The following is a 121896-nucleotide window of genomic DNA, read 5'->3' on the forward strand; positions in this document are numbered from 1 at the left end:
CTGGGGTATGGAGAGCTGAACGCTGGTGGATGCTGTGGAGGATCGTGGAGGCGACGATGGGGTTTTTGTGGCAGGGTCCTGGGCAGGGGGCTGACTATCAGCTGACACAGGGGAAGGAGCAGTGGTGTGCACGGCCGGAGGTGAACGGGCTTGTTGCCACTGAGTGGGGTGTTTAGCATTCATATGCCTGCGCATACTGGTGGTAGTTAAGCTAGTAGTGGTGGAACCCCTGCTGAGCCTGGTTTGGCAAATGTTGCACACCACAGTCCGTCGGTCATCCGGTGTTTCCTTAAAGAACCTCCAGACTTCTGAAGATCTAGCCCTCGCCGCAAGAGCCCTCGCCACGGGAGCTTCACTAGTTGACACATTTGGCGCTGATGCACCAGCTCTGGCCCTGCCTCTCCGTCTGGCCCCACCACTGCCTCTTCCAACCTGTTCTGGTCGAGGACTCTCCTCCGTCTCAGAAGCACTGTGTTCACCCGGCCTCTCAACCCAGCTTGGGTCTGTCACCTCATCATCCTCCGATCCCACAGTCTGCTCCCCCCTCGGACTTCCTGCCCTGACAACAACTTCCCCGCTGTCTGACAACCGTGTCTCCTCATCGTCGGACACCTCTTTACACACTTCCACTACGTCAAGAAGGTCATCATCACCCACAGACTGTGACTGGTGGAAAACCTGGGCATCGGAAAATTGCTCAGCAGCAACCGGACAAGTGGTTTGTGACTGTGGGAAGGGTCCAGAAAACAGTTCCTCAGAGTATGCCGGTTCAAATGCCAAATTTTCCTGGGAGGGGGCAGACTGGGGGGGAGGAGGCTGAGGTGCAGGAGCTGGAGGAGTGGCGATTTCGGTGACATGGGTGGACTGCGTGGAAGACTGACTGGTGGACAAATTGCTCGAAGCATTGTCAGCAATCCACGACATCACCTGTTCGCACTGTTCTGGCCTCAACAGTGCTCTACCACGAGTCCCAGTAACTTCAGACATGAACCTAGGGAGTGTAGCTCTGCGGCGTTCCCCTGCTCCCTCATAAGCAGGTGGTGTCTCACCCCGGCCAGGACCACGGCCTCTGACCCCTGCAGTAGTTGGACGCCCACGTCCCCGCCCTCGTCCTCTACCCCTAGCCCTCGGGTTAAACATTTTTAAAATGAGAGTTATAGCTTTAATTTTTTTTTAACTTTTTTTTGTGTTTTTTTTTTTTTTTTGAGTTTTTAAAACCAAACGATGCTATCCTATTGCTATGGCTATTTTCTAGCCAAGTATGAAAGCACACTACTATGCCAGATGAGATGACACTGAGTTATTAAACAAAATAAACGTAAAATAAAAAAGGACAAATGGCAGACTGTGCCTAATTGAAATCCAACCCCTACTAAATTTTCCCACTTCGGTCTTTGCGATGGATATGTGCGTCACTAAGCGCAGAACACAGCGGTCGCAAGTCTCACTACAAATTGCTCACAATTGGCTAGTAGATGCACTGCAGCAAGTACAGCCACCAGCAGATCAACCAGAAATCAAATATATAGAACGCTACTGTAGGCGTAAGTAAGCCGTTTGGATTCTCCTATGGCTATTTTCTAGCCAAGTATGAAAGCACACTACTATGCCAGATGAGATGACGCTGAGTTATTAAACAAAATAAACGTAAAATAAAAAAGGACAAATGGCAGACTGTGCCTAATTGAAATCCAACCCCTACTAAATTTTCCCACTTCGGTCTTTGCAATGGATATGTGCGTCACTAAGCGCAAAACACAGCGGTCGCAAGTCTCACTACAAATTGCTCACAATTGGCTAGTAGATGCACTGCAGCAAGTACAGCCACCAGCAGATCAACCAGAAATCAAATATATAACGCTACTGTAGGCGTAAGTAAGCCGTTTGGATTCTCCTATGGCTATTTTCTAGCCAATTATGAAAGCACACTACTATGCCAGATGAGATGACACTGAGTTATTAAACAAAATAAACGTAAAATAAAAAGGAAAAATGGCAGACTGTGCCTAATTGAAATCCAACCCCTACTAAATTTTCCCACTTTGGTGTTTGAGGTGGATATGTGTGTCACTAAGCGCAAAACACAGCGGTAGCAAGTCCCCCTGCTAATTCCTCACAAAATGGTACTAGATGCAAATAATAAAAAAAAAAAGTAGAACGTTATTGTAGCCCTAAGAAGGGCTGTTGGGTTCTTGGAGAATCACTCCTGCCTAACAGTAAGCTAATAGAACACCCTAACGCTTTCCCTGACCAGCAGCAGCTCTCTCCCTAGCGGCATCCAGACACAGAATGATCCGAGCAGCGCGGGCAGCGGCTAGTCTATCCCAGGGTCACCTGATCTGGACAGCCAACCACTGCTATCGACGTGTAAGGCTACCACGTCATGCTGGGTGGAGTGCAGAGTCTCCTGGCTTGTGATTGGCTCTGTTTCTGGCCGCCAAAAAGCAAAACGGCGGGAGCTGCCATTTTCTCTAGCGGGCGAAGTATTCGTCCGAGCAACGAGCAGTTTCGAGTACGCTAATGCTCGAACGAGCATCAAGCTCGGACGAGCATGTTCGCTCATCTCTAAAATCTACCATTTGATTTCATGCATTATGAACCAAACATACCTTGAGAATTCTGTTGCTACACTGATGCAGAAACATATCTTGTTTTATCCCTGAGCTGAGTGGTTTTGCTGAAAAACTATTATAAAATTATGATAGTGAAGCTCTGTTGCTTCTGTGCTGGGCTCCAGCTCTTCTCCTCTCACATTAAGCATTCACTGGTTCAGAGAGTGATGTAATCACTGTTGTGCCTGACAGGCAGAAGTAATCAATCGCTGCACCATCCCCAAGCTGCTGTATATGTATGATCCAGCTCAGGTTGATTAGTCCTGTCTGGACAGTGCAGACAGCTTTGTGTAATGCAATCCAGCTTTCCCAAGGTCCTGCAAAACCACTCAACATTAAACAAGTTATGTGCTTGCGTTGGTGTAGCTACAGCATTATCAAGGTATGTTTGGTCTTAAATGTAGAAAATCAAATGGTAGGTTTCCCTTGAAGAAAATCTACCAGCAGGATCAAGGATTGTAAACCAAGCATGGATGGATGTACTGTGGACATTCAGACCTCTTTAAGTTTTTCAATCTTTGTTTCATTGAAGCCAATTGGTAAGATCCAAAAAGTTCTTAATGTACACTCCATTTTGACAGGAAAAAAAAACATGTTAATATTTTTGCTAATGTATTAAACAAGAAAAACAAAGTATTCAGACCATTGCTATAACACTTGTATTTAACTTATGCTGTTAATTTCCTTCTGATCCTCATTAAGATGGTTCTACTCCTTCATTGGAGTTCAGCTGTGTTTAATTAAACTGATTTGACTCAATTAGGAAAGGCACACACCTGTCTAAATACCAGACCTCCACAATGCATGTCAGAGCACATGAGAATCATGAGGTCTTAGGAACTGCCCAAGGAGCTCACAGACAGAATTGTGGTAAGGCACAGATCTGGTCAAGGTTACAAAATAATTTCTGCAGCTCTCAAGGTTCCTAAGAGCACAGTGGTCTCTATAATCCTTAAATTAAAAAAAAGTTTGGGATGAAAACTATTCCTCAACCTGACCGTCCAGCCAAACTAAGCAATCATGGGAGAAGAGCTTTGTTGAGAGGTAAAGAAGAACCCCAAGATCCTGTGGCTTAGTTCCAGAGATGCGGTAGGGAAATTGGAGAAAGTTCTACAAAGTCACCGATCACTACTGCCTCCACCAGTTGGGGCATAATAGCAGATTCTGCTGACAGAAGCCTCTGCTCGGTTCAAAACACATGAACGACTCCCAGACTATTTCTCTGGTCTGATGAGACAAAGATTGAACTTTTTGGTGTTAATTCTAAGCGGTGGAGAAAACCACGTGCCGCTAATCACCTGCCAAAGACAATCCCCATAGTGACACATGGTGGTGGCAGCATCAGGCTAGGGGGGCAGGGAATGCGGCCAAGTACAGAGAGATCCTGGATGAGAACCTCTTCCAGAGTGCTCTGGACCTCAGACTGGGCTGAACCGTCCAACAAAACAATGACCCTAAGCCCACAGCTAAGATAACAAAGCAGAACATCTCTGTGACCATTCCTGACTGGCCCAACCAGAGCCCCGACCTAAACCCAATGGAGCATCTCTGGAGATACCTGAAAATGGCTTCCACCAATGTTCAGCATCCAACCTGAGGGAACTGGAGAGGATCTGTAAGGAGGAGGCGGAGGATCCCCAAATCCAGGGGTGAGAAACTTGTAGCATCTTCCCAAGAAGACTCCTGGCTGTACTAGCTCCAAAGCTTCTACTCAACACGGAGCAAAGGGGCCGAATATTTATGACCATGGGAGATTTCAGTTTTTCTTGTCTAATAAATTAGCAAAAATCTCTACATTTCTGTTTTTCTCTGTCAATATGGGGGCAGAGGGCACATCAATGAGCGAAAAATAACTTTTTTGATCTTACCAATTGGTTGCAATGAAACAAAGAGTGAAAATTTTAAAGGGGTCTGAATACTTTCCGTAGCCACTAACCATAAGGGTGTGCGCCCCCTCTGGCAGGACTCACTCTTCTTTAAGCTTCTTATGTCCTTGTTTTTTTTTTTTTTACAAGCAAAAGGCTTTAAAAATTAATTATGCAAATGAGCCTGAGGAACTCCAGACTCCGTTGTTGTTAACCTTACCATCTTTTGGAAGTTTTGCAGCCAACGTTGTATTGGATAAATCTGGAATACAACACAAGCTTAAAGGGGTTCACCCAAGTTTGATTGTTATCTCCTATCTGATTGGATGTGTTCTAGTTAGCTGATCCCAACCAACCTCAATAACCGAACCTAAGCTGAATATGAGTAGGAGTGTCCCGTTCTCACTCGTTAAATTAAGGGTGATGCCACACATGGCGTTTTTGGTCAGTTTTTAAACATCCGTTTTCAGTCCGTTTTTGGCCGTTTACCATGCGTTTGGCTGCTTACAACCTGTTTATCAATTAAAATAATTGGGAAAAACGGACCAAAAATGCCCTGTGTGGCATCACCCTAAGTCGTGCATGAGTTCTGCTGCTGCTTCCAATACTATTGGAGTATAGGAATCGCTTATATATGGTTGACATCACAATACATCGGTAGGTGACAACAGGGCTCCTGGTTTTGTGATGGTTAAGGGTCCCTATAGTCGGACCCACGCTGATCAGATTGTTATCCTCTATCCTATGGATTGGGGTGAACAATTGAACTTGGTACAACCCCTTTAAATATGTGCCAGTCCCACCAATTTCCTACACTCACCCCTTGTACGGGGCTAAGATGCCACTCGGGTTACCACAGACATGAGCAGATCTCTGATTTATGAGACAGACGCTTTCCTTCTAGTCACCATCTGCTTAGTACTGAGAGTAGGAGTGCTGTTCTATAAAGGGTGGCGATGCCTTGGTGCGCTGCCAACAGCATGGTGCTACCATGTGACGAGGATGGAGAAGACAAACACTAGAGCAGTCAGTGTTGACGTTCAGTACACACATATGTTACACCTAAAAAGAAAAATGGGTCAAACCCTCCACCGGGAACTGCTTATGTTTGTTTAGACTCCATTATCCTGAAAGATCATAATAGATCATTTCCTCAATCATCCTGTCTAATAAGAAGCCACAAGTGTCTGACCTCAATTATAGATCATTTTTAACCAAACCAAGTCTTTTGGCCACAATATTCACACAAGTGATGCTCAGATCCAACAAACAACTAAATTCACATATAGAAACAAAAGTGATTTCTAAAGCCTGGATTGTGCTGATTCTGCTAAAAGCCAATGAGTGTAATTACAATTACCGTAAGGACACACGTGGGTTCTGGTCTACAAACCAGTAGATACTGTCACTGTCGCTCCCTAATCTTGAATAAAGGAGGGTTTGATGGTTACACAAGTGAATCGCCAAATGGTGTAACTAGTCATGTGAGATGAATGTAACGCCCTGATGTGTTCACTGGCATAACAAGACCCCAGTACAAATGTTGCATCGGGGCCCCATATACCAAAACTCTCACTGACCCCCATCCCACACATTACAACTCGGATACACAAAGCACTATATATATATATATATATATATATATATATATATATATATATATATATACTGCCCAGCAGCCTCCTCTCATTAATAAAGTGTCTCTCAGCTTCCCTTCATTGATAAAGTGTCCAGCAGACTCCCCTCATCACTAATAAAGTAAATTAATTATCCAGCAGCCTCCCTTAATCCATAAAGTATCCAGCAGCCTGCCCTAATCACTAATAAAGTATCCAGCAGCCTCCCCTCATCACTAATAAAGTGAATTAAGTGTCCTGTAGCCTCCCCTCATCACTAATAAAGTGTCCAGCAGCCTCCCCTCATTACTAACAGCCCTTGTCATAGAAAAAAAAAATCAGTACTTACCCACCTACGCGCCGACAGTCTTCCTCTTCGCCCAGTGCAGCAGTGAAGCAGAGTTTTCTCTGCCTTTATGCACTGTAAGATGCGGCGAAGGCGGTGCCTTTTGACATCATACAATGTGTGCTGGCAGATCGCACGGATAACTCTCTGCCTGTACGCACTGTAAGATGTGGGAAAGTGGCACCTTTTGACATCATACAATGTGATTGCACAGATAACTCTCTGCCTGTACGCACTGTAAGATGTGGGAAAGTGGCACCTTTTGACATCATACAATGTGATTGCACAGATAACTCTCTGCCTGTACGCACTGTAAGATGTGGGAAAGTGGCACCTTTTGACATCATACAATGTGATTGCACAGATAACTCTCTGCCTGTACGCACTGTAAGATGTGGGAAAGTGGCACTTTTTGACATCATACAATGTGATTGCACAGATAACTCTCTGCCTGTACGCACTTGCAATCAATTGTATTGTGTTTTACACACATACAATTGATTGCCTTCTCTGCTTATGGACCTGGTAGATGGCACTGCATACCCCCTGCGGGGAAAGTCACGGTTACACCCCCTGCGACCACATTCATTACGCCCCTGTGTGTTGCTATCTATAGCCTCTAATGTCTTAGATTGGGGTTAAGGTCCTATGTCCAATCCGTATGTGATCAGGGGTGCGACACTAGTCTGGTGGTGCGCTGGTGCGTTGAGCAGTAATTGCTTGTGTTTTTTAGGTCTAAACGCATCTACAATCGGGAGAAGCTCCTCCCCTCTGCGCTTGAATTGTGCTTCTACTATAAACATATGAACACTCAACAAAATTCACTAACACAGATAAATATAATGTATATGTACATATAGTTATGGTATATATACTGGCTGTGTTATATATATAATGGTGGCCTTGTTGTGGGTACCCATCAGTCTGTGTAGATGAAAGCCGATTTCCATGCACGCAGCTCTGGGAGCGATTGCTATGGCCTGTTCTTACAATATCCCTGCTGGTTTCTAGGCAACAAGACTTGATGTTCAGGCTCCGCTTTTCTCGCTTTGCAGTTTTTCTATAAGACAATTGATGTAATAAAGATATTTTGGGGGATGATTAGATCATAGGGCAGAGATCCAGAAATTTGTACTGAAATCCACACGTTGGAAGTAGATATAGAGCAAAACACAGTCTGTCCAATACAAAACATTAAAACCATGATTTTGTTTTTTACTTTTTTTTATTTTTACTAAATGTTGGCGAGTATTTTACACTGATTTGTCCTGCGCTTATATATCCCCCGGCACATTAGTCACCGCACAGGATTTCAGAGCAATAAACATCTATAGCAGCAATCTGCCGCCTGATCCTTTAGGAAACTACAACTCCCAGCATTACATGGAACTCTAACATAAAAAATATAACTCCCAGCATGTCCTGCACCTCATAACTTAATCTGAAAAACTACAACTCCAAGCATGGTATGGAACTCTAATATAAAGACTACAACTCCCAGCAGCGTCTGGAACTCAAATATAAAAACTACAACTCCCAGCATGTGCTGGAACTCTAATATTAAAAATTAAAACTCCTAACATGTCCTGGAACTCTAACATAAAAACTACAACTCCTAGCATGGCCCCATTCTCTAATACAAAAACTACAACTCCAAGCATGTACTGGAACTCATAACTTACTCTGAAAAACTATAACTCCTAACATGTCTTGGGACTCTAATATGCAAACTACAACTCCAAGCATGTCCTGGAACTCTAATATAAAAACTATGACTCCCAGCACATCCGGGGATTCTAATTTAAAAACTACAACTCCCATCATGTCCTGGAACTCATAACTTAATCTGATACATAAAAAAACAACTACAGATCCCAGCATGTCCTGGTCACTTTAATAGCGTCACCCTGTGGCTCTACGGCTTCTTAAAACCCACCACTATATGCGGCACTAAGGCTTCATGAAAGTTGTTTTCCTCTGGGTCCTATCCATTATTTTTCACTGATGTCACACTGACACATTCATTTCAATGGACCCATGCACATGAACATGTTTTTCATGGATCAACTTCATGGCTATAGAAAACTCAGGGCAGGTCCTATTCCTGTTCTTGTCTGCGGCTCCTTCCTATGGGAATGTGAACAATATGTTCTTCGCACAGGGATGATACATGTGATGGGGTCTGAATTTGCTGATCCATTTATAGGTAATGAATTCGTGAGTTAAGAGGTTGGGACAAGTTAGTGACATCATCTGCCAGTCTTCCATTTTGTTTGTGAGCCTTAATGACTTTAGGGGGCGATACCAGAGCCCCTCCATGCTGTGACTTCACTTTCTCGCCATCTTCCCAGTACTTTCCCCTCCCTCATCCGGCTGTAATCTCACATAGTGGGGTGGGGAAGTTCTCCTGCACATTAGGGGATGATTTGGGCCACCATGGGCCCTGGGCTGTATGAATATTATAGCTCCTACAAGTCTGGAATCACTTCCTACATTTGCTCCTAGAATCAGCTTCTTGGGAATGGAGGATGTGTCCCTTCTGCTGCTTTCAATCTGCAGTTTCAGGACTGTTGGAGGACCTTTAAAGGTCCTGAAATGGCTCTTGTGTACATGTGTGTTGGGAGCAGGAACAAGTGTCCAGGGATATCATGGATGAAAGCCCTTCTTTGTATAAAATTTGTTGGATGGTTTGGGTGAATATGGGCCCCCTAGAAGGCTTGGGCTATGTTATAATCCACTACTGCTGCACAGTGTAACAGCCTGTGAGTCTGCAGCACTGAGGGTCTCAGGTAACGCCCACAGAGCTCTTTTGGCTCTAATGAAACTGAAGAGATCTGGAGGGCTTCACCGGAGCCCCCTCCATGCTGTAGTTTCACAGGCTATTACAATGAGCAGAACATGTCTCACTCAACCCCCTGCTCTCCCCTCCTCTCTCTGCATGTGTAATCTAGCAGCAGGAAGTGCAGGGGAGACCTGCTCTTCTCATTGTAACATTCTGTGAAGCGAAAGCACTGAGGGGCTCTTGTAAAGCAACCCAGAGGGGCTCATTAGCATAATTGTAATAGTTGATTTTAGAAGGAAGGAGGCCATGGATAACAAATATAAGAAGATTACCACAGTCCCGGTGCCTGGATCTATGAGTAATGTCCCTGGTTTATCATGATGGATTCTGATGGTAGATTTCCTTTTAGGCAGATGTGAAACTACAAGTCTCAGCATGTCCTGGCAGTCATGACCTGCAACCTGTGACAGCTATAAACTATAAGCTATACATCTCCCTTGGCTTATAGTGGTGACAGAACTGCTCCCAGCATGCAGCGGAGTCATGTAAAACCTTGGGTCTCTACAGCTGCTAGGGAACTACAATTCCCAGCATGCCCTGACATCCAGTCTGCCAGCTACAGCATGCTGGGAGTTGTAGTTTGCCATCTGCTGGATTTTGCAGTCTAGAGCTGTAGAAGCACAGGTTGCAGATGACGGAGCTCTGGCAGTGTATTATATAATTTGTATCATGTGACCAGAGTGTCGTTACAGTGTGTCAGCAGCTGCTGTGACACCCCGGGGCTGTAGCCTGCACCCTGCTGCAGCTGTGCTGTGTGTCACAGGTGAGGCTCTGAGCTGGCACTGCACACATTCCTGCAAATCCAACATCATTCCCCTGCATGGAAAAACTACAGCTCCCAGCATGCTCTCCGGCCGCAGGCGGCTTCTGATTGGCCGGATAGCAGCTTCTATTTGGAGTGTGCATGTAAGGGAGGAAGCCGAGGCTGACATGCAGCTATGAAGAGGGGTGAGTGCTGCCACAATGTACTGGACCGGGTCAGCACTGGCAGCAGGTTCTGCACAGTAACCCAGTGCCGGATCTTCATGTGCTGCCCTCTGCACCTAGTGCCCTCTGTACAGTCTCTATCTGTCTGTATAGCTCTCTATATGTTCTGTCTTAGGGTCATATTTGTAACTTTCTATCTATAGTCTTCTTTATTTGCATCTGTATCTATTCTATCCATCTAATATCTATCATATACTATGTATTTATCTTACTCTATATAATATGTATCTATATATATCTATCCCTTCTATCCATCTTCAGTATCTGTATATTTATCTAATATCTATCATATACTATGTACCTATATATCTTACTCTATATAATATCTATCATATACTATGTACCTATATATCTTACTCTATATAATATCTATCATCTACCTATTCTATCCATCTACAGTATCTGTGTATTTATCAGTCTCATATCTATCATATACTATGTATCTATCTATCTATCTATCTATCCATTCCCTCTATTCTATCCATCAGATACACAGTATCTGTGTACAGGCGGTCCCCTACTTAAGAACACCTGACTTACAGACGACCCCTAGTTATAAACGGACCTCTGGATGTTGGTAATTTACTGTACTTTAGCCTTAGGCTATAATAAACATCTATAACAGTTATCACAGACGTCTGTAATGAAGATTTATTGTTAATCCTTAGGACAACCCAACATTTTTTAAATCCAATTGTCACAGAGGCAATTCACTGGGGTTACAATAATAAAGTATACGGTTCCGACTTGCATACCAACTCATCTTAAGAACAATCCTTCATACCTATCTTGTATGTAACCCAGGAACTGCCTGTATTTATCTGTCTAATATTATGTATTTATATTCCTTATTACAGGCAGTCCCCGGGTTACGTACAAGTTAGGTTCTGTAGGTCTGTTCTTAAGTTGAATATGTATGTAAGTCAGAACTGTATATTTTATAATTGTAACCCCAGCTTAAATTTTTTTGGTCTCTGTGACAATTGGATTTTAAAAAAGTTGGGTCGTCATAAGAATCAGGATTAACACTAAAGCTTCATTACAGACGCCTGTGATAACTGTTATAGCTGATTATTGTAGCCTAAGGATAAAGTACAGTAATTACCAACATCCAGAGGTCCGTTTGTAACTAGGGGTCGTCTGTAAGTCGGGTGTTCTTAAGTCGGGGACCGCCTGTATTATTCATTTATCTATGTCATCTATCTTTTATCTATCTTCTATCTATCTATCTATCTATCTATCTATCTATCTATCTATTATATATCATCTATCTATCTATCTATCTATCTATCTATCTATCTATCTATTTATTATCTATCCATTCTATCCTTTCTTGCTCTATTATTTGGTACATACATGCTACCGATATCTACTTTCTATTTGTATCTGTGGCTTAAAGGAAATCTACCATCAGGAAAGTACTTTCTGAAGAAGTTACCCGATGTCTTGCAGCAGCAGCATCTTGTTTTTTTCCCTAATTCTGCGATGCAGCTGCTGCAGAAATACATTTCATTCGAAGAATATACTTATTAATTTCAGAGGCCACTAGGGGCATGTACAGTAGCCTCAGAGCGCTCTGGGGGTGAAGGCTATTTCACATCTCCAGTAGCGGTTTCAGACACGCCTTCCCCCTCGTTATTTAGTTATTTGTCGACATCTTCAGCATCAATTGAGCTCTGCACAAGCAAGCGTGAGCACTGCGCATGCGCAGCAGCTCATATGCGTTACAGGGAAGCTCTGCGCATGCGCAGTGCTCACAAGCAGCAGACGCATCTCTGCCAGTGGGACAGGAGCTACTGTGCTTGTGCAGAAGGATTCGACGGATTGATGTCAAACACGTGTGAAGTACCCTTCAGCCCCGGAGCACTCTTGAGGGTACTAAACACCCCCCAGTAGCCTCTGAAATTAATTCACATAATCTTCTATTAAAGGACATCTACCACCAGGATGAAGGATAGTAAATCAAGCACACTGACATACTGGTGTGTGCCCCCTGTGATAGGATCTGCACTTCTTTAAGCTTATTATGGCTTTGTCTTTAAGAAAAAAGGGGATTTAAAAATTATGCATATGAGCCAGAGGGGCTCCATTAATATCTATGGAGTCTGGAACCTCTTAGGCTCATTTGCATAATTTTAAAATCCTTTTTTTTTTTTAAACAAAGGCATTAGAAGCTAAAAGAAGAGTGGATCCTGCCAGAGGGGGCACACACCAGTATGTCTGTGTGCTTGGTTTACAGTCCTTCATCCTAGGGGTAGATGCCCTTTAATTTTTATGCAGCTGCATAAAAGTTTTTCTTTTGTTGCTTTCCATAATATATGTGTATCTTCTCTAAATATTATCTAGATCTGTCTGCTCTCTCTACATACTTTACTGTGATCTCACCTTCCTATGTTTCCTAATAATTATCAGTGAATCTATATTTTATCTATATCAGACGTAGCCAATCCCGCCATCTATTGTGTATATTGATCTTTCCATAAAATACTTCTCTATTAATGGATCTGTTTTACGTTTTATCTAAATATCTGATCTATCTAATTTTCTGTCATCTTTCCATCTATTTTATCCATCTACACAAAGGGAAATTTCAGAGCAGCATGAACCCGATTACAGGAGGATGCTAAGCCGTATGGTTCCTGGTCCAGTAGAGGATTATATATGGATATATTATATATGGATTATTCTTTCTTTCTAGCTACTCTAGTGTATGCATTTATTGGCCACAATGTAAATCGCTGGGTTCTCATTCACATGGCTGTGTGCTTGCCCGGTCCGGATCCTAGGCGAGCACGGGGCATGGAGAAGGAGGGGGGAGTACTCTTCAGTCACCCCTCCTCTCTCCATAGACAGATGAGTGGCTGACACAATCATGGTACGGTGATGTAGCGCGTGCTTACCGCACCGTGACCTGGAGTCATCGAAATCTATGGGGGCTGTGATCTGGTCGCAAATCATACGACCACACCACGCCCCCATTGCGGACGTGTGAATATAGCCTTAAAATTACTGGTAGTTTTCCACATAGATTCATTAGGAACGTCCACTGCATAATTAGTGAAATCTCATGATCACATTGTAGAATATATTTGCGCCAATATTGACATGGGGGGGCATTTATCGCAGCTTGAACACCTGTGATTTTTGCGACCTCTACTCCTGTACGCCAGGAACACACGTGGAAGGGGCGGTGCCACGTCATGCAGTGGGCTGGCACCAGGCTATGAACCTATTCTGCGCCAGGTCAGACCTGGCATAGGAGAGCTAAGTAATTAGCGGTTGTGTATGATAATTGTGCCCCGTGGTGTTGATTATACAATCTGCAGATGTCTACTTTCTGCTGCAGAGCTGCAGCAGATTTCTATTCTTTCAGTGAAAGGGGAGATATCCTCTGCTAAACCCTCAAATTAATCCACCTGAAAATTTTTCCCAGGTTCCCCAGGGATTGTGGCGTAGAGATGTCCATACCATGTGCAGTCAGCTTCAGACTGGCTTCTTAAAGGGGACCTGTCACCAAGTACAAACGGCTGAATGCCGCACCTCATGTGATTGGCGCTGTGCTCCTGATCAATTTTCGTGTTTGTTCTTTTTAAGTCCGTCCCCCTGTTCAGATGATATGACCCCTAAAAGTTTATATGTGAACGAGCTCCTACTTGTCAAGGGGGTGGTAACCTTTTGTTTCACCTGGGGGGGTTCTGTGCTGTATGCATGATAATACAGCCCCCTTGACTAGTACAAGATAATTCTGATATGAGCTTTCCAGGGGCTGGATCTTCTGGTGGGCGGATTTGAATAGAACAACAAATGACCTTTGGCTGTAAGATGTCCATCACCTGACGACCCCTAACCCTACCCCACCCAAGAGACGCAGGTGAATGAGGGATCATACATCCCAGTAATCTTGTCATCTATTGTCTTACACAGTAATAGAAACCAAAGAAAGTGCCAGCCTCTCCCAGGACACGGAGAGTATGGAGAGCAAAGAGAACGGATCCACCGACTCTAAAAGGTAAATCCTTCCAGGGCCAGGTCAGATTTATCTACATCAGGGGCCGAGATGTCTAAAAACTAACACAAACTAAACTCGAGGCATAGTGGCATCACCCCGTTTGTTAACCTATTAAGAATTTGTCTCTTAATGGGAACCTTTTAGTTAAACTAATCCACACTTAATAAACATATCTTGGAAAACAGCTATTACACATCAGTACAACTATCCCTATATTGTTCCTCCCCATGCCTGTAAAGTTCTATAGTCCATTTGTCAAGTTGACTCACCATCTAGTCACCATCATATAGTCATGTTTTTCCAGCTCAGCCACACCTCCAATTTCCTGATTGACAAGGGGGTTGCTTTCTCTTCAGCAGCTACTTCATCCCCCACTTCTTCCTCAGGAATTAGAGAAACATTGGCAGTGTGTGACTCGCTGAAAATAAATCATCTCCCTCAATGAGGGGGGAAAGATGTAGTGAAGTCCAGTCACTCGGCTGAAGAGAAAGCAGAACTCTTGTCAATCAGGAAGCTGGGGGAGCAGCAGTCCTGGAAGAACATGAATATGCTGGACTTCACAAGCATGGGGAGGAACAATATAGGGGTAGTTGTACAGCTGTATAGTAACAGTGTTGTTTAGTTAGTGTGGGCTAGTTTATATTAAGACATGTTCTGTTAGTGTGGGTTAGTTTTACTGACAGGTTCCCTTTCTCTGTGTTGCTGGGTATAGAGCTAGGGGGACAATAATCATAATGGGGGTCATTTACTAAGGGCCCGATTCGCGTTTTCCCGACGTGTTACCCGAATATTTCCGATTTGCGACGATTTTCCCTGTATTGCCCCGGGATTTTTGCGCACGCGATCGGTTTGTGGCGCATCGGCACTGACATGCACGCGCCGAAAATGGGGGGGGGCGTGGCCGAACGATAACCCGCCGGATTCGGAAAAACCGCCGCATTTAAAACAAAAAATTGGTCGCACGGGCCATACTCACATGCACCACGATGAAGACGATGAACTCCGGGGCACCTCGGCGGACTTCGGCGCAGCAGCGACACCTGGTGGACATCGGGCGCAGGACCTTCATGAATCGCCGGAAGACCCGAACGCTCGTCGGAGAAGCCGCCGCTGGAACGCGAATGTACCAGGTAAGTAAATGTGCCCCAATGAGTCTCAGGTTCGCATATTTTTGCGCCTGGTTTGTTCTTTTTTGTTCTCTTTGAGTTTTTGAATTATCGCATCTCCAATTCATTTGCGCCAAATTTGTCTCAGATTATTCCCCTATAAAAGTAGATCTCATTTGTGACCAATAATGTGACAGAATAAAGGTGACAGAACGTCATTTTTACACAAAAAAGTCTCAGCTTGTACAATGTCCGGACCACATTGTGATGTATGAGCAGAGACTAAAAGTTACAGATGTGTAATTAAAAAAAAAAAAATTCTTGCTCAAATGAGTCTTTGCCTTTTTTATTATATAATGTACAGGAAATGGAGACTGATAATATTCTCAGCTCTGTACAATAAGACAATAATCACTCCCAGAGATGATCCCATAGACAATGATGAAGTCGTTACTGGAGAAATTTTACATTATTTTACGGCTTTCACTGTGTGCCCCAAATGACATGTATCCTTCATTCTTTGGGTTGGTGCGATCACAGGGATGCCTAATCTATATAGGTTTTATAATGTTTTTATACATTTTAAAAAAATTCTTCATTTTGCTGTCTTCTGGCGCTAATAACTTTTTCATACTTTTGATTAAGTTTTCAATGTTATTATTTTAAGGACTGTTTTATTGACTTTTTAAAAAAAATAGTAAAATGGCAAAATAGTGTAATTTTTCGTTACGGGGTTAAATGTCAGGAAAACTATTTTTTCTGTTTATTTATATAAGTTTTAGGGAAAGTGGAGTGATTAGAATTTTTAGGTTTTTTTTAATTTCATTATTTTTTTTTAATTCATTAATTTCATTTTTTTACAATTTTTCAGACCCTCTAAGGTACTTTAACCCAAGGTTGTCTGATCCTACCATATACTGCCATACTAGAGTATGGCTGTATATGGGGGTTTTCCAGATCATCTATTACAATGTGCAAATCAGACATCGTAATACATTGCTAAAATCAGACAGACTGTGACCTGAGGCTGTCATAGTAACCTATCATCGCTGCCCAATAACTTCACAGGGGGGGGGGTGCGGCGATCCATTCCAATATGGCGCTGACAGGATTTAAATACCTTGCCAGCTTTGCTGGAGGCATTTACAGGGTTAACAACTGCGATCAGTGCCAGCACAGACCAGGGGCAATGTGCAACAGATGCCTACCTTGTATCGAGTGGGCTCAGCCCACGAGACCTCTCCATACAGCGGGAGCCGACGTGTGACGTACAGATACGGCACACGTTGGTAAGGGGTTAAAGGAAATCTACCATGATAAACCAGGGACATAACTCATAGATCCAGGCACCGTGACTGTGGTAATGGTCTTATACTTGTTATCCATGGCCTCCTTCCTTCTAAAATCGACTTTTATGCGAATGAAGGGCTATAGGAGGTGTTACCAGAGCCCCTCCATTCTGTAGCTTTACAAGATGTTACATTCTCACACAAAGTGGCCACGTCCTGAAGGGGTTAAAATCCCTTATAAGGAACCTTAATCATGGAACCGTGTTCTCATGTCTCCGCTCCATATTTTTCAGCTCCATAGAAAATGGGAGGCCGCCCGATCCTGCGCACTGGGCCATCGATGACGTCGTCAATTATTTTAAAGCTGCCGGATTTGAAGAACAAGCGACGGCGTTTAAAGATCAGGTAGAAAAACTTCAGATAAATTCTCCGCTGTTGCATTTATCTGCGTCCTCTGGAGACGCATCCATAAAAACGGAAGTGCAACTCAGAAGATTCTGTTTTGCTATAATATAATTTTGCCTGTAGATGGCGCTCTCATTCCACATCTACACACCGTGTCGGAAGCCGCGGCGAATGACCCCCAGTGAAGGTCATCATGAAATAAATTTTGCTCTCTTTCTCCTTTCATTCCAGGAAATCGATGGTAAATCTCTCCTGCTCATGACCAGAAACGACGTCTTAACTGGACTTTCGCTCAAACTGGGGCCGGCTCTGAAAATCTACGAATATCACGTGAAGGCGCTACAGACGCAGCACCTCAAGAGCAGCTCCCCATAAGACGTGGTCACGACGTGACGTCCTGCCTGCAGAACCGGGCCAAGTCCCCATCACCGAGGGATGGACACAGGGACCGGAGCCGCTTTCCTTGGGGAGGTTTATTGTGTTTTGTGTCATTTTCAGAACTTTACGAGAAGTTGGTTAGTGTGTGACCCTGCATGGAACTATCCAATCATTTGTACAGAACTTCCCCCGCCAGGTCACATGACGTCGTAGTAGGGTTTCTAGTTAGGAGATTAATATTTTATAATAATGACCCTGCTATATTCCTAATATAGGGTGAACCGAAGATGTAAATGGACTATATGTAGGTAAAGGAGTATCTGATATATACAGGGGCCACCTATACTTCTATACGGGGCCTATACAAGTGCCTATTGCTCTTGCTATCACCGGCCCCTTAATAATAATAATTCCTTTATTTATATAGCGCACACAGATTACACAGCGCTGCACAGAGTTTGCCAGATCAGTCCCTGTCCCCAATGGGGCTCACAATCTAATCAACCTACCAGGATGTTTTGGAGTGTGGGAGGAAACCTGAGGACCCGGAGGAAACCCACGCAAACACGGAGAGAACATACAAACTCTTTGCAGATGTTGACCTGGATGGGCCCCTTAGGAAATATTCACCTCCAGTGCATAAACCAAATATAGATTGCCCCATCATATACTAGCATCTGATAGTATAGTAGATGGGGGTAGATAGGTAGTTGACTTATCAGCCTGGGAGGTCTAAATTTCCAAATAAAAGTGTAATCCCAGTCGGATAGGAAGACTCTCCCACCATATATGATACTTATCACTAGGGGGCAGAATTATAACATTGCTGCTATAGATATTGGGGCAGATTTTCTGTATGAAAACGGTCAGTAAGATAAACGGCCAATGACAGCGCAGCTTTCATTTGACGAGAGCAGAATCTATGATGAAAGCTGTGCTGTGATTGGTCGCAGTGGTTTTCTTGTTTGCCATGGCAGTAGTAAAACGGGCATGACAATCACTTTTCAGACCCATTTTCACTAGCGATGGGAATTCCGGCTCTTCGTAGTGAGCTGGCTCATTAGGCTCAGATCACTAAGAAGAGCTGGCTCTTCTGGCTCCTGAACAGCTCCCTATTACGCCACGGACCAGTCAATCACCCCACACCACTTTGCTTTTAACCCGATTGTATGGGGTAAAGGGGGTGTGTGAGCTGGTTAGGCATGGGGTTAAGTGAGCCATCGCTCACGTCGTTCACGAACAAGAGACGGCTCTTAGAGCCGGCCCGTTTGCAAACGACACATCACTAATTTTCACTTCTCCATCCGTTGTTATTTTCCCAGGACTGCATTACTGAGCAGGGGAGGGTTTTAAAATTCTGTTAGCAATTTTAAAAGTTGATTACCTATCGTGCTGGAATTACTACTGTATATTGGTAATGGTGTTATACAGCCCTACACGCTACTACGTTTAGTTTATATACTAGTATGGAGGTGGTAGGCTCTCTTTAAAGGGGTTGTATCTGGTTCTATCCTGTGGATAGGTGATAAGTGTGTGATCGGTCAAGATCTGGATGCTGAGACCCCTAACGATTATGAGAACTGGGGTCCTATGTCAGGTATGGGGCTGCTTATGGTGTCGATGTAGCATAGCATCCACGCTCAATCAGCAACAATGCGACCCCAAATCTTATGTCCGGTCAAGATTCCAGCAGTGGGTCCCCGCAAATCGGAGCCTTTTCACTTATTGTGTAGGTTTATGACTAGGTCCTAGCAGATGAGTCCATCATACATCTGTGTATACAGTAGACCCTCCGGACCCCCCCCCCCCCCACCACCACCATTGTGGATGTAACCTGCAGATTTCAGACGCCAAACTGTACTTGAAGCTGTAGATACTTTTTATATCTAAGAACGTTTCATGACAATCGTGTGAACCATAAGAGACTTGTAGAGATCCCAGGAGACCCTTCATATCAGAATATATTAGGAAATTGCAAATTAGCGCCCCCTATTGTAATGTTCTATGCTCTACAGGATGAGTTACTAGGAATACTGACTGTAGCATCAAAACCATAGTGGAAAACTTGTCGACATGCCCTTAAAGGGGTTGTCCCAAGATTTAATATAGCCCCCTATCCATAAGATCTTGTGAAGGGTGAAGGTCCCAGCCGTCTGACCTCCCCCAACCATCATCTTATCACCTAGTTTTGGCCACAACGTTTAAAATGGCTCCATGGGGGAGTACTACTTTAAAGGGAACCTGTCATCAGGACACACATTTTCACCTAATGACAACTACCCATAGTCTTTTTAATATTAATTCCCAATCTGCTTTTATGATTAAGATTAATGGTTCCAATCACTTTTAAAAGTCGATAAAAGTCACAGGACATAGCAGAGCCCTCACTCCTAGTGTTTCATATGACTGTTACTACTCTGTAATGTCTTATTTTATTTGTATATATTCCCCAAAATCTGTAAAGTGCTACAGAATGTGATGGTGGAACATAAATAAAGATTATCATCATCATCATTATCTGCTCTCTGCTACCTCTTCCTCTTGTAGGAGGGGGAGGGAGGAAAGAGGAAAAACTAGCAGAGAGAAGATAATGATGGTGATTTTATGTTTGTTACAGATGCCCTGTGACTCGAAGCAGTTTGCTGGCAGGGAGCCAGGTATATATTTTTTTATCAAAGTGAGTGGAATCATTAATGTGAATTATAAAAGCAGATTGTTAAATAATATTAAGAAAGGCTACGGGAACCTGTCATAAGGTCAAAACGTGTGTCTTGATGACAAGTTCCCTTTGAGAATTGTGAACATGTGCATCACAAGCCTTGTCTATTTTTTTAGAATCTCCTGAAAGAATCTTGGACTATGACAATCTCATTATATAGTGAAATACTATAAAGATTCTCTACATATTATTTTGTAATAGAAATGTTATACAAGTGTCCCTGCAGATATCCAAGGTACAAATCAATGCCCTGGATTGACTTAAAGGGCTTTTATAAGATGTAATATTAAGGTGCTAAGGTCAGCGCCTTCCCTGACCATTACCACAAGAGGAGCTCTATGTGCAGGAACAGGGTTATAGAGGATCTTTCCCCACCTCATAACATAATGGGGGTCATTTACTAAGGGCCCGATTCGCGTTTTCCCGACGTGTTACCCGAATATTTCCGATTTGTGCCGATTTTCCCTGAATTGCCCCGGGATTTTGGCGCACGCGATCGGTTTGTGGCGCATTGGCGCTGGCATGCACGCAACGGAAATCGGGGGGCATGGCCGAACGGTAACCGACGGATTCGGAAAAAACCGCCACATTAAAAAAAAAAAAAAATTGGTCGCACGGCCCATACTCGCATGCACCACGATGAAGACGATGAACTCCGCGGCACCTCGGCGGACTTCGGCGCAGCAGCGACACCTGGTGGACATCAGGCGCAGGACCTTCATGAATCGCCGGAAGACCTGAACATTCGTCAGAGAAGCCGCCGCTGGAACGCGAATGGACCGGGTAAGTAAATGTGCCCCAATGTAGGGGCTGCTTCCCAGAATCAGGGGCACTTTGAATTTTCTTTCTAGCCCACATGGTTGCTGAGATATAAGTCGCAGTGTATGATTATTATAATCCTCTCCACTGTCAGAGAGGAGGAGCTGGAGCAGAGGGTGTGTATTATGATAGACAATGAGAAGATCTTAGCACATACTCCTTCCTGTGCTCCAGCTCCTCCTCTCTGACACTGGAGAGGATTATAATGGTCATAATCTGTGACTTATATCTCAGCAACCATGTATGCTAGAAAGGAGATTCCTCTCTCCTCTCTGACAGTGAAGAGGATTATAATGGTCAGATACTGAATCTGGGAAGTCACTTCTACATTATGGTTTGAGGTGGTGACAGATCACCTTTAAATAGGGAGTGGTAAAATATTCATCCATCGTCTGCTTGACTGTATACATAGACTGTATCTGTGCATTTTGATGAGAATTCCCTACTTGGTCATAGTGGACTGATACGCTTTTTCTGGCTATAACATAGATTCAATAAAGATTTTGGATTTTGGGGGCTTTTACCTGGTGCTGGAGGATGCATCAATTGACTATTTACCCTAAAGAACAGAATGTGGGAACGAGTGTCCTAAGACCTTGGAATCAGTCAGAAGTTTCTTTGGGCCTCCCTCGGCCCTCAGGACTGGAGATATTTCTGATTTTGGAGAACCTTGTTCAGGACCCATGATGTGGAAGATTTGGGTTCACTTTATCACCACCTTTTTTCATGAAAGTGTATTAATACGGAGGAGGGACTACAACAACCCTGAATGTCCCTGCATGTATCATAATGATTGGTTGAAGGAAATCTACCATCAGGATGAAGGATTGTAAACCAAGCACACTGACATACTGGTGTGTGCCCCCTCTGCCAGGAGCTGCTCTTGTGTTAGCTTCTTATGACCTGGTTTTTATTAAAAAAGGCTCTTAAAATTATGCAAATGAGTCTGAGGGGCTCCAGATCCTATAGATGTTAATGGAGCCTGGAGACCCTCAGGCTAATTTGCATACTTTTCAAAGCCTTCTTTTCTTCAAAACAAGGGCATAGGAAACTCAAAGGATTGCAGATGCTGCCAGAGAGGGAGGGGGGGCACACCAGTATGTCAATGTGCTTGGTTTACAATCCTTCATCCTGGTGGTAAATGTCCTTTAAGACGTTATGTGACCCAGACCTGAGTGTGACTGTAGGACCCGGTGTAACCACTGGGAAGAGAAATTCAAGTACTGAGTAGGTGAAGTTACAGGTGACGTAGTTATAGTTATCCCTATGACAACACTTATTGTATCTGTGCACATGGGGCCTTATTGCAACCAATCATATTCCTGCTTAATTTATTAAAAAAAAATTTGACGCCATGGTGTCTGAGCACACTGACAGGGAGTGTTGTCATGGGAGAATAAGATTACAGAAACACCACGTGTAATGGGCGGAGCCTATCTGGAGTCCACTGGGCGGAGTCAGTCCAAGTCTATCTCCACCTCTCGCTGTATTGTGTCCGCAATGATGTTTGTTCCGTTATGTGATGTAAATGAATTGAGAAATTTTGGGGGGATTTTATTTTTTGGGCTATTGTGTCGTGAGGGTAGCATGTGCATTAACCCTTGCTATGCTGGTAGCGTCTGCTTAGAAGCTGTAGCATATTAGTTTTGTATATAAATTTCTATAAGGGACAAGGATGATGCCTTTATTTTTATGATCATGGAAAACGTGTGGAAATTAAAAGACCTGAATTTATGGAAGGACGAGTCTGAATTCATTGATGAATGGACGGTATACACGGGCTCCGTGGCCTTGAGTATATACAACGTATATTCACAATTACAATTCCCAGAATTCCGAGCTATGAGTCTCGGGTTTACTGTTGTCTATTCACTCTGCACCGACTAAAAGGGGTTTTTCATTCTAAGCAAGTTATCCTGTGGATAGGGAATAACCTACTGAACGTGGGGGTTATAGTCGGGGGTCCCCAAATGAATGGAGCGGTAGGTTAGACATGCGCAATGCCGCTCCATTCACTGATGGAAGTGGTAGTAGTGCGCTTAACTGTCTCTGCTAGTGCCATACAGATGAATAGAGCAGCAGGCGCATGTGTTACCACTGCTCTATTCATTTGTGAGTACAATGGACCTTTGTTTTCATTATCCAGGATTCCACCACGTGGACCTCCATGGGACAGCAAATTATCCCATAAGAATCTGCCTATTGACTACTTAAAGAGAACCCGTCATGCAAAATAACCCCCCTAAACTAAATATATTTTCATAAACTGCCATTAGAGAGCATTGCCTCTATCCCTTTATTGTCCCTCTACATGCCTGTAAACCTAAGCAATGAGGTCCTAAAGTTGTATGCAAATGACCTGTGAAATGTCCAATGAAGCATTAGCATATTCAAGCTGTCCACTCTATTCATGAGTGGGAGGCACAACCACACCCCCAGTGCTTGACTGACAGCCTGTATAATGATGTGAGGCTGTATAATGATGTGCTTCCTGGTGCTGGTGGCCACGCCCCCTGCAGCCTGTGTGTGTTTAGGAGAGATACAGCAGCTCCAGGCAGCCATGTTACAGCAGAACATGTCAGATTCATGTGTAGCTGATGTCTGTGTCTCTCACCTGTATATTAGGAGGATGCAGAATGTCAGCAGATGCAGCACACACACTAGCAATGCTTTACTATACATTACACACAGACATGAGCAGGGGGAGGAGAGGGGAGGGGTAACAGGGGTGACATCACTGCCTCTGACCATGTGACCCGCCTCATTTACATGATAAAGAATAGATGATTTTACAATGAATAATGTATGAAATAACTAGATAAAGGCTGGGATGGGATCCTTGTGAGCTGCTCCAACAGGTAGAGGTGACAGGACTAGTGGCAGAGACCTGATGACAGGTGTCCTTTAAACAGTCAACACCCACAATTGGGTTTAAAATTCATCCGAAACTTAATTTTAAGGGGTCCACTCATCACTAGTTGTGACTGTTAAAAGAAATCTACTATCAGAATCCATCATGATAAACCAGCGTCACTTACTCATAGATTCACTGTGACTGTGCTATTTGTTATCCATGGCCTCCTTCCTACTAAAATCAACTTTTATAATTATACGAAGGAGGCTGAAGTGCTATGAGAGATGTTACTAGAACCGCTCCTTGCCGTAGCTTCACATGCTGTTACACTGTACAGGAGCAATTCCCCCTCCTACTGTGTGAGAGTACACCAGGCAGAGGGAAGGGGAAGTCCTGAGGGGGCAGGGGGACACGGTCTAACAGGGTGTGAGAATACAGCACAGAGGGTCTCTAGTAACGCAGACGGCTCATTAGTTTTGATTTTAGAAGGAATAACAAATATAAGGAGATTCCCACAGTCCCGGTGCCTGGATCTATGAGTAATGTCCCTGTTTTATCATGATGCATTTTGATGGTAGATTTAATTTAAGTGGAAGATTGTGATAGAGAGCTGTATTTAGGTTGAATTGGATCTCCCATTCTGAACTGGATCATCAAGGACACCCTCCATCATCCTGAGAATGAAAGCCCCAAAAATCAGCTGCTGCAACCGGCGCCAGAATTTGCGATTATTTTACTGCTTCTACGCCAGAAAACTGATATAGAAGCAGTGACAAATCCCCCCCCCCCAAAGTGTGAATCAGGTCCGTTTGTAAGTTGATCTAGCGATTGTGTCATTATCACACACAGATGATACACGGGGAACACACGATGTGACCCTAATATATTTATTTAAAAATAAAAGCATCTCTCTGTACTCTGTGTCCTTCCTTAAGGACAGATCGGAGGCAGACACCTTGGCAAGTGCTTTCGGCGACTTTAAAGTGACTCTTCTCGTGTGAAGATCCGCGCTCAGGAAATCTGTGCATAGAGAAGAAGATGATATGACGGATTGTTATGTACAGAATCATCACTTAAGAATATGGTGTCTGGCACATGGAGCGGTAATGGAGACTCCACGTGTTTATAGTTACATGAAGTGTCGCCCCGTGGGTGTTCATCACATGTAGCCGTCAATAATCCTCTATTTTTATGCAGAATATTTGTCATATAATAGTTTCTACAAATTTTAAGGGAAATTAGGTCTCCCATTAAATAAATTCTAAGCCTATTACTAAATTAACTTAATTGGAAGCCTGTGAAATTTGGGACACTAAGCCAACTACAGGCCCTTATGGACAGCTTATACCTTATTACAACTGTTCGATCTGTGGCCAGAATCCCCCCCCCCAAAAATGAACCCTTATACTTTGGGCCAGAGCTACAGAGTCATTGATTATAGCTAGTATAGTACACCCCATAGTGACAACGCAAGTGCTGTAGGTCTAGCGCATGCGCAATGCATCCTGGGTGTACTACATCCACTTCACTGGAGAAACTCTCCTCTAGGTAAGTATACATGTTTTTTATAGCAGCCATACGGACCTGTAGTTGGTTTAGTGGTAGGAGTTCATTGGAATTCTGGAAACCCCCTAAGGGGCTGCGACTTGGGTTCTATAAAAAAACAAAATGTACCTATTCGGCTCCACAGGGGACATTTATTTGTATGGCAGTTTTGCAGAGAATAAGCCCTGATATAATCATTATTCCTAAAGAACCATCAGGAATTTTGATTACTTCCCCCATTGCACCACCTCCACGCCAAATGGACATGGATGGGCGTGAAGGGAGGCAAGGCCAGTATTGTATGCCAGCTCAGCCAGTGTCAAAGTGTCGGGGTCACGTGACCTACTTCGACCAATAAATGGCCTCCACAGACCACGAGATTTCACATTCTTTTACGTCACAGGGGATCCTATGGTCCACAGAGGATGAAGCAGATCCCATAACCCACAGCTCTTCCAGCCAGAACACTCAGCCAATCACTGGTTGAGTTGGTGATGAGGTGCAACCTAAAGGAAATCTACCATTTGATTTGATACATTATGAAGCAAACATACCTTGAGAATGTTGTAGCTACACTGATGCAGGATCATATCTTGGTTAATCCCTGAGCCGAGTGGTTTTGCTGATAAAACAGATATAACATTATGATAATGAAGCTCTGCCCCTTCTATGGCTGGTTCAGCGCTTCTCCTAGCATATGAGTTATTCATTGCAGGAGAGGATAATGTAATCCCTGGGTTGTGCCTGAAGGCAGAATAATCAATTGCTGCACCATCCCCCAGGTGATGTGTATGAGTCATCCAGCTCAGGTTGATTAGTCATGTCTTGACTAAGCTCCATGTGTAATAACAAGCTCTGTGTAGGCAGCCAGTCTGACCCAGCTTTCCCAAGGTCCTGAATGTTATAGCTTTCAGCAAAACCACTCAACTCAGGGATTAACCAAGATATGATCCTGCATCAGTGTAGTTACAGCAGTCTCAAGGTATGTTTGCTTCATAATACATCACATCAAATGGTAGGTTTCCTTTAACAAGTGGAAGCGGTAAGTGGTAAGTACATCCTTAGCAAAGCCCTTAACAACATCATTTTACATCACCAGAAACCACCATATGTCACCACTCCGTGCCATGTCCATTATGCACCATGAAACTACACTGTGCGGTTCCTCTGTTATTCCTCCTACAAATTTATCACCATACTGACAACTGGGTGTTGCCAGTTCCATCTGAAACCTACCAAGCGTAACACCCATTTGTCGACTTATTAAAGCCCATTTTAGAGGTATAACCAAAAATGATGACTGATCTCTCTCCATCATACATAGCAGAGAAAATGAAAATCTCAGCTTTATATTAGGAAATTTCAGTTCCAACAATTAACTATTCTATGGAGTTTTATGAGATATTTGTAATATAGTATGGACATGTAGGAAGTTCATGTGTCCTCACCTTCTGTGTCTTCCTTGGTAATCTCACGCTTTCTTGGTTTTTACTAAACCTTTAGCAACCAAACTGCGGTACAACTCCTGCACATACGTGTAGACACATTTGGAGTCTGGGACCTTCATGCGGACCATGTCCTCCACATCCAGGAGTGGGGGGCAGTCTGCAAATTTCCTGCACAGAAATTACATTTTAGAAGGTTTGAGTCTTGATCGGGGGAGAGAGAACAAATACTTATAATACAAATATAAGAAAAAGAATATTCTGGTTATTTCAATGTATTCAAATGAACCGGCCGTCACCTAGGATAGGACACATGTCCTGTTTAATTCATCCTCAGGAAGGGTTAAAGTCACTATAAGTTATCCCTATCCACACAGGTCCCAGTGGTGGAGAACAGGGGTCCGCTTCTATCCCAAAATTATAGATCAGTTGGCTACACATGGGCAATGCTCTGACGGAGGTAGCGCTACTACTACTAGCAAGAGCACTACTACTTCTGTCAACTTCGTACAGGGTGAATTGAGCCAAGTGAATGTTCGACCTACTGATCCATTAATTTAGGGGTGCAACAGACCCCGTTCTCCTAATAGAGAAGGAGGTCCCTACTGATGGGACCTTCATCGATCAGCAAATTATCGCCTTCCCTGTATATATGGGATAACTTGCTGTCTCCACAGTGTCCCTGTACCTATGATTCTACTTATAGGACCTATATTAAAGGGGTATTCCTAATTCAGGGTAATGTCCACAGGAGGTGGGACCCACATCTCCATCTTGGGAATGGAGATTTATTGACCTTCATCTTGTTTGCATCATCAATGGCAACACTCTCTCCTTTCAACTCAATTGAAGCACCTAAAATAGTCAAAGCAACCTCATTCTCAAGACAGGTAGAGTCCCACATATGTCCTAAGCATAAGAGATGCTCCATTAATATACTTCTCAATGTGATTGTGACATCTCTACAGATATTTTGGCGTTTCTTCCTTACTCTGCTGCGCTGAACGCCAACTGGAAGTTCTGTCGTCTGTTCTTTGGGTCAAGAGAGTCATAGTCAAATGCATCAGGGAAGAAAGCCACTATCAGGGCGCAGAATGCCAGGCCGTCGCTCCAACTGCTGGAGAAATTCTGGATGTCCACCCCCTAGTACAACAGGAGAGAGGGAAAAGACATAGTAGCAGATGACAATATGGCCGCCAACACCTTCCCAGAGGGAAACCACATAAGCCGCTTATAGTACACAACCTGATACCAGCTCAAGGATTAATGAGAAGAGGTTAAATTTACTTGATCTCTAAATCACATCCTGTTTCTGTCCCCATTTGGTCTCCCAATCATAATTCCTAACGGATACATGACGTGGTCACTACTTTTTTGAATTGAAAAAGTGATCAATGCAAATTGATCCAATTAAGGGTGACCTGGTACCATGCAGGGGAATAGGAGCTTTTAGAGGGAAAGGAGCTTCCATTCCAGGTCGCCTTGATGTCTTCTAAGGGTCTCGGTTTTAATCTGATACAGTCTCAATAGTTCAGAGCTGGCTACAACCTGTGGATCTCAGGACTTTTGCAAACTATTGTAATTCCTCTCCAACCTAACAAACAAGGAACAAGATTGTAATTTCACGTTGTGCTTCTTCTCCTGTCCTCCATCATCCACATCAATGTTGTCCTCCCAATTCCATCCATGTTTTTAACTCTTCCTGAAAACATCATCAACCCAAATTGTATTTTTGAAGAACTACTAGGAGGATGATTCTATGTATCTCCTGAACTTCAACATCGCAGTATTATCCTGGACTTATTTGTGACCTTTCTGATGGATTCTCTTCTCAGAGTAATGTCCAAGTGGAATGGATCCTCCAGCCAAGTCATTGAGAACATATGTAAATGCCCATCAAGCTAAAGGGTTCAAGCTGCTACCTTGGATGAAGACTGCTGCTAAATTGCCACTCAAGACAGTCTTTGAATGAAATCTGAGTATTCCTCTGCCGCTATCTTCCCAGCAGAAGGAAACTTCTGTGGTGGATGTTTGCCAACACATCCATAAGACAAGATATGACACCTGGAAGGGGCTTCAAAACAATTTGAACGCTGCTTCAGCTAATGCCAAGAGGATTGCAGATGAGCATTGACAATCATGTCCGAAATTTGGTCCAAAGTTCTAAAGAATGGGTTGTCCTTCATTGCCCTGGATCTCCAATAGTCTCCAAATATTCTTTCTGTGCCCTCTGATCTTCAATGGGTTTTAAACAAAAATCAAAAAACCTTTGTGTCTCTCCTCAAGTTTTCAGCAGATTTTGAGAATGAGTGAAATGATGGATCGTGAGAAGGTCATCTATTACCGTACTTCATATTGGAAGTATCCACTGGCCATAAGATGTCCTTCGAGATTCAGACACTACTCTACTCTATACTTCAGCCATTGGAGCATGTGATTGCATTACAGACAATTTCAAGGGCAGTCAGTCAATGATACTCATTGTTGAAGTTCTTACCTTTCCTGGTCATTGTTTCTGGTTCTGATTCTAAAATCCAACTGATCTTGGTTTGGTTCATAGATATCAAATATACTGTACCCTTGTGGTTGATTGTTTGGGACCTTTTGTTGTACTCCTGGTTTTGACCTATGACTATGCTTTCAACTATCTTCCGAAAACTTCCTCTGGCCCATGATAAACTCACTGTTCTACGGTTGATGACCCTTAATCCTATTCTTGATTATGGTACTATGTCACATACAACTGTTGACTATTTTGAGGGACTGGACCTCCTTTGCATCGTCTCTAAAGCAAGGTCCTTATCTCCTTGCATGAGTTAAACAGGACCTGTCAGCGATTTAGAACACTCAACCCAGGGTCGGCCCGTTTCAGTAGGTCCGTGGGCGACAGAGCCTCAGTGGGCCCCTTTTACATTGAACTCATGTGGCGGAATTAAAAAGTCAGAAACTAAAACAGTCCCCTGTTCCTTAAAATATTCCCTAGTTTATTATCCCAAACAGCCCTCTCATGGTTATTATACATAAAGCGCCCATCACCCCCTATGGATTCATTAGATACAGCCCCCCTCACCTCCATGGATTCCTTATGTACAGCCTTATGCGCTCCCCCCCCCCCCCCCAAGCAGCTCTGGGCACTGGCACTTGCGCGGGTATACCCAGTGCTGGCACCGGCCCTGACTCAGCCACCCACAGGTCTTTATGGACCAATGTTGTAGTCTCGCTAATCTCCCTTTATCAAGTCCATTTGTCCCTGCTATCAAAAAACGAAACCTTTATACTTACCTGAAGATGTGTCCGACGTGGCAAATTGGACCCATCTCTGGTGCTCCCTCTGCACAGTAATGCAATGAAGCCAGAGTAGTGAAGCCGGGATGGAATATGCCGGCTTCATGTGGGGAGCAACGGTAAGTATACAGGTTTTTTATTTTCATAGCGATACTGGGGGACTAGATAAAGTGTGAATTTTGGACACTAAGCCATCGGTGCGTAAGGAGCTATGGGTGATTTAGTATCCCAAATCCCCATAAAGACCAGAGGATCTCAGACTAAACAGAACCAAACACATTGCCAATGAAAGATTCCATGTCTCCAGTTTCGGCCATTACTCACCATCACCCTATCAGTCATTGCTTTCCTCCAGCACCACATATGTCACCCGGTTAGTTTGTCTTATATAATTGTGGCAAGAACTGTAGCATCGCAGGGCACAGGGATTACTATCGGTTTCTATCCAGCAAACATCCCTTTCCTACAGCACATATGAGAAGGAACAAGAACAAGGACTGCACAGAACTGAGGGACACAATGACAACGCTGTGCGGCTAATGGAAAGAATAAAGTTATTCTACATTATGCAAAAATCTGAGCGGCGCAGAGGCAAAGGGGCAGAGTACAAAGTGCCATTATAATAGTAAACGAAAATAGTTTTATTTCTGAACCCAACAATATTCTTACACAGATAACCCCATACCTAACCTCCATGAGGTATTTCAGATCTGCGTTTGTCAGAATTTTGGGGCCAGAATGTAAATAATTGTGAAAGTACAACTTATTGCATTACATAAAAAACAACATTATCTAATGGTTTTTTTTTTTAAAGGACACAAGATTAGAAACAAATTCTCACCTCCCGCTCCCGCGTCTTTGCCTGGCACCATTGTAGCAGCATGTTCTTCACCGCGCCCGCGCCACAGCTGGTCGACCGCTGAACACGAACCCCTGAAGTGGCGACCCTGCAGGAGAAGATGTACAACCGTATAGAGCCGCTTCACCGAAGGGTTTAAAAAAAATCTCAGAAATCTTGTAAACATGTCTCTGAAATGCAGTTTTCTGGCGTAAACTAAACCTATTAATAGGAGAAGCAAAAGTTACACAGTCTCACACTACACCAGAGGTATCATCAGCATCAGACACTGGGGCACATTTACTAAGAAAGTCAGAAACTTCACTAAAAGTTCTCTGCCCGTGTATAATGCTGGATCGCGCCAGATTCATTAAGAATGTGCGCGAGAAATCATGAATCTGGCGCTTCCCCGCACTGCCCCGACAAAGTTCACCAACTTATTGGGGCTCATTTACTAAGGGTCCCTCGGACGCATTTTCGTCGGGTTTCCCGACGATTTCCGTTTTGCGCCGAATTGCCCCGGGATTTTGGGGCACACGATCAGATTTTGGCGCATCGGCACCAGCTTGCACGTGACAGAAATCGGGGGGGGAGGGAGGGGTGTCAGACAACCCCACGGATTCGGACAAACCGCGGAATTTAAAAAAGGATTTGTGTCGCAAGATCAAGCACTCACATGCACCAGGAAGAAGCAGGTGAACTCGGGCGCATGAGCTTAGTGAATCCCGGCTGACCCGAATCCTCGTCGGACAACGCACCGCGGGATCGAGACAGGACCGGGTAAGTAAATGTGCCCAATTGTGGTGCACCTTTAACATAAGACGTGTGACAGACTTTGCATGTTAAATACGGCGGCGGCACACCCCCTAATTTGTATCACATGGAGGCTAGCGCAGCTGAAAGAGTTGCGTGCGACACAATAGCAGCACAGGCACTTCTTAGATACCTGTGCTAGCCGTTTTCACCTAAATGAACGTACAAAGTCTGACAGAAATCTGGCGCAAAGCCCCTAGTAAATGTGCCCCAATGTGATAAATCTGGTGCACCAGGTCTTATATGCTGTTTATGCTGCATCTTTGGACATTCACCCTATGCAGGCTCTCTTCATGGAAAGACCTATGACTCTAAAGTCAGTTCCTACCGTCTGAATTGCATATACAGTAGGTGCTCCGCTCCTCCTGCTCTATAACATGCTGCATACACATAAGATACTATGCACAATCTGTCATCCTGCTCAATAACATGCTGTCTGCAGAGAGGACATTATGTACAATTTATTCAGCTCCTCCTATTCGATAACATGCTGCCTGCAGATAGGACACTATGTACAATCTGCTCAGCTCCTCCTGCTCTATTACATACTGCCTGCAGATTGGACACTGTGTACAATCTGCTCACCTCCTCCTGTTCTATAACATGCTGCCTGCAGATAAAGCGCTATGTACAATCTGCTCAGCTCTTCCTGCTCTATAACATGCTGCCTGCACATAGGGAACTATGTACAATCTTCTCAGCTCCTCCTGCTCTATAACATGCTATCTGCAGAAAGGACACTATGTACAATCCGCTCACCTCCTCCTGCTCTATAACATGCTATCTGCAGAAAGGACACTATGTACAATCCGCTCACCTCCTCCTGCTCTATAACATGCTGCCTGCAGATAAAGCGCTATGTACAATCTGCTCAGCTCTTCCTGCTCTATAACATGCTGCCTGCACATAGGGAACTATGTACAATCTTCTCAGCTCCTCCTGCTCTATAACATGCTGCCTGCAAATAGGGTACTATGTACAATCTTTCAGGACTTCACAGAATTTGCGAGCTTCATCTCTATAAATGCCTCTGGCAAACTCACCAGCGGCAACTAAGTCTAATATGGCCACATGCACCACGCATGGCGACTTGGCGATTAAAAGAGTTAACGGAGGGGGAGGTTGAGCTGAACCCAGACCTGATTTTCCAAAGAAGTTCCGTTTTGGTTCTGGGGGATCTGAACTCTCAAAATTTTAAGCCAAACTTTGTGGTTTGGGTCTGCACAAGGCTATTGATGACTATTTGATAAATTCTATGTTACGTGTAAGCTATGTCGCAGAAATCTTCCATCTTGGATATGGTCAGGAATTCTGTAGGGATTCGACAATATGAAGCACATATACGAGTGGATTCCACTCCCTATGAATGGACAATGTAGACGCTATGAACTGCTCCGAATGAGCTACATGTGATGTGTCCTGGTGTGTGGATGTGCTGGATGATGTTATACTCACCCGCCAAACTTCTCGGCAATCTCTTTCTTTGTGGCTCTTCCAATGGATTTTGGCATGGTCCTAGCGCGGGGGATTTCAGATTTTCGGTCTCCAGCGTCTTTACTTCGAGTTGCAGCGGGACCTTCTTTCGCAGAACTGTAAGCAAGGAAATACATTTTAGAGACTCCTCCAGACAATTCTTACGTTTTTTTGATCACAGCCTCCCGGATTCTGGTACCCTCAATGTCTGCGGGGAATGTCTTCATCCTGTGCATTATTCTGTATAACTGTGTCAGAAAATGTCAGTATGTAATAAGAGGAACCAAGTGTTCTTATACAGTTACTAAATGTATAAGAGAGGTAACTCCTAAGCAACATGTACATTATGAGAACTAAATTCAAGTGCAAGTTATAGAACAGATTGTACACTGGGACACACTAATGAAGAGCAGTGCAGTGTATACTATGTGCAGTGTCCTGTGTAGTCTGCAGGGAGCGCCAGATTCCAGATTTCTGGCGCCCGTTCTTCATGAATCTGGTGCCCCCTGCACTGCTCCAACAGATTGCACCAACTTTTTTTTGATGCACCTTAAATATGGGGCGTGCAACACTATTCTGTTGGACTTATGGACATGCATGCTAACCCCTTAACGACCTGGCCCTTTTTAGTTTTTTCACTTCCATTTTTCACTCACCACCTTCAAAAATCTATAACTTTTTTATTTTTCCACATAAAGAGCTGTGTGACGGCTTATTTTCTGCGTAACAAATTGCACTTCACAGTGACAGTATTTAATATTCCATGCCGTGGACTGGGAAGCAGGAATAAAATTCCAAATGCAGTGAAAATGGTGAAAAAACACATTTGCGATGTTTTCTTGTGGGCTTGGATTTTACAGCTTTCACTGTGCGCCACAAATGACATGTCTACTTTATTCTTTGGGTCGGTGCGGTCACGGGGATAACAAATTTGTATAGGTTTTATAATGTTTTCATACATTTACAAAAATTAAAACCTGTACAAATTTTTTTATTTTTTTATTTTTCCATCTTCTGGCACCAATAACTTTTTCATACTTTGGTGTACGGAGCTGTGGGTGGTGTCATTTTTTGTGACTTTTGATGGCGTTTTTATTGCTATAATTTTTACCACTGTGCGACCTTTTGAACACTTTTTATAATTTTTTAAATATTTTTCAAAATGGCAAAAAAATGCCATTTTCAACTTTGGTTGCTATTTGCCGTTTTATATTAGATTTTGATAGATCGGGCATTTTCGGACATGGTGATACCTAATGTGTTTATGATTTTTACGGTTTATTTATATTTATATCAGTTGTAATGAATGGGTTAAAACGAGACAGCTTCGGGTCTCACGAAGATCATGACAACGGATCGTTGCTCCCCAATGACGTCACGGGGAGCTATGATCCGCGGCAAGCGTTGCCGGCTGTGATTGTTGGGAAAACACCCGATCGTTAGCACCAGGGGCGGACTGGGAATTTAAAATGGCCCTGGAAAAAACTGTAAAAGTGGCCCCATTTTATGGGCGGAGTCAAAACAAGTGGGTGTGGTCAGATAATGTGGGTGGGGTTATAACAGACAAATTGTTGGTAGATGGCCTTAACGCAAAACAAGAACATCTTTTACTAGTAAGTGAATCTGATGTGCAAAGAATGTGACCTGTCGATCAGTAAATGATGCAAACACACGACCCGGTAAGCCTTATATACCTTTCCCCTATGTAGAGGAATATAACTACTATAATACTGCCCCCTATGTACAGGAATATAACTACTATAATACTGTCCCTATGTACAGGAATATAACTACTATAATACTGCCCCTATGTACAAGAATATAACTACTATAATACTGCCCCTATGTACAAGAATATAATTACTATAATACTGCCCCTATGTACAAGAATATAACTACTATAATACTGCCCCCTATGTACAAGAATATAACTACTATAATACTTCCTCCTATGTCCAAGAATATAACTCCTATAATACTGCCCCCTATGTACAGGAATATAACTACTATAATACTGCCCCCTATGTACAAGAATATAACTACTATAATACTGTCCCTATGTACAAGAATATAACTACTATAATACTGCCCCTATGTACAAGAATATAACTACTATAATACTGTCCCCTATGTACAGGAATATAACTACTATAATACTGTCCCTATGTACAAGAATATAACTACTATAATACTGCCCCCTATGTACAAGAATATAACTACTATAATACTGCCCCCTATGTACAGGAATATAACTACTATAATACTGCTCCGTATGTACAAGAATATAACTACTATAATACTGCCCCCTATGTACAAGAATATAACTACTATAATACTGCCCCCCTATGTACAAGAATATAACTACTATAATACTGCCCCCTATGTACAAGAATATAACTACTATAATACTGCCCCCTATGTACAGGAATATAACTACTATAATACTGCCCACTATGTACAAGAATATAGCTACTATAATACTGCCCCCTATGTACAGGAATATAACTACTATAATACTGCCCCCTATGTACAAGAATATAACTACTATAATACTGCCCCCTATGTACAAAAATATAACTACTATAATACTGCCCCTATGTACAAGAATATAACTACTATAATACTGCCCCCATGCACAAGAATATAACTACTATAATACTGCCCCCTGTGTACAAGAATATAACTACTATAATACTGCCCCTATGTACAAGAATATAACTACTATAATACTGCCCCCTGTGTACAAGAATATAACTACTATAATACTGCCCCCTGTGTACAAGAATATAACTACTATAATACTGCCCCCAATGTACAAGAATATAACTACTATAATACTGCCCCCATGCACAAGAATATAACTACTATAATACTGCCCCCTGTGTACAAGAATATAACTACTATAATACTGCCCCCTATGTACAGGAATATAACTACTATAATACTGCCCCCTATGTACAAGAATATAACTACTATAATACTGTCCCCTATGTACAGGAATATAACTACTATAATACTGCCCCCTATGTACAAGAATATAACTACTATAATACTGTCCCCTATGTACAAGAATATAACTACTATAATACTACCCCTATGTACAAGAATATAACTACTATAATACTGCCCCCTATGTACAGAAATATAACTACTATAATACTGCCCCCTATGTACAAGAATATAACTACTATAATACTGTCCCCTATGTACAAGAATATAACTACTATAATACTACCCCTATGTACAAGAATATAACTACTATAATACTGCCCCCTATGTACAGAAATATAACTACTATAATACTACCCCTATGTACAAGAATATAACTACTATAATACTGCCCCCTATGTACAGAAATATAACTACTATAATACTGCCCCCTGTGTACAAGAATATAACTACTATAATACTACATATATACACAGAAGCGAACATGCAAAAAATCAGTATTTATCATATACAGCTACAGAAAACACATGAGATCCTCACCTATTGCATCCAGTGACATCAGGTGACGTCTCCTCTGATTGTTCTCGTTCCTCATCTTCTCCATTAGTTCCACCATCACCTTGTCTCTTCCTCCAGGTACACAGCTTTCCTGCAGAGTTTACCACACAGACGTCTTATGTTCTGCACTTTCCCATTGTCCCTTCTTCTGCTACCACCAATACTGTGCCCCAAATACTGTAATAGAGCCCCCTACAATATTAGTAGCACACAAATAGTGCCCCATAATGTAAGGATAATGTATTTCTTCTTTCTCACCTTTAACCTCCTTAACCCCCCACTTCCACCCCAGTATTGATAGAGCTCCGACTATGACCCAGGTGTAATAATAATGGCCCCGGCCTACCCCAGTCATAAAATTAATGCCCCCAGCCTGCCCCAGACACAGAATCAATGCCACAGACTGCCCCAGACATAAATTGAATGGCCCCAGCCTTCCCCAGACATAGAATTTATGCCCCCAGCCCGCCCCAGACATATAATTAATGGCCCCAGCCTACCCCAGACATAAATTTAATGGCCCCAGCCTGCTCCAGACATAGAATTAATGGCCCCAGCCTACCCCAGACATAGAATTAATGGCCCCAGCCTACCCCAGACATAGAACTAATGGCCCCAGCCTACCCCAGACATAGAATTAATGGCCCCAGCCTACCCCAGACATAGAATTAATGGCCCCAGCCTACCCCAGACATAGAATTAATGGCCCCAGCCTACCCCAGACATAGAATTAATGGCCCCAGCCTGCCCCAGACATAGAACTAATGGCCCCAGCCTGCCCCAGACATAGAACTAATGACCCCAGTCCGCCCCAGACATAGAACTAATGGCCCCAGCCCGTCCCAGACATAGAATTAATGGCACCCGCCTGCCCCAGACATAGAATTAATACCCCCAGCCTACCCCAGACATAAAATAATGCCCCCCCGCCCCAGACATATAATTAATGCCCCCGACAGCCCAAGATATAGAATAATGCCCCCGACATATAATTAATGCCCCCTGCCAGCTCCAGATATACAATAATGCCCCCACCATATAATTGATGCCCCTTGCCAGCCCCAGATGTAGAATTAATGCCCCCTGCTAGTCCTAGATATACAATAATGCCCCCCCGCCCCAGACATATAATTTATGCCCCTGCCCCAGACATATAATTTATGCCCCTGCCCCAGACATATAATTTATGCCCCCTGCCAGCCCTAGATATACAATAATGCCCCCTGCCCCAGACATATAATTAATGCCCCCCCCCCGCCCCAGACATATAATTTATGCCCCCTACCAGCCACAGATATAGAATAATGCCCTCCCCCCCGCCCCAGACATATAATTTATGAACCCTGCCAGCCCTAATGCCCCCCCCCGCCCCAGACATATAATTAATGCCCCCCCTGCCCCAGACATATAATTTATGCCCCCTGCCAGCCTTAATGCACCCCCCTCCCGCCCCAGAAATAATTATTGTCCCCATTCTATCATACTCACCCTTTTAAGCACAGGTTTCTTCCCTCGGTCTTCTGTGGCTTGGTGAAGAGGCGCAGGATAGTGACATCACTGCTCCGTGCCTCCACACCAAGCCGCGGAGCTGCAGGGAGGGCCGGACAGCTGACCTGGTAAGTGGCAGCCTCCTCCACGCTACACAGGTCGCGCAATGACGTCAATTGCGCGACCTGTGTAGCTGCCCGTTATACGCAGAAGCAGCGGTGCTGCGCTGCGTCTGTGTACTAATCAATAGTACCTGCAACGATCGTACGATGCAGGTACTATAGATTAGATGAAAAGTTGTAGGGAGGGAGTGCGGACCGGCCCCGCTCCAGCTCCGGACCGGCCCAGGACCGAACGGCCCACCGGGAAAATTCCCGGTGGGTACAATGGCCAGTCCGCCCCTGGTTAGCACCAATCGCTGGTGTTACCGGTAAGCCTTCCCGGGGCATGGAGAGGGCTCACTGGTACCAGTACGGCGCGCGTCGGGAAGGGAAGGTGCATGGTCCGACTGAGCTCCCGAACGCCCCCTTCAGTGCAGAAATTTGTGTCGCATGAAGACTAGTGCAGCCGGGCCACAATTGTGGTGCTGAAACTTCTTAAATATCTGTGCAATCAGTTTGCACCTAAAATGTGCAAAGTCTGCCTGAAAACTGGTGCAAGGAGCTTAGTAAATGTGGGCCATACTGTTCATTTCTTCTGTAGGCATGTTATAGAGCAGGAGTAGCTAAGCAGATTGTACAAAGTGCCCTATCTGCAGACAACACGTTATAGAGCAGGAGAAGCTGAGCAGATTGTACATAGTGTCCTATCTGCAGGCAGCATGTTATAGAGCAGGAGAAGCTGAGCAGATTCTACATAGTGTGCTATCTGCAGGCAGCATGTTATAGAGCAGGAGTAGCTAAGCAGATTGTACAAAGTGCCCTATCTGCAGACAACACGTTATAGAGCAGGAGAAGCTGAGCAGATTGTACATAGTGTCCTATCTGCAGGCAGCATGTTATAGAGCAGGAGAAGCTGAGCAGATTCTACATAGTGTCCTATCTGCAGGCAGCATGTTATAGAGCAGGAGAAGCTGAGCAGTTTGTACATAGTGTCCTATCTGCAGGCAGCATGTTATAGAGCAGGAGAAGCTGAGCAGTTTGTACATAGTGTCCTATCTGCTGGCAGCATGGTATAGAGCATGAGGAGCTGTGCAGATTGTACCTAGTCTCCTATCTGCAGGCAGCATATTAGTGTCCTATCTCTAGGCAGCATCTTATAGAGCAGGAGGAGCTGAGCAGACTGTACCTAGTGTCCTATCTACAGGCAGCATGTAATAGAGCAGGAGGAGCTGAGCAGATTGTACATAGTGTCCTATCTGCAGGCAGCATGTTATAGAGCAGGGGGAGCTAAGCAGATTATGCATTGTGTTCTAGTGGCAGGCAGCATGTTATAGAGCAGGAGGAGCTGAGTAGATTGTACATAGTGTCCTATCTGCAGGCAGCATGTTATAGAGCAGGAGGAGCTGAGCAGATTGTACATAGTGTCCTATCTGCAGGCAGCATGTCATAGAGCAGGAGGAGCCGAGCAGATTATGCATTGTGTTCTATAGGCAGGCATCCTTGATGACATAATCCACACATTTCTCAGTCGTATGTAGCACAGTGCAGTGTTTTGCATTAATTGAATTATTTTGTAATCTTCCGAAACCAATTTGAAAAATATTAGAAAAATGCTATGTTCACAAAAAAACTTCCATTAATGCATGCAGCATAAAACTGTAAAAAAAAGGTTTAAAAAAAAATTGTGAAAGAATTTCTTCCTCTTTTTTGCTCCTCCTGCTCTATAACGCTCCCCCTGCAGATGCAGTAGGACTCCCTGTACCATTGACCTCCTGTAAATAATGATTTTACGCTTGGCATGGCGTCGCTGTTTAGCGAGGAGGAATTTACTGTATAAACTGCACCCGCGCTCCCCTACTACTGTCTGAGCTCCAGAACACAATTTATGTAATTAAAAATCATTATTCAGTTTGAGGCCGTGTTCACACGCAACATCAAAAATTTTAACAATTGAAAATCAGTTCCATTTACGTGATCGGCGTTGTCCTTCCCTAATGAGTGGCTACACTTTATAGGACAATGGCGTCTGCCAAGCGCCACTGGGATGCGTCATATGTTATCAGCGGAGGCACAGACAACTATTTAAGGCTTCCCATAAAGTGACTCCGCTACTGAAACAACAACCCAAAAATGGGATGGTTTTTGCAAGGGCAGGAATGCTGGAATCGGCTTCACTATATTGAACGTATGCGCTGCCAGAGTTAAATGCTGCGGGCTACAGAAATCGTACGGGCTACAGAAATCGTACGGGCTACAGAAATCGTACGGGCTAAAGAAATGCTGTGGGCTACAGAGATCAGACGGGCTACAGAAATGCTGCGGGCTACAGAAATGCTACGTACTACAGAAATGCTGCGGGCTACAGAAATGCTACGTGCTACGGAAATGCTGCGGGCTACGGAACTGCTGCGGGCTACGGAAATGCTGTGGGCTACAGAAATCGTGCGGGCTAAAGAAATGCTGTGGGCTACAGAGATCAGACGGGCTACAGAAATGCTGCGGGCTACAGAAATGCTACGTTCTACGGAAATGCTGCGGGCTACGGAAATGCTGCGTGCTAAGGAAATGCTGCGGGCTACAGAAATGCTATAGGCTATAGAAATGCTGCGAACTACAGAAATGCTACGGGCTACACAATTTCTATGGGCTGCAGAAATGTTATGGGCTACAGAAATGCTGCGGGCTACAGAAATCGTGGGGGTTAAAGAAATTCTTTGGCTACAGAAATGCTGCGGGCTATAGAAATGCTGCGGGCTATAGAAATGCTGCGGGCTATAGAAATGCTGTGGGCTATAGAATGCTGTGGGCTACAGAAATGCTGCGGGCTATAGAAATGCTGCGGGCTATAGAAATGCTGCGGGCTATAGAAATGCTGCGGGCTACAGAAATGCTGCGGGCTATAGAAATGCTGCGGGCTACAGAAATGCTGCGGGCTATAGAAATGCTGCGGGCTATAGAAATGCTGCAGGCTATAGAAATGCTACGGGCTACAGAAATGCTACGGGCTACACAAATTCTATGGGCTGCAGAAATGTTATGGGCTACAGAAATGCTGCGGGCTACAGAAATCGTGGGGGTTAAAGAAATTCTTTGGCTACAGAAATGCTGTGGGCTATAGAAATGCTGCGGGCTATAGAAATGCTGCGGGCTATAGAAATGCTGTGGGCTATAGAATGCTGTGGGCTACAGAAATGCTGCGGGCTATAGAAATGCTGTGGGCTATAGAATGCTGTGGGCTACAGAAATGCTGCGGGCTATAGAAATGCTGCGGGCTATAGAAATGCTGCGGGCTATAGAAATGCTGCGGGCTACAGAAATGCTGCGGGCTATAGAAATGCTGCGGGCTACAGAAATGCTGCGGGCTATAGAAATGCTGCGGGCTATAGAAATGCTACGGGCTACAGAAATGCTACGGGCTACAGAAATGCTACGGGTAGATATGATATGTGGGTTATGCTGCAGCACGATGATAAGATTCAGAGAAATCTTCTATCCGATGCTATCCATCTTGAGGGACAAATGTTGGATGTGGCCAACAAGGGTTGTAAACAAGAACTGGGGTAGAATAAGAAATCTACTATAAAGGCAGCAAGACACTAATATGGAGGTCAAGGTAAGGGACGGGGATCTGAATTCTGGAACCCAATACAGACATCCCTAAGTTTATTTCAGGACATTCGCTCACACTGTGTAGAGGATCGACATGAATGAATGGGGTTTGTAGCACTACCATACTGGTCAGGCGAGTCCAAGGGTGCACCAGGAATGAGGTGAGTTGAGCCTCCCACCTCAGTCAGCACCACCAGCAGTTTCAGGGGTGAAGTGAAGTGCTACAAAGCAGGTCCTGACACTTAAAATCGCTGTCTCTTCACACCCAATGTCTATACGGGTGTAAGACACTGCATGGAAAACCCATCTACTAAAAAAACTGATAAATTTCTACTGCAAGGGGTGGAGTGGGGGCTCCGTTCTACTGTGTATCTCATCTCAGGCAGCAGAGAGTTTAGGTTCACCCCTGTGTGAGTCTCAGGCTAGAAACGTACAATGGCCCACGACGCCGAGGATGAGACTCTGAGCATCATAGTGATATATAATACAAGGAGTCCCTGCTTCCCTGCAAAACAGCAGTAATCATATTAAGGGAGTCCATGCATCATTTATTATTATGATGCTTGGAGTCTCGTCCCCAGGACTGTGGTTGGTCTGAGAAATGCGGCCACTGTGCGCTTTGTGATTATAAGGACATGTTTTAGCCCTTATTATATCTTATGATCTGATGTATCATTACAAGGAGTCCCTGCTTTCCTGCAAAACAGCTGTAATCTTGTTAAGGGAGTCCATGCATCCTCTATCACTATGATGCTTGGAGTCTCGTCCCCAGGACTGTGGTCGTTCCGAGAAATGCGGCCACTGTGCGCTCCGTGATTCTAGGGCGTGTTTTAGCCCTTATTATATCTTATGATCTGATGTTGGACCCTACTGATGTAAAGTGAGTACTAATCAGGATCCCTACTGATCCCTTGAAAGAGCAACTTCCTATAAGTCCTCTTTCCGACTAGCGTGTCAGCAAATACCGTATCTGTTTTCACTCTGTTTTGCGTAAGTATAGTTCTCGCATGTTTTTTAATTACACTTCCAAACGGCATCCCTTGATCATTTTCATTTTTTACATCCGCAAAAAAAAATGATGGTTTGCAAAAACTAGATGGAAAAACCCCAGGTTCTCCAGCATCATCAGGGGTTAAAAAAAATTGCATAGAGACAACATCTGCATGATGTCTGTTTTTTGTTTTGCTGACCCAATGGGGGAGATTTATCATGTACATACATTAGACCAGTGCAGGGTAGGTCTAGACCCGTCTTCTGCTGTGCCAGATGTATCACAGTGAGCACCGCGGGATGATAAATCTGGGTCGGTTTTAAGGGACACTATCACCCCATTAAACTAGTAGCTCCATCAGGTAGGGTATGAAGTTACCTTTCTAGAATTCCCTCTTTTATTTAAAAAAGATTTAAAACTTTTACTTATAAAAAAAATCTTCTCCAAATTCAGGTGAAAATGAGCAGAGATGAGTCAGATTTGTTTTGGGTGAGTCAAGTTTTGAGATTGCAGGGGGAGCGTCACCTCAGATGACCGTGTATTTGCTTCTATACTATCTAGAAACACAGTACTGGTGTTATATTAAAGATAAGAATCTTATCTTTCATATCAAATCAGGATTGTGCTTCTGTTACCTACAGAATCTGAGATACAGGCAGTTAAAGACATAGGTGGGAACAGGATCTTCAACTGCAGCTCATTTTTCCAACTGTCTTTACCTGTCTGTATCTCCAGTTCTGTAGTTCAAAGATCTGTAAGATTATATTCTTATCTTTAATGTGACACCAGCAGCATGTTTCTAGGTGCTATAAAACTGAAGATAGTGGTGTCTGAAGTGACACTGCCCCTACAACTCTAAACTTGATTCATCTCATTTGAAAATTAGTTGAGAAGAGTCATATTTTCTTGACTTTTATAGGTAAATGGGTGAGATTTCACATTAAAAAAGTCCTCTTTTCTCCGAGGTCATGCACTAGTCAGGAAAGTGCCTCAAAATACCTTAATAAAAGGTTTCAATTACCCCAGAATTCTGACATAGACAACCTGATAAATCTCCACTTTTGTCTTCAATAGAAGTCTATGGTCCGCAGCCAAAAAAAAAAAATACTATCAGCAAAAATCATGGATAGCATACGGATATATAAAAAACGCAAGTGTGAATGAGCCCTAAGTCACACAGATCACATATGATGCGGAATTTCAGGGGAAAAAAACATGAAAGGGGATTATTTTTCGCAGCACCTGCAGGATTTATGCGTTTAACCCTTGCACTGCAGCGGTGCAGCACAGCCCGGGGGTCTCTAAGTGGAGCAGATTGTGTATAACACATCAGTACAACCAGACCTCCCCCATTGTCTGTAAAGCAGAGCTCCAGCCCATATAAAGATATGTTATGAATTACCGCAGGACATTAACTTAACCCCTTGAATCGTTTCATTCTTTCCATCCTCGTGTTTCCATCTCTGTGGCCGTATGAGGACTTTGTTTCTTACTGAACAAGTTGTGCAATTTCTATGCAGAATTTTGGGGGATACATGTAAATATATAAATTATTGATTAGATTTCCCAAGCATTTTTTTTCCCTAAAATACCAAAAATAATTGTGCACATTTTTTGCCACGGGTCGTTAAAGGGTTAATAGACTTTTAATAAATTTGTTATCGCTTTCATTTCTGTACCTGTCCTAAAGTGGAACTTTCGGAACTTGGGATGTTTCAAACTTTTACAATGTAACATTGCTGAGGTTTGTACATCTGGGGGTCTCTCCAGACGTAACCTTTACTGTAAAAACAGTGCCACACCTGTCCACAGGCTTAGTGAGGTATTACAGCTTGGTCCTGTTCACTTGCAAAGAGAATGAGCTGCAATACCAGACGCAACCCAGAGACAGGTGTGGCGCTGTTTTAGGAAGAATAGTTTGTTATTCTGATATTCCAAACCCTATTAAAGTATAAGAAACCAAAAGACGTTAGATTTTCTCCAGGTCTCCCACCTGGAAAACCATCACGTGACCTCAGTGGTGGTGGACATTACCTCGGTGCAGGCTTGCGGTCTCCTGCTTTGTCTTTGGCACTGGGTTGACTCTTCCCTTCCCCATCTTTGGCAGTAGTCACCTCCGGGCTACCGGCTGTGGCTCCAGATTCTTCTACTTTGTGACTGGACATGTCCTCTGAACTCTCCCCCAGGGTTGAGGATCTTTCTTCGTTAGCCTCTGCCTTGTCTCCATCTGAAGTCCCTGAGTCTTCTGTTGATGTTACTGCATCTTCCCCTCCTCCTTTCTCTGTTACCTCCTTCCCTGTGTCTTCTTTGGTCTGTTCCTCTCCTTGGTGCTCCTCTTCCGGGACGTTGTCTTGGGCAGTATCTTCCTTCGCCTCGTCTTCTGATACAGAGGTTCCATGACTTTCGTGGGTCCCATCTTCTTCTGCCCTCGTAGTCTCCTCTTGTGGTTTCTCCGTCAGGACTGGGGGCTGTTCTTCTGCCATCTCCTTGTAGGATTTCTGATACAGAAGGTTTAACCTTCCAGCTGCTAGGAGTGAAGTGACTTCTCCCGTGAACTCTTTACTTGTCACTGGACATGGTGGGTGTCTATTTTTATTCGGGATTAGCTGGCTTTATCCATGCTCCTTAGCCACCCCCACACTCTGCCAGCTGTCACCTTGATTCTCTATCCCTGGAAAGCTAAAAACAGTTCTGTATTATGTCACTTGTCACCGACCTCTCGTTGTCCCCATAAATAATGCACAAACATTATATGCCTGATATTAGTATTCTGATGGGAGAGCTGTGGGGTGTGCATGAGCTAAATGGTCACCTACCTTCAACAAACCTTACCTGCATCACTAGTCCCCGATGTGCAGGAGGACCATCATATGATGTGTATTCTGCTTTCTAACAGTTTTCCCCGGACATTCTCACTTCTCTCTAGACAATCGGCACGTGGAGAAACATTAGGGGGGACATTAATCATAGTGGGTCTCAGGTTCACCTATTTTTGCGCCTGGTTTGCTCTTCTTTTTGGCTCCTGATCTATGATGGATCTGGTTCTGCCTTAGTAAATGCACTTTGGAACTGTCGCATGTCCGATTCATTTGCGCCTAAATTTGCGCCAAATTTGGTGCAAATGTTAGATCTCATTTGTGAGCAATAATGAAAGGAGACTGAGAAAATGTGACAGAACGTTCAGGGCGTCATCTCTGCTCAAAAACCTATCATTGTGATGTAACTGCAGGGACTAAATGTGACAGAGATGTAAAAAAAAAAAAAAAAGTCTTTTCCTTTTTTTATTATAATGTACAGGAAATGGAGACTGATAATATTCTCAGATCTGTACAATAAGACAATAATCACTCCCAGAGATGATCCCATAGAAAGTGATGAAGTCGTTACTGGAGAGATTTTACATTTTAAAACTGCTCTGAAGTATTTTCCATGTTGCATAGAGGTGATTCTTCATTTGGGAACCTAAAATGTATGTTTTTAGTAATGAAAAGGGAAGCTTTTTGGAAGTGCACCTGCTCAGAGCAGGTGCATTTTCTGCGCCTATTTTGTGCCTTTTTAGGTGCACTTTTGTGATAGATCCCGTGCAAACATCTGTATAGGACGCACTCACTATGTCAGATAAGGCGCATGGACTGAAAACCACTACGTGCCGAACTTTGCCGTGCGCCAGAAAATGGTGCATAAATGCGCCTAATTAACGAGATGCGCCAGATTTTAGCGCTAAAAGACGCTCAAAACAGTCTAACTGACTATGATTAATGTCCCCCTAGCTCTCTCCTAGAATATTATAGAGAAGTATTGAGCAGCGCTGATGTAAATAAAGCATTTGGGGACAGGGTCGGACTGGCCCACCATAGGATCAAAGGATCCTCTGGTGGGCCCTGACTCTAACTTAACACTGACCCCCATTGATACAACAGAAGACAACCTGATTTGGAGGCTACTAGGGTGATCTTCTGGGTACAATGAACCCCTTTCCAGCACTACTTGGGTGGTATAGAAACTTACTGTTAGCTGCTGCAGCATTCTCACTCTTCTCCTACTACTCTGTTCTCAATAGACCTCTAGATCCATGTTTTCTGTGAGCTGCAGTCTGTCTTGGAAAACCAAGATGGATTCAAAAAAGTGATTGTTAGTTTTAGAGGAATTCCTTAGGTGGTGGGAGAAGGAGAGGGTGCTCAGTGGAGATTTTTGTGCACCGTCGTATGACAGCCCCAGAACTGCTCAAGCGCAGCCATATACAGCAGGAGGCTTTGGTACCCTTGATACCTCCGGTGGGGGCCTGTGCAGTGTTTGTTTCTAAGCCTGGTCTATGCCTGGATAGGGGAAAATAATCGGAAAAGAAGAAATCGGTAAAATAATCAGGAAGGAGGCATGAAGCAAAGATGACTCTGTGTTAAAGGTGAGTTAGCAGAGCTGAGAATGTCATTGTGTTTTATATACTTCTCATGGATCTCTAATCTGTCTCATCTCTCTTTGTATGTGTCAGATACTTGTAGAATGATCAGAAGGTAAATAAAAGTGTAGATAAACCCTGTACCCTGATAATCTAAGCACATTGTCAGCACACAGCATCTCATAGCACAGAGGGATCATGAAGTGTCTGCTTAGAGAGTCCCCGCTCACACTCTGGAATCTCACACTGACGATCACTGAGTGATAGGAGCTAAAACAGCAATAACACAGTAAAATTGTAAAGTAAGTAAATAAATTGAAGCTCTGACACCTTTGCCTATAATCTCCTTTTCCCTTTCCTCATTGCATTGCTAAAATAACAAGTGGTGCCTAGCAGTGAGTGAGCTATATGAGGACTCCTCTTCTTATCACTTTCTTCTAATAGAGTAAAAGAGCTAATGAGTGCAGGAAGACGCATTTTCTCATTAATTTGCATATACAGGCAGTCCCCGAGTTACATACAAGATTGGGTCCGTAGGTTTGTTCTTAAGTTGAATTTGTATGTAAATCAAATCTGTATATTTTATAATTGTAGATCCAGGCAAAAATATTTTTTGCCCCAGTGACAATTGGAGTTTCAAAATGTTTTGCTGTAATGGGAGCAAGGATTATCAATAAAGCTTCATTACAGACACCTTACAGCTGGTCATTGCAGTCTGGGACTATAATAACATCCAGAGAGCTTCACCAGAGGTCACAGGGGGCAGAGGGGTCCGTCTTTAACTAGGGGTCGCCTGTAAGTCGGGTGTTCTTAAGTTGGGGACACCTGTATTATTTATTGCTCGTTTTACAGTGAGTTATTAGTTACAGGTGTTGTCCCATGAATCACAGGGGGAATCCAATCTCTGTGATCCCCAATAATCAGGAGTCTGCAAGTGTCACCAGTGCCTGTGAAACCCCAATTGTATAGTCCATAATCTCGAAACCCATGGATATGTGATTTTGTGGACAATCCCTTTAAATCAGATCTTGATTTCCTCTAGGCCCAGTATTTTGCTGTGATGGACATGACCTGACACATCACTGCTGGAGACCTGTACAGTATGTTCCAGTATGAGGTGTTATTACTCATCAGCCTGTGATGACAACCATAACCAATAGTTTTATTGAGAATTATCAGGATTCATTTTTCCACCTGGTCGTCCTTCCTCCTCGCCAGCTCTGTCACAAATGAAGGTGACATTTGTGACAGATACTGGCCGTGCACCACAGAGCGCACTGACTCATGATGGGGCCTGTCCAGCACTGCCAATGGGGGACATTTATCAGGATTTTTCTTAGAGCAGAACCGTTTTTTTTGCCCATAGGAACCAATCAGAGCTCAGCTTTCATTCTCCCACAGCTGTTTATAAAATTAAAGCTGAGCTCTGATTGGTTACCATGGGCAACTAGAACAGTTTTACCTCAGAGTAGTAGTTTTACCTCAGAAATTTAGGATAAATCTTCCCCATAATGTTTGTGTGAGAGATATAAAGCTACAGTATAGAAGCTGGAGCAGATGTGAACAGGGTCTTATTTGTCAGTCATCTGGCTGTGATTACGTCCGAAACCAATAGATGGCAGCACAATACACTAATAAGATTCATTTTCCATTGGCGAATTTTTTTTTGGCAATTTTCTCTTGCTGAAAGGGTGACAATAAGACACAGTGATGTCACAGTACAAGGATAATACACACAGTGATGTCACAGTACAGGATAATACACACTGTGATGTCACAGTACTGAGATAATACACGCAGTGATGTCACAGTACAGGGATAATACACATAATGATGTCACAGTACAGGGATAATACACACAGTGATGTCACAGTACAGGTATAATACACACAGTGATGTCACAGTACAGGTGTAATACAAACAGTGATGTCACAGTACAGGGATAATACACACAGTGATGTCACAGTACAGGTGTAATACAAACAGTGATGTCACAGTACAGGGATAATACACACAGTGATGTCACAGTACTTAGATAATACACACAGTGATGTCACAGTACAGGTGTAATACAAACAGTGATATCACAGTACAGGGATAATACACACAGTGATGTCACAGTACTGAGATAATACACACAGTGATGTCACAGTACAGGAATAATACACACAGTGATGTCACAGTACAGAGATAATACACACAGTGATGTCACAGTACAGGGGTAATACACACAGTGATGTCACAGTACAGGGATAATACACACAGTGATGTCACAGTACACAGATACAAAATTTTATTGTTTTAGTATACCTTTTTTTGTTTTTATTAAAACACAATACAACCCATATAAACTTGGTATCCCTGATATTTGCCCTGTACACGACATGGAATAATAAATAATGTTACTAAAAAGTAAAATTTGTTACATGGAAAACAAGCCCTCACAAAGCTCTGTACACAAAAAAAAATGAATAAGTTACAGATTTTTGAAGGTGGGGAGCAAAAAAATAATTTAAAAAGGTGGTGACACGAAGAGGTTAATATAATTATCTTCTATATATTGTTTTATACATATATTACTATATATTTCTCCAGCCATCTTGCACTGATGGAATAGCGGCAGTGTGGAGGCAGCATCTTCTCTGGTGGTAATGTAGATATCGGCAGATGGAGTAGTGCTACCTCTTCCTGCTTCTTCTTGGGGACTTGGTTTGAACCCCCTTTGTTGAAAGTGTCTCCACTACTTCTTCCAAATTTTTTATCTTCATCTTTATCTCGAAGAATGTTGGCCACCATTCTTCCTCATCCAGAACAGAGCTCCCTGGCCATGGCCCCTCTTAAAGCGGACCTGTCACCAGATTTTGACCCCCCCTGACTAACAATGCCTGCGGATAAAGGGTTTTTCTGATATGCAAATTAGCTTTTCAGACTCATCTCTGGTCTTTGTGACTCTTCTCTCTCTCCCCATTATTGTGACTGACAGCTCTGTATCTCTTCAAATCACTGCTCTGCCTCCTTTTACTTAGGGACCATCTGCTAATCTTCAGCTAAAGACATGTAAAGCTCTATGTACAGATGGGAAATATTGTGTCAATCTTATTACACGGTGCCTTGTCTTGCATTTATGACATGTGAGCAGTGACATCATCGCAGGACCTTTAGCTTTCTAAGAATAGTAAACTGTACACCATGTATGTGATTACATGAGATCACAGCAGCCTCCGTGGAGAATGGAGAGGAGTAGAAGTCCATGGAGGCTGCTGTGACTTCATGTGGTCAGATACATGCATGGGGTACAGTTTGCTATTATTAAGGGGCTAAAGTACCTGAGATGATGTCACTCTGGTCACATGATATGAACTGTGACCAGTAAGGAGGCATAGATGTATTAGATGGGAGGGGCCAGATGAACATGACACGCCCCCTCGGATGCCAGATGATAGAAGATAAAAGGTGATTTATGTGGACGTAAGCGAAACAAGTTTTAGCTAAAAGAAGGGGGTCAGTCAGTTAATAGAGCTCTATAGGAACCTGTCACTGGCTGTATATGTGCAAATGTGCTGACAGGTTCCCTTTAAGAGCAGAGTCCTATACACGGTCCTTGCTCCAGGACAGTGGTGACCTTACGGGTGCCGGATGTGGCACTCAGAGCCCTTTCTGTGGACAACCAAGACATCACCACAGCACAGCGTTAGTCGTCATCAGACACTGCATCTTGAAGAGGGAAGATGGAAGGAGGTCCATGCAGAAGTCCAGCCTTCTCATCATTTCTTCTGGTTGAACAACGATGTTTCATTTTTCCATAAAGGGAACGGTGAATCCAGCATTTCTCCATGCTCAGCTTCATCTGACATAGGGATTTAATGGCTTGTTTTTTGTAGTAGGATTTCTATTTCCAATGGTTTTATTTTTTTAGGGTAAAGTCATAAACATATAATGACAAAATGTACTTACCCTATCTTGTGGGGAAAGGTAATGAAATGGCTATTCCACAGCTTGTTTTTAAATAAAACGTTTAGGCTGTTCACAGAAATTATTCTATAGGTTACAGTGATTAAAGGGGTTGGCCACTCTTTTACACAAGTTGCCCATGTGCCCTAATTAGCTGCCTTAATAGTAATCCCTGAATGTGCATCTCTAATGTTTACTTTTGTGCTGTGTGCAGACACTCCATGATTCTTCGTTTACATGTGTGACTTATGATAAATAGGAGGAGCTGCAGCAGCAGAGTTATGAGTTACTCATATCCTGCTCCCCCTCCCATCTTACTGTTTCTGTTAGTGTGGACGCCAGTGAAAAAAGAGAGACACAGTGGGTGACGCCATGAGGACGGCCTAAAGCAGTGAGAGGAAGCTCTTTATATGCAGAGGGAAGCATGGTGAGAACAGGGAAAGACTGAAGCTCTCAAAGGAGGCAAAGATGTAGGTATATATATATGCAGAGACATGTCAAATGGAAGAGATTTATGCAAAAGTGGCCAACCCCTTTAAGGAGACACAAAATATGTTCACGTTTTCTTATGTTTTACCTTTTTAGAGAAAAAAATTGTTTGTTTTGTGTCCCAAAATTAGCTATAACTTTTTTTTTATTCTTCAATCTTAAGAGCATTAATAGGGCTTGTTTTTTTGCAGGATAAGGTTATGTTTTATTTGGTATTATTTTGAGTACATCCAACAATGTCATCACTTTTTATAACATTTTTTCAATTTATTTGGGAGGCAGGACAGCACAAAAAGGCGATTTTGGCAGAGTCTTTTTTTCTGTTTCTAACTTTTAAGTTACTGTGAGATTATTTTACTAATCCGATTTTTGAGGTTTTTCATCTGTCAGTCACAGAACATCACAACTTGGATAAAGTTTTCCTCCTCAATGTCCCAGTGATGTTTCCATAAGGTTTGTCTGAGGGCAGCAGGATCTGTGGAAACATCAGATATTCGTTATGTGTCTGGTATCTACATCACCAATTATACCGCTACAGGCAGTCCCCAGGTTACGTACAAGATAGGGTCCAGAGGTTTGTTCTTAAGTTGAATTTGTGTGTAAGTCAAAACTGTATATTTTATAATTGTAGCTCCAGACAAAAAAAAATTTGGCCTCAGTGACAATTGGAGTTTAAACATTTTTTGCTGTAATAGGAACAAGGATTATCAATAAAGCTTCATTACAGACACCTTACAGCTGATCATTGCAGCCTGGGACTAAAGTAAAGCATTCAGAAAGCTTCACCAGAGGTCAGAGGGGTCTGTCTGTAACTATGGGTTGTCTGTAAGTCGGGTGTCCTTAAGTAGGGGACCGCCTGTATTTGTTATACCACTATACAATAATATCATTATTACACCATTATGCTTCATACTGAATAATAAGAATATTATATTGTATTAACCAACTGCAGTATTATGATTACAGCTCTGAAGTATTATACATAATGTAATGGATCAGAACAAGATATAGGTAACATATGCACAGTGACTGAACTCATTGTACACACAGAGGATCCAATAAAGGGATTTTGACAACCAGCAATTTTGACCACACAAAGCTTCAGACCAGGGCCGGCTCCAGGTTTTAGTGGGCCCCTGGGCGACAGAGACTTAGTGGGCCCCTCCGTGGGCCGCCCTCCAGTGGCCACACTGCCCCCCTCCCCTGCGGACACACTGACTACCCCCCTTCCACCTGCGGACACACTGACCCCCTCACCCCCTGCGGACACACTCAACCCCCTCTCCCCCTGCAGACACACTGAACCCTCCCCCCTCCCCCTGCGGACACACTGAACCCCCCCCTGCGGACACACTGACCCCCTCCCTCCCCCTGCGGACACACTGAAAGCCCCCCCCCCCTCCGGACACACTGAACCCCCCCTCCGGACACACTGAACCCCCCCCTGCTGACACAATGACCCCCTCTCCCTGCAGACACACTGACACCCGCCCCCCCCCCCCTCCGGGAAAGAAAAAAGAAAAAAGAATTCACCTTTCCTGGTTCCCCCGGAGTAGCGCCTTCAGCTGTCTTCGGCCTGGGCCTCCCTTACGCGCCGGCCCTGAAGCCGGCCCACGTGATCCGATGACGTCATCATGTGCGCCGGCTTCAGACCCGTCGCATACCCTGCGGAGCGCCGCATCGTGGGAACCGGGACAGGTGAGTTGCAGATTCTGCCTCTATGCTGCGCTCCCGACCAGCGCAGCATAGAGGCAGAAACGCGATCGGTCCGGATGGTGATCAATTGTACCAGTGTCTTATAGCGACACTGGTATAATTGATCCGGGGGCCCGAGTGGGCCCCTCCAGTACCCCGGGGCCCCGGCACTTGCCCGGGTTGGCCGGGTGCTGGCGCCGGGCCTGCTTCAGACAGTGTCAGGTATTGTCCCTGGAGATCTGTGTAAGCATACCTTTATGTGTGTTGTAGCTGCAGGACTGTGAAATATGGATTTACAGAATGCAGAATTGTAGCTGGACACTGGGGTTGTGTCTTCAAAAACCAGAAGGCTTTGCCCTGGACTGCGTCGATCGGACACTTCACAGGACAGTACAATTCAGGTACTATATTGAAAACTTCTAGATGACATTGAGAGATTATTTTAAAATGTTTAGTGACTATGGGGGTCATTACCTAAGGGCCCGATTCGCATTTTCCTGACGTGTTACCAGAATATTTCCGATTTGCGGCGATTTTCCCTGAATTGCCCCGGAATTTTGGCGCACGCGATCAGATTGTGTCGCATCGGCGCCGGCATGCACGCAACGGAAATCAGGGGGCGTGGCCGAGCGAAAACCCGCCACATTTAAAAAATAAAAAAAAAGCTGGACTCGTGCTTACCTTCACCAGGAATAAGCCGGTGAAGTCCTGTGCATTCCAGCGGGCCTCGGCGGACTTCAGCGCAGCAGCGACACCTGGTGGACATCGGAGGAACTGCCTTAGTGAATCCCGGCTGGATCCGAATCCACTGCAGAGAACGCGCCGATGGATCGCGAAGGGACCGGGTAAGTAAATCTGCCCCAATGTGTTAGGTACTTTGCAGTGGTATAGTTAGTTTGGTGACTAAAAAAAGGGTGACAGGTCCTCTTTAAAGCTCTTATTTAGAGCAAAGCTGAGTATCTGTGTTCCTAGTCCAGCTACAATTCTGGAATATAAATCCATATTTTACAGTCCTGCTTCTACTTCGTTGGAGGAAAAAAAAACTAAACTGAGAGGAGGAGAGTGGTGCTAGGTAGCGGTGACACATCATGGAATTTAGCATTGGGGGGGCCTCAGGATATAACTTTACTTGGGACTTCGAAATTGCCAAATTCCCAATCCACCCAGTGTCCGTGTGTAATATTATGGGTGATTTATTGATTAAATATGGATTTTACCTCATCCTTGTTGGTCAGGCCAAACTTGCTCATGTCGATGTTAAAGTAATGCTTGTTCGGCAATATAATTTCAATTTCTTCCATCTGAAATGAATAAATGTACATTAATCTGTCATTTTCTTAGAATTTATGTTACTACTTATTGAAAACCAGACTCCAATTCCAGATACCTCACAACTATCCCAGATTGACGAAGACATTCACATATTTCGGGGGAGGTATGTCCACACAGCGCATGTCCTGTATGACCCCATTCCTATGATGTCAGAATGGCGTCAAAAGGGTTTGGGGGGAATGAGGTCAATAGGAGTATGTGGGGTTGATAATGGTTTAACTTAAAGGGCTTGTCCATTTTCAGTAAAGTATTGATATGGTTTTGCGTAATGAAAAGTTATGCAATTTTCTCACAGTTTTCTACATCTCTGCTTGCTGTCCTGCTATAGAAAGTTTATTTGTTTACTTCCAGTGTTCCTGGTCATGTGATGTCACACAGGTGCACGGCTCGTTAGTATCACAGGGAGTAATCAGAGCTGTGTGATATAACGAGCCGTGCACCTGTGTGACATCACATCACCATGGACAAGTAAAGTAAATGTAAAAGCTTCATATATAATGACAGCAAGCAGAGATCTAGAAAACGGTAAGGAACTGATACAGAAAGTATATTGGGAAATTGTATAACTTTTCATTACCCACACAATATCAATTATTTGCTAAAAGTGGACAACCCCTTTAACATATGCAAATCCATCCTTCTTTCGGTCCCCTAAAAGTTGTGGGTGTGGACAAGTGATCTCATCCAGAGGGGGGGAGTGAGTTGACGACGGACACTTCTGGTGGCGGTGTATCCCGAATTCCGTTGACATCCTATTTATCCAATCGTCATCTTTGAGGGAAAGGTTGGCACAATCCGACACACACAGAATAGTTCCAATGAAATTTTTGGCTTCATCTGGTTTATCTCCTATGTGTATATATGGGCACCTTCCCCCTGTGAGGGTAATAGCTAGAGATGAGCGAACATGCTCGTCCGAGCTTGATGCTCGGTCGAGCATTAGGGTACTCGAAACTGCTCGTTACTCGGACGAATACTTCGCCCGCTCGAGAAAATGGCAGCTCCCGCCGTTTTGCTTTTTGGCGGCCAGAAACAGAGCCAATCACAAGCCAGGAGACTCTGCACTCCACCCAGCATGACGTGGTACCCTTACACGTCGATAGCAGTGGTTGGCTGGCCAGATCAGGTGACCCTGGGATAGACTAGCCGCTGGCCGCGCTGCTCGGATCATTCTGTCTCTGGATGCCGCTAGGGAGAGAGCTGCTGCTGGTCAGGGAAAGCGTTAGGGTGTTCTATTAGCTTACTGTTAGGCAGGAGTGATTCTCAAAGAACCCAACAGCCCTTCTTAGGGCTACAATAACGTTCTACTTTTTTTATTTTAATTTGCATCTATTACCATTTTGTGAGGAATTAGCAGGGGGACTTGCTACCGTTGTGTTTAGCTCTTAGTGGCGCACATATCCATAGCAAAGACCGAAGTGGGAAAATTCAGTAGGGGTTGGATTTCTATTAGGCAATAACTCAGTGTCATCTCATCTGGCATAGTAGTGTGCTTCCTTTGATACTTGGCTAGAAAATAGCCATAGGAGAATACAAACAGCTTCTTGAAGCCTACAGTAGCGTTCTATATATTTGATTTCTGGTTGATCTGCTGGTGGCTGTAGTTTCTGCAGTGCATGTACTTGCCAATTCTGAGCAATTTGTAGTGAGACTTGCGACCGCTGTGTTCTGCGCTTAGTGGCGCACATATCCATAGCAAAGGCTGAAGTGGGAAAATTCAGTAGGGGTTGGATTTCTATTAGGCAATAACTCAGTGTCATCTCATCTGGCATAGTAGTGTGCTTCCTTTGATACTTGGCTAGAAAATAGCCATAGGAGAATACAAACAGCTTCTTGAAGCCTACAGTAGCGTTCTATATATTTGATTTCTGGTTGATCTGCTGGTGGCTGTAGTTTCTGCAGTGCATGTACTTGCCAATTCTGAGCAATTTGTAGTGAGACTTGCGACCGCTGTGTTCTGCGCTTAGTGGCGCACATATCCATAGCAAAGGCCGAAGTGGCAAAATTCAGTAGGGGTTGGATTTCTATTAGGCAATAACTCAGTGTCATCTCATCTGGCATAGTAGTGTGCTTCCTTTGATACTTGGCTAGAAAATAGCCATAGGAGAATACAAACAGCTTCTTGAAGCCTACAGTAGCGTTCTATATATTTGATTTCTGGTTGATCTGCTGGTGGCTGTAGTTTCTGCAGTGCATGTACTTGCCAATTCTGAGCAATTTGTAGTGAGACTTGCGACCGCTGTGTTCTGCGCTTAGTGGCGCACATATCCATAGCAAAGGCCGAAGTGGCAAAATTCAGTAGGGGTTGGATTTCTATTAGGCACTAACTCAGTGTCATCTCATCTGGCATAGTAGTGTGCTTCCTTTGATACTTGGCTAGAAAATAGCCATAGCAATAGGATAGGATTGTTTGGTTTTAAAAACTCAAAAAAAAACAAAAAACACACAAAAAAAAAAAAACACAAAAAAACACAAAAAAAAACAAAAAGAAGTAAAAAAAAAAAAAAAGTTATAACTCTCATTTTAAAAATGTTTAACCCGAGGGCTAGGGGTAGAGGACGAGGGCGGGGACGTGGGCGTCCAACTACTGCAGGGGTCAGAGGCCGTGGTCCTGGGCGGGGTGAGACACCACCTGCTGATGAGGGAGCAGGGGAACGCCGCAGAGCTACACTCCCTAGGTTCATGTCTGAAGTTACTGGGACTCGTGGTAGAGCACTGTTGAGGCCAGAACAGTGCGAACAGGTGATGTCGTGGATTGCTGACAATGCTTCGAGCAATTTGTCCACCACCAGTCAGTCTTCCACGCAGTCCACCCATGTCACCGAAATCCCCACTCCTCCAGCTCCTGCACCTCAGCCTCCTCCCCCCCAGTCTGCCCCCTCCCAGGAAAATTTGCCATTTGAACCGGCATACTCTGAGGAACTGTTTTCTGGACCCTTCCCACAGTCACAAACCACTTGTCCGGTTGCTGCTGAGCAATTTTCCGATGCCCAGGTTTTCCACCAGTCACAGTCTGTGGGTGATGATGACCTTCTTGACGTAGTGGAAGTGTGTAAAGAGGTGTCCGACGATGAGGAGACACGGTTGTCAGACAGTGGGGAAGTTGTTGTCAGGGCAGGAAGTCCGAGGGGGGAGCAGACTGAGGGATCGGAGGATGATGAGGTGACAGACCCAAGCTGGGTTGAGAGGCCGGGTGAACACAGTGCTTCTGAGACGGAGGAGAGTCCTCGACCAGAACAGGTTGGAAGAGGCAGTGGTGGGGCCAGACGGAGAGGCAGGGCCAGAGCTGGTGCATCAGCGCCACTGTCAACTAGTGAAGCTCCCGTGGTGAGGGCTCTTGCGGCGAGGGCTAGATCTTCAGAAGTGTGGAGGTTCTTTAAGGAAACACCGGATGACCGACGGACTGTGGTGTGCAACATTTGCCAAACCAGGCTCAGCAGGGGTTCCACCACTACTAGCTTAACTACCACCAGTATGCGCAGGCATATGAATGCTAAGCACCCCACTCAGTGGCAACAAGCCCGTTCACCTCCGGCCGTGCACACCACTGCTCCTTCCCCTGTGTCAGCTGCTAGTCAGCCCCCTGCCCAGGACCCTGCCACAAAAACCCCATCGTCGCCTCCACGATCCTCCACAGCATCCACCAGCGTTCAGCTCTCCATACCCCAGACGCTGGAGCGGAAACGCAAATATAGTGCAACCCACCCGCACGCCCAAGCCCTTAATGTGCACATCTCCAGATTGCTTAGCCTGGAGATGCTGCCCTATAGGCTAGTAGAGACCGAGGCCTTTCGCAACCTCATGGCGGCGGCCGCCCCTCGGTATTCGGTCCCCAGCCGCCACTACTTTTCCCGATGTGCCGTCCCAGCCCTGCACCAGCACGTGTCAGACAACATCATCCGTGCCCTGACCAACGCCGTTTCTGACAAGGTCCACCTGACCACGGACACGTGGACGAGTGCTGCCGGGCAGGGCCACTATATATCGCTGACGGCACATTGGGTTAACTTGGTGGAGGCTGGGACCGAGTCTGACCCTGGGGCTGCTCATATACTGCCGACGCCGAGGATTGCGGGGCCTACCTCGGTCCAGGTGTTTCAGGCCTACTATGCCTCCTCCTCCTCCCACCCCTCCTCCACCTCCTCCTCCGAACTACCATCCGTGGGCACGGCGCCATCAGTCGGTAGCTCTAGGCACAGCAGCAGTGCCGTCGCTAAGCGACAGCAGGCGGTGCTCAAACTGCTGAGCCTAGGCGACAAAAGGCACACCGCCCAAGAGCTATTACAGGGCATCACGGCGCAGACTGATCTGTGGCTGGCACCGCTGAACCTCAAGCCGGGAATGGTTGTGTGTGACAACGGCCGTAACCTGGTGGCGGCTCTGCAACTCGGCAGACTGACACATGTGCCATGCCTGGCCCATGTGTTAAATCTGATAGTGCAGCGTTTCCTCAAGACATACCCCAATCTGTCTGATTTGCTCACGAAGGTGCGCCGCATCTGTGCGCATTTCAGGAAGTCCAGCCCAGATGCTGCCACTCTCAGGGCAGCGCAGCGCCGCCTCCAACTGCCCGCTCACCGACTGTTGTGCGACGTGCCCACGAGGTGGAATTCAACACTGACCATGTTATCCAGAGTTTACCAGCAGCGCAGAGCGATTGTAGACTGCCAGATGTCAACTTCCACCAGAACTGGTAGTCAGGTCAGTCAGCTTCCTCAAGTCTACAATGAGGAGTGGACGTGGATGTCTGATATCTGTCAGGTGCTGAGTAACTTTGAGGAGTCAACACAGATGGTCAGTGGCGATGCCGCCATCATCAGCCTCACCATCCCGCTGCTTGGCCTGTTGAAAAACTCTCTGGTCAGCATGAAGTCGGAAGCTTTGCGCTCGTCACAAGAGACGGGGGAAGAATATTCCCTTGTTGATAGCCAAAGCACCCTGAGGTCTGTTTCTCAGCGCATATCGGAGGAGGTGGAGGTGGAGGAGGATGAGGAGGAAGAGGAGGAGAATGTTGGCGAGACACAAGAGGGGACCATTGTTGAGTCCTTCACTGTTCAGCGTGTATGGGCAGAAGAAGAGGAGTTGGAGGAGTTGGAGGAGGAGGAAATGGACAGTCAGGCCAGTGAGGGGAGTGAATTCTTACGCGTTGGTACTCTGGCGCATATGGCAGATTTCATGCTAGGCTGCCTATCCCGTGACCCTCGCGTTCAAAGAATTTATTCCAGCACCGATTACTGGGTGTTCACTCTCCTGGACCCACGGTACAAGCAAAATCTTTCCACTCTCATCCCTGCAGAGGAAAGGAGTGTGAGAATGCATGAATACCAGCAGGCCCTGGTGCACAAGCTGAAACAGTATTTCCCTTCTGACAGCGCTAGCGGCAGAGTGCGTAGTTCTGCGGGACAAGTAGCGAGGGAGAGTAGGCGAGCAGGCAGCTTGTCCAGCACTGGCAAGGGTACGCTTTACAAGGCTTTTGCCAGCTTTATGTCACCCCAGCAAGACACTGTCACCTGTCCCCAGTCTCGGCAGAGTAGGGCTGATCTTTACAGAAAGATGGTGAGGGAGTACGTAGCTGACCATACCATCGTCCTAAATGATCACACAGCTCCCTACAACTACTGGGTTTCAAAGCTGGACATGTGGCACGAACTGGCGCTGTACGCCTTGGAGGTTCTTGCCTGCCCTGCCGCTAGCGTCTTGTCCGAGCGGGTTTTCAGTGCAGCTGGTGGCATCATCACCGATAAGCGTACACGCCTGTCGACTGACAGCGCTGACAGGCTGACGCTTATTAAAATGAATAAAGGCTGGATTTCTCAGAATTTCCAATCTCCACCAGGTGAAGGAAGCTCAACCTGAATAATTGATCCACTCCTCCTCCTCCTCCTCATTTTCCTCCTTCTCCTCCTCTTTGTACAGTAAAGCAGAGGAAAATGGCTATTTTTTGACAGGGCCCACTGGCTCTTGCTATAGTACTTCATGCATTTAATTTTTCTGGAGGGCCACCTACCCGGTCCTCTGTTTGAAACAATTTTTGTGAGTGCCACATACAGGCACTCAATCTATTCCATTTTTCTGGAGGGCCACCTACCCGGTCCTCTGTTTTAAAAAATTTTTGGGACTGCCACATACAGGCACTCAATCTATTCCATTTTACTGGAGGGCCACCTACCTGCTCCTCTGGTTTGAAACATTTTTGGGACTGCCACATACAGGCACTCAATCTATTCCATTTTACTGCAGGGCCACCTACCTGCTCCTCTGGTTTGAACAATTTTTGGGACTGCCACATACAGGCACTCAATCTATTCCATTTTACTGGAGGGCCACCTACCTGCTCCTCTGGTTTGAAACATTTTTGGGACTGCCACATACAGGCACTCAATCTATTCCATTTTACTGCAGGGCCACCTACCTGCTCCTCTGGTTTGAACAATTTTTGGGACTGCCACATACAGGCACTCAATCTATTCCATTTTACTGGAGGGCCACCTACCTGCTCCTCTGGTTTGAAACATTTTTGGGACTGCCACATACAGGCACTCAATCTATTCCATTTTACTGCAGGGCCACCTACCTGCTCCTCTGGTTTGAAGAATTTTTGGGACTGCCACATACAGGCACTCAATCTATTCCATTTTACTGGAGGGCCACCTACCTGCTCCTCTGGTTTGAAGAATTTTTGGGACTGCCACATACAGGCACTCAATCTATTCCATTTTACTGGAGGGCCACCTACCTGCTCCTCTGGTTTGAAACATTTTTGGGACTGCCACATACAGGCACTCAATCTATTCCATTTTACTGGAGGGCCACCTACCTGCTCCTCTGGTTTGAAAAATGTTTGGGACTGCCACATACAGGCACTATCCAAATTAAATTGTCTCCATAGCAGCCTCCACACGTTGTCTCCATTGCTACCTCCAAAAGTCGTCCATATAGCTGCCTCCATACATCGTCCCTTTATCAAACGAGGTGTGTCAGGCAGAAATTTGGGTTGTTTTCATGGATTCCACATCAAAGTTGTTAACTTTGTCGCCACCCTGCTGTGTTATCCACAAAATATACTGGCAAACTTTTACCATTTAGGGATATTATTTCAGCGCTTCTTGCGCATCTGTTTACATTCCCCTCACCCGCCATATCCCAAACTTATAAGAACGCTACTACACTTAACTTGGTGCAGGCTGGGACCGAGTCTGACCCTGGGGCTGCTCATATACTGGCGACGCAGAGAATTGCGGGGCCTACCTCGGTCCAGGTCTCAAAGGCCTACTATACCTCCTCCCACCCCTCCTCCACCTCCTCCTCCTCCGAATTACCATCCGTGGGCATGGCGCCATCAGTCGGTAGCTCTAGGCACAGCAGCAGTGCCGTCGCTAAGCGACAGCAGGCGGTGCTGAAACTGCTGAGCCTAGGCGATAAAAGGCACACCGCCCAAGAGCTATTACAGGGCATTCCACATCAAAGTTGTTAACTTTGTCGCCACCCTGCTGTGTAATCCACAAAATATACTGGCAAACTTTTACCATTTAGGGATATTATTTCAGCGCTTCTTGCGCATCTGTTTACATTCCCCTCACCCGGCATATCCTAAACTTATAAGAACGCTACTACACTTGATCTTATACAAAAGGTTCTTAGAAGTGCTGTTTGGGGAGTAGCCTAGAAACAGGGGCTTGGATTGGCGAAAGCTCGCCTGGCTGCAGAGCGCCAGCTCCATCACAAGATCCAACTAACATAGTTGCAGCACCTTTAATCTACTACTAGTTCACTGCCTCCATAATAATAATAATCTTTATTTATATAGCGTCATCATATTCTGCAGCGCTTTACAAATCATAGGAAACAAATACAAATGTAATGTAACAGAGCACAACATTTGTATGGAACAACAGGAGTGAGGTCCCTGCTCGCCAGAGCTTACGGTTTATGAAGATGATGGGGTAACACGAGGTAAAAGAATGGTCAAGCCATTCTTCTTAGGGAATAGAAAAAAATATAATAAATGGAATTGCTGTCGCTTGAAACACTCAGCCGTCATCTTATATACCAGGTCCAGGGTGAATGGGACTGCAGAGAAGTCTGGTGCCTGTTGGTTGCTGGATAACAGATGGGAGGACGACACAGGACGGGTTAGTAGAAGAGTTAAAACTTCATGCAGTTAATGAGTGTTATAGGCTTGCCTAAAGAAATGGGTTTTAAGAGCACGTTTGAAACTTTGGAGGTTAGGTATTAGTCTGATAGTCCGGGGCAGAGCATTCCATAGAATTGGTGCAGCTCTAGAGAAGTCTTGGAGACGCGAGTGGGAGGTCCGCACTAGGGTAGAGGTTAATCTAAGATCACTGGCGGATCTAAGAGCACGGGTTGGGCGATAGACTGAGATAAGAGAGGAGAGGTAGGGGGGTGCAGCATTATACAGAGCTTTATGGATGAGGGTTATTATTATTTTAAACTATTCGAAAGGAGACTGGCAGCAAGTGCAGCGACTGGCATGAACTGTAAGCATACATGGTCCCCTTATCAAACGAGCTGTGTCAGGCAGAATTTGGGGTTGTTTTCATGGCTTCCATGTTAACTTTGTCGCCACCCTGCTGTGTAATCCACAAAATATACTGGCAAACTTTTATCATGTAGCGATATTATTTGAGCGCTTCTTGCTCACCTCCTTTGGTTCCTCTCTGCCACCCATTGGTTTGAAGCCTGAGTCCATTTAGGGTATGTCGCCATGCCACTCTCTAGCCTGCCGCTGCTGCCGCTGCCTCTGCATGCCGTCCCCTATAGTGTCAGGGTCAATTATTGGATGTTTTAGATGCTATCTAGCTTCATTCTGTCACTCTGTCATGGCCATGCTGTTGCCCATAATTTTGGCATAATGGTGCGATTAGGCAGCCTCAGAGGCATCCATGCATGCTGCCCCTGCTGTTTCCTGTCCATTTCCGTGGTGTTTCCATCCTTTTCTGAGGTTCCCAGGTGTTTGGCCAAGCTTCCCTGTGCAGAGCCTTGGTCCCCTTGAAAAATGCTCGAGTCTCCCATTGACTTCAATGGGGTTCGTTATTCGAGACGAGCACTCGAGCATCGGGAAAAGTTCGTCTCGAATAACGAGTACCCGAGCATTTTAGTGTTCGCTCATCTCTAGTAATAGCCATATAATTAGTGATTGTCAAAAGAGACAAATCGCCCCCTATATTTACACTCTGCTTGACAAGGGGCGAGACATTGTATATACAGTGCGATTTACAGTTTCCAGTTTATTGCACTGTATATACACAGTTTCGCCCGTTCTCAGGCAGCGTATAAATACAGGGGGCGATTTATCTGGTTTTGACAATCAGTAATTATGTGGACACTCTAACACTGGCGGGCACTTTCCGAGGCAAAGAGATAACTAGGAAACAGTTATATAAACAGAATATAACTCAAGGAACCGAAACTATGGAGCTTTAAGTAACAATGTTAAGGGGAAGGAAAGACGGATAGGGAACATTATTTTGCAAACCCAGTCTTAAAGTGAACCTGTCATCAGGAATGTCATTTTTAGCTGGTGACAGGTTCCAGTAGCCTATGCTATGATGATTTAAAAAAAAAAGGCCTTTGTCAGCATTCTGAATCATTTCAGGACTTTATAATAGTTTATTTTACATTACCTGGCTCCCTGCCAGGGGAGGGGCAGCTGCAGCCTGTGTGCGCCTGTGTCCCCTCATGCATTCTTCCTTCCCTGCTTGATCAATGCACATTAAAAGGGGGAGGTGGGAGGGAACTGGAGGAGTGTAAAGGAGACTGAGATGCAGGCACACAGGGTGCAGCTGCCCCCTCTCCAGGGACTCATCACATGCTGCTGGCAGGGAGCCAGGTAATGTGAAATAAACTATTATAAACTACTGAAATAATTCAGAATGCTGACAAAGGCATTTTTAAAATCTGCGTATCATAGGCTATTGGAACGTGACAACAGACAAAAATTACATTCTTGGTGACGGGTTCGCTTTAAGGACTGGGACTAATGTGGCAAAACCAAAAAAAAAAACCTACTCCACCTCCACCTGCGTCAGACTGTTACTTATGGCCTTTGACACCTGTGCCCAGCCGAAAGTGTTTCGCCCAATCTGGGGTCTGCTCAGACCTCTGATGTCATAGGTGACATCACACGATCGGAGGAAGCCACAGATTGGCAAACCAGGTGCAATGAACCCCTGACACTTCCAGACAGAAACTGGTGCTAGAGACCAGAAGAACTGCTGCAATGCTGGAACTGAGGACCAGAGCAAGGTCAGTACACTTTTTTTTGCCAGTCCTGTTCCGGCCCTCAAGGGCTTTTCCAGAAATTGTGGAAAACACCTATAAGTCCAGATGTCTAAGCTAAATCACTGCTCGGGGCACTATTATCTAACGTCTAATATTTTGTTGCCATTTTTTATGTTTTCAAAGTCAACGTTTAATCATAAAGAAAGGAGCAGATTGTGGTGAAATCATGCCCTTAATTTTATTGTGAAAAGCTACAGAATATTCTTGTGCACATGTTTGGCAATTTCCGATCCACATCATGCCCTGTGTCTCACGAATTTGGATGAGGCTACAAAGATAAAGCTTTGTCCCTAGTTTAAGTAAATAGGAGCTGAGATGTAATACCCCAGAATGGCCACTTCTACTTCTGGCTCCCTCCCCTGTATTACTTCTGTTGTGGGCATCTGATGCAGGTGCAGGGTCTAGTTGTCCACCGAACTTATTAACTATCCAGAGATCATTATTAAAATTAGTTCCCAAATGAACAGATGTTAACGCACTTTCCAACAAATGACATTTATGACAAACCTGTTCAGTGCCGGTATATCAACAGAGCAAGTGCTAGGACTACTGCTGTTCTGTTAGGCCCTACCATAGAATGACCATAGATATGAGAAGCAGAAGAGATGTGTCTGTGGGCTAAGGACAGGGGTGCACCAACCATGAGGTGAGTTGAGCCTTTTGCCTCAGGCGGCACCACTTACAGAAAGATGGGGGCTGCATCAGGGACACAGTCACCTGCTATAAAGCAGGACCTGGGAACTGATGTATGATGGGTGTAAGACACTTCATGGAGAACCCACCAACCAAAAAAAATAACCTGATAACCTGTGCTCCCTTCCTGGATGGGGCACAGGAAGGGAGTTTAGGTTCACCCATGGATATGGGAATTATACATATTATTTCATAATAATACAATATATTTCCATACCTCTGGAAGGCAGCTCAGTGCCAGCACCTGGATGTCATACAGAGTCTTCTGGACTGAAGGAGAATATTCTCCCTTGTCGTATGGACCAGCAAATTTGTCCAGGACGATGTCTTTTACACTTTGCCTACAAATACAGACACAAAAATAAATAGACCTCTAGGAATATGATCTCAGGTCACTATAGGTTGTTCTGCCATCAGGTGCCTGGGCAAATACGTGACCCACCAAAACTCACATGTGGTCACCGACCACCAATAACCCAACAGTGAATGCTTGAGAGCTCTGAAGCTAAACTTTTAAAACAAGAAAACCAGATTTTATAGACAACGAGGGGCAAACTTTGTTCCCATTGTGGTGCCCTATATTTCAAGTAAATCCAATTCAATTTGCAGAGTAAGACATTATTAATTAGGCACCTGCTAAATGATCGCAATAGGGTATAAGATGACATAATAGCGAGCTTATGGTTAGCTACAAGGTGCCTACAGTTTCACTACCTGTCCAAGAAATTTTGGTGGCATAGCCTATATTTTAGAGTATATGCAATTGTTGGTCCATCACTGATTATTGCCTCCAGAATCAACAAATTAACAAAAGTTGTCAACCCTTCTTCTCCCAAATAATCCCCTAAAAAGGGCAAATATACCCTAAAAAGGGCAAATTCACAGAGGTCACTTACCAAGCAGAATCAAAGTTGATCCCCTTATAGGAGCTGTATTTCCATTCACAGTTCACCACCGTTGAGAAGCAGCGATCTTTCACTTCGGGGAGTGTCGTAAAGCGGTCTTTTATAAATCCTTCAAATCCAGACTGTGTGGTCTTCAGGACTCTGAGATCCTTAATTCCAGAGTGAACGACGGGCTGACCTGCATAGGAGTTGTATACACAGAATCACATTATAGGGTGCAGGTATAGACCCTCAAGCACCCACGGAGATCAACCAAGCTGTCGCACCCGTTGAAGTGACAATCACATCTATTTTCATTTTGGTGAAATTCCCCTTTAAGAAAGATATAAGAATAGATATAAAAATTTCAGCTAATACCTCCTCTCTTCTGTTCTACTTTACAAAAGTGAACTCCCTCGGATGAATAGATAAACGCATGGACGTGTTGGACTCCGTTCTAAAAAACAAGAGAAACAAAAATGTTTGGGTTGTTTAAATTTAAAACCAAAACATACAAAACTTGGTAAAAAAAAAATGTATAACTGATACAAAGTTCCAGATCAGAAGAATTTGTATAGAATTAAAAGGTTACATTCTGACTGTGTGCAGACACCACTAGGGGGAGCTCTCTGCACTGTGTATACGTTGAACGCCACCAGCTCCACATTCACTTCTATGGGAATGTAAGAGGAACATTAAGTATCAACAAGTACCTTCTCAAATCGTCTCCAGGGGGCTTCTTCGATATATGTTTTTGCTTGGGTAACATGGCTGAATGATGTGAGGAAGTGATTACAAATTTCCAAAGAGAACTCTTCAATGGTTTTAATCTATAAGATAAAATATTAGGTAGATGTTAGTGAGCAGACATTACAGTCATCAGGAATGGAACTTCAATTCTAGTGGTCTCTACATGGTAGCAGTTACCAATGCTGAATGCAATGGCTGCCACCAGAAAGAAATAGCACACCGAAAAAATGTAATTACCCCTTTCATTTTAGCCAAAGCGTAGACCGTATTTTTGATAGTATCAGTGGGAATGATGTCCCCATTGTCCCCTTGCAGGTAATCCTTCTTGGACTTTAAGGTGAGTTCAACGGAGGCTTCGATCTCCTTTATAAAATGCTGTTTGCCTTCTCTCCTGATCTGGAGAACCTTAACTGCATTCTTTCCATAGCCCGTGCGTACAAATTCCACATCCGAGTCCTGGAAAACAAAAATAGAATAAATGTGGAAAGTAAAGTTTAACTTTGAGTTGTTGAGTTAGAAAATAATTAGAATCCTGGATTTATTCTACACAGGATTCCCAGACTTCAGTCTCTCAGATAAGAAGCCTTGGCCACAGCTTCGGTTTCTCATTCTAGAAACAGCGCCCCACCTGGCTTCAGATTGTTTTTGGTATTGCAGTTCAGTGTAATTGCAGTGAATGAGCCTGAGCCTCCATACCACACACTGACAGCCAGGCTTTATTATAATAATGGGGCTCATTTTCTAAGGGCCCCGCGGACCGCAATTTCATTGGACATCCTGACTATTTCCGTTTTGCTCTGCAGGGACCGAGATTTAAAAGGGGTTTTTGGGGCACGCTGGCTTTCATGCGACACAAATGGGGGGGGGCATCGGACGACCCGACGGATTCCGACAAACCACGGGATTATGTCGCAAGCCATGCACTTACATACACCGGGAAGTAGAAGGTGAACTCCGGCAGACCTGAGCGGGAGTGACACATGGAGGATATCGGGCGCACGATCTTCATGAATCGCGGCAGAGTTCATCCTCGTCGGACAGTCCGGATCGGGGATCGCGCAAGGACTGGGTAAGTAAATGTGCCCCAATATGTTGATTTTACTGTAAATTCTCTTTGTAAATGTCCCCAATCAGGAAATCCAATCCAATATTGTGCCAAAGGAAATTGTAAGTTATCCCACAAAAAACAAGAACTCAAACAGCTACATTGATGCCAAAACATTAAAAAAAATTTACTTGTAAAAATTATCCCGAAAGAAATGTAAAAAATATTGCAAAGCCTTATGGCAAAAACTGGGTGTGGATATGTTACTATTATCCATATCTTCTTGTAGGAAAGGAAATTCGTATAGTAGTGATAGTTTCCTTTTATGGAGACTCCTTATGGACTTTTAGGATTCCCAGACCAAGGTGCCAGCATACCCTCTGCTCCCCTTCAGGTCACTCCTCTGTATCAAGCCAAAGACCCCAGACCTCAATATCATCTGAAAGGTTGGATCAAATCTACATAATTTAGAATACAATCTAATACAGGATAACATGGTCCGACTCTCCCCGGAACGCCCATTTCCGTGCGACACATATGTGGCGCGGACACTTCTTAATTATATGTGCAAGCAATTTGCAATGAAAAGAACGTGCAAAGTCCAACAGAAAACTGGCGCAAGCACCTTCCTAAACGTGGGCCATTATATCTGTAAATCAGCTTGGCCCTACCTTCAGCGATCCTCCATAATGCGCCATTATTCAAGTAAAGTCACAGTATCCGTAAAATGACAGCTATCGGTTTCTTGTAGTAGATGAGTGTGGAAAGGGCCTGACCAGGGGCTGTTATAGTACGTGGACTCCGGGCCAATCAGCTTTTATGTACATAGTTGAAATGTAACCTCGACTTGAGGGGTCACAAATATCTGAAAGGGGTCAGTTATTGTTTAACTGGAACGTTGCGTGCCCCTTCACACAGCACTTTTTGGCAAAAAAAAAACTATACATGTTCACGTCTGCACTGGTGCCCTTAAACTTTGGCGCTAGTAAATACAGTTTTTCTTATTTCGGCAATTCTCTTTAAAGGAATTGGTCACTTTACCTCACAATTTATATTGGGTGTGTAAGTGTGGGGGGCAGGATATTAGGTAATTTACCAATATACATACATCTGTTAAAAGTTCTGCTCCACTTTCTTGATATGTAAAGTGAAGCCTCCTGTTTTTTACCTCATTAGCTGGAGATTCCTGTCCATAAAATGGCCGCAGATGGAGGGTCATGTGATCTCAGATCATCTCGAAATCCTGCCATGTATTTCCGCCAAGCTCAGCCTCTACTGTTACAGATCCATGTAAGTGAACAAATGCGTATAAATCTGTATATTTTCAGAAGGGGTAAGAGGGTCCCACTCACAAGTCCAGTTATGACGCTGGGACAGGAATGTCCGGCTGATGAGGTAAAAGACAGGAGGTTTCATTTTACATATCAAGAAAGTGGCGCAGAACTTATAATAGATGTCTAACGGTAAATTACCTCAAAAATTGTGGACAACCCCTTTCAGGCCTATGGAGCAACCAAGTAATCTGCTTTTATTGATGCCCTAGAAACAAAATGAAACACATGGTCTATTCTTCACCTACATTCCAGTCATAATCTTTCCATCATGGGGACCAACCATAGTCCTAGTTGTTGATGATCGGTAGATGTTCCAGTAGTAGGACCACCATGAATCTGCTTTTATTACCAGTGGTTGAAGTCGATAGGTGATGAATTCTTATGGCCACAATATGGCTTTAGGATAGATGCACACTATTTAGGAAATCTGATGTGGATTATAGTAGTTTTGGTTCCAAATCCACCTTGTACATGGTGCCAGAATTTTGTGGTTGGCCCAACAAAAGAGAGCCTCAGCAGAATCGGTACGTGTCTTCGGTATAGTAAGTATCTTCATCTAGGTTTAGATGCGGATCTGGTATAAACTCTCCTCACCCATGGGTAGGGATCCTGGTTAACCCCCTCAAGCAAAGAAGTGGATTTACCCTGCTCCGGCTCCTTGTTCTTAAGTTGCTCCTCTGACCTACTGAGGCAACAGAAGCAACTTTGGAACTAGTTTTTTTCCTAATGCCAGTTTCAGCTCCTGTGGGCTTTTACAGGACTCTGGAAAACTTCTTCAACAAGTATTGGGTCAGTGGGACCAGCAAATTGTCTAATAAAAAGATGCCCCCGAAGATTTCCATTTTCCAAGGCTATAATACAAAGTTGACAGCACAGAGAGAGATACTCATCACATGATGTTACTTCCTGCTTTGGGACAGGATCAGAGAATGGAACTTCTCCTTTACAGCAACATTCTGCATCCTTAGGAGATAACATGTCCGGGCTGTGTTGGTTGGCAGTGCTCTGGATGTTTGTCCTCCGTCTAATTACTTGTGAAATCACCTGTCGCAATGAGGAAGGAGATCCTGTAGACTGGTAGGTGATGAACCCTCACATGATCATATGTAAATTGTGTTTTTCAGATTCACCTTACGCCAATTGACCTGAAAGCAGTTTGTGTATGGTTGTCTGATCATGGGCATCTTACCTTTGGGACCTTTCTGATACAAGAAAGTCTCCAAACCATCAATATACAGAATATACAAAACTAATCTTTTTGTTTGTTCATTAATGTACACTCTACACTCCATCTGGATAGAAAAACACAGAAATTAAGTTTTTGCTACTTTATTAAATAAGAAAAACTGAAATATCACATGGTAATAAGTTTTCAGAACCTTTGCTGTAACACTCATATTTAACTCACGTGCTGTCCATTTCCTTCTGATCCTACTTGAGATGGTTCTACTCCTTCATTGGAGTCCAGCTGTGTTTAATTAAACTGATTGGACTTGATTTGGCAAGGCACATACCTGTCTATATAAGACCTCACAGCTCACAGTGCATGTCAGAGCACATGAGAATCTTGAGGTCTAAGGAACTGCCCATGGAGTTCATAAACATAATTGTGGCAAGGCAAAGATCTGGTCAAGGTTACAAAATAATTACACTAGGTTCCTAAGTGCACAGTGGCCTCCATAATCCCTAAATGGAAGAAGACTTCCTCGACCTGACCATCCAGCCAAACTAAGCAACTGTGGTGAGAGAGGTAAAGAAGAACCCCAAGATCCCTGTGGCTGATCTCCAGAGATGCAATAAGGAGATGGGAGAAAGTCCCACAAAGTCAACATAGTCAGTGACTGCAACCTCCGCCAGTCAGGGCTTTATGGCAGAGTGTGCAGACAAAAGCCTAAACCCAAGAGAATCCCCAAATACAGGTGTGAAAAACTCGTTGCATAATTCCTAAAAAGTACATGACTGCACTAGCTCAAAAGCTGCTTCTACTCAATACTGAGCAAATACTTATTACCATGTCATATTTCAGTTATTTTTGTTAAATTAATCAAGGATTGTTAACTTTTTTGATTTTACCAATTGGCTGCAATGCAAGAAAGAGCGAAAAATTTAAAGGGGTCTGAATACTTTCCGTACCCACTGTACCACCAAAGCCTATGGTTGGAATACCACTTGAAATGTTGATGTAGTCTTCACTCAGTCTGTAGTTCAGACCCCTATGATGTTGCAGTTTGTGTTATTATACCCTCTGTTAGGTCGGGATTTATTGCAAGGTAGGTCCAGCTGGTCCATTTTGCCTGGAGATTTGCTGATTATAAGAATTTACAAAGAATAGTTATGGTGGGCCTATCCTGTGAGATGGACCTTAGAGCCTGTGGATGTTCACTTGATAATTTGCATAAATATTGGGGCACAAGTGGCCTTAAAATTGTTTAAGGGAATGTACTCTGTGTCTACAAAATAAATGAATATTTTTGAGACCAAGGTATCAGGCCCTTTTCACACAAACATTTTAATTTGACCATGTGCTACCTGCACCATTTCAGTACAGATTGTAGCGTGTAGTATATAGCTAGCCCCTGTAGTATATATCCAGCCTCCTTTAGTATATAGCCAGTGTGCCCCCTCCCCGATAGTATATAGCCAGCCCCCTGTAGTATATAGTCAGCTTGCCCCCTGTAGTATATAGCCAGCCCGCCCCGTGTTGTATATAGACAGCCAGGCCCTTTATTGTGTACCCAGCCAGTCCCCTGTAGTATATAGCCGCCAGCCAGCCCCTTTACTATATAGCCAGCCAGCCCCCTGTAGTATATAGCTAGCCCCTGTAGTATAGCCAACCCCCTGTAGTATATAGCAAGCCAGCCCCCTGTAGTGTATAGCCAGCGGGCCCCCTGTAATATATAGCCAGCCAGCCCCTTTGGTATAGAGCCAGCCACCCCCTGTAGTATATAGCTAGCCCCCTGTAGTATATAGCCAGCCAGCCCCTTTAGTATATAGCCAGCCAGTCCCTTTAGTATAGAGCCAGCCACCCCCTGTAGTATATAGCTAGCCCCCTGTAGTATATAGCCAGCCAACCCCCTGTAGTATATATCCAGCCTTCTTTAGTATATAGCCAGCCAGCCCCCTTTAGTATATAACCAGTCAGCCCCCAGTAGTAAACAGCTAGCCCCCTGTGATATATATCCAGCCCCCTTTAGTATATAGCCAGCCCCCTGGAGTATTTAGCTGTCAGCCTCCAGTATGGCCTGCACATAAAAAAATAAAATGTATACTCACCACTGCGACGCCCTGGGCAATTCCTCTTCTTTCTTCATTTGTGCCAGCTCCAGGTCGCTGACCTGGAGCCGTCACACATGAAGACAGAACAGGAGCTGCCGGGGCGTTGGAATGGTGAGAAGTAAGTTCATTTATTTTTTTATATACCCAAGTATAAGCCAAGTGGGGGCTTTTTAGCACAAAGATTGTAGTTCAATAATAAACTAGAGAGAATCTTAGAGACCGTGGCTGTGTGATTCTTTGCGTGCCCATAATATAATATATATTTATATATTACTATCCAATTCCACTTTAAGAGTAGCACACACTTCAGTGTGCAATCCAAAACATGATCATGGTCTGCAATACTGTCCCGCTCAGCTGTGTGGTGATAGCACCTCAGATTTTGCCCCACCAAAAAAGTGACCTGCTTTGAGATCTGACTCAACACCTCTTGTATTGGTCCCACCCCTCATTACCGTTCCATACCAACACCATACATCCTAGCCCCTTTGGTATGCACGCCACCATGGAAGTCATGGAAGCTACCATCCCATGCCCTGGCGGGACCTCGGTTGATTTGACAATATGGTTTACGACTCAAGATAGAGCCCATAGTGCTGCTTTTTCCTTGCAACGAATTTGAAACTGTACTTATGTGTCTTAGTTTCCACTATTTTGTATTGACATGCTGTTAAATTTTCCACTTTGTTTCTTCCTTTTGGTCTAATAAACTTGATTGAACCATAATGATATTTAAAGGGGTTGTTGCACAATTGACACATCCTCGGCAGTTTATATGCTGGGGCCCATAGTGAGCACAAGGACCGAGACCCCCAGCACCCCATGAGACATACGGGACTACTTTGGCAGCTACATAGAAGTGATAAATGAAGGGTTTTTGAATGCCCAACAGGTCCAAATCCAAGACTTCAGGTATTGGGATTGCTGGAGGTCTCAGTTCTTAGACATTTGTCCCTTGGAGAGGGAATAAGAGAACTTTGTGGAAGAAAATCCTGAAAATCTCTCATCTCTCCATTTTTGTAACTCCTTCTATTCCCCATGACTTAAAGGGACCTGGGATAGGATAGGGCCTAACTTTTCTGGGAAAACTCCTTTAAGAAACCTGGAAACACTTTTCCTTCGTTAGACCGTTCTTATTTCTGCATACATGTAACACTGGGTGTTCTCGTTCACCTCATGAATTGGGTGTGTTGCAAGAACTAAGTCGACAAGTTCACCCTCAGTTGGTGACACCCATTGTCAATGTATTTATAGCCTTTTAGAAGGAACCGCAGAGGAACAATACAACGTTAGTTCCCAAAAATAAAAGTCCTGTATTTACTAAACTATACAGGACTCAAAATACTATCGATCCTCCAATACTGGATCTGCTAAACAGGGGCAACCGGCGCTGCACAGGAAGAAAACGCAGGAGGCGGGGGCCCGACATAGAGAGGAAGCGATGACCCAGGATCCTGAATAATCAGTGATTTTCCAGAGAAAGCAGCCGACTAGAAACATTCCAGTGATTCCCGGTTGGCATACAGTTGGCATACCTACCTTTAAAAGTGGGGCACAGTCTCCGAACGAGTTATCAACCTTCTTGTCCTGCATCTTGCCACGTCGTAGCTGTGTAGTAGGCACGGTGGATATATGTGTGCCGGTCAGTGCCCAACTTGTAATAGATTTATTTATTTTTGAATCCTTTAATTAACAGGAACAAGGGAGGAGCATCAGGAGAGGAGGGCAACGCCCAGACACTGGCAAAAATGCAAATGTAATGTGAAATACACTGAGCTGTAACTTTATGATAAACATGGATTGAAGGGGTTGTCCAATTTCAGCGAATAATTGATATTGTTTGTAGAATAGAAGGTTCTACAATTCCAGTACACTTTTTGTATCATCTTCTCATAGTTTTCCAGATCTCTGCTTGCTGTCATTCAGAGTAGTGTCTTACAGTAAGTGGTGGCTAAAGGAGTTACTACAATAATTAGTTATTGTAGTTCTTGGGGCACCAGGTTTGGTAAGATTTTTCATAGATTCCCCGAATTGATGAAGTGAGATCTTCTGTGTGCATTAGATCATTGACCTTCAAAGCAACGTTGGAGCCACTGTTTCCAAAGTAGACGTATAACATGACCTTGGTGCCATGACCAAAAAGCGATACAAGGGATTTCTTGTATCATTGCATAGACATGTCATAATGGTGAAGAAGAAGCAAAGGCCCATTTACCAAACCAGATTTACCCAATATTTGCCTGATAACCATTTGGATAGTTTGCCAAAATGATAGGAGGACACTGCGTGACAAAAAGTTGAGCCGAAAGTCACCTTCCTCTTCTAGACTTCTTCAGCTGTGGTCAGCAATTTCCAACACTCCGAATGTATTGAATTGGCAAGTAGGCTGCACCCACTGGTGATAATGGGACTCCTTTTCTTGTTATAAGGTGGGCTCCCAGCAGTTAGATCCTCGCCATACTATTATCTCCTATCCACAGGATAGAGTTTACCAAACTTACCACAACCCCTTTTACGGAATATCCTGAGATTATTATTTTAACTTTTTCCCTGGCAATGATATATCTCATACGTTGGGTGGCAGGCTGGCATCAGTATGGCCAAAGAAATATGCGATACGTCCTCTCTGCAAAGGGCTATAACTGTGGATCAGTGGCACCTAGAATCTCCTCTTTCATATGAATCTAGAATTGCTTTGTGTTGTGAGGAGCGCTCATCTCTCCCCTTCTCCACCTGGCAGTGTGCCACCCCCAGCATGCGTTTGTGTGAAAGGAGCTTTAGACTTTTAGATTTGGACTAAGTGGATGTGGCACCAACATAGAAGTGGTCACGTGTATGTGTCCTGCAGGAGAATTGGTGATGTGGTGATCCCTAATTGTCAGTCGCTACTGCGTGATATATTTATCTACAATGACTCTGGAAATTAGGGAAAGTGATGTCTATGTAAAACTTGTGTAAGACACGTCTCATGCTAGTTTTTGGATCTTGTCGACCTTAGAGTATGTAGTGATATCCATGAATCCATCAGCTGCATGCTACATAGGGTATCATAAGGTGTCGCTGTGTGTCTCACAGTTTATCACAATTGCTTTTACTAATACCCTGTCACCTTATAGACCGGCCCAATAATTCAGGTCCCCTTTTTAATTATATTTAAGCCGGGGTAGAGGAGCCTTTTACACCCTACCTGTGATCCCCCTTTTATTCCTTTCTTCCTGCACTAAGCTGGAGAAACTTTCCTCTCTTTCCTCTGTTATATTCTCCCATCACTCCTCAATGACTTATCACTTTCTTAATGTTATTGGGTGCTCTTCTTTCTGACGATCTCACCATAAACACTTCTTGGGCATCCAATAACATCAAAAAGGCTATTGTTGTTGTACTCATCTAGGTTTTACGTAGTATTTTTGGTATCCTGCCATAGGATCATGGTCCACAATATTGTCCCGCTCAGCTGTGTGGTGATGGCACTTGGTATTTTGCCCCGCCAAAAATGTGACCTGCTTTGAGATCTGACTCAACACCTCTTGTATTGGTCCCACCCCTCATTACCGTTCCATCATACCAACATCTTACATCCTAGCCCCTATGGTATGCAGGCCACCATGGAAGTCAGTTGGCAGCTACCATCCCATGTCCTGGCGGGACCTTGGTTCATTTGAGAATATGCTATACGGCTTAAGATGGAGACCATAGTTCCTTTTTCTTTGGAACAATTATTACGAATTTGAAACTGTATTTATTTGTCTTAGTTTCCACTATTTTTTATCGACATACTGGGGCACATTTACTAGGTCCTTGCACCAGTTTTCTGCCTGACTTTGCACGTTTTTCGCTGGTATTAAAGAAGGGCCTGCACCTCACATGTGTCGCATGCGACCCTTTTGTGACGTGGCTGCACTGGTCATCATGCAACACAAATTTCTGCACTGAAGGGGGCGCTCCGGTGCTTAGTCGGACCATGTACCATTTCTAAAATGCAAAGTCCTACAGAATTGTGTCGCACACCCCTTGTTAAAGGTGCCCCAAACAAAAGTGGTGCACTCAATCAGGGCAGTGCAGAGGGCACCAGATTCATGATGGACGTGCACCAGAAATCTTCAATCTGGCACCCCCTCTGGACACTACAGTAAATTAACCCCGCTGTTTTTTCTCTTAGTTTTTTTTGGTCCAATAAACTTGATTGAACCATAATTATATTTAAAGGGGTTGTGGCACAATTGACACAACCTCAGCAGTTTATATGCTGGGGCCCATAGTGACCACAAGGACCCCTAGCACCCCACGAGACACACGGGACTACTTTGCCAGCTACATAGAACTGAAAAATGAAGTGTTCCTGAATAACCCACAGGCCCAAGACTTCAGGTACTGGGACGGCTGGAGGTCTCAGTTCTCAGCCATTTGTCCCGTGGAAAGGGAATTAGAGTCCTTTGTGGAAGAAAATCTTGAAAATCTCTCATCTCTCCATGTTTGTAACTCCTTCTATTCCCCATGACTTAAAGGAGCCTAAGATTTTCCTTGGAAAATTTCTTTAAGAAACCTTTTTTACGTTAGTCCGTTCCTCTTATTTCTGCATTCATTTAACACTGGGTGTTCCCATTCCCTTCATTAATTGGGTATGTCGCAAGAACTAATGTATGGAGCCCGGACAATAAGGAGGGTTCGTCATGGGATTTTTAGACATTTATAATTTACCTCACAATTAGTTTAGGCGGGAATTTTTTTCCCGCCTGTAAGCGGTTGCCACCCTGGCTAGAATTCTGCCAGGAGGGTAGCAATTCCAATTGGTAGGGTCTAAGGGCCAATGGGCACCTGTTGCTGGGGGAGATTTCCCTCTTTCCCCCAGTGACAGTGAGTAATTAGCTATCTTTGTTTGTGTCACATGACCGGGGGTTTCTTTATATACTGCTGTGGTATGGTACTCGACCAACCTTATTTCCTTGAAAGCCCGGATATCTGGACCATGTCACCCCCTCACCCCTTTTTCTGTATGTTTGTATTTTATGTCATGGCCTTGGCTTCCTGAACCAGAGGGTAAATTGTCATTTGTTAAATAAAGTGGTTCGAGCTTATATTGATTTCTGAAGTTTTAATAAAGTTTGTTTCATATTGAAAAGTTTTACAAAGTTGTTTAGGTAAGGCCGTGGTCATATTTACCCCCTCATTCTGTTGTCTGAGTTTGCTTATTGTTTTAAGTCTGTCTTAAAAATCCCATCAGACAAGTTCACCCTCAGTTGGTGACACCCAATGTCAATGTATTTATAGCCTTTTTGAAGGAATCGCTGAGGAACAATACAACGTTAGTTCCCAAAAATAAAAGTCCTGTATTTACTAAACTATACAGGCCTGGAAATACTATAGATCCTCCGATACTGGATCTGCTAAACGGGGCAACCGGCGCTGCACAGGAAGCAGACGCAGGAGAACGACATACAGAGGAAGCGACGACTAGAAACATTCCAGTGATTCCCAGGTGGCATACCTACCTTGACACGTGGGGCACAGTCACGGAACGAGTTATCAACCTTCCAGTCCTGCATCTTGCCACGTCGTAGCTGTGTAGTAGACGCGGTGGATATATTTGTGCCATCAGTGTATGGATTTTTTATTTTTTTAAACTTTTAACAAGGGTGAGGAGAGGACACGCAACGCCTAGACGCTGGCAAGAACACAAATATCATGTGCATCACACAGTGACGGAGGATAAGCATGGATTAACCCCTTCAGGACACAGCCAGTTTATAGCCCCATTATAGCTCAGCCCCATTTTTTGTAATCTGACATGCGTCACATCACGGTTATGATTTATTTATATGGTTATTTACATAGTTTATTTATATGGTTATTTACATACCGTATATACTCGAGTATAAGCCGACCCGAGTATAAGCCGAGACCCCTCATTTTACCACCAAAAACTGGGAAAACCTATTGACTCGAGTATAAGCCGAGGGTGTAGTATATAGCCAGTCTCCGTGTAGTATACAGCCTGCCCCAATGTAGTATACAGCCTGCCCCCATAGAGTATACAGCCTGCCCCCTGCCAAGCGAATAAAAAAAATAAAAAACGTAATACTCACCATCCGGTGTCCCGATCTTCAGCGCGAGGCTCCCGTTCCTCGGCGCGGTACCAGGCGGCGGCGGGTCCTCTTCTCTTCTGTAGCCGGCAGATCACGTCCATGTGATCTCCCGGCGGGCGCGCACAAGTATACCGCGGTGTCGCGGCTGATGACGTCATCAGCCGCGACACCGCTGCATCTTATTGTGCGCCCGCCGGCAGATCACATGGACGCGATCTGCCGGCTACAGAAGAGAGAAGAGGACCCGCCGCCTGGTACCGCGCTGAAGATCGGGACCCGCGCTGAAGATCGGGACACCGGATGGTGAGTATTACGTTTTTATTTTTTTTCTTGACTCGTGTATAAGCCGAAGTGAAGTTTTTCAGCATATTTTTTGTGCTGAAAAACTCAGCTTTTACACGAGTATATACGGTAGTTTATTTATATGGTTATTGAAGACTTTAACTTATCAAACTGATTTGACTGAGATTTTTTATTTTTTTTTGTTTTTTCCATTGCATGATGTACTTCGTTGAAGTGATAAATTTTGGCTTGATAAAATTCTCATTTTCAAAACAGATAGTTTTACCACCTAAATAAATTACAGAAAAAAATTCCCTTATGTTTTCATAGATTTTTAACCCCTTCACACTCCGCATCCAGATATTTATTAGACGCAAGCGCTTCCTGGTTTTGTCATGTCACCCTGTCTCGAGACAGTGTGACAAGTGTATGGGGCGGGTGAGAATCGCAAGGCGACACCCACCTTTTCACATCACAGGACCAATTTGATTGGACCTGCATTGTCGATCCCTGCCACTGGCCAGTCATTACAGATCGAGTCATGACATATGGATAGATACGTGTGATCTGTCCTGTAGGGACTGATGAACAATTACTATTACACCCCCCCCCCCCCCATCATTTTTTTCCTTGCATTATTCCCAGCACTGTCCGTTTTCCCTCCCCCCTCCAACCACACTTGTAAGTAGTAGTAGAAGTAGGAGCAGGAGCAGTGCAGTGTGTTGAGCATGTAGTAGTGCACACAATATGCGGAGGATGTAGTAGTGCACGCCCTGTGTGGAAGTGGTAGTAGTGTGTGCGGTGTGCAGAGGATGTAGTATTGCTGTGTGGAAGTGGTAGTAATGTATGCGTGTTCGGAGGAAGTAGTTGTGCACGCAATATGAAAACTTGATATTTTAACTATAAATCTTCTAAATTTCGTAAAAAGTAAGCAAAACGTTTAAAAAAATTATGGAAATGGAAAGAAAACAAATGGCAAAAGTTTTCTACAAAAAATAAAAAAAAATTGTAATTTTTTTTTCACATTTTCCCTAAATTGCTGAATCTTTCCCTCCCAAAAAAACACAATCAACTAGCAAAATTATACTACTAATATAAACTACAAAGTGTCATGGGAAAACATTCTCAAAATCAGTTAGATAAGTTAAAGTTATTACGACACAAACAGACACTGGTCAGATTTAAAAAAAAAAAGGGGATGAGCCTTAACATGCAAACTGGCTGCGTCCTTAAAGAGGACCCGTCACCCTGAAAAATGGCACTAGGAGCTGCTTACTAAAGTGTAAGCCTGTGTTAACCTTGCCTTAACAAATGCATGCATTAACACAATGTTAACACATGCATTAATGCATTAAGGGTTGCGTTAACAGCTGTTTAATTAGGCAAATCTCTCTACAGCTGTTGCAATGCGGTTTTAAACACATGCGTTAAACGCGGCGTGTGACCGCACCCTCAAACTATGAGAAACAGCTTTTAGGAAGATTGTTAACCCTTTGAGATCTTCATAGTATTTAAAACCAAATGAAGGCGAAATTTAGAATGGTCCGATTTTGTTTGGTAATACATTCGTTTAGCCCTAAAATTTACACATTCACAAAAGATAATAAGGGAAAACCCACCTTAAAATTTGTTCTGCAATTTCTCCCAAAGTACAGAGACCCCACAAGTGGACCTTGTATGGACTAATGACGGGTACAATGAGCCGGCTTTTTCGAGTGAGTGACGTGAGTTCTCACTTAACCCCGCGTCTAAACAGCTCACCACGCCCCCTCTAACCCAACAAAATTGGGTTAAAAGTGGTGTGGAGCGGGGGACCGAGTGGCCTGAGGCTCCCTATTATATTTTTAAATCAGCTCCACAGTGTACTATTACGCCTTAGAGCGCTATTAGCAGGACTAACAGGTTAGAGGAGTTTCCCAGTTTCAGCAAATGATTGATATTGTTTGTGCAATAAAAAAATTCTATAATTCCAATACATTTTCTTTATCACGTCCTCAAGGTTGTTGTCATTCAGAGCTGTGTGATAAAAATAAGCCGTGCACCTGTGTGACATCACATGACCAGGGCTATAACGAGCGGCGCACCTGTGTGACATCACATGACCAGGGCTATAACGAGCGGCGCACCTGTGTGACATCACATGACCAGGGCTATAACGAGCGGCGCACCTGTGTGACATCACATGACCAGGGCTATAACGAGCGGCGCACCTGTGTGACATCACATGACCAGGGCTATAACGAGCGGCGCACCTGTGTGACATCACATGACCAGGGCTATAACGAGCGGCGCACCTGTGTGACATCACATGACCAGGGCTATAACGAGCGGCGCACCTGTGTGACATCACATGACCCGGGCTATAACGAGCGGCGCACCTGTGTGACATCACAGGACCCGGGACATAAGGAGCCGTGCCCCTGTGTGACATCACACGATCAGGGACATAACGAGCCGTGCCCCTGTGTGACATCACACGACCAGGGCCATAACGAGCCGTGCCCCTGTGTGACATCACATGACCAGGGCCATAACGAGCCGTGCCCCTGTGTGACATCACATGACCAGGGCCATAACGAGCCGTGCACCTGTGTGACATCACATGACCAGGGCCATAACGAGCCGTGCACCTGTGTGACATCACATGACCAGGGCCATAACGAGCCGAGCACCTGTGTGACATCACATGACCAGGGCCATAACGAGCCGTGCACCTGTGTGACATCACATGACCAGGGCCATAACGAGCCGTGCACCTGTGTGACATCACATGACCAGGGCCATAACGAGCCGTGCACCTGTGTGACATCACATGACCAGGGCCATAACGAGCCGTGCACCTGTGTGACATCACATGACCAGGGACTATTTGTATCCAGCACGCAGAGATCTAGAACATCAAGAAAAACTGATACAGAAAATATATTAGAAAATTGTAGATCATTTCATTACACAAACAATATCAATTTGATGAAAGTGGACAACCCATTTAAGTAAAAAAGAACAGTTTATGCAGTAAAGGTTTCAGCCATGTAAAATGCAGAGTGATGTAAAAGAGAAAGAATTTCCTTTAGCCAGATTGCAGGATGGGAGAGAAAAAAAGTGGGATTTGGAAGGTATAATAGATGCAATCAGATAAGAGGAGGCCTAAAGTAGTTATCAGTTATTAGAGGTCCTAATAATTCAGAGCTCAGCCCATGCTGTAGTCCTTCCACAGGCACCAAGTTTGTTAAGATTTGTCATATGTTCCTCGGATTGATGAAGTGAGATCTTTAATGTAAATATGTTATTGAACTTTAAGGCAATTTTTGGGGCCCACGTCCCCAACAAAGGTGTACAGGGAGTCACATTCCTTTTTGGAAGTTCTCCAGTTGATGAGACCTGAGGGAAAACAGAGTAATTTTGCAGGAGACCTGGATACTTTCTAGATAACAATTTATAGTTGACTTCCTGGTATCTCAACTGTGGCATAATCCAAAATTCCACTGCATTAGATACCTGGGGTCGCATGAGGACGATTGGGACTGAACACGGTTAAGCTATAAGTGAGGGATGATCTTGAAGAACATAATCCTTCAAATGCAAAGGAAGCATCTCATCTACTGCTTCATTCAGACAAATGGCAACAAGACCCCAGATTGCATTAGCAGCAGGCCACACGACTCCCATTCTTGTTCTAAGCAGTCAGACCCCTCACCATATTATCCCTATCCACAGGGTAGAGGTTACCAAAACTTGTCACAACCCCTTTTATGGAATATCGCAAAATGTACATTTTTAAGCAGATATATTTCGGATGCGTGATCAACGTCAGATCCGTGTGACACAAGCATATCGATGCTCATCCTGACGCTCCATCAATTGGAGAAGACGGAAACCTCAGTTCTCGTAACTGGCAGGAGCTCTTTCTCCTGATTGGTGATGGAAACTGGTATGGGGAAGGGGGATAGCGCTTTGCTGGCTGGATTATCCCCTACCTGTGTATGGAGGATAGCAAATTTGGGACTTCACCTTTAAGGACTGCAGAAACAGATCTCCCTTCCCCCAGCCTTGGCATTGGAAATTTTAACAAAATTATCTGGTTAGAAAGTAGTTTTTTCCTGCTCAACTTTTAATTTAAAAAATGGTACAAAAGAACCACAATGGAAGAAAATACAAAAAAAAAAGTCCTTGTAGAACACCCCAGTCTCCTGGTGCCCCCCAATAGTCCTTTCAGCGGACCCCCCTCCCCCATCTCTCTCGCTCTCTGTTATCAGCCCTGGGGATAGGCCCGCAGGATCTTGACCTCGTCCAGCGGCCGGTCCTGGCTGTCGGTCTCCACCATGCCCAGCCTGTTCAGGGTGCCGATGCCATTGCACACTCTCCCAAAGATGGTGTGCTTTCCGTCCAGCCATTGTGACGGGGCCAGGGTGAGGAAGAACTGGCTGCCGTTGGTGTCGGGCCCGGCGTTGGCCATGGCGAGGATCCCGGCTCCGGTGAACTTCAGCTCCGGGTGCAGCTCATCGGCGAAGTGTTTCCCGTCATAGATGGAGCCTCCCCCGCGCCCGGTGCCGGTAGGGTCCCCGCCCTGCACCATGAAGTCCTTGATGACGCGGTGGAACTTGGTCCCGTTATAATATCCGCGGCGGGAGAGCTCCGCGAAGTTCTTACACGTCCGGGGTGCGTGGTCCCAGTATAACTCCACCGTAATAGCGCCCATGCTGGTGTCCAGGCAGATGGTGACCGGCCGCCAGTTATCTGGTGGGATCCCCGCCATGATTCACACGTGTGCCGCGGGTAAGAGCGATTTCCGCATCCCAAGCCTCGTTCTCACGCTCACTTCCGCCCCCTGCAGCTGCATCATCCTTTACAAATAAAGTTGCATTTGATTGCTTTCAGACATCGGTATCAGGTTGCCCATAGCAACCTATAATAATTCTTTTCTGATTTTCAAGTTGTCTTTGAGAAAATAAAAGCTGCCAATTGATTGGTCGAAATGGAAAAATGGAAATTTTAGGTGGTGAAAAACCCTTTTACCACCTAAAATTTCCATTTTTCCATTTCGACCAATCAATTGGCAGCTTTTCAGCATTTCAGCAAATAAATGTTATTATTTGAATAATAAAAAGTTATACAATATACTTTCAGTATCAATTCCTCACGGCTTTCTAGATCTCTGCTTGCTGTCATTCTGTAGGAAGCTTCATTGTTCATTTCCAGTGGACAGAAATCTGACCATGGTCACACAGGTGACGGCTCGTTATATCACACGGCTCTGATTACTCTCTGTTATACTAACGTGCACCTGTGTGACCATGGTCAGATTGCTGTCCACAGGAAGTAGCTTTCTATAGCAGGACAGCAAGCAGAGATCTAGAAAACCACATAGAATTGATACAGAAAGTATATTGGAAAATTGTATAACTTTTCATAATACAAACAATAACATTAGGAACACCCCTTTAAGTTTAAATGACAAGTTAGATAAGTAATAAATGACAGTTTTAAACATTTGAAAAACAACAAATGTTGCGCATACAATCTTCCCATAATTTGACAACTAATTCTGGAAAAATGTGGTTTAGTCCAAAACGGGGGGGACTGTTTTAGCAAATAGTACCTCAAAATTGGACCATTTGTTGGCCAAACGGACCATCCATAGTGTCTAGGATGGGCCTCTGTGATATATATATAGTGATATATGATTTGTGAAGCGCTACGGAATTTGATGGCGCTATATAATTAGAGATTATTATTATTATTATGTTGTAAGGAGTCCCTGCTTCCCTGCTGTGATCATCGTGACTACAGTTCAGCGTTGCTGTTTTGCTAAGAAGAAGGGACTTGTATAATATATCACTATGATGCACAGTCCTGTCTCTAGCTCTGTGGTTGGTCGATTATATCCAGCCAGTGCACGGTCCATTTTTCACAGACTATCTTCTACTGCGCTATTTTTTTCCGATATATTTGACAATGTGAACTAAGCCTAAGGGTGATGTCACACATGGCGTTTTGGTCCGTTTTTAAGCAGTCCGTCCAAAACTGCATGCATTAAAAAACACATGCGTTTTTTGAGAACACATTCATTTTTGGACCGTTTTAATTAAGATAATTGGTAAAACCTTTCAAAAACTGATGACATCACCCCAAGGCTGTGCATCCAGATCACGGCCCCCATTGTAGCTGTGTGAATGTGGCTTTACAGTGATGTGCTGATATTCATAAAGATCCTGCCTCAATTTACTGCAGTTTTCATGATAGGGGCTGCCTATTTATTTATGTATCCTGTCTTTATTCTATTTGCTTTATTTTACTGCTATATTTCCCCCTCTATAGGTTTGTGGTGTATAAATTACCAAAGAATCTGATCAACGAGACTTATGGACCAGGGCTGGACTATTTCTATCTCGATTCAAAGTCACAAGGATGGCAAGTCAGCAAATTCTTCATCAACATGACCCAGGGTGCAATGGCGCATGTGCTGCAGCAGCTCTATCAGTCATATAATGTGAGTGCAGATCTCACTGTGTGCAAATATATTTGTTACAGTCTGGACACAACTCTAAGAGTCTGTGCACATGGTGGAGCAGGTTCACAATATCTAGAATATCATACACATATGCACTGGATAGTCAGACATGAAGTTGTGACATCACCAGGGGCACAACTACAGGGGTAGCAGCCATAGCAGCTGCTATGGGGTCTGAAGTGTCAGGGGGCCCCGGCATCCAGGGTATTGGGTGTGAATATGCTGTATGTGTGGTGTGTAAATACTGTATTTGTATGTGTGTGTATACGCTATATGTCTGTATATGGTATTGTATGTATGTGTGAATATGTTATGTGTATATGCTGTATGTATGTATATATGGTGTGTATATATTGTGTGATTATAAGTGAGTATATAAATATGTCTGCTATGGGGCCCTCCCTTTCCTAGTTACACCCCTGGACATCACCACATTGTCTACACTCACCACTTCTTTTACAAAGGGAAGTCTGGAAAGCAGTCACTAGACCTAAAATGGTGAACTCCATTAAAGGACCACGTCCACAAATGATTGCCTATTTACTGGATCAGTGATCACCTGCATATTGTTGAGACTTTATCGACTGGGATCCCCGTGGTTCCTAAAGTTAGGGACCAATAGTATCAAGTGAGTCCCAGCAACCAGACTTCCACCATTTGCAAGGTATCACCTATTCAAGTGGTGGCGAACCTATGGCACGGGTGCCAGAGGAGGCACTCAGAGCCCTTTCTGTGGGCACTCAGGCCATCACCCCAGGACAGAGTTCACCAAACAGGACCAAATCCATCAAATCTTCCTGCTGTCCCAGGCAACTTGGAGAGAAGCTATAATTAAAGTCTGAATTAGCCCTCCTTCTTTCAACTGTATTGGAGGCCTCAGGCTGGCGATACAATTGAAAGAAGTGGAAGAACAGGTAGCATTAAGCTACTGCTTAAAATGCCACATTGGCACTTAACGGTAAAATAAGTGGATTTTGGTTGTAGGTCGGACACTCTGTCTCTAAAAGGTTCGCCATCACTGACCTATCCTATTAGTGGCTGATAACTTGCTATTTTAACCCAACCCCATTGATGGATTATTTACACCACTTTATATAAGCTGTTGGGTATTCTACTAAATGTCGAAAGCAGATGCCAAAATCTTTGCATAATCTTTAACCAGATAGCAGTGTTCCACAATGTACCCTCTTCAGTTCTGCCCCCTAGGAAAGATGCCTGATAATGTGGAAAATTACTCCTAATTCTGGAGAAAATTTCCGATTTTCCATTTAATGAAATCTACCACATGGATGCAATGCTTCTACACCAGGCAAACTTACCTGCTGGAACGTGCCTCCGATCCATTCTTTTTTTTTGTTTCGTAAAGCTTAGTTTTTGAGATAACCATCTTTTAAAGTTATGCAAATGAGCCTCAGGGGCTCCTGGCTCTATCACAGAAGCCCTTTCTGGCCCAGTTGTCTGTTAATTATTCCCACCTCTGTTCAGCTTTTCTTGCTGGGGAGGGAGGAGGCATCAGAAACGCAGAATAAAGGTGCTAATGATTAATAGACAACTGAGCCAGAAAGGGCTTCTGTGTTGGAGCCAGGAGCCCATGAGGCTTATTTGCATAATTTAAAAAGACTTTTTTTTTTTTTCTTTTTACAAAAGCTAACCTATAAGAAACAAAAAGAAGAATGGATCCTCTTTCAGGAGGCGCACAACTGCATGTAAGTGTTCTAGAATTTGAAGCGCTGCATCCATGGGGTAGGTTTCCTTTAAAAGAATAGATGTGATACTTCTCAGATTAGTCATTTCACCTTTTGTTTTCACTTGACTAAATTCTCCTTCCCACAGAGAAACGACACGGCGTACATGTTATATAACGATTCTCCCCCGGGCATTAATAGTTCTTTCACACAAAAAGGACACTGTAAGGGTAAGTCACAAGTATGTGCTTAACTTTTTGCCAAATTTGGGCTTTTCACAGAAAGATGAATGTTGCACACTGTATATGTACAGGAATGATCTACAGTCATGTGATCTAGTAAATGCAGAATTATGTTACATACAGATGGAATATCTCTGGAAGTGTCATGGAAGTCTGAAAGTGTACATTGTAGTACACTCACCCGCCACTTTATTAGGTACACCTGTCCAACTGCTCGTTAACACTTAATTTCTAATCAGCCAATCACATGGCGGCAACTCAGTGCATTTAGGCATGTAGACATGGTCAAGACAATCTCCTGCAGTTCAAACCGAGCATCAGTATGGGGAAGAAAGGTGATTTGTGGCCTTTGAACGTGGCATGGTTGTTGGTGCCAGAAGGGCTGGTCTGAGTATTTCAGAAACTGCTGATCTACTGGGATTTTCACGCACAACCATCTCTAGGGTTTACAGAGAATGGTCCGAAAAAGAAAAAACATCCAGTGAGCGGCAGTTCTGTGGGCGGAAATGCCTTGTTGATGCCAGAGGTCAGAGGAGAATGGGCAGACTGGTTCGAGCTGATAGAAAAGCAACAGTGACTCAAATCGCCACCCGTTACAACCAAGGTAGGCAGAAGAGCATCTCTGAACGCACAGTACATCGAACTTTGAGGCAGATGGGCTACAGCAGCAGAAGACCACACCAGGTGCCACTCCTTTCAGCTAAGAACAGGAAACTGAGGCTACAATTTGCACAAGCTCATCGAAATTGGACAGTAGAAGATTGGAAAAACGTTGCCTGGTCTGATGAGTCTCGATTTCTGTTGTTACATTCGGATGGTAGGGTCAGAATTTGGCGTCAACAACATGAAAGCATGGATCCATCCTGCCTTGTATCAACGGTTCAGGCTGGTGGTGGTGGTGTCATGGTGTGGGGAATATTTTCCTGGCACTCTTTGGGCCCCTTGGTACCAATTGAGCATCGTTGCAACGCCACAGCCTACCTGAGTATTGTTGCTGACCATGTCCATCCCTTTATGACCACAATGTACCCTGTAACATCTGATGGCTACTTTCAGCAGGATAATGCGCCATGTCATAAAGCTGGATTCATCTCAGACTGGTTTCTTGAACATGACAATGAGGTCACTGGACTCAAATGGCTCCACAGTCACCAGATCTCAATCCAATAGAGCATCTTTGGGATGTGGTGGAACAGGAGATTCGCATCATGGATGTGCAGCCGACAAATCTGCGGCAACTGTGTGATGCCATCATGTCAATATGGACCAAAATCTCTGAGGAGCTTCCAGCACCTTGTTGAATCTATGCCACGAAGAATTGAGGCAGTTCTGAAGGCAAAAGGGGGTCCAACCCGTTACTAGCATGGTGTACCTAATAAAGTGGCCAGTGAGTGTATATATACATCAAATCTACATGCTGCTTACATTAGTGTCCATAAGCCATGGCCATCTTTGGATTTGACTTGGTGATTCTCCAGTAAAAATCCTATAGAATTTTTTGATGATTCTACAAGACAAGAATATAGCTGCATTACTACACAGAACCTTTATACAGGTGTAGAATTGTTTCAGAAATATAGCGGCAACTTTGTTTAATAGTGTACAACCCCTTTAATTGTACTTTAGGTTTAATTAAGTTAATCTGGAATCCAAGACCAGGTAAAAATGCATTCACAAACCTAAAGGGGCGCCCTGGATCTATTGGACGCAGTTAATGCTCCAGATGGACAAATACACCTCAAAAGGGAATCTGTTAGGCAGCCTCACTTTATACAGCTTGGGTTTATCAGAGCGAATGGACAGGGTTATGTCTGTGAGCTCTGCCCCTGCACACTATGTGACATCATACAGTACGCGCGTGCAGAGCACACAGACTCGTCTCTGCCCGTCCTTCTGCACGGGAGGCGAGGGCAGAAGAGGAAGCCAGAGCGTAGGATTTAAGTACTGAATTATTTTTTTGTTTTTATATGACAGCTAATGAGCACTTTAGTAGTGAGGGGAGGCTGCTGCTAGATATGTTATTATTGAGTGGAGGCTGCTGCTGGAGTTTTTTTTTGGGTGGAGGCACGTTGCCTCAGTGGTTAGCACTACAGCCTTGCAGCGCTGGGGTCCTGGGTTCAAGTCCTATCCAGGTCAATATCTGCAAAGAGTTTGTATGTTCTCTCTGTGTTTGCGTTGGTCTCTTCTGGGTCCTCTGGTTTCCCTCCATACTCCAAAACATACTGGTAGGTGAATTAGATTGAGAGCCACATGGGGACAGGGACTGATTTGGCAAGCGCTGTGTAGCGCTGCATAATCTGTGTGCGCTAATAAAGAATTATTATTATTACTGCCAGACATTTTATGGAGTGGATGCTGCTGGACATTTAATTGAGTGGAGGCTGCTGCTGGACATCTTAATGAGGGGGCTGTTAGACAGTGGGGCTCATTTACTAAGGGTCACACTGCTGACTGTCGTTGGACTGTGCACCTTTTTTCAGGGATTTCACGGCTGGCACAGGTATTTAGGAAGTGTCTGCGCTGGGATTTTGGGGCATGGGATCCTTCTGTGCTGGCTTCCATGCGACACAAATTGATTCGGACTGAGCGCTGGATTTAACTTTCCAATTGTGTCGCAAGCCCAAGCACTTACATGCACCAGGAAGAATAAGGTGAACTCTGTCAGACCTGAGCGGGGAAGCGACACATGCAGGATCTCGGGCGCACAATCTTAGTGAATCACGGCACAGTGCATTATCATCGGACAATGCATATTCTGTGAACTCCAGTGGCCGGGTATGTAAATATGTCCCCATATCTTAATAAGGGAGGCTGCCGCTGAACACTATGTATATGGTGTACGAATGTGGTTCTGTGGGTATATGTCGGTGTAGCATATATGTGTAGTTTTAAGTGTAATGTGTGGGACATTGGTGGCAGCATGATATTAGGAATATTATAGGATCCCGATCTAAAGTTTGCATCATGGGCCCAGTGGTAGTACACCTCGCTATGCTCTGGATACTGGGTGACAGTGAAGGGAGGTGTACTGCACCCGGAGCATTGTGCAATCGCTAGTGGACCATTTAATCGGACTCATAGCTACCGGATTTCTCTGCATAGTAGTAGAGGTTAGCAGAATATGTTTGAGATCCTTAACCCCTACTGTATAAGGTGGCCCCAAACTGCCTGACAGATTCCCAGTGTGGTCCCAGGCTTTAGCAAAATAGGGCTTTTATAACTAATAAAATGGCCAGTATAGACACGTAATCACTCTGACTGGTGTACGTGTATATCTGTCTTCACTTGGTCAAGCTCGTTCCATTTGTAGGCCAATATTAGGTCATGACCAAGAGTTTGTAACCCATTGCATACATTAATGGGTGGGGTAGCAGGTTAATATTTATCATTCTTCAACGTACAGAGGTTGTCCCAGAATGACATTACCTTGTGCTTTACTTACCATGGATCTGCAGTGGTTCACTAATTCATTGGCGCAAACATTCACTACTGTACTTTGAACCATGAAGAGTTGCCTACACAGAAAAATATTTACTTACAACTTGTATATTTTATATCCAACAGATACTCTCACAATTCTAGGGGGGGGGAGACAAAGGCTTCACTTTACATATCAAGAAAGCGGAGCAGAACTATTACTAGATGTATATTGGTAAATTACCTAATATCCTGCTGCCCCCCACACACATACTTACACACACATTACAAAAACATGAGGGAAAGTGGTCAATCCCTTTAAGCAAGCGTAGATTATTACACTAACTTTTATTCAGTGCATAATTTTTAGTTTTAAAAACTTGTAGTTCATTTGTTTCTCTGCCAGGAGCTCTGTTTTTTGATAAATATCAGGGATTTTGGCTCATACACTCCATACCACATTTCCCACCATTTCCAGAAAACGGATTTGGGTATCCGGAAACAGGTCGATTCTACGGCCAGATAGCCATGTGCGTGACTTATAAATATGAACAGTATGAGCAGATTGGTGAGTATTAATAATATGAAGTGTATTTATTATGTTCCCATAGCTGCTAGTAGAGGTGATGGGGGTATTAAAGGTAAACTATTTTTAATACTTTTCATTAGTGACTGTAACCAAATGTAATATATGGGGTCTGTGGGAGGCTGTTGGATATAGGAGATAAGGCTGCTGTCTCCTAGAAACTGTCCCTCTCATGGTCAAGGGATTGTAACTCAGCCTTAAAGGAAATCTACCATCAGAATCCATCATGATAAACCAGGGACATTACTCATAGATCCAGGCACCGTGACTGTGGTAATCTTCTTATATGTTTTATCCATGGCCTCCATCAACTTTCTAAAATCAACTTTTAAAATGCTAATGACACTGTAGATCTCTGAGGGCGTTACCAGAGCCCCTCCATGCTGCAGATTGATAATATGTTACACTGTAGGAAGGAAAAAGGCAATGGATAACAAATATAAGAAGATTACCACAGTCACGGTGCCTGGATCTATGAGTAATGTCCCTGGTTGATCATGATGGATTTTTGATGGTAGATTCATTTTAATGAATTTGGGACAGGTTCATAAGTTATTATGTATCAACATGGGATCCCAACCTCTGGGTCCCAGATTGTATGATTCCCATATTATTGGAGCAGTTTGTTGAAGTGATCTTCTGGAGATAGAGCCAGGTTCCTGTGAGCTGTAAGTGCACAGGCTATTGGACTCCCACAGACCTGCAAGATTAATAGCAATACAGGTGGTCCCATACTTAAGGACACCAGACAACCCCTAGTTACAGACGGAGCTCCAATGTCCACTGTGACCTCTGGATGCTTTATTTAAGTCCCAGACTGCAATTGTCAGCTGTAAGGTGTCTGTAATGACATTTAATTGATAATCCTTGTTCCCATTACAGCAAAAAAATACTATCTGTATCTTGTAACTTTGTCCCAATAACCATGTTGTTTCAGTACAATTATTGCATGCAGTCGGACACAGTTGAGAACCTCGTATAAATGTAACATACTGTCTTCTCTTTGATGGAACAGCTGCCCAGTTGTTGTATTACAATCCAAATGTCTACAATTGCTCCATCCCTGACATCTATCAGAAAGATCTATGGGGCTTGTATAGAATTTGTCAAGGTTCGGGGTTCCCTTGGGTAGAGGCGACAAGACTTGCTTTACTGGAATCCGCTCAAGGAGAATCCTTCCTCAATTTTGCAAAATCCAAATATTTTCATGATGGTAAGAAATCAAAATTATTTCTAAAAGTTGTATTCAAGTGTTAAGAGGTGGTCCAGCTGCATCAGGTTCCAATATCAAGTATTTCCCTATGCACAGGACAGGGGATAACTTGCAGATTGATGTGGGGTTCAGTGGTGGTTCCCCTAGAGATAACAAGGATGGAGGTCTGTTGTACCACAAATGAACGGAGCAGCAGGTCAGACATGTGTGCAGTCTATACATTTGCTCTACGGAACTTGCTCTACTCTCCATTGCCAATGATGGAAGTAGTAGTACTGCACTCGGTTATCTCTGTCAGTGCCATAGAGATAATTAGAGCAGTGGGTGCATGTGTTCATTCGGGGTTAAAAAGAACTAGCAAGTTATAACTTATTCTGTGGATAAGGGAAAACTTGATGAGGCTCTTGATGTCACTGGACGACCTTAAATTGTTGTACTCTAGTATCTTACATCATGTAGTATCAATTCAGAAGCCAAAATTCGGAGATTAGAATGTTATGGTTTTGAATTCCCTGAGATTTTGATTTGATTCTGTGCCAAAGATTTGCCTAAAAATTTGCACGTAGTAGGTGGTCCTTTTTGCTGAGGCAACTATATGAAGCCTTAAAGGGGTTTTTCAGGAAAAAATATATTGATTTTTCTCATGTTCTAGTGCCCCAGTTTCAGGCCCCCACTGCTGAGTCGTACATCCATGTGTATGCTCTGCAGAGCGCTGACTGATTTCAGTGCCTTTTATACTGGTTATCTGTATACTCTATTGTGTTTTTGCTGTATCTCTGACCCTTTCCTTGTACCTTTGACTAGTCCATTGTCTTACAATTTTGTACCTTGCCGCCATTTGTGTTTTGACTCGGTTTGCCTGACCTCACTTTTATCTGCCTCTTTTGTTTGTTTGCCTTACTGTTCTGTAAATCCCCTCCCCCCCCCCCACCCGGATAGGGACTGTCACTCAGTTTCCCTGCAATTTAGGACAGGACCAGCAAGTAGGCAGGGATAAAGGTTCTGGGAATTCCAGGGCTAGAACTTCTTCCCTGTCTTGACATATATATTTTAGCCCGCTATAAGCCTACGCTTATTCTCCGTGCTTCTTCAACAGATATCTTCACAGCCTGGATGGCTCAGAAAATGCAGACACATTTATTAACAGAAACATGGAGGCCAACAGGTATAGAGGTTCCATCAAACTGTTCTCTGCCCTGGCACGTCTACACTATCAAGAGAATCAAGCTTCTGGCCAACTCCTTCTACTCCCTCCATGATCACTCGAAATGGTGCGTCTCCCGGTGGACTACGAATATGTGGACGTGTATAGGAGACCTGAACCGATATCCACAGGAGTTATGGAGAAGTGGGGGCTTTGTGTGCAGCCAAAATGAGATCATTTACAAAGCATTTAGGAATATTGTGGCGTATTTTAGTGACTGTGAAAAGGACAATTTTCATTAAAATCTTGGAAAGGGGATGTATTACTTTTTTTTTTTTTACTAATTAAAATCATATCATTTTCGTAACCTGTTTTTGTCTTCTGAGTGGAGATGTTTTTATTCTATTTTCTTCACATGCTTGAGCTCCTGTTAACAGCATTTAGAGATATGCTTTATGGCAGCTAGTGGGGATGACTGATATCTAAAGGAGAGCGTTTATGGCATGCTCTGTGGCCTATGCAAAGGTTATTGTTCAGGTTGGTCCTTATCTGAGACCTACCTCTATGTGCCAGAAGTTAGAGTCTCGCTGTCGCTAGCTGTTGTTTCTCTGGCTAGCACACCTCATGTATTTTTATGGGCTCATTTTTATGGGCTTTTGATTCTACAGCCCCGTGTGTGAGCCAGAAACTCATATTCCTTTTCGTGTTTGTGGCTCAAGCTTTCTTCTATCATAATCTGTGTGTGAACCAACCTCACACACCGAAGACACATTGGCCACAAACAGCGGAGCACACATTCGTCTCACATAGCCTAAGGGTGATGCCACACATGGCGTTTTTGGTCCGTTTTTAAACATCCGTTTTCAGTCTGTTTTTGGCCTTTTACCATGCGTTTGGCTGATTACAACCTGTTTATCTATTAAGGTTATTGGGAAAAACGGACCAAAAACGCCATGTGTGGCATCACCCTAAGAGTGGCTCCCACTTTGGGGATCAGCCAAGTCCATACATTAAATGGATGGTCATTCATTCATCCATTCCAATAATATTGGGAATGTTACAGAGACAGTGGGGTTCTTATTGCACATTTTTGAACCAGGACAGAACTATTTTTACAGATTTTGCTCTGTGTCCCTGTTAATTAAAGGGGTTTTCCCACAAACAAAAGTTAGTCCCTATCCACGGGATATTCACGCTCCGTCTGACCCCTCACCACTCCGTCAGACTAATAGAGCAGGCGGCCACGCATGACCGTTCTGCTCTATTAACCTCTATGGAGCTGACCTAGATCGGTGAGCACTGAGCTCGGCAATTTCCATCAGCTCCATAGAGATTATAGAGCAGAACGGTCATGTGCAGCCGTCTACTCCATTAGTCTGCGGATCGGCGAGGGACCGATGGACCCTTGTTTTCGGTTTCTGTGGGGGTCTCAGCGCTGAAACCCCCTCTAATCAGCAAGTTAGGCCCTATCCCATGGATAGGGCCTAACTTTAGTTCGTGGGGAAAACCCCTTTAAGGCTAAATCATATGGATTTGGTTTATGACTGAAAAGACTTGAGGTGTGGACTATATAGTAATAGGGTTGGCATAGGTGTGGAACACTCGGGGACCCTTATAATGAGTGTTACATTTGTTACTCCCCTCCATAGTTCTGTAGTTATGTTCTCAGATAACTTCATATATACGTCTCTCTTCCACTGTGGCTTCACAGAGGGAATCACTACATACTGCCCATGTCAGCTAAACAACATTTCTTCACGGAACATAAAAAACATAAAAATAAATCTTTATTTATGGACCAGGGTCGGCAATAGAAAGAGGTAAAAAAAAGATTTAAGTTTCTATATCTTTTTATACTGCTAAAAATTATCAGATGACCTGAGTTCATTCTATTTTTTTTTTTACTTGTACCCAGCACATTGGAAATTGGGTAAATGTAGGGTTGTATTCACATCAGGGTGGTTGCACTCTCTTATCTTAGTAAAGTTAAGAGATAAGAGGCTGCCAGATTAAGTTGGCACTGCTCATTGCCTGTGAAAATGGGTCAAAATCCAACATTTTTAATACTCGTTCCTTCCCAGAGAACGCTGTGGAACAGGGCACCTACATACACCTGATGCTTGATCCTACACAAATAATCCAGAAATGACTACATATGACCATAGGTGCCTCACATAGACAGTATTTGAGATTGACCATAACTCATAGCAGTAAAAACAATCCTTGATACATAACATATTCTTTATTTATGTTAAATGCTTCTGATTTCGCTCAATGTAAAGTGAAATTTGAGCAGTTTTATAAGGATTTACAATTCAATGGGGTTATGAAAAGGTATACGATCAAGGCAAAAATTCAGGCAGGACTATTCATTCCACCCACCTCTGGAGATTTCCCCAATTTAAAGTAGCACCCCAGAAGTTTCAGAGTAGGCATAAATGGAGATACCTCTGCGATGCCAATAGGGGCACAGTATAGAATGTATACATCATCACTAAATATACTGTATACATCATCCTGGATGAGGAAGCCACAATACAATGTATACATCACTATTTATAATGTATACACCATCCTGGATGTCAATGGCATATCACATACATCATCCTGTATGTATGCAGACACTGTCATTATTGTTTACAAATCATATACATTATCCTAGAGGTGTGCAGACACTGTATATAATGTACACATCATCCTATACACTCACCGGCCACTTTATTAGGTACACCTGTCCAACTGCTCGTTAACACTTAATTTCTAATCAGCCAATCACATGGCGGCAACTCAGTGCATTTAGGCATGTAGACATGGTCAAGACAATCTCCTGCAGTTCAAACCGAGCATCAGTATGGGGAAGAAAGGTGATTTGAGGCCTTTGAACGTGGCATGGTTGTTGGTGCCAGAAGGGCTGGTCTGAGTATTTCAGAAACTGCTGATCTACTGGGATTTTCACGCACAACCATCTCTAGGGTTTACAGAGAATGGTCCGAAAAAGAAAAAACATCCAGTGAGCGGCAGTTCTGTGGGCGGAAATGCCTTGTTGATGCCAGAGGTCAGAGGAGAATGGGCAGACTGGTTCGAGCTGATAGAAAGGCAACAGTGACTCAAATCGCCACCCGTTACAACCAAGGTAGGCAGAAGAGCATCTCTGAACGCACAGTACGTCAAACTTTGAGGCAGATGGGCTACAGCAGCAGAAGACCACACCGGGTGCCACTCCTTTCAGCTAAGAACAGGAAACTGAGGCTACAATTTGCACAAGCTCATCGAAATTGGACAGTAGAAGATTGGAAAAACGTTGCCTGGTCTGATGAGTCTCGATTTCAGCTGCGACATTCGGATGGTAGGGTCAGAATTTGGCGTCAACAACATGAAAGCATGGATCCATCCTGCCTTGTATCAGCGGGTCAGGCTGGTGGTGGTGGTGTCATGGTGTGGGGAATATTTTCCTGGCACTCTTTGGGCCCCTTGGTACCAATTGAGCATCGTTGCAATGCCACAGCCTACCTGAGTATTGTTGCTGACCATGTCCATCCCTTTATGACCACAATGTACCCTGTAACATCTGATGGCTACTTTCAGCAGGATAATGCGCCATGTCATAAAGCTGGATTCATCTCAGACTGGTTTCTTGAACATGACAATGAGGTCACTGGACTCAAATGGCCTCCACAGTCACCAGATCTCAATCCAATAGAGCATCTTTGGGATGTGGTGGAACGGGAAATTCGCATCATGGATGTGGAGCCGACAAATCTACGGCAACTGTTTGATGCCATCATGTCAATATGGACCAAAATCTCTGAGGAATGCTTCCAGCACCTTGTTGAATCTATGCCACAAAGAATTGAGGCAGTTCTGAAGGCAAAAGGGGGTCCAACCCGTTACTAGCATGGTGTACCTAATAAAGTGGCCGGTGAGTGTATGTCTATATAATGTATACATATCATATACATCATTTTGTAAGTCTATATACTGTTACATATTATATACAATGTATAGATATATATAATGTATATATATATATATATATATATATATATATATATATATGCATAAATGTATATATACATATATAATATACATTTTCCTGGATGTGTAAACTGCCCTGCACCTACAGCTGATGATCACGTATGTCCCTATGGCAAACATTAATGGCACATCAATTACACATGTCAGTAGCAGGGAATAGGCACATTGATGACCCCTCTAAGTAAGTATCACTATTACTATGCTTGTGGTAATAGATGGGCACAGCGATCACTCCCCGTATAACTGGCATTGTGGCTCGGTGATGAGAGGACTGATCCCAGGGATATAACATGATGCTGGAGCCGGCAAATGTCTCTAGTAATCACACGCCATATACATGTAAGAAGAGAACTGAATTCCTGAGGCAATTTTTTTGAATATATTTCGGGGTGTTTAAAAAACTTTTGAAGGTGGAAGCTCCTTAAAAGTGAATATGCGTCTGACTATAGTACAGTAGGTCATATCAGATGTCGCCATATGTAGTTTTGCTACTGTATTTTGTCTGGTAAAATACAAAGGGCTTATAATTGACACACTACATAGTCAATGGGGTCTGTAGCAGTAGCATGGCCTTTACCAATAAAAATTTGGTGAAGGGAAGCTCCCCCCTGCAGAACCTCCCACCTGGAGGAGAATCAAAATGCTTCTTCCCACATGGCTGGAGAATGTTATTATCTAAACCTAAACGTCACCCAGCGCATTGTTTCTATATCCCATCATGCTTTACATAATATAAAAGGAAATATCCATTAATATCATCTCTAATGAGAATAGTGTCATGTGCCTTTGAATATTCAGCTGCATCTGTCACCATAGCAACGGTATTGCATCTGTCACCATAGCAACAGTTTGAACGAACAGCCAATAGGATTGCGTTGTTTGGTTTTGAACCAGGAAAAAAAAATCCGTTATCTTCAGTCTGTTACAGGTCAGTGGCGGATGGGTAATGTATTATAGGTGGGGGGTTATAGGGGGCCCCACTTTATCCTTACACCCCCCAAATACTCCTGTATAGTTATTACAGGTTCAGGGCCTACTGGGAACCCCAACCCCTGTATATAGTACAATCCCCAAAATGACAGGGGCAGTAGACCAGACCCGTCCATCAGCGCCCCCCAGTGACCAGTGCTGTTCATGTCACTGCTGTTATGTCAGTTTGTGTTATTTCATGGCGTCCGCTGATAGACGCGTCCAGTTCTCTGCCCCAATATCAGCCGCAGGGGTCACTATACAAGACAAGGGCAAACGTCTCACATTCACTGAACCCAATATTAACTGGAGTTTTATTTTGTTTTTGGAGACAAAGAGAGAAGAGAGAAAATGGACACTGGATGTTCCCCCGACTATGGATCCTGTAAGTAGTCTGCCAGATGCTTTGCTGGGATCATGATATCAGGTTGTTGGGCAATGAACACCGAGCTCCACCACAGATCAGCTGATAAACAGAAAGCAGACAGCGCCATTCTCTGTGTAGTGGCTGAACTGAGTCACTGCGCACCACATAGAGAACGGCGCTGTCTTCTTCCTGTTCCCTTCTCTGTATATCAGCTGATCTGTGGGGGCGCTGGGTGTAAGACCCCATCAATCTAATATTGAGGTCCTTGTCTATGGAGATGTTATCCGTATAATAACTGACATTGTTTTTCTTCCTCTTCAGTCTACGCCAGCATCCCTCCGGAAGAGCTTCTGAGACGTCTGGCCTTCTGCGCAGGACTCCTTCCATCTCCGCTGTTCAAGATGGAGCGCCTGATGCCGACCAACCCTGCAGCCCAGCAGCAATTCCTCCGAAAAGAAGAAGAGGAAGAACCTCCAAGAGCAAGAGCCATGGACAGGACTCTGTTACTTAGAGCCGCCATGGTCAGAGAGCTCTGCGCTGACTCCGATGAGGAAGAAGAGCGGCCATGCTTCATCAAACTACAGGTGAAGAAGAGGAAAAGGGAGGAAGACTCTGAAGAGGAAGCAGAGCCCCCAAGACGACGCAGGACGATGCAGCACAACACCTGCCGATTTCCACTCAGCCACCAGAGAAGATCCTGGCTGAAGATCCTGCTCCCAGGCAGCCACTACTTCATCAGCGCAGGACGGCTGCTGTAGGAAGATTGGTAACTATATAGTAATTATAGTAATGTAGTCATAAAGTATTAGTGATATAGTCATTATAATAGTAATATAGTTAAAGAATAGTATGCTAGTAATGTTATAGTAATGATAGTAGTAATATAGTTAAGAAAATACATACTAGTAATGTTAATGTTAATAATAATGTCATAGTCATAGTAATAAGACATTAGTCATCATGACAGTAATATAGCAAAAAAGAAAAAAAATTATAGTAAGAATAAAATAGTAATATCATAGTAGTAAAAAAATAGAATATAGTAAAAAAATATATAGTTATAATAATAATTTAATATTAAGAAAGTATTCCTTATATAGTCATAATATAAGTAATAATATAGTTAAGAAATATATTCAAGTATATTCTAGTAATGTTATAGTAATATTAATAGTAGTAATATAGTTAAAAACATATAGCAATATTTTTGATAGAGTACAGTAATAATATATTACTACTTATTAATATTAATAATGTAGTCATAATAATAGTGATTATATAGTAACAAAAAAACAAAAAAAAAATATAGGAATATTATAATAGTAAAATATATAAAATATATTAGTGAAATATATATAGAATAGTAAAATATATAGTAATATACAGTAATATTATAGTAATAACCTAGTAATAGAAATATAGTCATAATAATAGTAATAATATAGTGTTAGAAAACATAGTAATTATAAAATAGTAATATTGTAGTAGAAAAAAAGAAAAAATATATTAATAACTATAGTAATAATATAAATAAAGATTATTATTATATAGTAATGAGTAATTATTGTTTTAATAATAATAAAAATATATCTATAGAATTGATTAAATAAAAGTAGGATAGTAATAAAACATACAGCCTGCGTCTCTATCTGGCGTAGAGGGGGCATTATCTATAATTATCCGGCTCTGCTAAGTCACGGCTTGTACACTGGGATTCAGGTGTAAAAGTTGTGCTAAATTCCCCCCAATATGTAAAATAGGAACAGACTATTATAATATAATCACATGAGTTATAATTATACATCTGATCCAGGGTTTCAGAACCGATCGCCTTTTCCAGGGGTCAAGAAGGAATTTTTCCCTGCGTCACATGACTGTGTCCAGGTTTTTTGCCTTCTTCTGGATCAGAATGTTTAGGTTTAAGGATTTATTTTAAATTTATAACATAAATCTAGAACAATATAGAGCAGTAATAGCAGTGTAATAGTTGTAGTAATGTTATAGTAATTATAATTGCTGTATTATAGTCGTGATCCAGGGTCTTAGAACCGATCGCCTTTTCCCGGGGTCAAGAAGGAATTTTTGCCTGAGACTGAAAATTCTGTCCAGGTTTTTTGCCTTCTTCTGGATCAATGACTTTAAAAATAGGGAACAATAAAAATAATATTAGAAATCTCACTGTGTGTCCTCTTCATTTCTTGTTTTAGTATACGAGAAAATATAGCGCAGTTCTGACCATATGACGCTATAGTCAGTGTTAGACACAGTTCACATCTCTGTTGGGTCATCAGTTATTTGCATCAGTTATTTTGATCCAAAACCAGAAGTGGCCAAACACACAGAACAGGAGCAAGTCCTTCCCTTATACCTTCATATTGTCACAGGAAAGAGTTGCAATTGTTTTTGGCTGTATTTGGCCGCTTCTGCTATTGGCTGATGCAAATAACTAAAGATCGGAGCAAATGATGGATGGGCCTTAGGGTGATGCCACACATGGCGTCTTTAGTCCGTTTTTTAGCATGCGTTTTCAGTCCATTAAAAACACATACGTTTTTGACAGTTTTTGTCTGTTTTTTTTCCAATTATCCATGTTTAAAAACGGACTAAAAACGCCATGTGTGGCATCATCCTAAGGAATTATCCCTGGAGAGCTGTGTTGCCATATCTGTTGTTAGTAGCAGTAGGACTGTAATATATGGATTTATATTCCAGGAATGTAGCTGGACTTGAAGCACTGGAGTGCACTGGGGTGTGAGACCTCTTCACTGAACACATCACAGCCCCTGAGTAAGAGCAGAAGTGGGATTCTGGTTAGATATAACAGTACAGTGCAGTGGAAAGGATGGGGAGTAGTCTGAATGCAGAAATTAAAGAACACAGCAGTGTGCAGACACTCCCCTAGGGCTCCAAGTCCAGCTACAATCCCGGTCTGACAATTACTGCATTTTCGGCACAGCAAATCTGTGTATTACGATAGCTTTGTAGTGTATAGGATTGATGTACACACAATGTGGAAAATTACTTAGGGTGGTGGCACACATGGCGTTTTGAACCTGTTTTTGGGCCGATAAAAAACGTGCATGCGTTTTTGACAGGTTTGACCAATTATCTTAACTGAAACTGGTCAAAAACGCATGCGTTTTTTGACGGACTGCTTAAAAACGGCCCAAAAAACGGGTTAAAAACGCCATGTGTGCCACCACCCTTAAGCGGAAACGCTAATGCACAGCTTCCTGCTTAAAGTGGTTTTCCACCTTTACAGGGGTTCCACCAAGTCTGATTGTTATCCCGTATTCGGTGGATAACAATCTGGTTGGAGGGGGGTCTGACTCCTAGGACCATTGATCACACGATTCTCCCTTATGGATGAAGCACCAGGTAAAGCACACTTCATGCTACTCCATTCAATACTATGGGAGCACAGCGCTCAGGTATTTCTGTCAAGAAACATGGGCTCTATCAATTAGTGAAAAGTAGACCCTCATTGCTGGGGTCAGTTTTTCGTGATCAGTGTGGTCCCAATCCCATTGCCAGGGGTGTAACTACAGTGGCATAGCAGCTTCTAAGGGACGCGCAGTGTCAGGTGCCCACCACTCAACATATCACACTGCAGAATGGAGGATGTGCACCATTTATACACATATTATGCTGCACATTGTACAGCATAATCTGTATATAAACAGTGCACATCATTGACAGTACAAAGAAGGGGACAGCAGTTCAGTAGTACCAGGAAACTTTCATCTCTACTTCCTGCGGTCCACTTCACCCATGTGGTCTGCACTTCATGGGCTGCATGAAGTGTGTGGCATGATGTCTGTGCATGATATCTTTGGCCCGTCCCGACTGAGACTAGGCATCAGGATCAGCTGCTCCCTTGTGTGCTCCCATCCACCTCCTCCGTCATCCTAGAACCTCTGTAGAAGAAGAAGCAGAACTGCAGGGGAACAAGTTAAGGGAAACAATGAAGTTTTTTTTGTTTAATACCCAGGAAAAGGGGGCCACAATATGAGAGGGGTCATGGAGGACAGTAGGACACAATATGAGGGAAGGGGGCCACAATATGAGAGGAATCATGAAGAACAGGGAGCCACAATATGAAAGGAATTATGGAGGGCAGGAGGCTACAATATAAAGGGAGTGAGACACAATATGAGAGGGATCACTGAGGACAGGCGGCCACAATATGAGGGAGATGGAGGACAGGGGGCAACAATAGGTTAAGGATGGAGGACAGTAGACCACAATATGAGGGGGATATTGGAAAGAAGGCCAAAATATGAGAGAGATGGAGGACAGGGAGCCTCAATATGAGAGAGGATGGAGGACTTGAGGCCACAGTATAAGGCCTCATTCATATGGCCATCTGGGGGGATATATATGTGGCCACAAATTTGCAGCCGCATATACATTCCCATAGACGGCAATGGGGGCCCGGCGGTGGTACGGTGCCACACATGAGGAAAAGATAGAGCGTGCCTTATCCTTCCCCGGTCTGCGGGCACCGCTGTTTTCTATGGAGGGGGGAGAGGTCACCTCCTTCTCATCTCCAGCGCACAGCGGTATGCCCGCCCGATGGGCATACCGCTGTGTGAATGTACCCTAAGGAGAATGAAAGGAGGCCTTACAAGTTTGCAGAGATAAATAAAAGTGGGGGAACAAAAGTAAAGGGTGGATATAATTAAAGAAGGGGTATTATATGGGCCACAGGAATGGGCATTACACTATGTTGTTGCCATTAAGATCCATATACTATGTTTGGGGGTGAAGCAATCAGGAAAAGGAGAGGGATTTTCTTCCCCCCTTTCTCTAGCCCAAAGGTTGGGAGGGAGAGGGGCACAATATGAGGGGGAGATGAAGAGGGCCATAATATGAGGGGGGCGTGAGGCACCACAGTATAAGGGAGGGATGAGGGGCCACAATAGAAGGGGGAGATGAGAGGGCCCACAAAGTTAAGAGGAGCTGAGGGACCACAAAATAAGGGGGAGATGAAGGGGCACAATATGAGGCAAAAATGAGAGACCACAATATGAGGCACCACAGTATGAGTGGGAGATGAGGGACCACAATATGAGGGAGAGATGAGGCACAACAATGCCGGAGATAGGTGGGTTCTCTGAGACATTAATAACGAATGCTTCAGGTAGCTGTATGTAAGTAAAGTACAATAGAGCGGTACATATATATGATATTCATCTCCATTCCCATCATAAAATATTATCAATAAGGCTCCACAATGCAGTTATATTAGGCCTCGTCTCTATGACAACAAGATAACCCGGAAGCGGAAGCGCGGCGGCCGTGCCGGAAGTTTCGTGCCTCCTGCTCCCACATGGCTGCTGGAAAGAGCTCAGAGTCCGGGGAAACTAAAAAACGAAAGAAAAGTAAAACACCGGAGGAGAAGAACGAGGAGAACAATGTGGCGAGCGCGGAGCAGGCCGGGGGCAGCGGCGGGGAGCAGCAGGCGGCCATGGTCTTCCCTCCGACGTTCTCTGTGGCTGAGATCAAGAACAAGCAGCGCAGACATTTCATGTTCATGAAAGAGAAGCTGCAGAAGAAGAAGGTGAGAGGTCGTTCTACAGTGAGGGACCAATCAGAACAGAGCTTATATGTTGTATTTGTTCTGAGTAAATGAAAGACGTCATCTAATTGGTCAGACTATGCAGATGCTCTTCTGTATAGCTGAGGAGATGGGTGCTGTGTAGCCAGAAATATTTGGGGATCTGCAGCCCTTTTATTCAAGGAAATGTCTGCATTATGCATTGGTAGAGCCGCTCATACCAACAAAGGTTAATTATGTTGTGGTGACCTATTCCTCAAAGTGACCCGGATTTTGTGCCACTTAATACTGTGCATGTTATGACTTACGGCCCCTGGGGTCTTGTCACTTATTCTGTGTTTTGGTGTCCTTCAAAGGGATTGTCCAGCACAATGCAACATAGAGATTATTATTGTCAAGAAGGGAATTCCCCCCCCCCCATAAACTGACGGAATTAAGACTACCCAATCAAAATTTTATTAGACAGAATCCAGGCTATAGATCTCCCCTAGGATTGTTTTTGTGACCGTACCAGCACCAAACAATGGACTGATCGTGTATTATACTAGTATCGTCAGCCATTTATGATTATAAGAGTCTAACCTGACAGATCACAAATCCTTTGTATTGGATAGAACTTCTAAATGATAATCTAAATAGTCCATGCAGGGTGTTGGCTTAAAGGGGTTGTCTCAACTTTTTAGATAATATTCTATCCTCATGATGGGGAATAACAAGTAGATTAGTAAGGGTCACCCCAGCTTTCCAGAGAACAGGCTCCCTGTTCTCACTCAATAGTACGGGAGTATCAGAAATTGCTGAGCACAGTTCTAGGCCATCTCTCTTATTCGAACAGCAGGATAAACGGAGAGAACTGCAATCCATTTGTCTGGATTGCTGGAATCCTGTTCTTGTTATTGGTCGGATCCTTGTCGCTCCCATATACTTTGATCACTGTAAACCACTCAGCTCAGGAGATAACTCTTATAACCTATGCCATGGATGTGTGATAACCTTTTAGAATATTAGGGTCTCTCTTGCGTTGATATGAGGCTTATGGACTGATGTCATTTCCTTGCAGGAGAAGATTGCGCTCAGAAAGAAACGTAAGAAGGAGAGAGAGGCCCTCGGGGACAAGGTATGATGTGAACTGTTACATCATATATCTGGAATAATAACATTGATTTAAGTTTTTCCCAAATACTTTAATGCAGTGCATTGTACTGATGAGAGTTGATTTCTGTATATGTAGTAATATTATTATTTTTTATTGTACAGGCTCCACCAAAAGCTGTTCCCAAAACCATTGAAAATCAGCGAGTCTATGACGAGACAACAGTGGATCCAGCAGATGAGGAGGTAAATGATTTTTCCCCAGGTGAAGCTTTTCATTTTGAGACCACGTTATGCAGCAAGACTATTTTTACATGGTGTTTGTTATCCCAATGGTGGCTTAAATACACTCACCTGTCTCTTCCCATTCTAGGTGAAGTATGATGAAGCTACAGATGAATTTGCGCCTTATTTTCAAAGGCAGACCACACCGAAGATCCTTATCACAACATCTGATCGACCCCGTGGTGTAAGGAATTTGATTTCTTATTTGACTTGTTCCCTATGTTATTATCAGCAGGTTAAATATTCCATCACTAAGGCTCGGTTCACATAAATTGTTTTGCCATATGTTGTAAGGAAACATGGGGGAAATTCCAACGTGTCCTTACAATGTATGGCACAGCCACATACGTATCGCGCTGTATGCTTATGTCCCATACAGGAATCTTAGTTAGGGGACCCCTCCTCCCCCCTGAATGCAGAGGTTGGAGCGTACATGTAGGGTTGTTTCTCCAGTGATGTCACTGTTCTTATATGGACGATTACATAACTGGGTCCCCCCTCCTGCTAAACGACGTATCAGCTCAGAGAGGCTGGAGTGGGAGGGATGCAATAAGCTGCATTCACTCCCCAAAGCCTTCTGTTGTCTTAACTGAGCACATGCGTTGCTTGCTATGTCTTTCCCTCCTGCCTATTTTGCAACGTCTAGTGGTCATACAGAGACAACAACTATGCCTCCGTTCCGCCACTACATGTTAATGGATACGCTGAGCGCACAGTATAACCGTATCACTAAAGCCCTTTACCCAAGAGTAAGTACAGTCAGCAATTCTAGGTTTGGTCCAGGAAATCCCACAAGCACAGGGAATGAGATTCTCTTGTGTAGTGGCCTGTCTTTTCATTCTGTATTAAAATTATACAAAACTGCTGGCAGCGCTAGCTCTGGAGAACTAGTTTAAAATACCATGATGTCTACTGTTGCTAGGAGCTGAACTGTAAAAACTAAACTTTTAGTCCAAAGATTTAAGTCCTCTAAGTGCAATGAGGGTAGTTCCCCGCCTTAAAGTGCTTTCTGCACTAAACTGATTCACATCTCCCACTCTGCTGTAAAGCTGCCATGATTTAGGCCCTGTCACATATCTATGTAGCACCCTTCTGCTGTATGTTGATGCTTTCACCTCTCTGCTGCATACTGATGGAGAACGAATGATTGCTATGCTTTCTAGCAGAAGCCCCAAGAAGCTAGATAGTGTGCAGTTATGTGAACGAAATTCTCAATCTGATTTTATATTTCTCTCTCCCAGCGGACCGTACGGTTTACAGAACAACTATCTTCCATCATACCCAACTCCCACGTGTATTACAGGAGGGGTCTAGCACTGAAGAAGATCATACCACAGTGTATAGCGAAAGACTTTACAGACCTCATTGTCATCAATGAGGACAGGAAAATTCCAAGTATCCTTTTCAAGCAGCCGTTCTTTTCCTGTTGTCACATGTTCATGGCTGGTGATGTGTGTGTATCTGACAAGTGTTTGTACCCTCCACCTGTAAGGTTCTTCTTTCCCAGTTGTATCCCTAACTCTGCCCCTCAGATGGACTTGTCCTCAGTCATCTCCCTAACGGACCAACAGCTCATTTTAAGATCAGTAATGTGCGTCTGCGGAAAGAAATGAAGGTATGTTTGATTAGTGGAATGGGACAATTTTTGTCCTTGCAAATTAGTCTGTGTCTAAAGTTTAACTCTTTACCTGAGTCACGGAGGCAATCAGAAAAGTGGGGTTTCTAAATTAATATCTGGATTACCACTCACTTTTGTGACCCTATTAAAATACTGCATCTCTTTACTTGCAGGGATTTATTTGATGGCCTATTGTCGGGGTCAGTTTTCAATATCTGATCAGAAGGAAGTGTGATTACACTGATCAGCTTTCAAAGTCTGTGGTTGCCCCAGCATATAACACAGTGTATGGATACAAAAACTCAGTGCCCTGTAAAGTAGCTGTGAGCCATTACTGCAGCGTGGCACTTAATAGAATGGGAACTGAAAGTGCAGTAACAGTTCATGGACACTACACAAAGCCATCTACTTCTGGCTCCATATACAGTCCAGCATAGAGGTTGTCATCCACCCTGGAAATCGTTCCGCAGAGGCCAGGTGTCAGCTTCCCACTAATCAGATTGAATTAAAAAAAAAACTCCACATTTTAATTGGGGGTTTTTAGTACTGAAATCTGCATTGCCTTGCATTGTTGTCACTTTATAGACTAAGTGCATGTGGATAAACCAGTGTAAAGGCTACAGCAATCTGCTCAATGTTCTCATATTGATGGGTTTATCGAATTATAGTCAATCATCGTTCCAATTTCCGGAAAAAAAAACGCCCTGTAACCACCCGTAGAGCGGGGAAGTTGCTGCACGGCAGTTGCATTGAGTTCCCTACATTGCAGCCAAAACACTGAACTGTTCCTTTTGCTTTTTGTATCCAATCGGTAACCCCCCACTAATCACCAAGTGATGAACTATATTGTATTAGGGGTACAACCCTCTTGTGGAGAATGGTTATATATACAGAAGTTTGTAGCTCTAGACCTGCACGTGTGTATTTCTGTTTATTATTTGACTGAATTTCTATTGTTTACAGAGAAAGGGAAAAGAACCAACAGAGCACAAACCTGAGGTCATCCTAAATAACTTCACCACTCGTCTCGGTCACTCCATCGGTCGCATGTTTGCCTCCCTCTACCCACATGATCCCCAGTTTGTAGGAAGACAAGTGGCAACTTTCCACAACCAAAGAGATTACATCTTCTTTAGATACCACAGGTACATTGTGTGTGTTTGCAGTACATGGCAGATGTTGTAGTCTCTTGTCCTGCTGTCACATGGAGATATAGATAGATTATTCTGTAAGATGGTATATGATGCCCTGTTTCTCTACAGATACATTTTTAGGAGTGAAAAAAAGGTGGGAATTCAAGAGCTAGGACCGCGATTCACATTAAAGCTGAGGTCTCTTCAGAAGGGAACGTTTGATTCTAAGTACGGAGAATACGAGTGGGTTCATAAGGTAAGTCAAATGATCTGGAATTAGACCAACACATGATGCCTCTTCCCTATTTGCAGAGGAGCTGTAAATAAATGTATTCTAGTCTACGTCCAGTTATAGACCCGGACGTTCAATTTGTGCATTGTCTTTTAGTACCTGACAATGTACAATCATAAAGTGACCGGCTCTGTTTCTCTGAGCAAACATCAGTATCACACATCTCTGGATTTGGCTTGCCGAATACCTGACATGTGTTGGGCCAAGTTCATGCTTGTTTTCAGAAGGTTCATTTCCCCCCTTCCGTTATTAAAAAGTGGAAAAAATTGCAAATCAGTTTGCGTCCTTTCAACAATGGAAGGTACATGCGCGTCATTGGGGAATAGAAGGTGAATGGAAGACCCAGTTTCCTGGTGCAAACAGATCGTTCGATGTATTCGCGGCTCTGTGATTCCTCTGTAATGCGCCATATGACTGAGCATATCAGTTTTTTTGTGATCTGTAAATCACAGCAGTTTCCCTAAGACACTGATAGGATCATGTTTTTGAACTGCTCCTGGCGTGTACCCAGGAAGTACACACAACATGGGTGAAAATAACTCCAACCACATCAAAAACAATTATACACATGAAAAGCAAAGAAAAGAGGTCTTTGCTTTTCATGTGTACCCAGGAAGTACAGCCATGAGGCACCATAAAGAGGTTAGAAGTGTTCTTTTGATTTTAGTCAGGTCAATGTGACTTAAAGGAAAGCTACCATCACAACTAATCTTGATAAACCAGGGACAGTTTCCTATAGATCCATGTACCATGACTGTGGTAATCTTCTTACAATGTATACAATGCTATTTTATGTCCAATACAATGACCACACATGCATGTGTGTGTATATATATTATCCATATATCCATCATGATAAACCAGGGACATTACTCATAGATCCAGGCACTGTGACTGTGGTAATGTTCTTATTTGTTATCCATGGCCTCCTTCCTTCTAAAAATCAACTTTTTAAAATTATTCTGTGATTCTATGTTACCAGAACCCCTCCGTGCTGCAGATTTTCATCTGTAAGGCGTATGTATAGCTGCAAGAATGTGGCCGTACATACATCCCCCATAGACGGCAATGGGCGCACGGAGCGGCACCATACTGCTCCGTACATGGGGAAAAGATAGGGCATGTCTTATCTTTCCCCGTGTTACGGTGCCGTGCATGGCTATGGAAAGGGGAGGGGTCACCACTCCTCCTCTCCATCGCGGCAATCGTATGCTCAGGAGGAATATGTTCATGTGCATGTAGCCTAAGTGTACTTCCCCCTCCCACTCTGTGCTAAAATTTCCTCTGCTGCATAGGGAGGGTGAGACCGTGTAATTCTGCAGCAAGGAGGGGCTCTGGGAATACCCCCCCCCCCAGAGCCCTTCCGACTTAGTAGCATAATTAACAAAGTTGATTTTAGAAGGAAGGAGGCCTTGGATAACAAATATAAGAAGATCCACAGTCACGGTGCCTGGATCTGAGTAAGTGTCCCTGGTTAATCAGGATGGATTTTGATGATAGATTTCATTTACGGTATTTTTCGGACTATAAGGCGCACAAAAAATCATTTGATTTTCTCAGAAATCAAAGGTGCGCCTTAAAGTCCAGTGCGCCTTACATATGAACCGTACTTACAGACAACAGCTGCCTTGAACTGTGCACAGGTCTGCCCCCTGGTAATTCATCCTTATAATCAGGTGCGCCTTATAGTCCAGTTCGCCTTACATATGAACCTAGACATTTTAGCAGGCATTTATTGATGGTGCGCCTTATACTCCGGTGCGCCTTATAGTCCGAAAAATACTGTAATGTATAAAATAGTATTGTATACAAGAGTATAGAGTAAAAAAACTAAATGCGTGGTATAGGTTCAACCCACAATGGAATTCAGTGGTTATTGTACATTATTAAAGTTTTATATGTCAAATTTAAGCATCACTTGTGAGTGACCTTGGTCTTGTTGTATCAAATTAATGAGTGTAAATAAAATTGTCCAGTTTTTCTAACAATTTGTTTTTGTTCTCTCCCCTTATAGCGACATCAAATGGATTCAAACAGAAGAAAATTCCACTTATAAAGAGACTTTTCATTCTGCGCTCGGAATCACAAACAACATGTATACATCTGTAATGATTGACATTTGCAGATCTCTACAGCAGGTTCTTTTCACACAGCGCCCCCTGGTGGAGGAAGGAAAAAAAAAACTATAGAAGAAAAATATTTTTTATTGTGAAAATAGGATCATCTGTGCTGGTCCAGAACAAAACTTTCTGCTTTAGATCCTTAGGGCCGGTGCCATCAGGACATCTTTGTGTTATTATCAACTTCACAGATTCAAGTCTGGAAACTTTCCAGTTTTTACTTCCTGGTTTGTAATTGAAGTTTCTGTGCATCATATGTTAAACTGCAGTTACATTCAGAATTTCTCTTCTGTCAATACAGAATTCCTGTAACTTCAGTATGTGCAGATAGTTTGACCCATAACATGTAATAAAACCAGCAAAGGTGTTGAATCCTGACATCAGCATTTTGGAAGAAATATATGTATTTATAGAAGGAAATTGTGTGTTTTTTCCCCCCCCTGCTGTATGCCAAGCAGGGTTTGGCAACTACAGCACGCCCCATTTAATTCATCGTTTGGTGCCTAGCACAGCTGACCATGCCGGGAGTTGTAGTTTCACAATAGTAGAACGTTGTAGACCACTAGTTACTTGAATAGAATTTTGGGTTCTCCTCTGGGGCCACTCTTAGCTGATGCCTTGTACACCAAAGGTCAATTATTTTAAAGGAAATCTACCATCAAAATGAAGCATGATAAACCATGGACACCTACTCATAGATACAGACACTGCCTGTGGTAATCATTTTTGTCATCCATAGCCTCCTTCCTTTTAAAATAAACTTGTATAATTATGCAAATGAACCAGAGGTGCTTTGGGGAGAGGGGCGTTGCTAGAACATGCCCCCCAATGCTGTAGCTTTGCAGGCTGCTACCAAAATTCCACCATGCTCTGCATGCTTAGAGCAAGCAAGGGGGAGAGTACCGGCCTTCAGACTCATTAGCATAGTTTTTAAAGTTGATTTTATTAGGAAGGAGGCCATGGATAACAAAGATTACCACAGTCACTGTGCCTGGATCTATGAGTCGGGGTCCCTGGTTTGTCATGATGGTAGATTTCCTTTAAACATATGTGACTTTTTGACCTGATATTCCAGTCGTAGCTCATAGCTGTATAATGGGTCAGGTACACATGGCAGCTTTCTTCCTTCTTGTGAGGAGCTAAATTGCATGAGGCACTGCTCAAATATCATTCCATCAATGTTACCCTCGGAAAAAGATCAGTCAGGATGAATTATCAAGCCCCCAAACTTCTGGTTGCTTGGGTTTACTTTTTCATACATTTTGCTACATTTAGCCTTTTCAGTCCTAATAATTAACTGGATTGGGATTTTCTGTAAATCTGCATATTAACATTTAGATTGTATATAGAGTACAGCGAATGACAGGGCTGCAATCCTGACCCTACAAGTATAATATTCCAATATGCGATGCTCATCTTTAAAAGTTATATAAAACCCTGGTACGATCAACCCCCTGGTAAAGTTCTGCAACAGAGAAATCAGTTCTAGTAATCTGAATGTGTTTGGCAGCAAGTACATAGATTTAAAGCTCCTCTCACTAGACAATTGCTGTAATAAATCTGCATATTGTGAAATCTTCCTTTTAGCTGGAGCCACTCAGTCTATCACCATGGGTGGAGTGAAATCACCAGCAGATGACCCTGGGTGGAGTAGCATCATGGTGGATGTTTTGTACAAAACCCACCGTGCATATGAAATGTATACACTTGAGTATAAGCGGAGATGCCCCCCCCCCCCCCCAAAAAAAAAAACTGGAAAAAATGTCTTGAGTTTAAGCTGAAGGTGGGAAATGCATTGGTCACAGCCTCCCTAGTATATAGCCTGCAGCACCTGCCCCCAATAGAATGGTCCTCTTTCATACAGCGATGCTCCGGCATCGGCTCAGTGTCCCTGCATGGTCCGTCGCAGGCACCATGACGTCAGCCGCTCGCTGACAACATAGTGTGTACCAATGCAGAAAAAAGGAAAATTATCTTTACTATAATCGGACACAAATACATTTGTTTTTCAACCATAGTTTCTGCAGGACAAGCTGACCTTTTCCATTGATACCATTTTAGAGACTGATTTGAGAAATTTTTATGTTGGCAAAAAAGTGGCTATGAAAACACTTGGGTGGTATTTTCTGTTACAGGTTCACAGTCAGGAAAAATTTCTTCTCTCATTGTGGGATTATTTTACTACTGGCCTCAGGCCCACTAGGGTAAATTCACCCAAGGAGTTCTGATCACTGAGCATATACAGATCAAATACTGCAATACAACTGTATACAAATGTGAATGACTCTTCATGACAGTCATGGGAGCCTTTAAAAGTTTGGTGCCCTCTTATGAGGTCATCAAGGTCTTAAAAGCTGGTGGCACCCCGGTAAAAGCATAGTTAGATGAGTTTACCCCAACACTAATTCCACAAGCATTGGAAACCAGGTTTCTGATGTGTTTTATGGGGTGATAATGGGGCAGATTTCTCTACCATGATCCAGAGTAATTAAATGACAGGTCACACATTTGTTTTGAACTATAAATTATCAGCAGAAAGCAGTTTCCAATGTGGAATTTCCTGCTGCTGTGTGTATGGGATTTCATAAATTCACAGGTAACATACTACATCTATGGGAGGCCTTAGTCTTCTACTACCAGGTTTCACACACCGTGGTCCAGTGGTCTCCTCCCTGTACTGAAAACTAACACCTGGCGTCCCCTGAACATTGCCAAGTCCTGCCAGGAATTGTAGTCTCACTACACAATACAGAACCTCTATAGAGGAAACATGCAAATGAGCTTTCCAGGATGGGGACAAGGAAATATATAGTGGAAGCAGAGACCAGACACGTGTATGGTTAGACATTTTAATGAAGCATTGCTTTCTCTAGAGTGTAGAAACATTTTGTGTGTTAAAAATTTACAAAAACAAACATTGCAACAAAATAGAATGTAAATTTCCACTGAATTCTGCAACAAACATTCAGACGACACCGAATTGTTTCCTGGTTCTGATGGGGCTCAATAATTATAAAATGATGTTAATAGCTTAGAAGATTGAATGCTCTCCAGATGGGGCCGCTACATAGGAGCCGTGTAAAGCAGGGTCACACACACAGGGAAGTTTAATCCAAGTTTTTCTAATCCTATAAACTTGATTGCTCAGTAACATCTGGATGTGTACTTGGGGGGGTATGACCAGATGTAGTGGATCAGCTGTGAAATTTTTTGCATATTAAAAATTGATATGTTAAGGTTACTGGACTTCAAATGCAAATATCAGCCCTTTGCAATGTAAGGATAAATCCTGAAGCTAAACCATAGCAATTACTATTAAAAGGGGTTGACCAGAGGTTGATAAAAGCTGCTGCTTTCTTCCAAAAACAGCGCCACGTGTGACTATGGTTAATGCCAGTATTGCAGCTCAGTTGTAGAGATGAATGTAGCTTAGTTGGTATCATTCGTTACCTAAGGCTACATTCACACGGCTGTATGGGGGACATATAAAATAAGCTCATGGCAGCAAACGCGCGGCACTGTATCGTTCTGTAGCCAGGAGAAAGATGGGACATGTCCCATCTTTCCCCATAATATGCCGCCGTTCGCCATATTTCACTATGGAGAGAAGCGGGGGTGAGCAGCACTCACACCCTCCTCCCCTCCACGGCTTACCTATGGTATGGCAGGCACACATTGTGTGAATGTAGCCCAGGGTCAGAAGAGGAGCCGTTTTTGGAAGAACACTGCCATGTTTTTTTAATCTCCGAACAAACCTTGTGGTGTGGTTAGAAACCAAGAAATCAGCGCTGTGTAGACCCAACCCTTTTCCTTTAGGAGGGAAAGAATAATTTGCACAAATTTCCCCAGGGATCATAACATGCAGCACCTCATGAATGCACGAATCAGGGGATGTTCATCTTTATGGAGACTTTAGATCTATCTTTGAGTTTGATTGCATCTACTGACCACATTGAGGGGAAAAAAAAAAAAATTATATCATTTAGTTTCTCTAGTCAGATTAAGGCCATATTCACACAGCCATAATGTGCTGTATTTCAGAGTCTGTATTATTGCTGCAGCCTCATACAGTTAACCTGATCCAAACTTGTAACACTAAAGAAGCTTATAGGGGGATCTCCATATAGATCAGCAGGTACAATACAAATCCTAAAATTCAGCCTCTTATGGCTGCCTGACCCAAGAAGATGCTACATCAACCCACACCGAGGAAAAAGTTAATAGGAAACATTTATTGTGATTAGTCACCAGTGTATAAAATGGATACATTTCCTTTTAAAAAGATAAGAAACGCAAATGACTGCAAAATAGCTCACGACGGAGAGGTAGATGTTAAAGTTGGTAGAAATGTACAATATAGAAAACTTGGCACATCCCAGGGGGGGGTCATCATCGTCATAAGAGTTCTACCGAGCGGTTCCATCAGAACAAAGTTATGATCCAGCTATTGTTAAAATCTGTAAAAAAATAAAAACAATTAGAGTCATAACAAATAAGGAATATTCACTATGATTTGTGGCTCAAAGGGCATCTACAACCAGGATGAAAGACTGTATACAAACTAACCTGTGGGGCTCCAGACTCCATTAACACCTATGGAGCCTGGAGCCCCTCAGGTTGATTTGGATACAGTCTTTGATCCAGTTGGTAGATGCCCTTTAATAATGGGCGTTTCCATATTGGATGGTTAAAGAAGATCCAGGGAATATGACAGGAGTCTTCTAGATGTATACTGAGGATTGTTAGACTAAGGTCTGCTTAGGTTTAGGGGTCTTAGACCAAGCTCGTCCTGTGCACCAATCACTTTTTTTGGGACTCTTATAAGCAATGGCTCTCAACCTGGAGGTCAAACAAACCTTTTACAGGAATCGCCTAAGACCATCAAGAAAACACATACAGGCAGTCCCCGGGTTACATACAAGATAGGGTCTGTAGGTTTGTTCTTAAGTTGAATTTGTATGCAAGTCGGAACTGTATATTTTATAATTGTAGTTAGACATTTTTTTTGGTCTCCATAACAATTGGATTTTAAAAATTGTGGATTGTCATAAGAACCAGGATTAATAATAAAGCTTCATTACAGACGCCTGTGATAACTGTTACAGCTGATTATTGTAGCCTGGGACTAAAGTACAGTAAGTTACCAACATCCAGAGGTCGTTTGTAACTAGGGGTCGTATGTAAGGCGAGTGTTCTTAAGTAGGGGACCGCCAGTATTGATAATGGTCTTAGGCCCTGGATATGTCTCCCACTCACCAAGCACATCCTGCCCCCTGCTCCTGACTCACTAGCTGTAGAGCCGCAGTAAAGTTAGGAGCCAGGATCCGCTTCCACCTGATGTCTCCCATGGTCTATGACGGCCATTAATCACCTCCAACCCCTTTAACATGTCAATGACATTGCATGTGATACAAGGCGCAGTATCCAAACTCACCATGGAGAGAAAGTGTAGCTCACAGGAAAGAGCAGACTTTCGGGGGCCGGAAAGGGTTTGTGCTAGAAGAGATTCCAGTTAGTAACGGATCGTGCTGTGCGTTCTGCATACAGAACTGCTTCAGGTCCGCCGCAGCCTGAGAAACCTACAAGAACAACAATGGCGCAAAGTTACTAATTATGTAGCGGTCAAGAGTAAAGCAGGTCTATAGTCTTAATGGATGTCAGATTTATTAAAGCATCTGATGCCGGATGATATATATGGGGCATCTTTGTAGACAATCCAACTGTTTGAGGGATGTATATCTGGCCGGATAAACGCCACCACCCACCCATAGGAAGCTTTGGCGCCCTGGGCCGTTACTGTGACCACAACAAGTGATCACCATACTGCACCCGAACAAGCTCTATCTTCGGCCATAAGAACGGCTGCATGGCATTATTTTCTATGGAGAGGGGAGGGGTGAGCAGCACTCTCCTCTCCAGTGCACCTGACATATGCCTGGCCATGGCCAGGTGGACATACGTCAATGTGAATGCACCACATCATTAGGACTCCAGAGCCATTAATAGCTACAGAGGAAACCGGGATCCAGGCTCCCAACTCTGAAATGTGAAGTCTGGGGATGGGACACCAAGCGTTATAGTTATATATGACTTCTATAAAAAGTCCCTGCATACCCATGGGACAACCAGACCACAATTACTGTTTGGTGGGAACGCAGGGATTCCTTGCATCATGTATAAACCTCCATGCACATAGACATGGGGGAGATTCATCGTAAAATAGTGTATGAGAAAATCTCAAATAAATCTCATAAATAAATAGGCTTAGGCTTCATGATGTATCTAGCGAGGGCTGTAGTGCAGTACAGTATAGAGTAGGTATGGAAATTATTTAGACCCATTTACATTTTTCACTCTGTTTCATGGTAGCCAATTGGCAAGGTCAAAAAAGTTTATTTTTGGTTTATTAATGTGCCCTCCGCCCCCATTTTGACAGAAATATCATATGGTCATAAGTATTTAGTCCCTGGTGATAAGTATTCGGCCCCTTTGCTCAGTGTTGAGTAGAAGCTTTGGAGCTGGTGCAGCCGGGAGTCTTCTTGGGAATGATGGAATGAGTTTCTCACCCCTGGATTTGGGGATCCTCTGCCTCCTCCTTACAGATCCTCTCCAGCTCCCTCAGGTTGGATGGTGAACATTGGTGGAAGCCATTTTCAGGTATCTCCAGAGATGCTCCCTTGGGTTTAGGTCCGGGCTCCGTTGGGTCAGTCAGGAATGGTCACAGAGATGTTCTGAAGCCTCTGCTGTGTTATTTTAGCTGTGTGCTTAGGGTCATTGTCCTGATGGAAGATGAACTTTCAGCCCAGAGCATCTGAAGAGTCCCCCCCACCCCTTCAATTACACCCAGTGGTCTTGTCCCTCCCCCCATAGCCCGATGCTGCCCCTACCATGTGTCACTGCTGGGATTGTCTTTGACAGCTGATGAGCAGCACCTTGTTTTCTCCACCTCTGAGAATTAACATCAAAAAGTTCTACCAGACCATCGAATCTTATTTCTCATAGTCTCATGTGTTTTGCACACTGTGTGCGGCTTTCATATGTCTTGCACTGAGGAGACACTTCTGTCTGCAGAAAGCCATAAAACCCTGACTGGTGGAGGCTGCAGTGATGGGAGAAAGTTCTACAAAATCCCCCATCTCCCTACTGTATTTTTGGAGCTCATCCACAGTGATCTTGGGGATTCTTTTTACCGCTCTCACCATGGCTATTCTCCCACAATTACTTGGATTGGCTGGACTTAGGAACCTTGAGTGCTACAGAAATTCTTTTGGAATCTTGGCCAGATCTGTGCCTTGCCACAATTCTGTCTCTGAGCTCCTTGGGCAGTATTTTAGACCTCATGATTCCCATGTGCTCTGATATGCACGGTGAGGATATGTAGGTGTGTGCCTTTCCTAATCAAGTCCAATCAGTTTAATTAAACACAGCTGGACTCCAATGAAGGAGAAGAACCATCTCAAGGAGGATCAGAAAAAAAAATGGACAGCATGCAATTTAATTACAGCAAAGGGTCTGAATACTTATAACCGTGTGATATTTCCTTGTATACATTTTATTGTTTTTTTTTTTTTTTTAACTTATTTAAATTTTTTGTTAACTTATCGATTGGATACAATGAAACAAAGAATGAAAAATTAATATCCCCTTTAGAGGAAATCAAGAATCAAATTCCATCATGATAAACCAGGGACATTACTCATAAATCCAGTCCCCGTGACTGTGGTAATCTTATATTCGTTATCCATGGCCTCCTTCCTTCTACAATCAACTTATGCTAATAAACCCAAAGGGCTATGAGGAGCATTTTCCTGCTGTAATCTCACACAGTGGGAGGAAGGGGCAGGCTCATGCACAGTGTAACAGCAGCAGCCTGTGAGCTCTGGTAACGCCCCCACGAGCCCTTCTGGCTCATTAGCATAATATGAGTTGATTATAGAAGGAAGGAGGCCATGGATGACCAATATGAGATGATACCAGAGTCCCGGTGCCTGGATCTATGAGTAATGTCCCTGGGTTATAATGATGGATTTTAGTAGATTTCTTTAAAACCCCACCACTTTACCTACTTTTGTAACAACCCCCAGCAGATGGGTGATACATGTATGATGGATATCTTACTACCAGGCCCCCCGAATAAACACAAGACGCATAAGGGTGACATGGCATTTTGAACCCATTTTTGGTACATTATTAAGGAGTCCCTTAAAAAAAAATGAAATTTTAGAAAATGCATGCATTTTTGACAGGTTTTACCAATCACCTTAATTAAAACTGGTCAAAACTGGATGCGTTTTTGGACGGACTGCTTAAAAATGGACCAAAAACGGGTGCAAAACACCATGTGTGGCATCACCCTAAGGGAGGAGATGTGACCCCAATTATCTTGCACCCCATTTGTAATAAATACAGTAAAAACACCTCTGTAGGGTCCCATTTGGTCTGTATCGCGCTGCAGTATAGAAATATTATGCCAATCTATAATACAAGTCGCACAAAAACACACACACACACATATATATATATATATATATTTAGTTGTGGGTCCAATATTTGTTTTTTTTTGGGGGTGGCAATAGTAATGAGCCTCCACGATTAGCAAATCCTGGAGTTTAGGACCATTAATAGGGGATATGTGCAGGAAAAAATCTCAAAATATCCCCAAAATATGAACACTAGAGGGAATGAGCCCCGCACACATCCTCCCCTCCCCCCCCCCCCCCCCCCCCCCCAAGGAGGAAGTCTGGGGGTCTCTGTATTACCCGGTATTACACAAGAAGGTCGTCGCCTCTTACCTTCACCCGGTTGATGCCGGCCTCCACCCGCAGCTGCTGCACCACCTTCTTCATAGCGGACACGTTCGCTGTTGCCGACATTTTGGTTGCAAACTTTTTTTTTTCCGCCCAACTTTTCCGCTGTGTTCTGCGCATGCGCTTTAATGTGCGACTCCCTGGCGGCGGAGGGGCGGGGCCAGGCGCGCCGCCGGCTCACAGGCTTGAGGCGTCGGGGTCGCGCTTTGTGAGGAGGGAGGGGGCAGGAAGGGCGGGAGATCACCGTCGTGTTGTTGTTGTTTCTCGTTTCCTGAGAGACTCTTTTTGTCAGGGCAGATAGTAGTGAAGCTTCCCCTGCACAAAGAGGACGTGACTGCGGTTACTTATTTATAGAAGTACAAGCTTTCTGTGCCAGATACCTCTCTGTACAGGGCACGGACAGTTTTGTGTGAAAATATAAATGTTACACTTTGGTCCTAAATAAACGCGCTCAGTGCTAATTTCAACATGAAATAATGTGGAAAGACGCTTAATAATAATAAATAATAATTTTAATAATAAAAAATATGTACATTAATCAGTCATTTTTAGCACCATGAGGAAGTAGCGCTGCTCCTGAGGTGAAAATGGTGGCAAAATTGTGATGTATACGTAAATACTGATTATCAGCCCGCCAAATTCCCTGAGGGTGTTTTCCCAAGTTTTTGTCACATTTTTAACCGGTTAAGGACCAGGCCCTTTTTGTTTTTTTCATTTCCATTTTTCACTCCCCACCTTCAAAAATCTACAATTTTTTTTATTTTTACACGTAAAGAGCTGTGTGACGGCTTGTTTTCTGCTTCATAGTGATGATATTGAATATTCCATGCCGTGTCCTGGGAAGCGGCAAAAAATTCCAAATTAAGTGAAAATTGTGAAAAAACGCATTTGCGCCGTTTTCTTGTGGGCTTGGATTTTGCGGCTTTCACTGTGCGCCCCAAATGACATGTCTACTTTATTCTTTGGGTTGGTACGATCACGTGGATACCATATCTGTAATGTTTTCATACATTTACAAAAATTAAATCCTCCTGTACAAAATTATATATTTTTTTTATTTTGCCATTTCTGGCGCTAATAACTTTTTCATACTTCATTGTACGGAGCTGTGGGTGGCGTCATTTTTTGCAACTTTTGATGAAGTTGTCAATTATATCATTTTTAGGACTGTGCGACCTTTCGATCACTTTTTATTGATTTTTTATATTTTTCATAATGGCAAAAAAGTGCCATTTTCGACTTTGGGCGCTATTTTCCGTTACGGGGTTAAATGCAGTGAAAACCCGTTATTATATTTTGATAGATCGGGCATTTTCGGACACGTCGATACCTTATGTGTTTATGATTTTTCTGTTTATTTATATTT

At 43.7% G+C, this 121896-nt stretch overlaps 7 protein-coding genes across 13 annotated transcripts; 3 read left to right on the plus strand and 4 right to left on the minus strand.

The window, feature by feature from the left end:
• Nucleotides 1-9976: 9976 nt before the first annotated feature.
• SAMD13 (sterile alpha motif domain containing 13) lies at nucleotides 9977-22727 on the plus strand. 2 transcript variants are annotated; one of them, XM_072126992.1, is made up of 4 exons: nucleotides 9977-10044; nucleotides 14193-14277; nucleotides 16966-17077; nucleotides 17309-22727. In XM_072126992.1, the coding sequence occupies exons 2-4, from the start codon at nucleotides 14240-14242 to the stop codon at nucleotides 17450-17452; spliced, it is 294 nt and encodes a 97-aa protein (XP_071983093.1). In that variant the 5' UTR covers nucleotides 9977-10044; nucleotides 14193-14239; the 3' UTR covers nucleotides 17453-22727. The 2 variants fall into 2 exon arrangements, with proteins under 2 accessions (XP_071983093.1, XP_071983092.1); XM_072126991.1 differs by lacking the exon at nucleotides 9977-10044 and adding an exon at nucleotides 10051-10229.
• Nucleotides 22728-24720: 1993 nt separating this feature from the next.
• LOC140103972 (uncharacterized) lies at nucleotides 24721-47132 on the minus strand. Of its 2 annotated transcripts, XM_072127291.1 has the most exons (8): nucleotides 46951-47132; nucleotides 45775-45864; nucleotides 44977-45621; nucleotides 33229-33363; nucleotides 30964-31069; nucleotides 27829-27980; nucleotides 26841-27008; nucleotides 24721-24867 (listed from the first exon to the last, which is right to left on the minus strand). In XM_072127291.1, exons 3-7 carry the CDS (start codon nucleotides 45423-45425, stop codon nucleotides 26864-26866), a joined length of 987 nt encoding a protein of 328 aa, XP_071983392.1. In that variant the 5' UTR covers nucleotides 45426-45621; nucleotides 45775-45864; nucleotides 46951-47132; the 3' UTR covers nucleotides 24721-24867; nucleotides 26841-26863. The 2 variants fall into 2 exon arrangements, with proteins under 2 accessions (XP_071983392.1, XP_071983393.1); XM_072127292.1 differs by lacking the exon at nucleotides 33229-33363.
• A 4888-nt stretch (nucleotides 47133-52020) lies between these two features.
• Nucleotides 52021-78720, minus strand: LOC140105046 (uricase-like). 4 transcript variants are annotated; one of them, XM_072128905.1, is made up of 8 exons: nucleotides 78579-78720; nucleotides 67672-67890; nucleotides 67398-67514; nucleotides 67063-67141; nucleotides 66697-66883; nucleotides 66018-66141; nucleotides 54691-54774; nucleotides 52021-52253 (listed from the first exon to the last, which is right to left on the minus strand). In XM_072128905.1, exons 1-8 carry the CDS (start codon nucleotides 78630-78632, stop codon nucleotides 52179-52181), a joined length of 939 nt encoding a protein of 312 aa, XP_071985006.1. In that variant the 5' UTR covers nucleotides 78633-78720; the 3' UTR covers nucleotides 52021-52178. The 4 variants fall into 4 exon arrangements, with proteins under 4 accessions (XP_071985006.1, XP_071985005.1, XP_071985007.1 ...); XM_072128904.1 differs by lacking the exon at nucleotides 78579-78720 and adding an exon at nucleotides 74629-74752; XM_072128906.1 differs by lacking the exon at nucleotides 78579-78720 and adding an exon at nucleotides 69648-69821.
• Nucleotides 70739-94566, plus strand: DNASE2B (deoxyribonuclease 2 beta). Of its 2 annotated transcripts, none has more exons than XM_072128902.1 (6): nucleotides 70739-70890; nucleotides 85773-85944; nucleotides 87799-87880; nucleotides 91716-91877; nucleotides 92911-93108; nucleotides 94205-94566. In XM_072128902.1, exons 1-6 carry the CDS (start codon nucleotides 70790-70792, stop codon nucleotides 94552-94554), a joined length of 1065 nt encoding a protein of 354 aa, XP_071985003.1. In that variant the 5' UTR covers nucleotides 70739-70789; the 3' UTR covers nucleotides 94555-94566. The 2 variants fall into 2 exon arrangements, with proteins under 2 accessions (XP_071985003.1, XP_071985004.1); XM_072128903.1 differs by having other exon boundaries at nucleotides 91788-91877.
• PPIL1 (peptidylprolyl isomerase like 1) lies at nucleotides 82344-84297 on the minus strand. Its single transcript, XM_072128908.1, has one exon. The coding sequence runs from the start codon at nucleotides 84208-84210 to the stop codon at nucleotides 83707-83709; it is 504 nt and encodes a 167-aa protein (XP_071985009.1). The 5' UTR covers nucleotides 84211-84297; the 3' UTR covers nucleotides 82344-83706.
• Nucleotides 94567-104891: 10325 nt separating the features above from the next.
• On the plus strand, nucleotides 104892-111820 carry RPF1 (ribosome production factor 1 homolog). The gene is made up of 9 exons (XM_072127483.1): nucleotides 104892-105186; nucleotides 106244-106300; nucleotides 106441-106521; nucleotides 106649-106744; nucleotides 107802-107955; nucleotides 108093-108175; nucleotides 109142-109323; nucleotides 109441-109567; nucleotides 111618-111820. The coding sequence occupies exons 1-9, from the start codon at nucleotides 104956-104958 to the stop codon at nucleotides 111657-111659; spliced, it is 1053 nt and encodes a 350-aa protein (XP_071983584.1). The 5' UTR covers nucleotides 104892-104955; the 3' UTR covers nucleotides 111660-111820.
• A 4115-nt stretch (nucleotides 111821-115935) lies between these two features.
• GNG5 (G protein subunit gamma 5) lies at nucleotides 115936-120672 on the minus strand. Its single transcript, XM_072126950.1, has 3 exons — nucleotides 120516-120672; nucleotides 117158-117302; nucleotides 115936-116180 (listed from the first exon to the last, which is right to left on the minus strand). Exons 1-2 carry the CDS (start codon nucleotides 120648-120650, stop codon nucleotides 117177-117179), a joined length of 261 nt encoding a protein of 86 aa, XP_071983051.1. The 5' UTR covers nucleotides 120651-120672; the 3' UTR covers nucleotides 115936-116180; nucleotides 117158-117176.
• Between the last annotated feature and the right edge of the window lie 1224 nt (nucleotides 120673-121896).

Source organism: Engystomops pustulosus, chromosome 10 (genome assembly GCF_040894005.1).
Source record: "Engystomops pustulosus chromosome 10, aEngPut4.maternal, whole genome shotgun sequence".
NCBI lineage: Eukaryota > Metazoa > Chordata > Amphibia > Anura > Leptodactylidae > Engystomops > Engystomops pustulosus.

Excerpts from the sequence above, each read along its gene's own strand:
- PPIL1 (XM_072128908.1), bottom strand. The coding sequence starts at position 84,210 with ATGGCGGGGATCCCACCAGATAACTGGCGGCCGGTCACCATCTGCCTG.
- GNG5 (XM_072126950.1), bottom strand. The coding sequence starts at position 120,650 with ATGCGCAGAACACAGCGGAAAAGTTGGGCGGAAAAAAAAAAGTTTGCA. Across the intron at positions 117,303-120,515 it reads CCGGCATCAACCGGGTGAAG|GTTTCTCAGGCTGCGGCGGA; the intron begins GTAAGAGGCGAC and ends TTGTTCTTGTAG.
- LOC140103972 (XM_072127291.1), bottom strand. The coding sequence starts at position 45,425 with ATGGCAGAAGAACAGCCCCCAGTCCTGACGGAGAAACCACAAGAGGAG. Across the intron at positions 33,364-44,976 it reads GACCGCAAGCCTGCACCGAG|TTCTGCGAAAGAAGGTCCCG; the intron begins GTAATGTCCACC and ends CCTTGCTTACAG. Across the intron at positions 27,981-30,963 it reads CAAAGACGCGGGAGCGGGAG|GGGGTGGACATCCAGAATTT; the intron begins GTGAGAATTTGT and ends CTGTTGTACTAG.
- RPF1 (XM_072127483.1), top strand. The coding sequence starts at position 104,956 with ATGGCTGCTGGAAAGAGCTCAGAGTCCGGGGAAACTAAAAAACGAAAG. Across the intron at positions 107,956-108,092 it reads TGAGGACAGGAAAATTCCAA|ATGGACTTGTCCTCAGTCAT; the intron begins GTATCCTTTTCA and ends TCTGCCCCTCAG. Across the intron at positions 108,176-109,141 it reads GTCTGCGGAAAGAAATGAAG|AGAAAGGGAAAAGAACCAAC; the intron begins GTATGTTTGATT and ends TATTGTTTACAG.
- DNASE2B (XM_072128902.1), top strand. The coding sequence starts at position 70,790 with ATGTCCGGGCTGTGTTGGTTGGCAGTGCTCTGGATGTTTGTCCTCCGT. Across the intron at positions 70,891-85,772 it reads GAAGGAGATCCTGTAGACTG|GTTTGTGGTGTATAAATTAC; the intron begins GTAGGTGATGAA and ends CCCCCTCTATAG. Across the intron at positions 87,881-91,715 it reads ACAAAAAGGACACTGTAAGG|GAGCTCTGTTTTTTGATAAA; the intron begins GTAAGTCACAAG and ends TTTCTCTGCCAG.
- SAMD13 (XM_072126991.1), top strand. Across the intron at positions 14,278-16,965 it reads GGATCCACCGACTCTAAAAG|CTCCATAGAAAATGGGAGGC; the intron begins GTAAATCCTTCC and ends CATATTTTTCAG. Across the intron at positions 17,078-17,308 it reads CGACGGCGTTTAAAGATCAG|GAAATCGATGGTAAATCTCT; the intron begins GTAGAAAAACTT and ends CTTTCATTCCAG.
- LOC140105046 (XM_072128905.1), bottom strand. The coding sequence starts at position 78,632 with ATGCAGGACTGGAAGGTTGATAACTCGTTCCGTGACTGTGCCCCACGT. Across the intron at positions 67,142-67,397 it reads CCTGGAGACGATTTGAGAAG|AACGGAGTCCAACACGTCCA; the intron begins GTACTTGTTGAT and ends CTTGTTTTTTAG. Across the intron at positions 52,254-54,690 it reads GCCTGACCAACAAGGATGAG|ATCCTGCTGCCCTCAGACAA; the intron begins GTAAAATCCATA and ends ATGTTTCCACAG.